The following is a 121,896-nucleotide window of genomic DNA, read 5'->3' as shown; positions in this document are numbered from 1 at the left end:
CTCAGGTCCAAGGACAGTAAAGTGTGCTGTGCTCCTTCCCTTAGAGAACCAGAGGCTGGCGGGTTGCAGCTCTGAGCTGGCTCCTGGAGGGACAGGTGGCAGATGTGTTGGTGTGTTCCATGTTGATACTCACAGACACGGGAAGGGTGTCTTGTAGAAATGACATGGAAACTGCACCCATGAAAATATGGGAGCCAAAATGAGACAGAAACAAGGGGAATACCACTGGACGTGCTTTTACGGGTAGGAGGGGAAACTCATGGGGACTCTTCCCGAGACGAGGAGCTGTAGGGAACTAAGCATTGCCGATGGAGGGAGAATTAGTTGTCCAGAGATGAATCCCCTACCTGGTTATCCAGTACCTAGTACTCAGACCTGTAACACACATGCACACATCACTGAACAGGCGCAGCCTACGGTAGGTTTACATCTTAGCATTTTTCTGTAAACATCGGTCAATAATGAAAACATGTCATCATCATTCTGAGAGGGGGAGAGAAGGAAAATGGCAACAATTCGAGCAAGAAGGATAGCGCAATGGTGTGATTTTATTTTCATTCTACAAATTATAAATGTAACTATTTAGTGGAAGACTGGCTGGGTGAGAACTCCTATTGTAATATGTGTGCAGTGAGACAGCGGTCCTGTGTTGTGTTGTATTTCAACACTCTCGTCTCCATACCTAGACCTCCCTTCTCCCAAGAAGACACCCGCACAGACATTACAGCATCGTGTTGACATGGGGGTTCTGTGGTGACAGAGTTACCTGGAGCCTTTAAATCAGCTGACACCCCGGGATATAATTAGTGCTCTGTCCTCTCCCATGCCACCCACACATTCCCCAAGCCCCATCTCACATTGAACCAGTTCCCACTGTGCCGCCCTCATCTGGGAGGAAGAAACACAGAAGCCAGGACTGTGAGTCGCTCACTTCTCACTGCAGCAGCAGAACCCTGGGCGGCCTTTTGTTTCCGGTTTATACCGGTACCTGAGTACCGAGTACCAGGGTCAGACTCCAGGAAGCCCGGAATTAGCCTATAAATGTGTTTTTCAATTTCCTAATTACTTTTAAATATAACGCAACTATTTCCCCACACCTCAAATGCACTTACAAGAATTTTGTATTATCTACATAAATATTAAACCATTTTCACTTTTATGCAAATAATATGGATTCCTGTCAAGAATAAATCTTTTGAGATGTATATAATTTACTGTGAAAAACCAATGAAAGGCTCTGGGAACATAAAGAACTTGTTTATAATATTTATAATAATGTTTATAATATTTATAATATTGCTTGTTAAGTTCCATCTAGTACACATTGAGTGCCCAAATCATACAAGAATTCTTAACATGTAGTTTTCAATATCCAAAACATCCAACTCTTTAGTTAACATCATTTTGTCCACTTCTAATACCTGGATTGATTTTTTTTGTCATTAATATGATTTTTAATAAATGCAATAATGCACCATTTTACAGCAAGCCTTTTTAAACCTAAAGAACTTAATAGATCCAAAAAGCAAGTTCTAGGCCAGCCAGAGAGACCCTGGCTCAAAAATAAAAAAACAAAAGAATAATACAAGTCAGGAACCAAAGCCCCAAATTTGAGGGCAGCCTGCGTCACAGAGTGAAATCCCATCTCAAAACACAAAAACCAACCATACAACAAGAGCCAATCAACACTTCTGGAAACATAGCCTGCCCCCCCCCCCAAAAAAAAGTCAGGGTCTCACAGCCTGGAGCTCACTATATAGACTGGTGAGCACTAAACTCACAGAGCCCCGCCTCCCTCCAGCTCTCCATTTTGTTGTGTGGGGTTTTTTTTGGGGGGGGTGTTGTTTGTTTAAGGAAATACTGATGTCTCCCCACTCTTCTTTTCTCTGACATGATAAACCAAGAATTACACTTTGCACACTGGGACTGAGTGTGCACACCTCATCCCCACTGGACTTGCTCTTCCCAGGGGTAAAGTTCCCTGGAGAAAAGGAGGCTTGGGTCTGAGCTTCTTCCCATGAAATGGTCATAAAAGATGCCTTCAGATACTTCCCATGAGTACTAACCCAAAATATACCCATGCGCCTGGACAGCCTTTGAGATTTCCCAAACAGTGAGGCCTGGCCTTGTGACCTCACATAGGGGTCACTGTCATGGTTAAAGGTGTGCCCCATATCTAAGGGCAGCAGAATCAGAGTAGGCAGGGATTTGAACCCAGGAGAATGTGGTCAGGGATCCATTTCAGGTAAGTGACTACAGGAAACTTCTTAGGTGAAGAAGTGATCTCACACCAGTGTATGTAGTTGGCAGGGGATTTCTGGAAAGGGGGTTTGGAAGGCACAATCAGTGTCTGAGGGGTTTTAATGGAAAAGACAGATGTGATCTTTACAAGAATTGCAATTCAAAAACCAGAGAGACATCGTCACAGAGCAGGTCCATACATGACATACAGGGACAAGACAGCATATCCAAATCAGGGAAAGAGGCCTTGTGAAGATCTGCACAGCCTCCAATGCCTTAGCAAGGCATCCTCTAGACACACAGAGGACTGCCCTCTATTGTAACTCCTGTGATATTCCTTCATGGGAGGGTACCACAGGAAGAAAATGCAGCATGGTGTCTTGATGGGACTCTCTTGTGGGCCTCACAACTTAGAAGCACCGGACATTCCATGTGAGTTCATGGGCAATCTCCACCACATGGCAGTGAGCTGTGCAACAAGAAGGTCTTTTCTAACTCTGAAAAACAAATCGGTCAAAAACAACCACACCTTCCTTTTCAGTGAGCCGGCTGCTGGAGAAGCAGAATATTTGCTTGATCCTAGGATTTAACAGAGGCATTAAACATTGTATGCTTAAATATCATCTGCTGTCAACTTCCTAGATCTCTGGTGCCAGTCCTGGACCAATTCCAGAATTTCTTATCTGTAGCCACCTGTGGTGGGGCACACCTATAATCCCAGCTCTCAGGAGGTGGAGGCAGGTGCATTTCCACACATTTGAGGCCAGTCTGGTTTGTGTAGTGAGTTCCAGGCCAGCTTGGGCTACAAGGTGAGACCCTGTTTCAAACAAAACAAAACAAAAACAAAAAACCAAACCCTAGAATTTCTCAGCCGATTTTTCTGAGGGTCTAGCAGCAGCTAATCTTTCTGCCTCAGTAAAGTGCAAGGGCCCTGCACAAGGCTTGGCCTCGTCCCCTCATGGCTTAAGAGCAGGGGTGCTTGTTGCTGAGTGGAACAGCATGGTACTGGAGCTGTCATGTGGAAGAGCAGAGGATGGTTGATTCCTCTGTGTGACATCCTAGAACTCAGCAACATCATCTAATCGAGGAGGACCATTCTCACCTGCTACCAGTGCATTCATTCACTCACCCATTCATTTATCACTCAGTCATTCGCCCTTTTATTCATTCACCCTTTCATTCATTCACCCATTCATTCATTCACCCATTCACTCATTCATTCATTCATTCATTCATTCATTCATCCATTCATTCACCTGTTCACTCATTCAGTCACTGCTGTTCTCCCATAGATTTCTCTGCAGCCTCAGAGAAAGGTGTACCTGAGGAAGGCAATTCCCAAGAGAGCCTTGGGCTGGGCTCAGGGCTGAGCTGCTGGCCACACTGACATCTCCCTCAGTCCTCAACTCTCCCCTGAGGCGGCCTCTGGGAGCCTGGGCCAGAGAGGGCAAAGCCTGCCCCAGTCTCCCTGTGCCCAGAGCTGCTCCTGAGGTGCTGTCTCAGGGTACCGGGTACTGTCTTGGCAGAAGCAGCCGCTGTGGGAATCTGATCAGGGCTTTGGGGGCAGCAGCCACAGCTGCTCAGAGGTGAAGGTGGTTGACAGGGAGACAGAGGCAGCTAGGGCTGACTGCTCCGCAGCTGTTCCAAATCCTGCTGGACCTCCCAAGATGTTTCCCAGGAAACATAATGTGAAACCCTGGCGCTGTTCCCTGGATTCCAGATTTTTCCCAAGACATGAACTCCTTTGAGAATCTATTATGAGCCATGGAGACACACACACACACACACACACACACACACACACACACACACACACGTTTAATTTCTATATCAGGCTTTTAAGTGTAGAAATTGGCCTTGGGAAGTGCCAATGTCCTCTTGTGACAGGATACCTTCCCTTTTGTCCCCTACCAGCACTTTCTGGGGCCACCTCCTACATAACCACTGCCTAGGTCCTTCTGGGGTGGGCCAGCTACACAGGATTATTGTGATTAGAAGAAAAGGAACTGAGCCAGGCATGGTGATACACAACTGTAATCCTAGCATTTGGGAAGCAGAGGCAAGAGGATCATAAGTTTGAAGCCAGCCTGGGCTACATATCAGGACACTGTCTCAAAAACACACAAACAAAAAGCCAGGCTTAGTGGTTCACCAAGAAGGAGGAACACTGTGAATTCAAGTACAGCCTGGGCTACATTGCAGTTTCTAGTCCAGCCAGAAGGAAGAGCTCTAAGAGGCCCAAGCACAGACAGGTTTTGCTCTTCCCCCTCCCCTCTCCCTTGCTAACCCTTAGATTATATTCCCAAAGCTAGCCCCCAAGGTCTATCCTCTTATTTGACCACTGTCTCATTTCTGAGACTGAACACCAAGGTCCAGCAACCAAAATTTATTATTTGGCTACGCTCAGAGGCAAATAATGCCCTACTCCCCCACCCACCTCGTCCCTCTGGGGTAATAAATCTTTGTGCTGAGAATTTGGTGTCTGGGTGTGTTCTGCACTGACCCCGAGGGGTCCCCCAACTCTTACACAGAACTTGTCTCAACAAAACAAAATTTAAAAGGGGAACTAGATGTTGGGTAGACAGAGACTTCAGAAAGAACTCTGGCAAAATAAAAAATATTCTACAGGGCTCGGGGCGGTTCAGATGGCTTGGTTTACTCATTTTACAAGGGCCCCAGAGCATGCCATGACAGACTCTTTCTGTCAGAGTTGCCTGCCTGGCATACACAGATATCAGTGCACATCTTCCCAGGAAGTTGCATGGTGAAAAGATAACGAACACAAACATGCTTGGAAAGCTCTGCTCCTCTCACAGACGCTAAGCGCGCAGTATCACATACTCATGGGGAACCTTTTGGGCCCTTCCTGAAGTCCCTTCCTGGGCCAGGAGTGATCAGCTCTGAGGCACACTAGGTGGGGTGGGTCGCAGACTGGGGACACTGCTGCTGGCCTGGGAGCTTGGGGAAGGCATCCAAAGGGCTAGGGAAGAATGTCACTACTTGGTCACAGCAAGTCACTACCCTGAGTGACAGCAGGGGCGTGTGTCGTCTCTTCTAAAGAGAAACCAAGAATCTGGAGCACTGACTTTAAACATGGACAATTGACTTAAATTTAGGGATGTGTTTGTGGCTCAGTTGAAAGAGTGCTTGCCTAGCATGCACAGAACTCTGGGTTCCATACTTAGCATTCCATAAACTGGCTGTGGTGGTTCATGCCTGCACTTCTGGAACTCAGGAGGTGGGGGTAAAACTCAGGAGTTCAAGGTCATGCTCAGCTATGTAAGAAGTATGAGGCTGGCCTAGGCTACATGAGATCCTGTCTTGACAAAACCAAACCAGACCAGACCAACACCACCAGTGAGAAATGATCCCCATTGGCTCATATATTTTAATACTTAGTTTCCAGTTGATGGAGCTGTTTGGGAAGGTTTAGGGGGTGTGGCCTTGGAGGATGTGTAACACTGGGATGATCTTTGAAGTTTCAAATAAAACAACCTCATGGAATTCTCGGTGTTTCTCTCTCTCTCTCCCTCTCCCTCCCCTCCCCCCCTCTCTCCCTCTCTCTCTCTGTTTCTGTCTGTCTGTCTCTTCCTCTCCCCTCTGCCTGCTGGTCTGATCGTTGCCAATCAAGATGCTATCTCTCAACTGTTTCTTCCCTCTTACATCATGGACTCTAGCCCTCTAAAACCATAACTCAAATTAAACATGTTCTTTATATGCTGCCTGGGCAATGTGTTTCATTGCAGCAATAGGTAACCAAGACAAAAGTAGGTACCAGGAAGTGAGCTATTTCTGTGATGGGTCTAACCATGCTGTTTTTGGAGGAGTGTGGAAGACTGGGACTTCAGACTAGGAAAATAGTTCATAAACAAGACTTAAGGGGCTATACTAGCTGGAGTTTGGAGGACAGCAATGCTAAAAGCAATGTGGACCATGACGGCCTAGCTTAAGAGGTTTCAGGAGAGAGTAATATTAGAAACTGGTCAGAGATCATATGTGCAATATGTTGACAAAAATGTGGCTGACTTTTGCTCTTGTCCTAAGAATTTGCCTGAGGCTGAATTGAAAAATAACAGTAATTGCTTTGGTGAAGGAGATTTATTTATTTATAAAGATTTATTTATTATGTATACAATGTTCTGCCTGCATGGCAGAAGAGGGCACCAGATCTCATTACAGATGGTTGGGAGCCACCATGTGGTTGCTGGGAATTGAACTCAGGACCTCTGGAAGAACAGCCAGTGCTCTTAACCGCTGAGCCATCTCTCCAGACCCCGATATTTATTTTTTTATCTCTAATTTCTTTCTTTCTTTCTTTCTTTCTTTCTTTCTTTCTTTCTTTCTTTCTTTCTTTCTTTCTTTCTTTCTTTCTTCTTCTTCTTCTTCTTCTTCTTCTTCTTCTTCTTCTTCTTCTTCTTCTTCTTCTTCCTTCCCTCCTCTCTCTCTCTCTCTCTCTCTCTCTCTCTCTCTCTCTCTCTCTTTCTTTTTTTTTTTTTTTTTGAGACTAGGTTTCTCTGTTTAGCCCTGGCTGTCCTGAAACTCATTATGTAGACCAGGCTGGCCTTGAACTAAAAGATTCACCTGCTTTTGTCTCCCAAGTACTGGGATTAAAAGTATGCACTGCCCAGCTTGTTGGGGATTTCAAGATGGTCTGATATTGACTCTGTTGTTTGGTTATTAGTAATGACTCGTATGCAGGTCTAGAATGAAAAAGAGCAAGTGGGGCAAAAAGAAATAAAATGTACAGTTTGAGGAGAAAAAGAAAACCAGGAAACACAATATTGGTGCCAAGGCTTGTTCCGAAAGAGAGGAGAGTCCTGATGGAGAAAGGGAATAAAGGAAGTGTGGAGGGGTGCCCTCGGGGCAGGACCCCACACAGCTACTCTTCCAACTTGTGAAAAGGAAAGGGCTAAGGAGTTTCCTGCTAAAAAGCAACCAAAGGAAAGTTTCTGCAGATGTGACTGAATGGGACCAGGTTCCACCCCAAGTAGGCAATCAGACTTGGCCGTGTCCTCCATGGGGTTCTGGCTTGAGTCACGAAGGATACACAAGTAAAGGGGTTTGGAAGCTTCCTCACTTTGGGAATGGTAATGCATATTCTGTGCCATTGTATCTTGGACCTATGTACTTTGCTTTTTGATCTTACAGGGGGCTACAGTGCCTTGAGTCTCAGAAGGGACTTTGGACTTTGAAACGGGGTTGAGACTGTGGAATGCTATGGGGCTTTTGTAGTTGGACTAAGTGCACTTTGCACTGTGATACGGCCACAAGCCTATGGGGGCCAGGGATTGGAAGGTGGTGGTCTGAATGAGAATGACCCCCATAGGCCCATTTGAAGCCTCAGATGGTGGAACTGCTTGGGGAGGATCAGGAGGTGGGGCCTTGGAGGAAGAGGTGTATCACTCGGGTAAGTTTTGAGGTGCTCTCAGATCTTCCTTTGCTCCCACCATCATGGATTTGAACACCCTGAAATTGTAAGTCAAATCAAATGCTTTCTTTGATAAGTTGCCTGGGTCATGTTTTATCACAGCAATAGAAAGTAACTAGACAACCACCTATGGAAAATGGTTAGGGCCAATCAAATTCGTCTTCAAAGTGCACCTTAGCCTGCAGCAACATTGACCGGCACTTGCCGGAACAGGGAACCACAACTTCACATGGTCTCTTGGTGGCCTTGTGCCTGGCCAGATTTGTGCAAGATTGGTTAACGGAAGGCACTGGAAGTGGCTGAGTCCCCCTGAGGAGCCCCTGCACAGGACTCAGACCGGGTGGCTCGATTTAGTATCCCAATTTATTCAAGTATTAGAAAACTCCTTTAGGGAGCAGGACAACAAAAATAGAAAGTCTGTAAACAGGGTGACTTCCTTCCCTCCCCATCCCTTCTCATGAGGAGCTTCCTGTGTCAGGATTCTAGTTGGCAATCCGGCAACGAGGCTGCATAAAAGGCGGTGAGCCGTGGCTGGGCCAGGAGGTTAGTCTTTCTACTCCATCCCTGCGCGGTGGCCCGGGAGTTGGCCACTCTTGTCACGATGGGGCTACAGAGTTTCATTTGCTGGTTGCCTCCTGGAGTCTTTGGCAGTGGCGAGACCCCTGTGGGAGACAGGCCTCTGGGCAGCAGACACGGGCAGGCAGGGAAGCAGGGGCAGGCTCTCCGGAGTTCCGTATTGCTGGGGTGGCATGAGCCACAGCACAGGGACAGGTGGGGCACGGCCAGGCAAGGAGTGGAGCGTGCAGCATCCATGCCAGTGCCCCCACATGCTTCCCCATAAAAGTGAGGCGCAGGGACAATGTATCTGGAGCACGTCATCGGGCAGCCCAGGTCTGTCAGTCCCTGAAGGGGTTGCACGTGTCTTCTGTTTGTTCCTTCTCTGCAGCCAGCAGTTCCCCGTTCATCTCCTGCAGTGGGTGGTACACATAGTCCCCACTGAGATGTCGGTTCCTCTCTGCCTTGGAGCCCAGGATCAAGGTCACATTGACCACAGTGCTGATCAGCAGCAGGAAAACTAGGATGAGGGTAAGTGCCAGCCACGTGGTCCTAGGACAGAAGGGACACATGAGTGGGGGGACTGAGGAGCAGCTTCGGGCAGGCAGAAACCACTTGGGGAATGCTGAGCCCAGGGGGCTGGGTGGGAACCGGGGCATACTGAAGACACGTGCGGGGAATAAGAGAGGCATTCTCTGATGTTTGAAGGATGTTAAAAATATTTCAGATAGCTCATGCTTATCTTGTAAACATGAAGAACCAAGTTTGATCACTAGAAAGTACTTTTTAAAAGCCAAGAACAGGGAGGGGGGAGAATAGGGGAACCCATGGCTGATATGTAGAACTGAATGGTATTGTAAAAAAAAAAAAAAAAAAAAAAAAGCCAAGAACAACGGTACACACTGTTATTGCACTGCCTGGAAGGTGGAGCTCATGGGCCAGCTGGTCTAACCTAACCTTCGAGTCTCAGGCCAATGAAAAACAAGGTGGACAGATACACAAGTGTGCGCATGCACGCGCACGTGCACGCGCGCACGCACACACACACACACACACACACACACACACACTTCTTTATTTTTATTTTATGTGCATTGGTGTTTTGCCTGCATGTATGTCTGTGTGAGGGTGTTGGATCCCCTGGAACTGGAGTCACAGACAGGTGTGAGCTGCCAAGTGGATGCTGGGAATTGAACCTTCGTCCTCTGGAAGAGCAGCCAGTGCTCTGAACCACTGAGCCACCTCTTTAGCCCCTAGGAGGTTTTTTAGTTGTTTTGAGGCAGAGTTTCTCTGTGGAGCCCTGGCTGTCCTGGAACTCACTTTGTTGACCAGGCTGGCCTCAAACTCAGATATCTGCTTGCCTTTACTTACACATGCATGTACACACACACACACACACACACACACACACACACACACACACACACACACACTTCTAATGTGAACATTACTGCTTTTCAGATGTCACTAATGTATTTTTGAAGTACTGGGAGTTGAACCTAGAGCCTTGTACATGCTAGGCAAATGCTCTACCACTGAGCTACAACCTCAGTTCCCTTTTTACTTTTTATGTTAAAACAGAGTCTCACTAAGTTGCCCAGGTTGGGTTTGAACTCAGTCTGTAGCTATAGCGGACCTTGAAGTTGCTGTCCTCCCCGACAGCTGGGGTGACAGGCTTACGCCAGAAGGGCCCAGCTCAAGAATCTATTTGGGGTCTTATGTATCCCAGGTTGGCCTCAGACTCCCAACCCCCCCGGCTTCGCCTCCCAAGTGCTGGAATTATAGGCACGTGCCACCACACCTGGCTTATGACGTGCTGGGGGTCGGGCCCAGAGCCTCCAAACAATCTGCCAATTGAGCCACATGCCACACTTCACAGTCATTCCCATGAGCCCTCTGGGGAGGGAACTGGAGACCCAGGAAGCAGCGGAAAGGAAGCAACAGCAACACAAAGCCTGAACACATGGAAGGGTCCAGAAGTGAGGCAAGTCCTTCCTGTCTCTAAGGCCCAGCTCCGGGATCAGAGTCGACTCTCTGCGGCCAGGGGGATCAAGCCCATCGTCTGCCACCTTTGACTCCCACCGGGCAGTGGCCCCGTCTTCCCCACTTGCACTCGTAGATGCCAGTTTCACCCGTGACTGTCCCTGAGCTTACAAAGTAGAGGATCATCCACACCCTTCTGGCCTGGCTGGTGCCTGGACGGATGCCAAACCTCATGGATGGGGTGTGGGGGCTCTGCCTCTGCTGAAACACTTACCTGGTGAAAAAGGCCAGCTCTCCTGCCCTTGGTGTGGCCTCAGTTGGCCGGAGACACTGCTTCACTGTAAGACACCACACAGAAGATGCAGGGTTGGGGAGGGTCTGCCTACCCCAGACCTGCCCCAAGGGTTCCAGGAGGCCCTGTACCTTGGGAGATGCTGCAGTTGCCAGTCTGGGGGTCGCAGGGACACTGGTGCTCACACTGGCAAGGCCTCTGGCAACCTGGCCCGTACCAGCCCAGAGGACACTCTGTGGAGAGGAAATCGTGGTGGGTAGGTTTCTCCTTGGGTGGCAGGGTCTACTGTTATAGGACAGCTCGGCTTCTGGATGTGTGCAGGGCCATGCTGAAATAGATGCCCCCTGATCCCTGCAGCCAGCCCTCAAAGACAACCCAGTTGTAAACAGGGTTGTGGCTCAGTTTCTAGAGAAAGCTTGCCTGATATGCACGGGGCCCTGGGTTTGATTCCCAGTACCCTACAAGCTGGGCATGGTGGCAAATGCCTATAATTCCAGCACTTGGGAGGTGGAAGCAGGAAGCAGGTGTTCAAGGCCATCCTAGGCTACACAGTGAGTTAGAGGATAGCCTGGGCTGCATTAAGACCCCGTCTCAAATAAAAAACAAGTATATCACCTGGATTTAAGGTGGGCTATAGAGTTGGTGACCATAAAAGAATGAAGAGACAGGGAAAGGGAAGTCCACTGAGGCTGACACTGGAGTGACAGTACCCATGCCTAGGAACACCAGGGCCTGCTTTCCAGGTGTTAAGGACTTCCGTGGATCTCCCTCAGGGGTGTGGCCTGGCCACACCTTGGATTTTGCTGTTGGTCTTTGGAATTGAGTGGACAGTGCTGAAATCCGCCTCCTACTTGGTGGGACTTTTTCAGCAAATCCAGGGAGGCTATAAGATTTGCATACGCAGTGAGAAGAGGCTCTGAAGGCAAGTTCCAAGCCAGAAGGAGGGACAAGGCATTGTAACAGCTGCCTATGGCCAGGCCACCCTCTCCAGGAGCTTGGCAGGCCACCAGCAGCTCTCACCTTCACTGCAGTTAGACCCTGTCCATCCAGCGTCACAGCGGCAGCCAGCTGCAAAGAGCAAGACCATGGAGGCCAGGTGAGGGCCGAGGCGGGCCTGGTGTAAGAGAACTGGGGTCCCGTCAGAGCACCACCCTCCCTCCCTGCGGGCTCCCCACTCACTCTCTGTGCACAGCCCATGCTGGCTGCAGTTGGAGGGGCCGCAGTCTAGCTCGCTGCAGGCGGCACCCCGCCAGAAGCGGCCGGTGCATTCGCAGTGGCCATCCACACAGGTCCCGTGGCCACTGCAGTTGGGTGGCTGGCAGCGGGGTTCATGCACACACACCACGGTGGACACGTGGCGGGGACAGCGCCACATGTTGTCCTGGCTGTGGGGGGTGGGGTTCATTGTGAGGAGAGGTCTTGGCCTTGGTGCTGGCCTCAGCTGGCCTCTTCAGTCCCGGCTGCTGCCTAGAGGGCCGCTCCAGCCTGCCTCCACCTCCATCCTGACACGTGCACCCCGGCATGTGCATGTGTGTTCACACACACACACACACACACACGTGCACATGGAGTCAGGACAACCTTAGGTACTCGCCATTTAAATGTTTGTTTGATTTATCTCTCTGGCCTGGAGCTTGCCCAGTAGGCTAGGCTGGCTGGCCCGAGTGTCAGGCTGACCTGTCTCTTCCTCCACAACACTGGGATTCCAAGCCTGTGCCACTCACATCTGGCTTCTCATGTGTGTTCTAGAGCTTGAACGCAGGTCCTCTGCTTGCAAGGCAAATCCTTTTCCTGCTGAGCCATTGCTCCTGCCTCTCACTGGGCCATTTGCAGGCTGCTCTCTCCCTTGCTACACTGTGCCTTCTGGTGGAAGGTTCCCTCAGTGCTGGCCAGCCATTTCCTCAGCTCTTACTTTACTAGCCTGACCACTGTCCCAGGTTCCCAGGTGTGGGCCACGCAGGCCGCCGAGGAAAGAGATCTTGGCTCTTCTGCTCACTTTTGGAGAACCAGAGACTGGAACACAGTAGGGTCCCAATACTGACTGAATTGAGACAGTCGGAGGTAGGCCGCTGAGGTGCTCATCTTACCAGTGATCCGAGGGGTAACTGGCCAGGGTCCCGTTGCGCACAAAGGTGGCGGAACCACCTCCATCCAGATTGATGGCATTGACCACATCTTGTCTCAGCAGGAACTCTGCCATCTCCCACAGGTTGATGCTGTGCAGAGGGGGGATGGAGCTGAGTCCCCTCGGGCTCTGGCTTAACTGTCTCCCTTTGGTCAGTAGGTAAATACTATCACTCCTACTGGGGCAGATGAAACTTCTAAAATAGCCCCAAAGCTGTCTTGTCCCACCCACTGCCCCAGAAGTAGGTGGGGGCAACTGAGTGCAAACATCCCCAGGGGTTCCTGGGACTCACCCACGCTGCTCTGTCTGTCCATCTGCATGGAAGAGTACGAGCTGCCCCTTACGGTCGTGACCCACGGCTGTCCTGGCTGATATCACATTCACAAATTTGCTGAAAGAACCTGAAGGAGAAGGGGCCTGGCTCGTTACCCAGCCCTGCAGGGGACCCTCTAAGCTCTTCAACTATTTTTCTTTTGCTGTTGCTGGGGAAGGAACCCAGAACCTTATGCAGACAAGGCAAGTACTAGATCACTGAGACACATCCCAGCTCCACCTCCAGCGAGCCTCCATGCCACAGCCAGAAAACGCTTCATGTGACCTCAGTCTCCAGTAGAAACCTCTGTGTTGGCAGGCGAAAACGCACAGGCCTTGCATGAAGCCCTCATCTCCGTGGTTCTCCTTCACCTAGCAGGTACTCTCTGCCTTAGGGCCTTGCACGCTGCACTCTGGCTGGGAACTGTAAAAGACAGTCACACGCCCCACCCCCCACCCCACTCTCTACCCTGAAATAGCCAGAGAATCTCAGGACCAAAGCATCCTTTCACACCCCAGCATTTTATACTCTGGAGGTGTGCACATGCCTGTGGGGGTCAGAGGACAACCTCAGGTGTTGCCCCTCAGATGTCTTCCGCTTTCCGTTTGAGATTGGGTCTCTTGTTAGCCTGGAATGTCCCCACATAGGTTAGGTTATCTGGCTATTCAGAGATCCACCTATCGCTGCCTCCCATCTCACTACGCCTGGGACTGCAAGTGTACACCTTGGCTTTTTATGTGTTTTCTGGGGCTCGAATTCAGATTCTCACATTGCCAGGGCAAACACTTTACTGATCAGGTCAACTCACTAGCCCACCCCCAAGTGGCTCTTAAACTTGAGCATCCATCAGCGTCACCAAGGGAGAGCCTGCATATTCGGGTTATTAGGACTTAACCAGTGGTTCCTGAATGGGAGGTTGAAGGTGTGTGGACTCATGGTTCTGTATTTATGACAAGCTCCAAGGCTATGTGGCGGTCACTGTGGCACAAATCTGCAGCACTTTTCTCATCCCTGTGCATCCGTTCCCCACTGGTCCCTTTCTCCTCTTTCTTTCTTGGCACTTGTCAATACTTTCCAAGTATTTTCCTTCTTATATATTCCAAGTAAGGCTGAATTCCATGACTCCCACCATAGTGCTAGGCACTGAATAGCTTCTCAGTAAATGTTTGGGAACGCTGAAGAGTAGCCTGCTCACACTGGTCCTGGGTCTCAAGAAAGCCGATGCTGGGGCCAGGGAGGTGGCTCAGTGGCTCCCATCAGGCTTGACAGCCCGAGTTCAATCCTCAGGACTCACAAAGTGGAAGGAGGGAACTAGCTGTCCTTTGACCTTCCCCCCCACACTGTGGCATGTCCCCCCACCCCCGTCCTCTGCACACTGTGGCATGTGCCCCCTCCCGTCCTCTGCACACACAAAGTAAATAAATACAAACATAACAACAATAAAAAAGAAAGCCAGGCGGTGGTGGCACACGCCTTTAATCCCAGCACTCGGGAGGCAGAGCCAGGCGGATCTCTGTGAGTTCGAGGCCAGCCTGGTCTACAGAGTGAGTTCTAGGAAAGGCGCAAAGCTACACAGAGAAACCCTGTCTCGAAAAACCAAAAAAAAAAAAAAAAAAAAAAGAAAGAAAGAAAGAAAGAAAGAAAGCACCACGCCGACTCCCTTCCTGACCTGTCTCCTGTGTCTCGTCGCACTCGGTGGCTTGGCTCTCGTTGATGTAGATGCTCCCATTGCGGATGAGCCACACAACCCCACTCAGAAGCTGCTCAAACGGGTTCACAGTGTCCAGAACCTCCTCCTCAGACAGGTACCTGGAAGCAGGGAGGCAAGAGGCTCGCTCAAGGGCAGGGACAGCGCCAAGGTTTTCTATGATTTTCCTAATTGATTCATTCGTTAGCAGCTGTTCCACAGACACTTCAAGGCGGTCACACGAAGACTGCACCTGATTGCCCAGCCAGGGCTGTTTGAAACAGTTTGTGCCAAACTTTTTGCTTGGTGACCCTGCAACTATTTCTATCTGGGTCAGAGCGAGAGCATATCCCTTGGTAGTCTAGCAGGACGGCTGTGATGGGTGCTAACGAGGCAAGGCTGTGATTGATTGGTGCCAGCACTGCGTCTCTGGATGTATAAGCAGATGTTCGGTTGAGCTGGGGAGTGAGCTGGAAGATGCTCTCCTGTGCTGCCTCCTCTGTGCGCCTGCACTAGACACAGTGAAAGAATCTTCTTCTCTTGCCATCTTTAGTAACTTGTGCTGACCTAATAACACAAAGAAGTAGCAGTGCGCTACAAACGGTCAGAATAGGCAGCTGCGTGGCAGCTAACCAGTGGGAGGATGGGCCGGAAAGTCTTTTTTCCCAAGGATGAGGACCTGAGTTTAGAGATCCCTGGCACCCATGTCAAAGCTGCTGTAACCCTAGTGTGGGGGATGGACCAGGGAAACAAGAGGCCAGCTGGGGCTTGCTAGCCAGCCAGTTTAATTGAATCAGTGAGCTCCAGATTCAGACCGTATCAGCAAATAAGCCAGAGAACAATGGAAGATGCTTGAAATCAAACTCTGGCCTCCACATGGGCCCACACAGATGCACACATGAAAGAAAAAAACAAAAAAGGACGGGAGCAGACCATCATAGAAAGAGCAGTAACTGAGTAACTGAGACAGTGGCCAGGGCAACGAGATAGCTGAACAGTCTGAAGGGAGCCCAAGAGAGGGGCAAGGGAGACAGTGGAAGTGTGGAGAAGATGAAGCAGCACTGACTGAGGTCCAAGGGCAGAGCCAGGGAAGAGAAACTGCTGGCGCTGGTCACTGGAAGAACCTTTAGGGCTTTTGACGACACAAGACCAACAGTTGTGGCGCTGGCTGCTGCTGAAGCATGAAGAACCAGACGCCTGCGCAGGCCCAGAAACCGCAACCAGGGGATGCTAAGAGCTCGGCAAAGTCCACTTTCCGGCCTTGGCAAAAACTGTACCTCTTGCAAGAGAGCTGGGACACTAGATGGCGCAATCTTTTACTCCTGCCTGCCTGCTGTCACCTCTGGCTGCTGCCAAATCTCAAGCGATACAGTCAGAAACTGTCAAAGATGCCACTCCTTGCCTACCCAAGATTTCTATCCGGGAGAGCAAAAGGCCTCCAGCTAGCTGTCTAGGACTTCTCCATAAACTCTATATTATTTCCAAATGGTTCCATGGCTTCGCTGACCACGAAACGTTTTTCTCTAATCCTAGGGAAAGTTCGCTAAGGCACAAACTATGCGTTCAAGCTCATGGTCGCCTCCGCAGGGCCCCACACACGGCCTGATCACAGAGCAAGCGTTCAGTAACACACGAGTAAACTTCGAGGAAGTTGTCAGCATCCCTACTCTGAAGTTGAATAATAGGAAGCTTGGTTAGGTGATCTAGGCACGGAGGGCACGGCTCTAAATGCACATCGGAGACCCTCTGCCCGGGACAGCCCCGGGCTCTCTACCTCCTCACCCGGTGACCAAGGTCCCGTCGCGGCGGATCCCGAACTGAGCGTTCTGCAGCCCCCCGGAACTGCTCACCAGCCGCCCGTCGCTCACCACGTTCCCCAAGCACTCGCCGGTGCCCATGCGGAAGAAGCCACCGTTCTGGGCGATGAGGCAACCGGCCGGGACGGCTGTGTCTTCCACGGTGGCACGGCGCTTCTGCGCGCAGCCTCCAGGTCCCCCGGGCTCCAGCACCGAGAAAGTGCGCAGAGGCTCGGGGACCCGTGTCAGGTGGCCGGCCACCGCGCGGCCCCCGAAGTGCGACACAAAGGTGCGCACGGCCGCGCGGTGGCTGGCGCCAGGGGTCGCGGGCGGCGGAGGCCAGCTCTCTTGCTCGCGGCTGCCGGCGCGCACCCGGGCGCAGTCCCGCGAGGGACGCGTGCGCGCGAGTGGGTAAGGCAGCAGCAGGTCATCGTCGCGGGAAACCCTGCGGGGACGGGGCGATCGTGAGCTCAGAGGGCTGTGCCCGAGAGCACGCAGAACAGGGGGACCCCAGCCAGCCGGCCCCGGCATCTGCACTCACCCCGAGCCCAGGCTGCACCACGCCACTCCTAGCAAGCAGAGAAGCGAGGGCAGGAAGAGCAGTCCGCATATCCTGGGCGACGCCATATTAGATTGGGACTCTGGTCACGTGGGCCCGCCCCATGTGACTCCAGGCCAGCTGCTGTGTACTTCAGGTACCAAGGGCCTGGACACCTTGTTTACAAGATTAAGCCTCCAAATTCCGTCAGGAAGGGTAAGGCTGGAAGGGCGCTGGAAGGGCGATAGGTAATTTTAAATATTTATTTACTTAAAAAAATTTTTTTTTTAATTTTATCTATTTATCTTTGGTTTTCGAGACAGGGTTTCTCCGTGTAGTTTTTGTGCCTGCGTGGACCTCGCTCTGTAGACCAGGCTGGCCTTGAACTCACAGAGATCCGCCTGCCTCTGCCTCCCGAGTGCTAGGATTAAAGGCGTGCGCCACTGCCGCCTGGCAACTTTTTATTTATGTATTTATTTTATTTATTTATTTATTTATTTATTTATTTATTTATTTATTTATTTATTTTTGGTTTTTCGAGACAGGGTTTCTCTGTGTAGCTTTGTGCCTTTCCTGAAACTCACTTGGTAGCCCAGGCTGGCCTCGAACTCACAGAGATCCGCCTGGCTCTGCCTCCCGAGTGCTGGGATTAAAGGCGGGTGCCACCACTGCCCGGCAACTTTTTATTTTTATATGATGTCAAATTCATAGCAAATTGCAAGAATGGGGCCTGGGAATGTGTCAGTTGGTACAGTGCATGCACGAAGCTCTAGGTTCCATCTTTTGCGCTGCACAAACCAGAAGTGGTGGCCCATGACATATATTCCCAGCATTCTGGGAAGAGGCAGGACAATCAGAAGTTCAAGGTCATCCTTGGCTATATAACCAGTTTGAGATCAGTCTGGACTACATGAGACTTGGACAAACAAACAAACAAAAACATTGTAAGAAAGAAGTGTAGCTAGAGTTTTCCTGGTCCTGCCTGGTCCATAGTCAGGACAAATCTCTCACCCGACAGTCCCGAAGTTGCTCAGACCCAACCAAGTAAACACACAGAGACTTATATTACTTATAAACTGTATGGCCATGGCAGGCTTCTTGCTAACTGTTCTTATATCTTAAATCAACCCATTTCTATTAATCTATAAATTGCCACATGGCTAGTGGCTTACCGGTACCTTACATCTCGCTTGTCATGGCAGCAGCTGGCAGTGTCTGCCTCAGCCTTCCACTTCCCAGAATTCTCTTCTCTGCTTGTCCCGCCTATACTTCCTGCCTGGCTACTGGCCAATCAGTGTTTCATTTATTAACCAATGACAGCAACACATGTGACATACAGAACATCCCACAGCAAAGAAGCTTGGTTGGGGGGCTAGAGAGATGGCCGAGCGGTTAAGGGAACTGACTGCGCTTCCAGAGGACCGGGATTGGATTCCCAACACACACATGGTAACTCACAACAATCTGTAACTCCAGTTCCAGAGGATCTGACACCGTCTTCAGGCTTCCACCGGTACCAGGCATGCTTGTGGTGCTCAGACATACATGTAGGCAAAACACCTATACATATGGAATTTTAAAAATAAAAAAAATGAGTTTTTTTTTTAGATGTACATTAACTCATCAAAGAGTTAAACATTGTGTCTCTTTAGTGTGGATTATGGTGTGCAGATGAGTCTCTGCCTCCTGGTGGGGTAGCTGTTGTAGGTGAGTGACCTGTCTGACTGGATTATCTCTTCTGTGATTTTGGATAGCTTGGTTTATTTTTGGTTTTGGTTTTGAGAGAGGATCTCTCTATTTTAAGCAGGCTGGCTTAAAATTCTATGTAGACTGGTCTAGATTCTCTTGAAATACTGTGCAGACTGGTCTAGATTCTCTTGCTTCTGTCTAATCCCCAAGTGACAGGATTAAAGGCACAGGTCACCAAGCCTGGCTCTGTTTCAGACCTATCTCAGAATGATAGGTCTCCATCCATCTGAGAAATTCTTCCTCTTGACGGAAGGAACCAGTTTTCCTTTACCTGGCCTTTAGGATGTAGGGATGTCTTGTGGGATGGCTCAGAAGGTAAAAGTACTTGGTGTGTGACCTGAGTTTGATGCCATGGGAGAGAGGCAGGAAAGAACCGAGTCCAGAAAGTTGTCCTCCAACCTCCACATGTGCACCATGGCTTATGGACCCACCCATATCACACACACACATAATAACTAATGCAGAATCCCCACGTGTGGGTGTAGTATGCTAAAGCAAGTCCTGCACCTGGGACCCTCCTGGCCAAGGCCATGGTGTCACCGGGAAGCACGGTTTATATTGTATCTCTGCCTTTACACTTCCTTTCAGAGGTTGCTTTTCTAGGGGCTTCTTCTCCCAGGGCAGTACCCAAGGCAAAGTCCAGTGCCTGATCTCCTCAGGAGGCATCGCAAGTCTAACATGTCCTGCAGGGATTTGAGTAGGTCTAGCTCCTTTCTGTCCATAGAAAACAATGTGTGTGCTTGAACCCTAGACTCCCTGAGCGGTACTTCTCGAGGCCTGTGTGTGATCAGAGTCGGCCATCTGTATTGGATCATGTCCCCCCCCAAAATTCGTGTTCTTTGCAAGACCCCAGAATGGGTTATTTGTACGTCTGATTCTTTTTTTAGACATAATTAGTCATATGAGGTCTTCCTAGAGCTGAGCTGAGTGGGTTGCAAACCTCGCCTGACTGTTGTATTGAGAAGAGGAAGCAAGGAGATGTAGCAGCCGCTGGAGTGGGGCAGCCACAAGCCAAGTGATGCCTAAGAGGCTCCACAGCCGTAGACACTCGGAGGCATGCAGCAGTCTCTGTTCTGTGGACTGAGCTCAGATTCTTCTCCTGAGACCTCAGAGAGAGCCTGGATGGCTGACACACTGATTCTTAGCTCATATAGTCCAGGCCAGCGAATGCCTCTTCACAAACGATGGAGGCCTGAAGTAGCCATAGCTCACTCCAGTGAACACTGTTCAGAGAGGCTGTTCTTCCGGGAAATGCAGTATTAAATGATCTGGTCACACACCACTACGTAGACGTGGAGGGACCATGTCTCTCTGTTCTTTGCTTTGGGCTGCTATAGGCAGTTGGCCAGCAAACCAGGCCTGCCTGCATCCTCCTCCCCTCCCTCCCTCCCTCCCTCCTTTCCTGCTTCCCTCCCTTCCTTCAAAAGTCCTTTCTTCTCTGTCAGGAGTGGGCCACTGACAAGGCAGGTTCTGGCTTTGGTATTCTCTGTTCCAATGCCTGCTTCTCCCTCGAAAGTGCTATCCTGTTGAAGCTGGGCAGACAACTGAGCCAAGGACTTCCTCCTCAGCTGGAGACAGCTTTGTCCATGTCCTTGTCTGAGTTTTCTCATTGTGTATTCAACAGTGTGTGTGACCTTTCCTGGGGAAATGAGAGTAACCATCTGTTCACCTCAGGGCACCAACAACAGACTGAAGGAACAGTTCTTCCACATCCAGAATGGTGAGGGTCCTTACAGAAGCATGGCTGACTAAAAGGTAGCTGCAGCAACTGAAGAGGCCTCCCCCACATGGGTGATGACTTGCAAAAGCTCACACAGAGAAACCCTGTCTCTCATCCTCTTTTGGGATGTCTTCCTGTGCTCATGACTTCAGCTTTGCAGGCCAGTGGGCTGTGGGTGAGCCCAGGAACTGCAGGGCTCCTCCCACCACAGCCTCATCCTCTTGTGTAACATCCTGACCTTGTGGTTTAGTCTGGGCCTTCGGATAAAGGTGGGGATGGTCGTGTGTGAGCTGGGGAGGAAGCACAGGGAGGGCGGGAGGGACACTAGCAGTCGCAGTGGGCAGTAGCCAGGTCCACCCGTGTGGTCGTTTGCAATAAAACGTTTCTTAAGTGATGAGCATCTGCAGTCCAGGGGACAGAGAGATGTGAAGACAGATGCCAGGACGTTTACCTCACATTAGTCATCCCTCATACCTGTGGACTCCGGGAAAGAGTCAGTGTTACTAGCAAAGGCAACATCACGTTTCCACAGTTACGTAGGCGACCGTGGTGCCCCCACTGAGGTCGTCATCAGGGCACACCACAGCTGTCATCGAGGCAGAAAAAACAGCCCATCACGTATGGCTCAGCTGAATGAACTCTAGAATTAATCTTTTTTTTTTTTGGGGGGGGGGTCTCATGTAGCCCAGGCTGGTCTTGAATTTGCTGTGTAGCCAAGGATGACCCTTGATCTTCCTGCCTCCACTTCCCAGGTGCTGAAATTGTAGGCTTGTACCATCATGCCCATGTCTGTTTTTATACAGTGCATGGGATAGAACCCAGGGCTTTGAGCTTGTCCTTCCTCTGCCCAATGCTTCCACTTTTATGTCCTGTGTGTGTATGTATACATGTACATACATGTGGTGGTAATCTAATTATACTGAAATGTGATTTTGATTGTATGTTAATAAATAAAGTTGCCCGGGGGTCAGAGCTATTAGAGCCATAGCAAGAGTGTGGCGGTGGTGGCACACGCCTTTAATCCTAGCATTCCAGAGATAGAAATCCCTCTGGATCTCTGTGAGTTCAAGGCCACATTGGAAATAGCCAAGCATGGTGGTGACACACTCCTTTAATCCCAGAAAACCAGCCTTTAATCCCAGGGAGTGGTGATAGAAAGCAAAAAGATATATAAGGCGTGAGGACCAGAAACTAGAAGCATTTGGCTGGTTAAGCTTTCAGGCTTTGGAGCAACACAGTTCAGCTGAGAGCTATTGGGATGAGGACACAGAAGCTTCCAGTCTGAGGAAACAGGACCAGCTGAGGAACTGGTGAGGTGAGATAGCTGTGGCTTGTTCTGTCTCTTTAAATAGACGAACAGACAGGAAATAGATCTCTCATTCGGGAGGCTGGGACACCGCAGGCGGAAGGGTGAGATTTTGGCTCTGAGCTCTGACCTCTCGGCTTTCTCTTTTGCATTGTTTCTGTGTTTCTTGTTTGATAAGACGGTTGGTTACATCTATACATACATATATGTGTGAATATATATGACATAATAATAAAAGTCTAGATTCCACACATGAAGGAAAACATGCAGTGTTTGTCTTTCTGAGTCTGACTTATTTCACTTAAGTGATGATCTCCTGTATTGGCCTTTTTTCTGCAAAGGATGTAATTCATCCTTCACGGCTGAAGAGAGCTCCACTGTGCGTACACCTCATTTCCTTCATCATCTACTGACAGGCATCTAGACCGATGCCTATCTCAGCTGCTGAGCAGGGCTGTGGTAAACATGGGTAGTCGGATAGCTCTGTGCTGTGCTGACTTACCGTCTTTTGGGGTAAATACCCAGGAATGGTGAGTCACATGGTAGATCTATTGTAAGTTTTTTATTTAATTTTGCTTTATTGTATTTAGTCTTTGGAGACAGGGTGAAGGACTCTAGCAGGCCCGGGCACGGCATACATGACTCTGGCGGGCCTTGTCCTCCCCCGATCCCTCTGCCTTGCTAAAAACCAGTAGATTACACTCCTAAAGCTAGCCACCAAGGTCTGTTCCCTTACTTTGCCACTTCCTCCTCTTGAGGCTGACCACCAAGGTCCAGATATCAAAAGCTCCCTTTTTGGCTGCCCTAATTAACATGCCCAATCAAAATTAACCAACTCATCTTAACATGAGGTTTCCCCCCTTTCCCTTAATAAACTTCAATTTGCCTACAGGCCGAGTCTGTGTCCTCTCTGTCCAGAGACAGTCCTGTGTCCCTCCAGGACAAATACCCCTTCCCCCTCCCCCTTGTTCCCGTCCCCCTCTCCCTCGTCCTCTGTCTCCTCCTGTCTTTGTCTCTTATTCGCTGCCCTCTGTCCCTCTGGGGTAAATAAATCTCCTTTGTGCTGAGAACTTGGTCTTGGGGTATCTTATGCCAATACTGGTCCTTTTACAGGGACTAGCTATGTAGCCCTGGCTAGCCTGTAAATTACTATGTAACCCAGGCTAGCCTTGACTCACAGAGATCCTCCTGCCTCTGACTTCTGAGGTTAGGATTAAAGACATGCCCATTTTAGTTTTTATATTGAATTACATAATAAATCATATGTAATTATATTTCTTTATGTGCATGTGTGCTCACATGTGTACCACAGTGTGTACATGGAAATCAGAGGACAGCTTTCAGGTGTCAGTTCTCGTCTTCTCCTATGTGGATCCTGGGGATAGAACTCTGGTCGTCAGGCTTGGCAGCAAGCACCTTTCCCCAGGGAGCCGTGGGTATTTAGCTTTGGAGGATTCTGTATGTGGATTTCCACAGTGGCTGTGCAAGCTCACATTCCTGCCAGCAGAGTGCATAAGTTCCTTTTTCTCACCTTCTCACCCACATTTGTCGGTGTTTCTGGATGACAGCCGTTCTGACTTAGGTAAGACAGACTCTCGGTGTTTTTTGTCTCTTGTCTGCCCTTGACTTCCTGATCCTCCTCCGAAGTGCTGGGATCAAAAGAATGTACCACCATGCCTGCTCTTAACATGATGCTGGAGACTGAACTCAGGGCCTCTCCCCATCCCTCAGTGCAGTTCCGGCTTGTGGCTCCCTGAGAGGGTGCCATGACCTGTCAACACAGGCTTTCCTACCCTCTTCAGCCCTGGTTTAGTAACTTAAGCTTTGGAACCACCTCACTGTCCAGCTCAGATTCAGGAAGGATGGGGTGGGTATAATTCTCCTGTAATCCATTTATGTGCAGCCGACTTCTCCCACACTTGAGAGCCTGTCTTGATAACTTTGTGTTGATGAAGTGCTGCAAAGGAAATCCTTCAAGGCCAATCGGTATTAAGTCCTGGCTCCTGATTCCCTAAGAAGACAGCAGCCGCAGGAGCATGTCAAACTCGCCGTTGATTCCAGGCACTGTTCCCCGGGCCTGACAACTTAAGAGGGATTGTGGTCAAGTGTCCCGGGGACAGTGGGGAGAGAGGAGGTGACAGGGATTTAAAAGATCAGTCCCACAGCCCCACCACTGGTTTTCAGCTGGGCACAGGAATGAGGGGTTGGTTATTTATTGAATTAAAAATGTTAAAGACATTTCTCCTTTAAATTTTTTCTTTGGCATGCGTCTGTGTGCGCACTCTCGGATGTGGTGTGGAGGCTAAAGGGCAGCTTCTAGGAGTTGGTCCTGGCTTCCTTCTTGCTGATGCAGGGTCTCTGTCACTCTGCTGCTGCACCGTCTAGTCTAGCCGGCCACGGGGCTTTAGGAGAGCCTCCGTCTCTGCCTCCCATCTCCAGGTAGGAGTGCGGGAGTTACAGATATGCGACTGTGCATAGGGGCATGTGGTGTGGAAGTCAGAGGACAGTCTGAGGGGTGGGTTCTCTCCTCCTACCATATGAGGGTCCTGGGGACCAAATTCAGATCATCAGGCAAGTGTCTTTACCTGGTAAGTCATCTTGTAGATCCCGCATCTGATATTTTTGAGACAAGATCTAGCTAACAGGCTGGCCCGGAACGCATAGAGATCAGCCTGCCTCTGCCTCCCAAGTACTAGGACTAAAGACATGCACCATCAGGCCCCATCCATATCTGGTTTGTTTGTTTAATGGAAGGACTGAAATTGGGCTATCAGGATTGCATGACTAGCTCCTTTTTGACTTTTTGAGACAGGGTCTCATGTAGTACAGGCTAGTCTTGAACTCAGTATGTAGTCAAGGATGACCTAAGACTCCTGATCCTCTTGCCTCCACTTCCCAAGTGCTGGGATTTCAGGTGTGTGCCACCATGCTTGACTGTGGTGGTATTGTGTTCCCCAAAATATTGTGCACATTAATAAACTTATCTGGGGTCAGAGAAGAGAACAGCCACAATATTAAACATAGAGTATCAGCAGTGATAGCACATGCCTTTAATCCTAGCATTCCAGAGGCAGAAATCCCTCTGGATCTCTGTGAGTTCAAGGCCACACTAACCCAGCCCAGCCTCCACACTGTAACTTAATCACCACTCTAGCAGTAGTAAGAAGTGGGACCTCAGGCCAGGCACGGTGGCACACACTTGTAATCCACAGTACTGGGGAGACTGAGGCAGGAGAAGTGCTGTGAGTTTGAGGCTAACATGGGCTACAGTGCCAGGCACTGTTTTAGGGAAGAAAAAAAAAACACGCAAATCAAAGCAAAATGAGAAAACCTGAGGTGGGACAGTGGAGGTTTGAAAGAAAATGGCCGGCAAAGGGGAGTGGCACTTTAGGAGATGTGGCCTTGTTGGAGGAAGTGTGTCACTGTGGGGGCGGGCTTTGAGGTTTCTTTTGCTCAAGCTTCCCTCAGTGTGACATTCAGGTGACTTCCTGTTGCCTGCAAGATGTAGCACTCTCAGCTCCAGCACCCTGTCTGCCTGCACACAGCTGTGCTCCCCTCTGAACTGTGAGCGAGCCACCCCAATGAAATGTTTCCTTTTTAAGAGTTGCCGTGGTCATGGTGTCCCTTCACAGCAACAGAAACCTGTAGTGATACAGGGGCTGTTAGGAGGAGATTTGGTTCTGGGCCCTTCTGGTAGGATCCATGCACTCTGTCAAGAGTGTGTTTGCTATCATGGCATGGGTCTGGCTTACTCCAGTCTCCCCCCATCTCTACCCCACACATGCTCTTTGCCCTTCTGCCATGTTGGGAAGCAGCATACAGACCCTCACTTGATGCTGGGACCATGCCCCTGCACATCCAGACTCCAGAACTATAGGCCAAATCAACCTCCATTGCTTATAAGTCACCCAGACTCAGCTATTCTGTTATAGTTTCAGAGAACAGAGTAGGACACTGAGTCCATTCAGGATTTATATAGACTGAAATTAGGGACTTGAAACAGAGACCCTGAAGTCATCTAAGATTGTCTTTATGGCTGAGAAACAAGACTCAACTCCCAACAGGGTGTGGTAGCACACACCTATGATCTTAGCACTCAGGAAGTGGAGGCAGGAGGATCTTAAGCCCAATCTGGACTACACATCAGGATCTGACACACAGCTGGACATGCACCTTTAATCCCAGCACTTGGGAGGCAGAGGCAGAGGCAGGCAGGTTCTGTGAGTTCCAGGGCTCACATTACATTGAGACCCTATTTCAACAAACAAACAAACAAACAATCTGATACGTATACACAAAAGACAAGAGACTCAGCCGTGATTGACTGCTCTATGTATTCTGCTGATATCTGGTCAACCCCACTCTCCAACCCTGCCTTCCCTGGCTCTGCTCTCATGAGACTTTTAAACACCTGGATATGGTGATGAGGTTATAGCCGCTCACTTTCCCCAGATGCCTTCTCAGCATGTGCCCCCTGACTCCAGGATCTAAGAAGAAATGCTAAGGGGCCTGCCAATCCTCTGGACCTCAGGCACAGACGCGCCGTCTTGATAGTCACTCTCTGGTGACGGTGTAGGTGGATGTGGCTCTCCATTGTCTGGGTGGTATTCTGCCAGGATGTAGAGAAAGCCACCCAGGGCTGCGACTGCAGTGGCTGTGTTGTGGCAAGAACAGCCATCTGTAGGGGGGAGAGAGGTCCTGGGAACAAACTTGGCCTTTTGTTCAGTACACTCCATTATAAATGCTTTATGGGTTTTCCCCAGCTGCTCTGCCAGGCACTGGGTAGGCATATTGCTGTCCTGCACAGAACTAAGGAGAGCATCATAGATGCTGACCCTTCCCTTGCCCCTACAAGTAAGGCTCAGGCTTTTTCCCACTGAGCTAACTGTCAGAAGGGAGGAAACAGAGGTGGGAAAGCTGAGTGGTAGAGCACTCACTGGCATGCCCAAGACCCTTGGTTTTATCCCCTTGTACTGGGGAAAACAACCACCACCAAAGAGGCGGAAGCCTCGAGTGCTTGGGTGATGGGTCAGCGAGCCCTGAGCGTCTGTCACCTGTGAAGAGTCTTTCCCGTCTTCGCACTCTTCTCAGACCGCCCTGCCGACGCCGAGTGCCTTCCGGAAGTTCCCCCTTTGCATCTGGAGAAGAGCCAAAGGCCAGGTTCTCAGGATAGACTTTAGCTCTCACTCAATAAACCTCTTCCCCTCCTGACCCCCTTAGGGATGTAGAGCAGGGTTATCAAGCTGTGGGCCACGACCCCTTTGGTAGTTTTGTATCAGACATCCTACACATGCCCTACACATGGGATGTTTACATTACGGTTTGTAACAGTGGCAAAATTACAGTTACGAAGTAGCAATGAAATGATTTCATGGCTGGGGGAGGGGCACCACAACATGAAGAACTGTATCAAAGTATTGCAGCATTAGGAAGGTTGAGAACCACTGTTCTAGAGGGTTCTGCCTGTGCAGAGCCCACCACAGGGCCATGTTTGTCCTCTAAGCTCCACCCCCTATATCAGAACCTCTAGGGGGACTCCGAAGAAATGCAGGGGTCTATCCTACCTGACCACTCACTCTTTAAGTGTCCTAGGACTCTGCATTCTATAAACCACAATATTGTTGTTTTGTTTTTTGAGACACGTGTCTTACTATGTAGCCCTGGCTGTCCTGGAACTCACTCTGTAGACCAGGCTGGCCTAGAACTCACAGAGATCCGCCTGCCTCTGCCTCCCAAGTGCTGGAATTAAAGGCATGTGCCACCATGCCAAGCTGTTGTTTTGAGATAGGTTCTTACTCCATAGTCCAACATGGCCTAGAACTTACATCAATCCTCCTGCCTTAGCCTCCCAAGCATTGGTACTGTAGATGTGAGCCACTGTAAGCTGTTTTTGAAACTTCTTTTATTTACTTATTTTGTTTATTTAATTTTGTGGTACTTTGGATTGAATATGGAGTCTTGCACATGCTGGGCCTGCCCTCTGCCACCTCACCCTTTTAAAAATTATCAGGGCTGGAGAAATAGATCAGTCATCAAGAGCACTGGCTGCTCTCCCAGAGGACCCAGGTTTGATTCCCAGCACTACGCAGCAGTTCACAACCCTCTGTAACTTCAGTCCTAGAGGACCTGAGCGCTCTTCCGGCCTCTGTGGGCACTGCATACATATGGTACACAGACATATATGCAGGAAAAATACTCATATACATACAGATAACTTAAAAATAAAATTACTATTACATTTAATTATCTGGGGGTGACATATGTAGAGGACAGAAAACAACTTTTGGGAGTCAATTCTCTTCTACCACAAAGGACTAGGTCACCATATTTGGTGGCAAAGGTCTTTACACCCTAAGCCTACTTGAAAGTACATCCCCAACTGTTATTTTGAGGGAAGAATTCACTCAATTGTTCAGGCCAGCCTGAAACACACTCTGAGGCCAGGCAGGCCTTGGACTTCTGATCCTCCAGCCTCAGTATCTTCAGTGGCTAGGTTGACAGGGCTGCATCTTCATTGCCTTAGCACATCACCATGTACACCTTAGATCCATTCATCAACCCATCCATCCATCCATCCCCCCCATGTATCCATCCATCCACCCACATATCCATCCATCCACCCACATATCCATCCACCCACCCACATATGCATCCATCCATCCATCCATCCATCCATCCATCCATCCATCCATCCACCCATCCACCCATCCACCATCCATCCTTAGGGCATCACCACACCTTAGCTTTCTTCTAATCTCAAAGGTGGTTGCTGCTTTAAGGACCCTAAGCATCTCATGGAGATATTGGCACTTCCTGGGAGCCTGCCCTGTGTTGGGCACAATCTGGGGGGTCATGGAAGGTGGTGATGCTTATGCTCACTTATTTTCAGATAGGAAAATTGAAGACAACCTGTTGTCACATGTCACATGATTGGAAGAGGCTTATCCCAGGCTTCTCAACTGTCATCCCCTCCTGGCGGTCTTCCCTGATACCTTCTGTCTAAAGAGCCTTCCCCAGTGTTCTGTGCTTTCTCAGCTCTTGGCAGAACTTGTCATGATCATATCTATACGTGGAAGGGGTTTCTGCCCCTTTCCTTCAGCTCTGACTTACCTAGCACCTAGATAATGTCTGGTGCATTCACGGATGCTCAGGAAGTGCTGGAGGAATGAATTATTTATATGTTCTAAATCATAGTTAGTGCTCAGTGCCAGTACATTTGTTTCTTGAGTGACCCAAAAACTTGGACCCCACCAACCATTGCTCCCAGCCAGGGCAGACAGGCAACTTACCAGGCTTCCCAAAGCATCCCAGCTGGGGCTTCTGCCAGCTGAGAATAGCCTCCAGCCAGCGCAGCTTGTAGAAGTCGGAGAAGCCGGCCATACCACAGAACATGACTGCAAATACACCAAGTCTCCTCTGTAGGTCTGTCTCCACCATCTGCCCCGTGTCCCTGGGGCCACCACAAGAGGGGGTGCTTAAGGGACCTGCATGCCTCTGTCTCCTTTGCTCTAGGACACAGGGACTGGAAAGATGTTCTGTCTTGGCCACCAGAGGCTCCCAGGCCCTAGAACTGCCTCCTCCATCACAGGGCTGCAGGAGTCAGGCTTGGTGGAGGTGCTTGGAAAGAAGCAGCCACCCAAGGGCTCCCTTTCTCTTTATCTCCAAGACCTTGGGGAGGCACCTATTTGCAAGTTGGTCAGTAGATCAGACTTGGTGGGCAAAGAGCAGTCACTGTGACCAATAGACATGCAATTACATGTAAGACTCTAATAAGCAATATGTGTGCAAGTTTCTGTGGAGGCCAGAGGTTAACTAGAAAGAGCTGCCTACCTTATTTTTCTTTTATTACATTATTTGTTTTCCTATTGTGTGTGGGCATGTGTGTGCTGTGGCAAGTGTAGAGGTCAGAGGATAGCTTGTGGGAGCTGATTCTCCCCTTCCACCACGTGCATCTCAGGGACTGAATTTGTGTCCTCAGGCTTAAAGGCGAACACCTTTTTTTTTGTTTTAATCACCTGAGCCATCTAGCCAGCCTCACCTTATTTTTCAAGACAGGATCTCTTAGGACCTTGGACTTGCCCATTCACCTAAGCTGGCTGGCCACCAAGTCCGGAGGAGGGGGGAGGGAGATCCATCTGTCTCTACCTCCCCAGTGCCCCTGAGGATCCGCATGTCCCTGCCTCCTCTGCTCTGGGATTACAAGCATGTGTCATGTGTCACCATTCCTGGCTTTTTCCCAGGAGTGCTGGGGATCAAACTCAGGGCCTCGTGCTTGTAACACAAGTCCTTCACTGACCAAGCTTCCACCCCAGGCCTGTACCTTCTGAGTTTACTTGCTTAATTTAGCAATCCGGAGTATGTGCATGCAGCCCCCTTGTAAACACCGCCTACTCTACCCCGAGGGCAGAAGGCTAGGCTCACTGTTTTCCATGAAGAGGTCTTGGGTGGGATAAGCGTATCCGATGGCCTCGGCTCTCCGGTTCAGTTCCATCATATTGGCACAGAAGACGTTCATGTAGTGCTGGCTCTGGCGGAACAGCCCTTCAGTGCACCCTTGCTGGGGGACAGACAGACAGCAGGGGATGAGGAAGTGGGCGTGTGGGAGACACATGCTCAGTCAGGGAGGGCCTGCAGCTCTGAGCTGGTCTGGCGGGGGCTGTACTTGGAGGCAGGTCTCTCCTCCCTTCCCAGCCACACTGCCCGCTTTGCAGGTCAGCAGAGTCAGCTTAAATTCTGGCTTGTCAGCTAGGAGCTGAGTGACCGTGGCTCACTAGCCTTTCTGAGCCTCAAAGTCTTTTTCCAGAACGGGAAGGCCATGCAGGTGTGTCCAACCTTTTGACATTCTGAGATGATATTATTTGCACAGTAGAGTTACAAAGGAATTTCAGGAACTTTATAATGTTTTAAGGGGGATTACAGTTTTGGGTTGTGCTGCATTCAAAGGTTAGACACTACCGGTAGGGGTAGAGGGGATCTTGCTTGGGTGGGCAATGTAGGTAGGTAGCGGTAGTGTCTGACGTGAGGACAAACACTAGGCGGCGCTCTAAGGCAGCTTCAAGTGCTGCTAGAAAGTGTGGACCAGGGAGCCTCACAGGGAGCCACGCTGTGGGAGGAGAAAAGGAGTTGAGAATAGGTTTTTCTTCTCTGCTCAGCACTTACCATTCTGGCCCAAAGGAAGAAGAGCAGCTGGTGGGACAGGCTGTAGCCTGAGCAGCCGGCCTTGGTCATAAGGGTTCTGCAGAAATTGGAGAGCCTGCAGGGCTGGCTACTGTCTGTCCTGCGAGAAGACAAACCAGGCTGATGAGGACAGTGCTCCCTCCCATCCTACTCGAGTCTGCACACCCTGTGTTTCCCTCTGTGGTTATTAGGGTGAGGGTTCTGGGATGGGCACAAAGATTGCCAAACAAAATACAGGTGTCCTGGGTCTTACTTTGTTTTGAGACAAGGTCTCATTCTGTAGCCCAGTCCTCCTGTCTCAACCTCTTTGAGTGCTGGGATTACAGGTATATGATACCATGACTGACTGTGTCCTGGTCTTGATCTAGCTCAGAGGAAGCACCGCTGAACTGTCCTGGGCTTGGAGGCCACCAGTGTCTGAGACTTCCTATCACTTCCAGGGAGTCCCCAAGTCTCTTTCCTATCAGTCTCCTAAATAAAGGACCATTCAAACCCAGCAAACTGGGGAGTGTGGTCTGGGCTCAACACACGTACTCACACCCTCTATGACACTATAGGTCACCAGCCAGAGAGCAGCCCCACTGTGGGTCAGCTGTGGCTTGGCACCTTCTCTGACAGAGGCTAAGAAGACAGTGCCCCCTCCATCCTGCCCTGGCCCCTGCACTAAAATGGCCTAGACCTTGCTGCAAGCCTGCCAGCTGCAGAAGGAAATGGGGAGTAAGACTGTTCAGTACTGCCCCCAGAGGCTGGGTACTGTGTTCAGTACTGCCCCCGGAGGCTGGGTGAGAGGTGCTTGGAGCCCTGCAGGGACTGGCAGGGACTGAGGCTTTCTTTGTCCTGTGTGCAGGACTCAGCCACTTTGAGGAGGAGTTCAAATGCTGTGGTCCAGGGAAAGTGAGATTTGGATTGCATGGAGCAGGGTGGGAGAGGGTGAGTAGCTGTGCACATGCACCTGCATTTGCTCAAAGCTCTGCTTGCGGCCCAGGGGACACCATGGGGTTGTGAGGTACTGGGGAGATAGGGGACCCACCCGGTTCCTAGCAGTTGCACCAGGCACGCATCGCTGCTTTCCTCTGAGAATGAGTCCAGGGCCTCCAGCTGGGGGTAGACCAGGGAGGCATTGGTGCGTGTCCATGCACGTGGCAACTTCCAAAACCCAGGCTGAATGCTTGGTTGGAACTCTGCAGAGAAGGAGAGGTTCCAGAAAGCATGCTGAATGGTCAGGAACCAAGAGCTATAATAGCATGGTTATTCCCAGCCCAGAAAATGGATGCCCCTCTCTCTTAGGTGGAGTTTCTACTGCTGTGATAAAACACCATGTCCAAAGGCAACTTGGGAAGGAAAAGGTTTATTTCAGTTTACAACTCTCAGGTCACGCTCCTCCACTGAAGGAAGTCAGGGAAGGAACTCAAACAGGGCAGGAAACTGTATGCAGGAGCTGATGCAGAGGCCATGGAGGAGTGCTTGCTCAATCTGCTTTCTTATAGTACCCAGGACCGCCTTCCCAGGAGTGATACCACCCACAGTGAGATTGCCCCCCTCCCCAAATCAATCATCGATCAGACTCTCCTACAGGCAATTTTTTTTTCACTTTTGGTTTTTTCAAGACAGGACTTCTCTGTATAACAGCCCTGGCTGTTCTATAACTCACTTTGTAGACCAGACTGGCCCCAAACTCACAGAAATCCACCTGCTTCTGCCACCCCCCTCCCCGAGTGCTGGGATTAAAGCCAACATCTTACAGAGGCATTTGTCAGCGTTGCGTCCCTCCTCCCAAATAAGTGACTCTAGCTTTTGTCAAATTGACATAAAACTAGCAAGACATCCTCCTGGGACCTAAGCCCACAGCAGGAGGAGTCCAGCCTTGCCTGGACTGAGCATAAAGTTTGAATCCCACCAGTTACTTACCATCAGGTCTCATGTAGCCCAGGCCAGCCTTAAACTAAACTATATAGCTAAGGAGGACCTTGAGCTCCCGATCTCCTTGCCTCCACCTCAGCAAGTTCTGGGATTATGGGCATGCACCATGCCAAGTGATTTACGCAGTGCTGGGAGGGAACTCAGGACTGTGTACAAGTTAGGCAAGCTCTACCATCTGAGCCACATCCCTAGCCCTTGGTCCCCTTTTCTAAAACAACAAAACCAGAACATTTTCCCTAATCAATAGGGAATAGGATTTGCCTAAATACACAGCCCTCAGACACCAGGCATGCATGTGGTACTCAGACGTATATGCAGGTGAAACACTCACATAAACAATTTTAAAAACATTTAAAAGGAAGCTGTTATGACCCTGAAATTTACCAGATGCCCTCACTGTCACTCTGTCAGGGAATGAACATTTCCCCTAATCTATAGCAAGGATTTACGGACAGGCTTTGCCTAAATCCTCAGCATCTCATGGAACTGTGTGATCTTGATAGAAAAATCCCAGACCTCTTGGGTTGGGTGTACAGTGGAGCTCTTATGAAATCATTGGCCAGCCAGGGGCTTCCGGGAAGGCTGGACGCACTGTTAATTAAGGTCCTGGTTCATCTGTGTAGTAAGACTGTGGGGAGGTTCAAACCATCCAAGCTGCCTGGCAGAGATGTGACCTGTCAAGCTGACTACTAGTCATGTGGAGAGCTCGTTGGTTCTGAAGGGACCAGGAATTAGATCTGACGGGAACAGGGAAAGGGGCCACAGACGGACATTCAAGGTGACAGCTTCTTCCTCATTCCCCTGACCTGGTGGCTTTTTCTCCTGCTGGTAAGGCCTCCCCTCTGGTGACTGGTCCAGGCCAGTCAGATATGCTCAAGGCTGGGCCAGGATATCTGGTTTATCTGAAGTATGTGTCTCTCAGTTTGGCCAATCCTAAATTAAGGGAAGGGGGCTCATTCCAGCTCACAAAGCACCCTGCAAAGCTCCAGGCCCCCAGGAGAGCCCTCCTCTGCTTTGCAAGGGGGCCAGCTCTCCGTGTGCCGTGCTGTGTGCACACCTGTTCCCTCTGCTGAGTGTGCTGTCCGAGATTTTCCTGCGGCTGCCTGCTGTGCTCCAGAGTCTCCCTGCCTTTTATTTCTTTAATTAGCAGGGAAAATGAACCTGATCTAGATCTCTAGACAGTAACATTCCAGCTTGTGTAATCGGCATCCATGCTGGGGTGGGCTGTAATGATACAGCTGTCTGTGAGTCCTCCGTACTCCTGGGAGTGACCCCTCACCCACACTCCTGCAAGTAAGCCCGATAAACTCACGGTTCACTATCGCTATTTTGGCCTGTCATTTTTCCCTATCTGGGGCGAACAGACAGTCATGTCTTCCCAGGAAAAGCGTCACACAGCAGACACTAGTGCTGCACATGGCCCTACCCCCATCAGGAACAGATGAATCAGGCTTATAGGATAGGAGCCCCTGTGGCAGGAGTTCTCAACCTGTGGGTCTCGACCCCATTTCACATTGGAAAACACAGAGTTACATTATGGTTCATAACAGTAGCAAAATTACAGTTATGAAGCAGCAATGAACATAGTTTTATATTTGGGGGTCACCACACCATGAGGAACTGTATTAAAGGGTCACAGCACTAGGAAGGCTGAGAACCACTGCTCTGCTTAAATGGGGAAAGGTGATGGACTCTTGTGGTTTTTTTTTTTTTTTTATACAAAATACAGAATGGTAGGCACTAAGGTTCTCTGTGCAAAGAGACAGGCCACCTCAGATCTGTCTCTCTGGCCTAGGATGGGAAATCTGGATTAAAGTCAGGAAGTGGCTGGGTCACCTGTGGCTTCCAGACGACTGATGTAGACTGTCCTGACCCTTCAGGAGGTGCCCATACCTGGTGTTTCAGTGAGCACCCAGGATGCTGCCTTTGATGCAGTAGGCCCGCGCCGCTCTTACCTCTTAGGTATGTGGGGTCACTCTGCTTGAGGTAGAAGATGGATTTCTGGAGTAGAGCAGACAGTGTGTTGGCCAGCTGGCCAGCACGCAAGCTGAGAGGCTGAAGCAGCGGGTCGGAAGCCCATTTTCCCTGGACTCCTCGGAGTTGCACTGGAGGAGGATGAGGTCAGAAGTCATTCATTCTAACATCTGACCAAACGCGTGAGCGGGGAAAGCACTCAAGGTGATAGTCATGGTCCTGAGTGGAAATGAGGCTCCTATAAAACTGATCTGGGCTGTGGGTGTGGCTAAGCTTGAATTCTAGAGTTGGGCTTGGGTTCAAATCTTGATTCTCTATGCTTTTTCATCAACTGGCCAGAAAAAAAATCACTTAATCTCTCTTCCTTCATCACTGTAAACTGTTACCTCTTGAGGGGATGTTTTAGGGATTAAGTGGGCTAATGTGTGGAGACAGCATTTTCTGTTGTACAAAGAAAGCATTTAGTGATGTTCAGCTTTTTGTATTGACTCAGGAGACTGCAGTCTGTGAGGGGTAAGCAGGAGAAGTCTAGACTGGAGGAGGCATCTGGAGGCATGAATTTGTTCTTACAGCCAATGTCTACTCATCTACCATTTAGGATATCTTCATAGGTCCCTAAAAATACCGGAGGGGGGCTTGGCACCGTACCTGCTGTGCTGAACAGGAAAGCCAGCCAGCCCCAGGCAAATTATGACTATTATTTCTCTCTCTGTCCCTCCTCCTTCCCTCCCTCTTGCCCTCTCCTCCTCTTCCTCTTCCTCCTTCTTCATCCTTTGCTTCTCCTCCTCCTCCTCCTCCTCCTCCTCCTCCTCCTTCTCCTCCTCCTCCTTCTTTTCCTGAGACAGGGTTTCTCTGTGTAGCTTTTGGAGCCTGTCCTGAAACTCATTTTGTAGAGACCAGGCTGGCCTTGAACTCACAGAGATTCACCTGCCTCTGCCTCCCGAGTGCTGGGATTAAAGGTGTGTGCCACCACCGGCCATCCTTTGTTTCTTTGTTGGATTTTTTTTTTTTTTTTTTTTTTTTTTTTTTAGACAGTGTCTCTCTATGTAGCCCTGGCTGTCCTAGAACTCACTATGTAGATCAGGCTGGCCTCAGTGTCACAGAGATCCCCCTGTTAATATTCTGATCCTGACCTTTGGTGCCACCCTATGCCCTGATGTAAAAGCCTATTCTTAAAGGAAAACTCTGCCCATTTCTCTCTCTTCTGCTTTCCCCCCATGAGGTGTGTACCTCTAGAACCCCTTGCCCTTCTCTCTCTCCCCCTCCCCCTCTCTCTCTTTTTCCCTCCTTCTCTCCCCTCTCTTTCTTCCCCCCATCAAATAAACCTCTTCACTGAGCACTGTATGCATGGCATCTCTGTCTCTCACCTGCCGTGGGGCACCTTGGCTCTACCCACCAGCACGTGTAAATCATAACACCACTGCCTCTGCCTCCTGAGCCCTAGGATTACAAGTGCACATCACCACATCTAGCTCATGCTTCTTATTTTCTAGAGGAATCTGGTGCTGCTGCATACGTCTCTGTCTCACTTCATCTCAGCCTGGAGGGAATGGGACTCTCCGTGGAGATGCCCACTGCCCAGGCCTAGGCAGACACCAGGCATGGGATCTTTGCAACATTGGGCAGGAGCTCACTGCAACCCATATGTGTACTTGTATGCATGCACACCATTGTGGTCTTGGTGTGCCGTGGCCAGTTTCCAGCCCACTCCTTACAGATCTTGTGCCTCCCAAAGCTAACAAACACTTGACTGTTTTCTTGGGACCTTTAGCTGCCTTTGGCGGAAGGGGAGGAAAGCAGGTGGGGCATGAGGTGGGGGGGAGGGTTCCTGTTTTGTCTCCAGGCACCCTTAGATGAGGGGAGTGGCATTCCCTTATTGTTCCCAGCCTGTCAGGACTGTCAAAGGAATCTTTTCCTTCTGAGAATATAATTGCCAAATCTTTTCTCATATTGCCTTTAAGTCCTTCCTTATTCTATGAAGCTTGATAAGAGCTGGCTGAGAACCACACATTCAGGAAGTGCCCCGGATCCTCACCCAGGGTCTCAGGTCCTGGGGAAACTGGCTTCCCTAGCATCCACCTGAGAGCAAGGCTCACATACCTTCCAGCACTTGGAATCCGACTGCACCATCCAGGTTGATTAGAGGCAGCCTGCCCTCCAGGAACAAGGTGGCTTTCTCGAGCGCAGTCAGGATCAGGCCTGCCATGGTGCCCTGGGCAGTGTCTGGCCATGGCAGCGAGGAGGACTGCGGTGGCCGGGCCAGCAGCAGGAGTAGAAACAGCCTGAACCTGGCCATGAATGGCTTTCTCTTGGTGGAAGGCCACACCCTGAAATGCCAGGAACCCTCCCAGGTCCTTTATTTACCTTGTTCCCGCCTCTTCCTCCACCTCTCTTCCTCAGGAAGACTTGGAGACAAGTGCCAGGGCAGGGCTGCAGGGATCAGCCACAGGGCCATGGCCTGGTCAGGCCAGTGCTGCATATGGGGTTTGCTGTTTGTCTTTATGTATGGGTATATATGGGTATGAGTTTGTGTGGGTGCATATATTTGTAGGTGTGTGTGTGTGTGTGTGTGTGTGTGTGTGTGTGTGTGTGTGTGTGTAAGCCAGAGGCCAACCTCTGGTATCATTGCTTAGGAGCCATCCACCCTTATTGAGATAGAGCCTCTCTCATTGACCTGGAACTTGCCAAGTAGTTTAGGCTGGTTGGCCAGTGAGCCCCAGGGACCCTCCTATCTCCACCATCCTAGTGCTGTGATTACAAGCATGTGTCATCATGCTTGACTTTTCATGTAGGCTCGAGGGATTGAACCCAGGTCCTCATGCTTGTTCAGTAAGCACTTCCCTGCCTGAGAACTGTCTCCCCAGCTCCCCTATCTTTCTTGACCTAGTTTCCCACTGCTGATCTAGCCACTGTAACTAAAGCTAAAAATTCCAAAGTTTTCTCTCCATCACCAGGATCTCACTATGTAGCCCTGGCTTTCCTGGAACTCACTATGTACATCAGGCTGGCCTCGAACTCGGATATCTGCCTGCCTCTGCTTCCTGAGTGCTGGGATTAAAGACATGTGCCATAGACTAGATAATAAGGAAGGCCTAAAGAGGGACGCATGGCTTTCCCTGGGAAGGGGAAATAGAAGGTTCTCCTGGGAAACTGGGGGTCGGGGGGTGGAGGAATGGAAACTTGAGGGAGCGGGTTGGGTGGGCTGGGTTCGGGAGGCAGGTTGGTGACAGGATGGAAGGGGAGAGTGAGGAAAGAGACTTCTTGATAGGGGGACCCATTTGGGGGTTAGGAAGAAACCTGGTGCCAGAGAAACCCCCAGGAATCTACAAGCATGACCCAGCTAAGACTCCTAGTAATAGTGGAGAGGGTGCCTGAACTGGCCATCTACTACAATCAGATTGGTGACTACCCTAATTGTCATCAGAGAGCCTTTATCCAGTAACTGATGGAAGCAGATGCAGAGATTCACAGCCAAGCAGTGGGTTGAGCCTGGGGGGCAGTGGGCTGGAGAGATGGCTCAGAGGCTAAAAGCAGTGGCTGCTCTTCCAGAGGTCCTGAGTTCAAATCCCAGCAACTACATGGTGGCTCACAACCATCTGTAGTTAGATCTGGTGCCCTCTTCTGGCCTGCATACATGCAGGCAGAACACTTGCATACATAATAAATAAATCTTTGAAAAAAAAAAAGAAGAAGAAAAAAGGGAGGACAGACTGTACAAGCCGGGGGGGGGGGGGGGGGGAGGGGCGGTCAAAGTCATGATGGGGAAACCCACAGAGACAGCTGACCTGAGCTTGTGGAAGCTCATGGACTCTGGACCAACAGATAGGGGGCCTGCATGAGACGGACCTAGGCCCTCTGCATATGTGTGACAGTTGTGTAGATTGATCTGTTTGTAAGGCTCCTAGCAGTGAGATCAGGACCTGTCCCTAGCACTTAGCTGGCTTTTGGAAACCTGTTCCCCATGCTGGGTTACCTTGCTCAGCCTTGATGCAGGGGGAGGGGCGTAGTCCTGCCCCAACTTGATGTGCCATGCTTTGCTCAAGCCCTGGGAGGCCCAGCCCCTTTCTGAATGGAGAGGAGGAGGAGGAGTGGTGGGGAGGGGGGGTAGATTGGGGTGGTAATAGAAGGAGAGGAGGGAGAAGAAATTGTGGTCAGTATGTAAAATAAATTAAAAAAAAGTTAATAAAATAAAATTAAATAATAAAAATAAAGGTGTGTGCCATTGTGCCAACAGGTTTGCTTGTTGTAAATAAGTTTGGAACTAAATCATTGGCAGGTACATTGTCTTCACAAGCTTTCTTGGTGTGGCACTTGACCAGTGGGAACAGACTTCAAGTTTTGAAGGTAAGTCACAAAGCTGGGCGTGGTGGAGCATACGTGTGATCATAGTACTTGGGAGGGCGAGGAAGGACATTCCACATCAAGTTTGAGGACAGGTTGGAACTTACAGTGAGTTCAAGGCTAACCAGAGCTGCCTAATGATCCTGACTCAAAATTTAAAAACATAAAAGGAGTGCCAAGATGTAGATCAGTGGAACAGAGTATAAGAAATAAAATCTAATGGTTCATTTTCAAAACAAAAGTAGCATGGGTCAGTTTAGGTCCAATTATTGATAAACAGAAGATACTGGGCCCCTGCTGGCAGTCTACAAGCTGCTAGTAGGTTTTTTGCCCTCCCCCACCCTGCCCCATAATAAGTTTCTCTGATGACCCCATAAACCAGATCAAGCTGAATTGAAAAGGTGTAAGAACAGGTTTATTCGAGCAAAGCTACTTCCAGGTGAGTTCTCCAGTCCCAGAGATTGAGGACAGAGAAGCCTCCCCACAATTAGAGCAGAAAGACTTTATAGGTTGTAGGCAAGGGGTGATGACGTGTCCACCTCAAGCTGAGTCTGTGCCCAAGTATGGTCAGAAGCTGAGCTCTTTAGGCAGGGACTTGGTGGCTGGCAACTTCAGCTGCAGTAGGCACCAAGAATGTGGAACTGGGCTTTTTGGCTTCTGGAGACTCTGAGTGGGTGGGGTTAGGAGACAGAGAGATAGATAGGAATGGGATTTTCTAGATTATGCATGGCAAGCTGGAGGTTCCAACTGAACAGCTACTACCATTGAACAGTTAGTCTAACAGCCACCCCCAAAACTAGATGTTCAGAATGAAAAACTACTAACAGCCAAGGTGCCTAATGATCTGCAGACACAATAAGGTCATGTACCTGATAAACTTTAACATAAACAGGATGCAGACCATAGCTGAACCTGTGCATGGTTTTTGTTGAAGAAAGTAATGATAAGAAGGCAAATTTAAGTGGCAAAAGGAAAAACAAGACCCAGATTGTTCCCTCCTGATCATGCAGCCAATGAGGAAAGGGATGTCTTAGTCACTGTTCTGTTGCTGTGAAGAGACACCGTGACATGGCCACTCTGATAAAAGAACACCTTTAATTGGGGGCTTGCTTACAGTTCAGAGGTTCAGTCCATGACTCTGGTATCTCCAACATTTTGGGGTCTCCAACACAATCCAGATTTCATCTTCACAGCTTCACACAATGACCTCTCTGGGCCTCTACACAGGGACACCCTTGATACATGCCTGGCCTCAGCGGCTTTCCTTGGCTATGGAGGGAGATTTCACAACTCCTTTCTTGTATCCTTGACTCTAAAGCCAGAACCACTTGGTCAAAACTGCCAAGTCTGCTGCTTGACGGGCCTGGAACCTGGCCTCCTCACTGATTTACATCTACACCAGCTCTCTGCTGCTGGTGGTTTTCTTCACTGAGTATGCTTTTCTTTAGTTCCTTTTCACAACTTGAAATTTGCTTAGCTGCATGGGCTCTTGCCCTGAGGCTACCACTCCTTTTTATTCAATCGAGTACCAGACTTTTCTTTAAACTTTTTATCTCCTTGAGCACTAGATTTGACTCCAACATTACACTTCCTGGTGTTCCTAATCTCAAGCTGGACATTTTGTATTTTTCCTTTCTTAGTGTGGTGATTTGAAAGAAAATGGCCCCCAAAGGGAGTGGCACTATTAGGAGGTGTGGCCTTGTTGGAGGAAGTGTGTCACGGTGGGGGCGGGCTTTGAGGATTCCTATGCTTGGAATACCACCCAGTGTGTCAGTTCACTTCCTGTTGCCTGAGTCAAGATGTAGGAAGGACTCTCAGCTCCAGCAACACATTTGCCTGCATGCCATAATGACAATAAACTGAACCTCTAGAACCCTAAGTGAGCCCCCTCAATTAAATGTTTTCATTGATGAGAATTTCACTGTTGTGGTCTTGGTGTCTCCTCACAGCAATGAAAACCCTAAGACACTCAGCTTGCTCCTTTTCATTGCGGATTTGCATAAAAGTGATCACCATTGATATGACATCGTCAATAGTAGGCTGTCTTGAAATCTTCTCTGACAACACTATTTATCCAAAACTCTTCAATTTAGCCTCAGGCAGATTTTTCTGGACAAGGGCAGAAAGCAGCCACACTCTTCACCAAAATATCCCAAGAATGGTCTCTAGGCCACCTACTAATATTCCTCTCCTTTGAAACCTCTTGAGCCAGGCTCCCACAGTTCAAATCATCCTCAGCACCATTGTCTTCCATGCTCTTCCTAGTTTGGTCCATTAAGCCCTACTTAAAGCATTCAACTGCTTTCCTAATCCAAAGTCTACATTCCACCAACAAGCAGTACGGTTAGGCCTGTCACAGCAATACCCCATTCCCAGTACCAACTTCTGTGAAAAGTAAGGTCATGGACCATGATAAAAAGCTAATGAAAGAGTGCCAAGTCCTGTTTCAAGCCTTGGGGACACTGGGACTGGTCCAAGAGTGGGCACTGAGGGCTCCAAGCATGCCTCAGATGAGCTGGTGCAGCTCCTACCAGGAGGATATGGGTGGCTTCACAATGTGCTCAAGGTGCTTCTCAGCAGGAGGATGGCTTCTACAGCATAAAGGCTGTTGTAGGACACACCATGGACTCCTCTGTGGCTACTTTGTGAACTGAATTCTTAGATGGGGACCTCCCTTCTTCAAATGAGACTTAAAAAATCACTGTGTGGGGACTGGAGTTATGGTTCATCAGTTAAGAGTATGCACTATTCTTACAAAGGACCTGAACTGGGTTCCCAGCATCCACATCTGGTGGTTCACAACTGTCTGTAGCTTCACTTCCAAGGAATCCAACACTCTCTTAAGGCCTCCATAGTTTGCACTTATATGCACATATCCACGTATACAGACATACAATTCAAAATGAAAGAACTTTTTAAAAATTTGCTATGTGAAAGAATGCATTAGCTGAACTTTGCCCTCAAGGAAGTACAGATCAGAACACTGAGATTATATCTCAGCAAAGACAGCAGGGCTTCACCTGGAAAACAACAGATGCTGGCAAAGATGTTGTAGTAGTTTGAATGCAATTAGACCCCATAAGCTCATAGGGAGTGGCACTATTAGGAGGTACAGCTTTGTTGGAGTAGGTGTGGCCTTGTTGGAGGAAGTGTGTCACAGTGGGGGTGGGCTTTGAGGTCTCATATATGCTCAAGCCACACCCAGTGTCTCAGATCACTTGCTGTTGCCTATGAGTCAAGTCTCAGCTACTTCTCCATCACCATGCCTGCCTGTACACCAACATGTTGCACCATGATGATAACGGACTAAACCTCTAAAAATATGAGCCACCCAAATTAAATATTTTTTCTTTAGAAGAGTTGCCCTGATAGTAGTGTTTCTTCACAGTAATAGAAACCCTAACTAAGGCAGACAGACATAATGGGAAATAATATGGATGTCAACATGCAGTGCCTGAAACAACTAAAAACGGAATTTCTATGTGATTCAGCTACACTGCTTCTAGAATCTATGTCAACAATCCATGGAGATATCTACACACCCTTGTTTATTGCATTATTTACAGTAGACATGGAGGACTGGAGAGGTGGCTCAGCAGTTAAGAACACTGGCTACTTTTCCAGAGGTCCTGAGTTCAATTCCCAGCAGCCACATGGTGGCTCAGCCATCTGTAATGAGATCTGGTGCCCTCTTCTGGCCTGCAGGCATGCATGCAGGAGGAATACTGTATACATAATAAATAAATAAATCTTAAAAAAAAGATATGGAACCAGCCAAGATGGCCACCAGTAGATGTGGATAAAGAAAACATGGGACATATGCACAATCGAGGATTCTTTTGAGGAGCAGGGCAGGTCTCACTCAGGTAAGCCATGCTGGCCCAGAACTTGATATATAACTGGACTTGACCTGATCCTCCTGCCTCTACCTCTTGAGTACTGGGATTACAGGTGTGGGTCACCATGCCCGGTTTGTACACTGGAGTTTCATTCAGTCATAAAGAATAGTGAAATTATGTCATTTGCAAGAAATTGGATGGAACAGGGATTATGTTAAGCAAAATAATCCAGACTCAGAAAGATAAGTAGCACTTTCTCTCCTACTTGGAATCTAGGGGCAAAAAGATAAGAAAGTAAAAAGGAAACTATTAAAAATGATGAGTGTCTTAGGATTTAATCACTGTGAAGAGACACCATGACCATATCAACTCTTATAAAGGAAAACATTTAACTGAAGCTGGCTTACAGTTCAGAGGTTTAGTCCATTATCATCATGGTGGGAAGCAAGGCAGCATGCAGGCAGACATGGTGCTGAAGAAGGAGCTGAGAGTTCTACATCTGGATCCATAGGCAGCAGGAAGTGACTGCCACTCTGGGCATGGCTTGTGTGTCTGAGACCTCAAAGCCCACCCCCAGTGACCACTTCCTCTAACAAGGCTGCACCTACTCAGACAAGGCCACACCTCCTAACAGTACTACTCCCTATGGGGCTGTAGGGACCATTTTCGTTCAAACCGCCTAAGATCTAAATGTGCTATATGTATGTTTAGAGCTGTCACAATGAGCTGGAGAGACGGCTCAGCTGTTAACACAGGTTTGGTTCTCGTCACATATACAGCAGTTCACAACCATCTGTAACTCCAGCACCCTCTTCTGACCTCTTTAGGAACACAATGCCCACATGTACATGCAGGCAAACACATTCATACACACAAAATAAAAAAGATATGTCATAATAAAATGTAGTCTACCTCTGACTGTGTATAACCAGTATGTGCCAATAAAACCTATGGTTTTTACTATTTTTTCTTAGTTTATTTCTTTCTGTTTTTCATTTTATTTATTTAGTTAATTTTAAAAAGATTTATTTATGTTTTTTTTGGTGTATGTATGTCTATGTGAGTGTGTGTGCATGCATGTGTGAGCTCATGGGTACCCATGCTGTGTATATACTAGGGGAAGAGGGTACTGACTGTCTTCCTCTGTAACTCTTTGCCTGCTCTTTCTCTCCCTAAACTTGAGGCTCCTGTTTTTCCTTATAAGCTGGAAGCCAATAAGCTTAGTGATCATCCTGCCTCTGCTCCCTCACAGCATGGGACATATGCACAATGGAGGATCTGAACTCCTGTCTTCATGACTACAAGCAAGAGTTTTTAACTGGCAAGCCATTTCTCCAGCCCCTTATTTATATATTTGAGATCTGGTCTTAAACTGACTAGACTGGTTTTGAACTCCCTATGAAGCTGAGGATGACCTAGAGTTCCCTATCTTTCTGCTCTCCTCCAAAGTGCTAGGGTTTCAGCTATCCGTGCCTGGTTCCACTCTTTTATATTGAAAGGTTGTAATCAATATGCATGCATCTTAACACATGAAGAGATAAGCATTTTGCTTAGCGAATTTTCCCACTGGAAGGCACCTCTGTTAAATGGAGCATGACCAGCCTGTGGACTCTTCCCTTCTACCCACAAAGATCAGTTCTCATGTATAGCCAAGATCTCATGTATACACTCTTTTTTTTTTTTTTTTTTTTTTTTTTTTTTGGTTTTTCGAAACAGGGTTTCTCTGCGTAGCTTTGCGCCTTTCCTGGAACTCACTTGGTAGCCCAGGCTGGCCTCGAACTCACAGAGATCCGCCTGCCTCTGCCTCCCGAGTGCTGGGATTAAAGGCTTGCGCCGCCGCTGCCGCCGCCACCACCACCCAGCTTCATGTATACACTCTTTAGGGAATGGTCTCTTTCCTCAACATGACTAGGATATTCATCCAAATTACTTTTATTTATTTAGTGTATGAGTGTGGAGATCTGAGGACATTAGAGGGAGTTGGTGCTCTCCTTCCACTGTGTGGGTTACTGAGATCGAACTCTTACCATGGCAGCAAGCACCTTTACCTGAAGAGACTTCTCATCACCTCTTGTTCAAATTTTTATCTCACTTGTTAGATTATTAAAGGCAGCTGTAGCGAGACAGAAGGCTGAAAGAGAGGCTTGGTCTGATCTTAGCGAGGGGATATTTTTGTTATCCACGTGCCAAGATGCCCAAAGAAGACGAGATATGATCTCTTACAGGGGTAGAGATGACTTCGTAGTCCGCAAGGGAAGATGGGAAGTGTAGTCTTTCACCAGGAAACATCATCATTGTAGTTTGAAATTTATCTTAGAGTTCTGAAAAAGAAATTCTTAGACCCTAATAAAGGAACAGCTTTACTTTCATAGGGGAAAAACACGGTTCAGGGAACTTGACATGGCTATGTCCTACTAATTCTTGGGCTCTTGAAGCAGTTTCTCAAAGGCTTCGGATCCTTTCCAGGCCCCGCCCCTCCGTTCAGGCCCCGCCCCTACCTTCCAGCTCCCTTTTCCTTTTCCATCAGACACCACCTTATCCAAGGCCCCGCCCCCTACTCTGCAGCTCATCTTCCCACGGCAGGGCCTGGGTCTGCGGCTGCGCACAGCGAGGCGTGCTGGTCTGGTCACGTGTCCGCCGCCGGCCGGCCGGCCAAGATGGCGGCGTCCTGCGTGGCGCTGCTGGCTTTGGCGCTGCTGCTGCCGGTGCTGTTGCTGGTCGCGTGGAAGCGTGGGCGGCGGGCGGGCGCGGTCCCGCACGTGGTTGTCGTGGTGCTGGGCGACGTGGGCCGCAGCCCCCGCATGCAGTACCACGCGCTGTCATTGGCCCAGAACGGCTTCTCGGTGACGCTGCTGGGGTTCTACAGTGAGTGGCGGGCGGGGACCTGGGAGGGATGCTCGGCCAGGAGTCTTGGCTCGCTCTGTTCTGAGGCCGAGGCAGGGGCGGCTGTACTCCTCTCCTGCCTGTTCTGGCCTGGATCGCTGCTTCTTGTGTCAGCCGCCGCTTACCATATGCGAGGACTACGAAGAGATCGGTTGCAAGGTCCCACTTAATTCTCCTAGGTAGTGCAGAGACTGAGGTTGAAATCCTGGTGTGTGAGACCTCAGTGCTGGTCACTACTTCCTCCTGCTGCCTTGTCATTGAGTTAAGGGGCCGCGTTTCTTTGAATTCCTCATCCAGCGCCGAGCTTTTCTACCTGGGGATGTTTCTCTTGTTCCATAAGGTGCAGGCAGAGGTGTCCACTTCCTCATGCCCCATGTTGATGGTTTTGCAGGGGTCCAGTCTCACTAAGCAGCCTCTAGCTGGCCTGAACCTCGCTATGTAGACCACAGTGCCCTTGAATTCACAGAGATTCACCTGCCTCTGCCTTTAGAGTTCTGAGATTAAAGGCGAGCACTACCAAGCCCAGCAGGTGTCCCACCTTTGGAAACAGCGATATGAACTCTACCAGCATGTCAGGCACATTCATAGCTATCCTTGCACACATTCTGGGCACTTAAAATTGGACGCATCTTCGAACTTAGGGCGTGGCTCAGCTCCATTTAATGGAAAGTGGGAGTAGCTCTTATTGGTCCCTATATGGAGGGCTATCCCAGGCCTTGGGTGGAGGGAACTGACCCAGACTCTTGACATCCAGGAGTCTACATCAATTTAATTGAGTCCCTATTGCTCACCAGTCATTAAGTTAAAGAGTGGATATGATGAATGCCCTTTGAGGGCATTCTAGTAGAAAAATGACTTCACTTTCCATACTGGGAACCAGAGAGGTATCGATAGGTACTAACCCTCCCCACCTCATCTGTTTGGCACACGGCCTTGCTTTGTAGCATATGCTGGCCTTGAACAGCCTCTCCTGCTTTATCCTTTCAAGTACTGGAATTACAGATGTGAAGGAGCACATCCAGCTGGCTGTAACTACTTTTGGTACCTTAAAGGCACAATTGCATTTGCAGACTCCAAACCTCGAGATGAGCTCTTGCAGAGTGACAGGATTCAGATTGTGAAGCTGACGGAGCTGCAGAGTCTGGGAGGTAGGACCAGGCAATTCCAGGTTCCTGACTGGGGTAGGTGGTTCGGAGGGCAGAGGAGGGGACCAGCACACTGCCAAGAGCTCCGTTGTAGAGATGGATGTTTTCTGACTTGCAGCTGGACCCCGAGTTCTCCAGTATGGAGTCAAAGTGGTATTTCAGGCAGTGTACTTGCTATGGAAGTTGATGTGCACAGACCCTGCAGCCTACATCTTCCTCCAGGTATGAACCAGCTGCTGCCTCCTTCTGTGGGAACCACTGTTAGCAGTTCACTTGCTGGCCTTTTAAACATGCATGGATTGGGTTGTGGGTGTGGCTCAGTGAGGTTCTGGATTTGATGTCTAGTCCATACACAAAATGCACCAGTTATTATATTGCATACTTCTGTGTGCATAAACTATACAGAACACAAGGAGGGCTGTTGCACTCATGAACTTGCAGCAGCTGTGGTTACCTGTACACCAGCACAAGATCAAGCCTGCCAACCTTCCAGCATGGATGGGGAGGAGTTCATAGGGGCACTGTCCCTAGCCGAGGAGCTGTTGGCAGTTAATGGTTGTTGGGGGAGGGGAGTCATTTTTCTCCTGAAGTGTAACCACTAGTAAATTGCCCAAGCTCCAGAAAGTAGCCCCCACTCTGTGTGCATACAAGCAACTCCAGTTAAACTCAGTCATTAAAGAAACAAAAGACATGAAAACAGGAGGGGGACGAGTTGGGAAGAAAAAAGGTACAGAGGGATTATTGAAAGGTTGGGAAGAGGCTAAGAAAGGGTAAGGGGAGAGTGATCAAAAATACATTATATATACAGTCATAAAATTGTCAAATAATAAATACAATAATATTGAAAAAGAAATAAGCATGAGTGTGTGGAGTGCTGGAGAGATGGCTCAGCACTCGAGATCACTTGCTGTTCTTGCAGAGGACCCAGGTTTAGTTCCCAGCATCTACAATAGAGGCTTACAACGGTCTGTAACTCGTTTCAGGGGATCCATACCCTCTTCTGGCCTCTGCAGTCACTAGGCACGCAGGTGGCACACATACATACATGTAGGCAACCACTTACATAAATAAAAATAAATATTAAAACCCCAAAGCCTGAGTAGGAGTTTATAGTGTGTCTGTTGTATGTGTAGTGCCCGTTGGTGTCTTGATGTATTGCCCTTTTAATGCCCTCAGGAGCCCTGTGCTGTAGGTTCTCATATTACAGCTTAGAGATGCGGAGACCTAGACAGAAAGGTCCTGTAAGTAAACTTACTAGTGTATGGCTGGGAAGTGACATCTAGCTAGGAAGTGATGAGTCAAGGTTTAAGCCTACATAGTTATGTTTTTAACTTCTTCCCCTCACTTTTTGTTTCTTTCATGATTATTGTTTGTGTGTGGGGGGGCATGGTTGGGGATACATGCTGCAGAATACTTGTAGAAGTCGGGGGACAACTTTATGGAGTGGGTTTTCTCCTTCCACCTTTACGTGGGTTCTGGGCATAGAACTTGGCCTTTACCTGCTGAGCTATCTCTTCTTCATCGCCCCCCCCCCCCCCCAGCATCAGTTTGAATGTCTAGAAGTAGCTTTTCTGTTTTGGTTTTTTGAGACAGGGTTTCTCTGTGTAGTTTTGGTGCCTGTCCCAGATCTTACTCTGTAGACCAGGCTGACCTCAGGCTCATAGAGCTCTGCCTGCCTCTGTCTCCTGAGTGCTGGGATTAAAGGTATGCCACTACACCTGGCCTTCCTATTCTTTTTTTTTTTTTTTTTTTTTTTTGTAACCTTTACATATGGCTTAGGTGAGAGGATAGGGTATACACATCTGTGACTCATGTCCAGTTTCTTTCTTTGGAGAAATTCTTGGCAGAAGACTTGCTTTGTCAAATTTCCTGCATGTTTAAAATGTTTAGTGTAACTTGGTGGCCGCAGAGTGAACCTGGGCCTTTGGGGTGTTTTCTAGGGCTTGCATTTTGATGACCAGCACTAAATGACAACACTTTGTGTTCCTATTTTTACTTTTCCCTAAGTTTGTATTTTATCTCGGTGTGTGCGCGCGCGCGCGTGTGCATATGTGTTCATGTGGGCTTGAATGTGTACATAGCATGTGTGTGGAGGTCAGAGGACAACCGCAGAGGTCCTTCCTTGTTTGAGATGGGGGTTCTCTGTTCTGCACTGTCTATTCTAGGCTCGCTTGCCCATGACCTTCCATGGTGTCTGCTGCCTTCCGTCTGTCTTGCTGGAGGAATCGTGGGGTTACTATCGTGAGACACCGTGCCCAGCTTTACATGGGGTCTGGGGTGAATGCAGGTCCTCATGCCCTTGTGGCAAACCCTTTCCCTCCTGAGCCTTCTCCTTAGCTCAGGTGCTCTTGATTGTGGATGATTGGGGGTTTCAGATTGGGCAGTTTTTCTTACTTTCTTTTGATGGTGGAGAGGTCTTTCTTCTGCCCGTTGGCTGATGAAACCTTACAGGCCACATCCTCTTTGCTGTGTGGTCTCCTCTCCAATCTGGCTACACGGCCATGGCCTGTGCTTCCTCCACTGCCTCCAAGTCTCTCTTTCCTAGAACCCCCCGGGCCTGCCTGCCATTGCCGTCTGCTGGTTGGTGGGCTGCATCTGTGGGAGCAGACTGGTCATCGACTGGCACAACTATGGCTATTCCATCATGGGCTTGGTGCATGGCCCCCAACACCCCATCGTGCTGCTGGCCAAATGGTGAGAGGGTGCGGGTGGTTCCCCAAGTCCTCGGTAGAGTGAGCGGAAGAGAAGGGCCTGGGGGAGCAGGCTGGATCTGGAGCGGGGCCCCTGGTTCTGCTCTGGCCCTGGTTGTCCCTCTCATGGTGTGCTTCCAGCTCTGGGGGTCAGCTAGCTGTGCCCTTTCCCTACGGGACTGATGTTCATTGTTGACCAGCAGCCCAGGCAGCTCCTGACTGTCACACAGCACAAGCTTCAGGCCAGGCGCCAGGCCAGGCCCGTGTGTCTCCCATCTGTCTCCATCACCCCTGGTTATGGTGCACTGTACGGTTAGGAGAGTGGGCTGAGAATGATGTTGTCTCTTGCCACCCAGGAAGTAAGTCAGGAACCGGCCCTGAGCCTTCTCCATGTCTGGAGGGAGGAAAAGGCTGCAGAGGTGCTATGGTGATAGCTAGTGATCTTTTTCAGTCTGTCGCCCAGACTGGCTTTGAGTTTGTGTTGGTCCTCTTGCCTCAGCTGCTTACACTCTGGGATTTTAGGCACACTCCACCACACCCAGTTTAGTAATCCTTTTTTTTTTTTTCTTCACTGAGACAGAGTTTCTCTGTGTAGACTTGGCTGTCCTGGAACTCCCTTTGTAGCTCAGGCTGGTCTCGAACTCAAAGCTCTGCCTGCCTCTGCCTCCTGAGTGCTGGGGTTCAAAGCTAGTGTCACCATGCTCAGCTGGTAATCCTACTTTTATGTATTTTTTTTGTAATTAATTTTTTTCTGATTTATTTTTATTTTAAAAATTTAATTTATCTTATATATGGATATTTTTCCTGAATGTTTGTCTGTGTACCATGTGTTTATCTGGTACCTGGGGAGACCAGAAGACAGCATCAGATCCCCTGGCACTGGAGTTATAGATAGTTGTGAGCTGCCGTGTGGATGCAGGGACTCGAACCCTGGTCCTCTGGAAGAGCAGCCAGTGCTATCTGGCCCCTAAATTTGTTTTTTGAGTCTCATTTATTGCAGGCTGGCCTTGATCTACCTCTCAAATGCTAGGATTATCGTTGTATACTACCACACTTATTTTACGATGTGCTGGGGATGGAATCCAGGACTCTGAAGCATTACAGGCAAGCACTCAACCAACTGAACTACATCGTTAGACATTCATACATATATGAAACAGCGTCTATCCCGGGCTGGCCTCAGACTCCCTGTGTATCACAGGATGACCTTGAACTTCTGATCCTCCTGCCTTTTTCTCTTGAGTGTTTGGATGGGCATGCACCACGATGCCCCATTTTTGTAGATCTTGAGATGGAACAGGGCCTTGAACTTGCCAGGCAAGCACTCTGCCAGCTGTGCCACACTCCCAGCCTGCAGCTTAGTTACCTTGACTTCCTCTTCTCATTCTTTGGGACAAAGCCTCAACTCCTTCGTACCACAGTGAGAGAGCCGCAGGCTGCTGGTCCAGGGTGGCTGAGATGTGGTTAAGTGGCCATTTCTCAATTTCCCCTCTATTGTATGAGGCTGGATTTGTGGTTACAGTGACTGTGTGTTAGCTGAACAGTGACAGGGAAGGAAGGTGTGGAAAGTAACTGTATGGGGAGCTCATGGCACACCCTGACAGGCTCAGGGCCTTAGTTCTACAGCCTTTTCACTACCCATGGCTATCAAGCCATATGGAGGTTGGAGTGGCATCTAGGCTCATCCCACGGCTAACCGCTGATCCCCAAGACATCTTTGTAGGTACGAGAAGTTCTTTGGGCGCCTGTCCCACCTGAACCTGTGTGTGACCAATGCGATGCGGGAGGACCTGGCAGAGAACTGGCGTATCAGGTATGCAGGGCTTGGGATGCCCATCAGCCCATGTGTTTTGAGAGCTGCAGCACCTGCTCTGTTGTGTTGAAGTGGTCAGGCCCAGGGAAATAGTTACTGTCTGAGAAGCCAAGGGAGGAGTCAGTAGGCTTTCTTTCCCTCCCAGCTGTGTGGCCTAGGACATTTTGGTCCTAAATATATGCACTGTTCTAAGTAATCCGGAAGTTTCTTGTCTCTGGGATTGCCCACGCTCCCTTGCGTTTGGGATCCTGCTGTGTCCTATTGCTTAGGTTTTCTCTGCCCACCTCCATGTCACTCCAGGGCTGTGACCGTCTACGACAAGCCAGCATCTTTCTTTAAGGAGACGCCCCTGGACCTGCAGCATGAGCTCTTCATGAAGCTGAGCCGCACATACTCTGCTTTCCAGAGCTGGTACGTCGTCCCTCTCCGCTGTCCTCTTCTGGAGACCCGTGCATCCTCTTTTTTTTTTTTTTTTTTTTTTTTTTGGTTTTTCAAGACAGGGTTTCTCTGCGTAGCTTTGCGCCTTTCCTGGAGCTCACTTGGTAGCCCAGGTTGGCCTCGAACTCACGGAGATCCGCCTGGCTCTGCCTCCCGAGTGCTGGGATTAAAGGCGTGCGCCACCACCGCCCGGCCCGTGCATCCTCTTATCCGGGGCAGCGGACTAATGCTGCGGCCTGCCTCCTGTTGCTGTAATGGGGTTCTGTGGGACAGTCCACCCATTCACCTGTGTTGACAGTAGCTGCTGGAAGCCTGGGGTGGTGGTGAATGTCTGTAATCCCAGCCCTTGGGAGGCTGAGGCAGGAGGATTGCAAGTTTGAGGTTTGCCCTTATCTTACCTTAAACCAGTGGTTGCTCTCAGACTGCAGCAGTGGAGCTAGGTTCACAAGAGCCCACAAAGCCTGAATTCAGCATTTACTCTCTGGCCCTTTAAGAAACCGCCTGCTGAGCATTGTGCCACCTCGGCCTGCTGCCAGTCGGCTCTTGTAGGGAAGGGGACCTGGTGTCTTCTGGGTATCTCACTGGGGGGTTGGAGGCCCCTGTTAGTTTTGCCCATGTCCTCTGTGTGCTCCTGGGAGCCAGGCACGGCTGCTGGGAGGTGGGTCAGCACCTGCTCACTGGGATGCTGAGCAGGTAGAGGGGGGCCCGTGGAGGTGGCGCTGGGTGGTGGAGTGGGTGCCGCTCCTGTAGCCTCAGTGCCAGCCACGAGGACCTGTGAGGTCAGAGGGTGCCGGATGGCTGGGAGCCTGCGGCCTGCCTGCGGCTCTGCTCCTGAGCCAGGGTCTGGTATCTCACCTCTCTCCTCTGCTCCTTCAGCTCAGAGCCCTCGGAGCCCGGCATGGAGAGGTCTGCCTTCACTGAGAGGGACTGTCGGAGCGGGGTGGTGAGGAGTCTGCACGGGCGGCCGGCACTGCTTGTGAGCAGCACCAGCTGGACAGGTCTGCCTCCCTCAGCTCCTGGGGGGTGCCCAGCTTGTCTCGGGATCTGGGGATGGGTGTGTGAGTGGGGTGGGAAGTTGGGGAGGCAGCCTGTGACCCCTCTTCTTTTCTCCCCATAGAGGACGAGGACTTCTCCATCCTGCTGAGAGCACTAGAAAGTAGGTGTGTGGCTGCATTTGCAGCTCGGAGCTTGTCGGGCTGCTGCGAGGCCCTTACTGGCCTTTTGTGGCAGCCTGTCATTTGTGCCCCTGGTGTCACGGGTGGGCAGCTTGGGACAGTGGGGAGGGCATGGGAAGCCTATGGCCCTTACATGGTCACTGACCCTCCGCCTGAATGTATCTGGAGTCTAGCAACCCCCGGGGAGCAGCTCCCCACTCTGCTTACATCTTATTTTCTCCTGCTTGGTGTGTGTTTTTTTCAGAGTTTGAACAACTAGCACTGAGTGGAGACAGCCTTCCTTCCCTAGTCTGTGTGATAACAGGTACTGATGGGAACACCTTGTCATATTGTTTAGAAGGGTGGAGGGTAGCAGAAGAATGGACATATGGCATTTACTGAACACCTCTGTAGGGTACGGTCTCACTAGTCATCACCTCAGTTCTCCAGGGTAATTTCTCCCTTTCTCCCCAAGACCTTGCCCAAGCTAGGCAAGTGCTCTACTACTGAGCTACATCTCTAGCTGTCTTTTATCTTTCTATGTGTAGAGAGAGGGTCTTATAAGTTGTCTAGGCTGGCCTTGAACCTACTCTGTAGTCCAGGCAAGCCTTGATATGCTAACCTGCCTCAGCTTCCCGAGTAGCTGGGACAGGCCTGTATGACCAGGTTCCTGGGTCGAGTTTCTACATCCACTGGATAATAAGGAACCCGAGGCTCAGAAAGGACTTAAAAGTTCAGATTTGAGTCTGGATGGTACTACTTAGATCAAACTCCCCCCTCCCCTTTCCAGTGCATTTCCAGCTTCTGTAGTTTAGAAGCAGTGTGCCCTCTGAGCAGTCACAGGGTTAGGCAGCCACCTCCTCCTCTCTCCCAGCCAGGTTCCCAGGGGTTCCCTGCATGCTGAGGAAAGTCCCTGCGTCACTTGGTGTAGGTGGAGATTCTGTCTATCTTGCTGGCACCCTAGCATTTATCTTAGACCCCCCCCCCCTCACCACCCACAGCCCTGTGCCTGCTAGCTGGGGTGTGCTTAGTGTCTTGGCCATGGGATGTCAGGGCCTGATGGGGCCGCTGGGGTTCTGGTCTCGGGAAAGGGTTGTCAAGTGTCGGGTGGAGCAGCAGGACCTGCCCAGTGGCCGTGATGGAGTGTGGCAATGTTAGTGACTTTTCTTCTCTGTGTAGGGAAGGGGCCTCTCAGGGAGCACTACCGCCACCTCATCGGGCAGAAGCACCTCCAGCATGTCCAGTTCTGCACCCCATGGCTGGAGGCTGAGGACTATCCGCTGCTTCTAGGTGAGAGGGCAGGCTTCAGGGGCACACGGCCACACTACACTGTCCTACAAGGGCGGACAGGGAAGAAGATGTTCCCAGCCTCTTCTTTTGCCCTGTAATATTTGAGACAGGATCTTTGTAGCTAGGGTAGCCTTGAGTTTGCATCAGAGCCTCATGCCTCAGCCCTGAGTGCTGGGATTACAGGCGTGCACCACTCTGCCTGCGCTTTGTTGTTGTTGTTGGTGGTGGGTTTTTTGTTTTTTGTTTTTTTGAGACAGGGTTTCCCTGTGTAACCTTGGTTGTCCTGGATCTTGCTCTGTAGACCAGGCTGCCCTTGAACTCAGAGATCCACCTGCCTCCATTTCCCAAGTGCTGGGATTAAAGGCGTGTGTCACCACTGCCTGTTATTTTTTTTTTTCTTTTTTTCTTTTTTTTTTAACTTAGAGGAGTTGGCTCTCTCCCTCCACTGTGGGGTGCAGGGATGGTCCAGTTTGTCAGGCTTGGGAGCAAACACCTTCACCTACTGAGCCAAGCTAGTTGAATCCGATCAGAGTGACTGCCTGGGAATTTTCTCTTTGAAAATGAATTATAGCTAAGTAGAAACAATAAATCAATACAAGTAAAAACAAACACAATTTTTAATCACTAGGCAGTGTGAGACAGGACCTGGTGGTCAACCATGTTTTTGCCTCTGGTCAGGCTGCCTGGCTCCTTGGTCAGCTTATACCATTTGTATTTGGGGACAGTCTCACAGGGACAGCTTCTGATTTCCACTTCTTGTCTAGGGGTTGCTACATAGACCTGGGAGAATGTGTCCTAGTGTTTGGACTGTCTCTGCAGGGTCAGCGGACCTGGGTGTCTGTCTGCACATGTCTTCCAGTGGTCTGGACCTGCCCATGAAGGTGGTGGACATGTTTGGGTGCTGCTTGCCTGTGTGTGCCGTGAGCTTCAAGTGGTAGGAGTGGATATTGAACCTTACCTGGGGCATATTCTAGATCAGCAGCTGGGGACCCTGTCCTGTGGTTGGGCTGAGCCCTAGGGAAGGACAGTCAGCTTGGCACATCCATACCATGCTAGTCACCCAGTTGTAAAATGTAGTTAGAATGTTGGAAATATTAGTACATTCCTGCAATCTGGAGGCAGAGGCAAGAGGATCTCTGAACTTGAAGCCAGCCTGTGCTACACAGTGAGTTTCTGTCTCGGGAAAACTGTAGCACGGAGTATGTTGATTGTGTCTGTATCAACATGTAGCTTTCTTATCCTTGTTCCATTGCTGGGATGTTAGAAGTCATCTAGAGGATGTGAAGCATAGAGTAGGGTTCATGTGACCATATGCAAAGCAGTTTACATAAGGGACTTGAGCATCTGTGGATATAAAAGGGGCTCCAGAAATGAGTCCTGCACAGATAGAGGATGGGGGTGGCTGGAGTTTGTTCATGGTTAGCATTCTACTCAGGCTCATGCTGTGAGAAGGGAAAGGTGGCCAGAGCTGCCTGCAGTTGACTGGTTTACATCTCTCTGTCCTGTGGCTGATCTCTCTTAGTTGGATGGGAATCGTCCATACCAATGCAGTTCTGGGACTCCACTTTCCCTGGCCAGGGCATGGAGGTTGCAGCTTGATAGCTAGGGACCACCAGCCTTTGGATGTGAAACCCTTGTGTGAGCCAAGCTCAGGATTTGTCAGGATCAAATCTCCCAACGACTCTGAAAGCTACTCTTAATGTGTAGAGCCAAATGCTGGGGCCCTAGCTCTCAGGCTGGAGTGGAGAAAAAACACAGAAACCATCTTGGCACAGAAAGGCCACCTTCCTGTCTCCAAATCATTCTTTTGTTTTGACATGTGCTCTTGTAGGCTTTTCTGTCCAAATGCTCGATCTCAGAACACTGAGGCCAACCTGCCATTCTTGGTGTTGGCTTCACCTGAGGGAGTAGTGGTGGCCCAGCTGGGCTCCCTTTCTTTTCCTTGTTCTCTCTGCAGTTTGCATGAGCTCGTAAGACACGGAGAGAATGGCCTGGTCTTCAAGGACGCGGAGGAGCTGGCAGCCCAGCTGCAGGTAGTGGGCTTCTCCTGTGGGGCCTGACCCAGCTCCCCGATCTCTGCTTCCCACACAAGGACGCCTGTGGTGGGACTCTGGGATGTAGAGGAGAGGTGGAGGAAGGAAGCCGAGGCCCCCAAGATAGCTTCTCAGCCTGGGCGCCAAGGGCTAGAAGAGCCAGGTACAAACATACACTCCTGCCTCCTTTTGTAAAGATGGGAGCTATACTGCCTTTTTAGGGGCCACAGGAGTTTCTGCAGAAGGTATATTTGTCCTTATAAAACTAATGTTGACCCCTCAAGTGTCTAGTGATGGGAGGGGCACAGCTGGACATGAGCAAGCCAGACCTGACATGGGGCAGGGTGGGCAGGGAGCTGAGTTCCAGTCTTCCTTTTCCTATAGATGCTTTTCTCAAAGTTTCCCGACCCTGCTGGAAAGCTAAACCAGTTCCGGAAAGAACTCCGGGAGTCGGAGCAACTGCGGTGGGACGAGAGCTGGCAGCGGACTGTGCTCCCTTTGGTCACTCACAGTGACCTCCAGGCCAGAGGCTAGGGCTCTGTCCTCAGGGCGTGGAATGAGGTCCCCGCTCCATCCCTCCCGGACCACCAGCCCTTCCCAGCCATCACCTGCTCCACTTTGTCCCTGGTGGGCTTTTGAGTGCCCCCTAGTGGTCAAAAGCCTAAGGACGGCAGAGGACGCAGAAGGGAAATGGATGATCTGGCAGCTGCTTCATTCGCTGGCTCTTGAGAAGCTCTTCTCTCTGGTGACCCTGTCAACCTCTTAGTCCCTGGTTTTTGTGTCCAGACTCTCACATTCCTGTGTTCTGGTTCTGCTGGGCTGCCATGAGCTCTGGGATATCGTGTGTTCAAGGCCTGAGCTGTCTGGCAGGACAATCATACTTGATAAATTCATGTTTTTATTGGTGCAAAGGGAATGCTTGCCCTGAGCCTGTGTCCATTCCAGATGAGCTGCTGAGGACAGGCACCAGCACTCAAAGCCTGTGCTTACTGTACATTTGTGGTTTGTTATTTAACATTCCTGCCCAACAAAAGCCTTTTCACCTTTCTCGTGGACTCTTCCCATGACAGCGATCTCATTTTTCCAATCACCTTCCAACACTGTGGCGACCATTCAGCACGAGCTTCAGGATTACGATGGCCGAGTGCTCTTCATAAGGGAACAGTTGGCCGGCATGAGGAGGCACCTCTTCCCAGTAGATCCCTGCGTGCTCTGGACAGAGTACAGAGATCTCAGGAGGGCAGTGTTGGGGACAGGAAGCTAATCTATTAGTGCAGGGCTGTTGACACAGGTGTGCATCCGAGCTGATCTGCTTGGGCCACACGTTTCCAGACCCATGCAGGTGCCCTGAGGGTCTGGGGGGGCATGCTCAGTCTAAAGGAGGATGGCAAGGGTTCTGCTCTACCATTTCCCACCTTTTCCCTCAAGCCCCAGCAAATCTGTCTCTGCCCCCAACAGTGCTAGAGTGACAGGCGTTGTGGCCACAACCCAACTTTTTTTTTTTCCAAGACAGGGTTTCTCTGTGTAGCCCTGGCTGTTCTGGAACTCACTCTATAGATCAGGATGGCCTCAAACTCACAGAGATCTGTCTGTCTCTGCCTCCCAAGTGCTGGGATTAAAGGTGTGCGCCACCACCTCCCGGCTGACAACCCACCTTTTCACATGGGTGCTGGGGATTCAGACTCAGGGCTTCAGGTTTGTGCCATGAGCGTGTTTGCCTACTGCTCTCTCTCTCCAGCCTGAAGGCAAGGTGTAAACAGTACCACAAGTGTGGCCCTCTCCTGTCATACCCGATGGGTGCCCTACCCTCTGCACCTGTCTGCCCTGTTGGTTGGCACAGGCAGAGGAGTGATAAGCCAACTGCAGCTGCCTGGTTTCATGGGGCCTGCAAGACTGTGGGCCAATATGGCCTCTTAACTACACTTCTGTTATGAGTAAAGCTAGTAATTTAAAGGACAGGGCAACACAGGCATAAAAATATGCGCAGTTCTATAACCCCACCACCTGAGCATAGCAAACAAAGCTGGCACACTACAAATTCCTCCCAGCTCTAATTTTTACAAATCTTATGGATGGAATCCAGCTGTGCACATAGTAGGAAGTACTCTACCACTGAGCTAAGTGCCCTGTTCCCCATAAAGATAGTTATTGAAATCAGGGTGTTTCTTAGGGTAGATAGATTGCAGGCATTGTGTGTGTGTATGTACATACGTATGTACGTACATACATGAATCCAAAGGACATCAGGGCCCTCAGTGCTTCCAGTGGGTTCTGGGAGCACTCACCTGATTGTTTTGATCTGCTGAATGAGGGAGTCTATGTCAGTCTGTCCGCAGATGCTGTGGCAAGTGAGTGTGGACAGCTTTGATCTGAGTGCCTTAGTGTCTACAGGTGAGGTCGGATGATGATACAGCCATCTCAGGTGCTGATGACTGGTGAGTGTCAGACTGGAGGACAGACAGGGCTCACAGCACTGCCATCTGGGGGCTCTGCAGATGGTGGGGCTCTTATCCCCTTCCTAAAGTACCCCCAGCTTCTCTTCTAGTTGCAGAATACCCAAACTGCTCATTGCCTCTGCTGGCCAGGCTATGCCTCTGGTGGATACCTCCACAGAACAGATAAGGATGGGTGCCGAGGAGCAAAGCCAATGTCAGCCCAGTTTTTAAATCCTCCTAGGGACAGAATGGTGGCCCACAGGTTGAGAACTGACCCAGCTCTGTGATGAACAGCTTGCCCGTGTCTTGGCTGCGGATGGTATAGGCCACGTAGACGACAGGAGCACTCTTCCTCTGGCAGGCGCTGAGCATCTTCAGGACCCTGACCAATGACAGTGTCACTTCCCCGCAGTATAGCACATCTACAACGGAAAGGCTGTTACTGAAAGGGCCTCCTGTTAGGATCTGCACCCAGAGCGAGGGTGTGGGGCTGGACCGACTCTGCATGGGGTGAGGACCCATGGTGTTGAGTGGTGGTGGTAAGACTTGTGCTGTTCCATAGGAAGATGCCCCAGGTGAAAGGGAGGGAGTCTGAAAACCTCTACAGTGGACCCCCACCCCCATGGCAACATCAGTTCTCTGTCCCTTGCTCATCCGCTAGTGACTGGCTTTGGGCCTTTTGGGGGGACCTGTGTCAGCTGCACTGTGGGATGTGCCATGTTTCTGGTGACCTCTAGGAAGGATCTTTGGTGGCCCAGGCAAGCACTGTTTTCTCTCAAAAGACTCCATGCTCTTTTGCCATCTCTGAAAGACACAGGATAGGGATCTGGGACCCAGATGTACTGGTGGGGAGAGCCAAGGCTAGCCACATGGCACACTGATGATAGTGAATCCTTGGCATATCTGCACGGAGCCATCATAGACACTGGCAGGGCCCCTCAGCTCCGGTACCCTGAATTGGTCTCTGTCACTCCATTTAAACATGACCCAGGATGGTGTTATTAACGGGTGGAGAAGCTGGATGTGGGCCTGGGAAGACCAGAGGCTGCGTGGCTGGTCTGTCCCACCTAACGCTGCAGGGTGGCTGTTTGTCACCAGCAGTGGAAGGCACAGTCTAGGTGCGGTGGGTGGGTCCAGGGAAGGAGATGGGTGGCATCGGGACTCTGGGGCAGGCCAGTGTGCTGCCCTGACAACTGTCCTGCTCATCTTAAGTCTTCTGGGACAGCTGGCTGTTCATACACAGCAATGAGAGCAGCTGTCCCCACAGAGGGACACACAGAGTGTGTGCTGTGACATCACCGGGAGACCTCTGGGGCCCTGCTTGTCCCTGCCTGCAGCACTCATTGCTTCTTCCTGCCTGAGTGAGTGCTGCTGCTGGGGCATTACCTGCTGCAATGACGACATCTGCCTGGAAGGCAGAGAGCTGAGCGGCTGTTGCCTCGTCCCAGTCCAGCTCGGCCACTGTCACCTTTGGGCTGCTTGGGTCAGTGGGGGTGTACAGCTCTAAGGAGAAGCCGTTGAGGAGCACATTTCCACGGAGCTGCTCAAGCACTTGGCCGTGACAGTCGCTGAAGATGAATGCTCTGGGGTGGCACGCCTTGCAAATGGCCAGGCCTGTGAGGCCAGCTCCACTGCCGAGCTCCAGGACAGTCCTGAGTGGGAGATGGAGACCATGGGTCACAGCTGCACCAGCCTGCCTTAGTGCCCTGCCCTGTGCCCCAAGGTCACCTGTCAGTGAAGGCTGCTGGGTTCTTGATGGCCCACTCTGCCAGGTAGAGAGCAGCATCCCACGTAACCAAGCCTGTGGTGCCATTGGACACGATGGCTGTGCTCTCAGAGAGTGTGACTGAGTCTCCCGAAGGCTGCAGAGACAGGAAGAAGAACGAACAAAGCTATCTGAGTATTACTGGTGGGTCCTAAACCACAGCAACTGAGTGGCTGAGCAGAATGTGCTATGTCTATGCTGGAATGTACTCAACAATGAAAAGGAATAAACTTGCTACACCCAGAAATACATATGGGTGATCTCAAGGATACTGTGCTGAGCGAAAGGAGCCGGTCTAAGTCCCAGGCTGTGTGTGATCCCCCTTCATCCAACACTTTAGAATGACCAATCACAGACAAGAGTGTGTGTGTGATGGGTGGGGGTGGGCACAACACAATAACATGCATGTCTCATACCAGCAAATAGCTCCGGTGGCACTGGGCGGACTCTTTGGCCATCAGGACCTCTGCCAGCGCCTCATACAGTGCATCCAAAGGCTCTGTGGGCACAGCTTCATGCTGGGAACAGACAGTAAGCTTTAACTGAGAGGGCTACACTGATCCTTGTAAATAACCACTCCCTCACTTCTATCTGCTCTGTGAACAGGACTGGATGGCTTTCACAGCATTCATGGTGCTGGGCATGGAACCCGGGACCTTGTGCATGCTGGGTTGGTATTCTGCTGCTGAGCCTTGGTTCTAGCCTGATTTTTACCAGATTTAGAGGGGAAATTTTGGAGTAGGAGGTAAGCTAGCATATGAACAACTTAGAATTAAAATTAGCAAAATTAAAAGTGCGCTGGTGGGGTGCCTCAAGGAGAGGTGTGGAGCAGGTTAGAGCAGGCAAGGCCTAGGTCAGCAGGCAGAGTCCAGGAGAGAGCCACATGGCCTAGCAGAGGTGCTACTGTCCTTATATGATGTGTTCAGGTGAGTCCCAGGCTCCCAATGCAGCTTTCAAGCTGCTTTTTGGTGGCATTGAGGCATGGCTTCAACTGGCCTCAGAGCCCTGTTTCTCCTGGTGCTGCCAGGGCCTACAGAGGCACTGGTGTGGTGAGGCTTGGGGCCAGGGTGGTGCAGAAGATGGATCACACCTTTGCTAAGCCTCTTGTGCAGCTGCCGGCTTCAGGGGCTGACTGGAGCTGGCTTGCTGCTGCTGCTCTCCACAGCAGTCTAGAGTGGCATGGAGCAGGTCTGGACCTGTCCTCCAAAAGCATCTTGCAGAGGATGGGAAGACACTGTGTAAACTCCAGCAGGCGTGTGTGGGCCAGCCAGAAAATGTCTGGTAGTGGGGGGGACGGGGAGCCATCCTTCATGCAGTGGCAGGGATGTCTGGTAGGAAGGAGAACCTGAGTCTAGGAGATGAAGCTGCTGCCGAGAGCCCTGGCCACTCTCCTACCCTGTCCCAACCCTGCCCTCCCATCAAACCCCACCAGCAGCCTCCTGCCCCAGGGGCTTATGGAGCAAGCAAAGGGCAGAGAGGTGGGGCTGCTGGAACCTGGCAGAGCTCTGGACCTCTGTGTTCCCCTATGTGGCCCGGCCCCAGCAGCCACTGCCCATCATTGACCTTTTTGATGAGCTTTGAGAGAAAGCAGCGGGCGTACTTCACAGACGGCAGGTGCTGTACACACACAGGGTGCTTCACAGTCTAGACAACAAAAGACAAGAAGGTGATTGCTACAGAGACCTGCCTTTGGTGTCCTAGAAGCTGCACATGATTGGAGGGAGCCTGATGTTCCAGCAAAGATGTGCAGGGACAATGGGGGTATCTGCAAGATGGCGGCTTTTCTTCCGGTGGTCTTACTATATAGGCCAGGCTGGCCTCAAATTTGTAATCCTCCTGCCTTAGGATTATGCCACTCCCAATTTGAGTTTTAAGATGTTTCCTTACAACATTTCCACATAGTGGTCCAGCTTTAGGCAGGAACCTGAGCTCACAGGCCCTTTCCTGTCCACCCAGGGTGGCAGGTGAGAACAATACTAGCCTGTTGTAAGGACAAAAGCAGGGTATCTGGCTTCATGGAGGAGGTGAAGGCCCAGTGGCAGGAACCAGACCACTAGGTACCTGTCTTCCTGGCTATGAGGCCTAGGTGGTGGGGAGGGTTAGAGATGGGAGCTGAACAGGCAAATATGGAAACACAAAGGCTCTGCCTAGACAGGAACTAATGCCTCAGTGAAAACCTCCGGGAGTCAGAAGCAGGGTCTCCACCACAGAGAGCAAAAGGGTGGCTCCCAGGTGGCTCTGGCCTGGAAGTTTTGAAAGGAGGTCCGAGGACCAGCGGGAAGTAGGAGATGGGAAGGGGCCTGGAGAGAGGTGTAGCTTGCTGCATTGGAAGGACCACAGGATCCCCGTAAGTCCCCCAGAACTTCCTACTGAGGGTTCATCGGTGGGTAACCCCTGGGATCTTTAAGCAGTATGCTCTAATATTTGTTGGGTTACTCGTGGAAGGCTGTAAGACAAAGCCTGGCTGTTTCCTCCTTCCTTTCCCCCTTTATCTTCCTTTCTGATAACAGGGTCTCTCAGTATAGTTCAGGCTGACTTTGAATTGGCCCTGATTCAGCACAGAATTCCTGGCTTAGACTCCTAGGGTGGGCTTGGTGGCTGGGGACAAATGTCTGTGTTTTCCTTGAATTTGTAAGCAAATATGCTCCTCTGGTGATTTCCTTCTGGGGAGGAAGACTACAGTTTTTTCCTGCCGAGGGTCAGGACCCTTAGGAAAGTCAAGGCCCAGGACAGGGTGGTGTGATCTGCCCTCGATTCAGGAGGCCTCTACCCACAGGCATATGCCACCTCTGCCTCTGATCCTGAACAGGCAAGATGAGCTTTCTTATTTTTTGCCTTAAATGTGAAGAACATTCCAAAGCAGCTAACACATTCTGGAAGCAGTCACTTGTCATTTATCCCTGTGTTTCAAGACTTCCCAAGGTGCATGGGATGGAGAGATGGCTCAGTGGCTGAGCACTGGCTGCTCTTCCAAGGGACACAGGTTTGAGTCCTGGCACCCACATGATGGCTCACAACTGTAACTCCAGTCCTAGGGATCTGACACCCTTTTCTGGCCTCCAAGGACATTGTATGCATGTGTTTCACAGACATACACAAAGGCAAACACCCACACACATATTAAAAAAACAAAACAAAACCCAAAAGTTAGCCATTTAGAAAAAAAATGGCATAATAGCACTCCAAAGAGATACAGTCTTAAAAAATAAAAAAAGACATCCCTTAGCTTCCCTCATCTTGTGCAGTTGTTTATTCGAATATCTTTATCCACTAAAACCAAACAGCCAGAGCTGACTGAGGAGCTGACGCCCATGTGCAGTGTCTACACAAACGCTATATCTTGTTCTTTGGACTATGTGTTTGGAAAGGATACAGGTGGGCTTTGGCTCTGCTCTCTGGGGATGCTGGGGCTCTTACCTTCTGCAGAATAGCCAGCAGCAGCTCAGAACCCAAGGGCTCCCTTAATTTCTCTTCTAGGCTCTGTTCCAAGGAGAAAGAGAGAGATAAATCCTAGGGGGCATTTTCTCAGCAATCTTACACTGCTGTGGGACATTCTGGTAAAGAGCTCAGTAATCTCTGCCCAGGGACTTGGAACCAATCTGAAGTGGAAGCTACTAGAGGTGAACTCTCAGTCTGATGTCACGGGCCATGTGTGTCTGATTTCCGTCAGCTCTGGCTGTCCTGCAGTCACCAGGGACACAGTAACTTTGCAGCTGAGCTGGTGAGCTAACCATCAGTTACAGCCTGGAACCTGTCACTTAAGCTGGAAGGAGGACTATGAGGTGTGGTGCCAAGCCTGGCCACGTCAGCTTTCTCACAGGGACTCCAGCTCCAGTCACAGCAGGTATGGGACACACAGCAAGGCCACTTCGTGTCTTCAGAGCATTTTACTATGTCCTAACAGGTCCTCTAAGACCTGCCTTGATCCTTTTCTGACCTCATCTACACCCAGTCTCATCCCTGCTCACAGGACTACAGCCATACCAGCTCCTCTACTGTTCTTAATCACGGTGGCCATGTTTCTATCATAAGACCTTTGCTTCCTGTTTGCCAAGACCGTCCTATGGCCGACTATTTCAGGGCTCAGGTAACAATTCAAATGCTGCCTCTTTTGGGGGGCCTTTGATGACTCTATTCACCATTTCCTTGCTTGTTTTATTCTTTTGAGACAGTGGCCTCTGACTCACAGAGGTCCTCCTGCTCTAGCTCCCCAAGCTGAGGTTGGCTCCCACACACGGTCTTGCCTGGTCTTTCCTGGTTATTTACAGTCTCTCGTCTGAGCAGGGCTGGTCTCTAATGTGCTCTGATGTACCCTGGTGTGCACCTCATAGACAGTGAATATTTAGTGACTCAGTAACTGCTAGGCCCCACTCAGTGCACTTCCACAGCCAGGAACGAGGAGCTGGGGTTTGTCTTCAAGTACTCCCACAGAGTGAGATGTAGGAGGGGCTGTCTATCTCGGAGCCACAGTGCTAAGGCTGTTAAATCCTCAATTACTGTTCATGGTAAGGTCTTCAGGCTCTTGGTGTTAGCATTCTTATGTTCATTTTCCTATAAATAAGGAAAGGCTTAGGGGATGGCGGAAGCGTGACCCCCTAATTTGGAGCTGTTGGACTCCCTTCCTGCCCTGGCTGCCGTAAGCAAAAAGGACTATCAGTCAGACAGCTAGCAGGACTGCCCTTATGTCAGCCTTGGCTGTCTGAACACTCCATAAACACCTTTAGACAACCCCAGCTGATTCGCATGGCTCCTGAAAGTGCAGCCTCATCCAGGGCTGTCTGAAACACTTTGCGCCAGACTTTTTCCTGTCATAAGCCTGGGTACACACTTACTTTGCACCCATTTTGGTGCAGGACATATGGGGAGCACGCCCCCTGGTGGCCTAGTGGAGGGATGGCCCTAAGTGGCAAGGCTGTGACTGGTTCAGACACCTACATAACCTGCTGCTGTGGCTCAAGGAGGGAGTGGACTACCAAGAGCCCTCCTGGGAACGATCTTTGCTTGCTCACTTTAGTAGTGCAGGCTGAGCTGGTGACATGGAGAAAGCAGACCCAGAGACAGCACAACAGTGGCTGGCAGAATTGTAAATGCAGCCAGGCAGCTGGCCTTGGCCAAGAGCTAAGAAATCCCCACTTCCAAGGGCTGCACAAGAGCTGTAAGAGCTGCTGCCAGGGGAAATCCAATACCCAATACCCAGGCCTGCCGGGAAGCTTGCATACAAAACGCCCCAAGAACTCCAGAGGTCCACAAGGACCAAGGGCGCCCCATAAGCAAGAAACCTGCGGCTGCTGCTCTTGCCTGCCTACAGCTGGCACAAGAAAACACAGCCACCAGAGACCAGCAAGCCCTGAGCTTCTTGCTACCTATGATTTCTAGCTGGGCAAAGGAAAAGAAGCCCAGCTGTTTGGTAGCAAGAGACATTGTATCCTCCACTGTGCTAATTAGAAATGATGACACAGAGATGTAGCCACTGCATAAAGTCCCACAACACATAGGGTCCCACAGTATATAAGTTCCACAGCACATGGGGGTTTGAGCTAGGATTCTTCTTTTTGTAGACCAGGCTGGCCTCAAACTCTGAGATCAGCCTGCCTCTGCAGCCTCCAGAGTGCTGGGATTATAGGTGAGAGACCCCCCACTCCAGTTCCCCCTAAGGCCTGGAGAGCTGAGGAAAAGGACATCTTAAAATAGCCAGAACCGAGTCAGTTCCTCATTCCCAGACATGGTGAAGTCAGAAGTTTTAAAAGTACAAAATCAGACTGTCTGGTGGTAACTAACCATGAGACGTCCCGGTCCCCTGAGGTAACAGGACCAGATTTTGGAGATGGGCTGTAAAACTCCTGACAGGGCAAAAAATAAGATAAAATCCAAGCTCAGGAAAACTGGACCAGTCAAGGGTGGACCCATACAAACCCCCTCCTCTCTGAAGAATTTTGTGGTTTCTGCCTTTAAAAGCTAACCTCCCCAAGAAAGAGGAACTCTCCTCCGTGCCTCGATTAGCCGGGTGCTGCGGATGAGGGCTCCCTGCTAGCTTGTATTGCACCAAGAAGTAAACCTTGCTATTGAAGTCTGGACATCTTTGGTCTACGGTGGTTTCTTTGGGGGTCCTAATCTGGGCACAACAATAGGTATGTGCCACCTCCTGGCTTTGAGCTAAGATTCTAAACAGGAAGCTGGTCTCCTAGGTCAGAATTATGGCTCTGATCCTTTCCTTTCCTTTTTTTTTTTTTTTTTTGAGACAAGGTGTGTAGCTTTGGAGCCTGTTCTAGAGCTTGCTTTGTAGACCAGGCTGGCCTTGAACTCAGAGATCCGCCCACCTCTGCCTTCCAAGTGCTGGGATTAAAGGTGTGTGCCACCACCGCCCGGCCCTAGAACTGATTTTTAAAAGATGTGCTTGGAAGTGCAAACTTGTAATGCTAACACTGGTGAGGTGGAGACAGGAGGATCCCTGGGTCTCACTGGCCAGCTTTCCTTCTTAAACGGAGTGACAACAGACCCCACTGTGCGCGACCCTGAGCAACTGAATGGGGACCTATAAGCTATTAGCGTTTCATTCTGTGTTAAGACCAGAATGTTTTATGTCGATGAAATAACACAACTGTGTAAACCACCCAAATAAACCGGGCAGACTCTGGAGAAATAAAAATTTAAAGAGACTCATGCTGGTGAACTCCTTGCACACGAATTATCAACAAGGCACGCTCCAAAGGAGCCTCGTGCCCGAGTTGCAAGTCCCCAGATCGCCTGAAGGTTCCCTTTCGGTCTGAACTCCCTCGGAGATGGTTCTGCCCGCAGCCTGCCCTTCGGATGGGACCTAGCCTCCCCTTGAGGAGAGCGCGGCTCCAGCCGTCTGAAGACATTTAGTTTTCAAAGCTGTTTTGCAGTCGCCAAGATGACCGATCAATGGCTTAAAAAGTCGCTAAAAGAATTCAGCCCGGCCCGAGACCCTCAAGTTCTGCTAGAGAAGGGCCCAGCCTGCCTCCCCCGGTCCGGCAGCGAGCAAAGGAGGCCCCAGACGCCCGGCCCCGCAGCTCCCGGTGCTCGACCCCGACACCCGCCGCGCGCCCGCCGCCCACCTGCCAGGGAAAGGAGGGAAGCGCGCGAGCCGCCAGGAAGCGGCGCTCGAAACTCTGCAGCAGAGACGTGGCCCCCTCGTGGTCCTCAGGCGCCATCGCGGGGCGGGGCCAGTGTTGCCTGGAAACGAGCGGAAGCGAGACCTGAGTCTGAGGAGGCGGGGCAAAGAGGCAGCGAGCTGTGGGCGGGGCTAGTCAATGCTCCGGCCCAGGAGGTGGGGCAAGGTGGTGCCCTGGGGGCGGAGAGTACGTTGCGGCAGGGGCGGAGGCGAGGTGTAAACTGCAGGGTCCGTGAGCTGCCGCGTCATGAGAGGCGGGACTTAGGGAGAGGTTGACGCCCGGCGCCCGCGTTCTAAAAAAGTTGGTGGTGCTGGAGCTGGCTCTCTGAAGGCGGGGCCTACACTGGCCTGGGGCGGGGCTCAGAAGGCGGTCCTTGACCAGAACTGGGGGCGGAGTCTAGAGGTTGGAAGGCGGGCCCGAGGTGGATATGGGGCGGGGGGCGGAGCTTAGGGGCGGTCCTTTGGCTGATATGAGGGCGGGCTCAGACCAGCCAGAGGCGGGGCTGAAGTGCTCGCCTAGTTGCGGAGGCGGATCTCGGAAGTGCTGCTCGCGGCCTGGGATCTTTCAGCTGAGCTCCTGGCCAGCCTGTGGGCAGGGTTGTGGCCTAGTGTGGGGCGGAGTCGGGTAGGCTAGGGCACGGCCTTGCTTGCTGCACAAGGAGCCGGTCTCACTCCCGGTTTTGGTCCGGGAAGCGGGGCGGAGTTCGCGCCCACCCAGGCCAGCTCCAGGTCATCTTAATCTCCCGAATCTTGCATACTGGTCTTGGTCTACCGGCGTGTTCAATCAGTGCGGGCGGCACCAACACCCTCCCCATCAGCACAGCCCTCTGGGACCCGTCAGAAAGGGGTCTACTCCCTCAGTCTACGACAGCCTTTGTGTCTGCAACCCAACATCATCTAATTCTTACTAAGCACCCCCAGTATGATTGGCAAGACCAGGGGCTGCAACAGTGGGATAAAGCCGATGTGGTCTCTGCTCTCCAGGGTCTGGGGTCCTCAAGAGGGAACATAAAATAGTAGCAATATCTGCGCTGAAGATAAATGCACAGAATCTCAGGGACATCCAGCAGGAGTTTCGTTTGATCTTGCAAGGAAAAGAATCCCAACGAAGAGTGGGAGTTAACTGCAGCGGGTGGCCAAGTTTTCAAAGTTAACACGTCTTGCTAGAGTTGAAAGGCAGGATGCTGGCAAGCCACCCCTCCTGCCCCCGGATTCTGCACTGTTGTTCAAGGCAGAACAGTTCACTTTACCAAATGTCTCAAAAAACTCCATTTGGAAGCTTCCTGAGCTAGCCTGTTAAATATGCTTGCAGAAGGTGGGTGAGAAACCCCTGAGGCCTGTTTAGGAGAACAACAGAGGGGAATTGATTGCAGTCAGGTCTGTGACCCTCCAAGGAGCCAGCCCAGCACAGCTGATAAAGAAGGGCTTGGTCTTTTATTCCTTGAGCTAGGTTGACTTAAATATAGTGAGCTGTGGTTGTTTCTGTGGGATTTTGTCTTTTCATTTTTTTTACATTTCTTATTTGTGTGTGTGTGTGTGTGTGTGTGTGTGTGTGTGTGTGTGTGACTCACCATACATCAGTGGAAGTCAGAGGACAGCTTGCAGGATTTGGTTCTTTCCTTCTACTATGTGGGCTGAACTCAAGTCATTAGGCAAGCTCCTCTACCGTACACTGAGTTATCTAACTAGCCTTATTTGTTTGTTTTACAGTCTTGCTATGTAGACCTGGCTAGGTATTCTCTTTGTAGCCCATCTTGGCCTCGAACTTACAGTGATACTCCTGCCTCAGACTCCAAAATGCCCAGGATTATAGGCATATGCCACCATGCTGGACTATTACTGTGCTTTTTAAATTGCACACTCGTGGCTGCAGTCACCTGAGATTCTGAGGCCTCACAAGTAGGATGGATCTGGGTGATTGAGGAAGGCTGACTTTAGAGGTGGCCTCAGGGACACTGGCTTACCTGTGCCATTTTGATCAGCTCTCTGCCTGCAGTTGGTGATGCAAAAAATGGGAACCAGAGATATACTTGTACATCACCCATATTAGCTATTAATCACTGTTGCTACAGAACAAAAGAGCAACAGTTGGCATTATAATAACACTGCATGATATATTCCTAAAATATTAGTAAACCTAGGCTGGTCCAGCCTCTCCTGATACCACAGACAGGAGTAGACCAAGAGAAGACCCTCCATGGGCTACAGAGCCATCTTATCTTGGAGTGTGACAAAAACCTTGCATCTTGATTAGATCTGAAGGTAGGAGGACAAGTCACTGAAGGACCTTGTGTGTGGGTACACGTGCGTCTCCACTGTTGTTCCTGCTCATCTTGGTTGTTTGAGGCAGGGCCTCTCACTGGCCTGGAGCCCACTGCTAGTCTGGCTGGCCAGTGAGCCCCAGAGAGGTACCTGCCCCGCAAAGCTCAACACTGGTGTTACGGGTGTGAATGAGTTTGGGGGATCAAATTCTAATCCTCATGCTTGTAAGGCAAGCCCTGTGCCAACCGAACTATTATCCAAGTCACTGAAGGATTTGTAAGGACCAGGGAACCTCACAGGGGCGATGTGTTCAGGTGTAAGGGAAGGCTAAGACCCCCTCTGTCATGCAGAATGCTGATTCCAGATGTTGATGTCTGGAGCAAGGCCTGGGTACACATCTGAGTGCCCCTGCCCCTCCACTGTAAGAGGCAGTAGGTGCACGAGCTATATTAAAGGCTCCCTATTATCTAATAATAGCCTAATGCATTTTAGCTGTACGAAGCCATTGCCTTTTAGAAATTATGCTTTGGGTTTGGAGTTCAATCAGCATGAGGAAGTTTTTCCTTTATCTCTCCTCTGGCTAATGGCTTCTGTAAGAAAAAGGACCAATTGATTTCTCTCTAGAATGTTGCTTCAGGGTGCAGCGACCTTTTATAGGTCATGTTTCAACTTACAGAAAAATTTTATAGTTCAAATATAAATTGTGCCAAATGCAGACTCTATAATGGGATTTAAGGTTAAATAAAGTTTCAACCTTCCTTAGGCTGTTTCCAGCATCCAAGAAGCCCCGCAGCTTTGGAGACAGGTGCTGCATTAAAGTCTCGACAGGGTCGGGTGTAATACATATAGCAAGCTTGGTGTATGGTCTCAGTCCTGGAACACACAAAGAGAAACGCCAGGATTATACCATGGTTTTGTTGTTTTTATTCTGTTCGCTTTTGAGACAGGGTCTCATGCAGCCCAGGCTGGCTTCTAACTTGCTAGGTAGCTGAGGATGGCCTTGAGCTCCTGATCTTTCTGTTTTCACCTCCCAAGTACCAGGATTACAAGCATATGATTTTAAACAGTGCAGGACATCGAACTCAAGGCTTCAGGCATGGTAGATAAACACTCTGCCAGCTGGGCTACAGTGCCAGCTCCAATTATATAATATTTGGGTTTGCGATGGGACCAGTATTAAGGGTTGAAGTGTATCCTTTGCAAAGGTAGGCTGGAATTCCTAATCCCTGGTTCCTAGGGGTGTGAATATTTTTTGGAAGTAGAGTGGTTGTAGAGATAATCAACTTAAGAGGAAAACATACAAGAGAATATCCTGGGCACCAGCGACTCTCCTTATAGGAGGGGGGGGGCACAAAATCAAAGGCACAGAAGAAAGTGGCCACGTTGCTTTAGAGCTCAGAGTGATGCGGCTGCAAGCCGAGCACCACTGAGGACTGCTTGTAGCATCAAAGGCTAGAAGCAAAGATGGAGGGAGCCTAGCATTTCGTGTTGGACTTCCAACCTCCAGGTTTGTGAGACACAAGGCATCTCTTTCTTTAAGGCCACCCGGTGTGGTACTTGGCGACCGAAGCCCTAGAAATGAAATAACTGGCCATATTACTTTGGGGACTCCTTTGAAAAAAAAGAGAGAACTAGGGGATTTGATTAAAAAAAATCAAGAATTTCCAAATGATGCTGGACATGGTGGTATACACCTGTCATTCCAGAACTCAGGAAGCTGAGGCAGAAGGATCTAAAGTTCAGGGCCAGCCTGGGCTGCATGCATAACAAGAGCCCAGCTCAAGAACAGTAGCAGTTAGTGATGTTGCTCACTCAGGAGAGCGGTGGCACACCTGTAGTCCCAGCACTTGGGGGGTGGAGGCAGGGGATCAGGAGTTCAAGGACACTATTGACTGCATTGGGAATTTGAAGCCAGCCTTGGCTGTGTGAGACCCTGTCTCAAAATAAGATAAAGTGAGCACTTCCTGTGAGACCAGGTAGCTGGACCTAGATCCTGGGGTCTTACATGACTGCACCCCCAGTGGAGTGTAGGATATCATTGCAATGGCTTATAACAATATGATGACCACCCCAAACCCAAAGAGCACTCATTTCTTTTTCCAATGAGAGGCTACATGTGTTATACTAACAACAAACAGGACCCTGATACCTTTTGTCACAACACTAAGCCTGATAGCTGTGTTTCAGGAAGCCCCCAAACACCCTGCATCTTTGATCCTGTTTTTTTTTAAATTTTTTTTATTTTTATGAGAGCATTTTTAATAGTCTGATTATTAGAAGTCTGTCCTGGTTGCTCCTGGGTCCCTGGGAAGTTTCCCATCCATGCTCCAGTGAATATTAATTATGGAAATCAAATGGACATTTAGCACAAGAAAATGCTCGCTGTAGCAAACTTTCAGAGGGCAAGTCATTGAAAGCCGATTCACTAAATGACCTCTTGGCTAAATGACGAATTTGCCTAATGACCATTCTGCATAAGGACTCATTTGCTAAAAGCCAATTTTCTGAAAAATCAGCTTGTGGGATGTTCTGCTTCTCAGAGATTGAGTCATATTCCTACACTCAAAGTCAGTGGGGTGGCCCACACCTGTAATACCAGCACTCTGGGCTAAGGAGGATTGGAAGTTCAAGGCTAGCCTAGGCTACAAACCCAAATCCCGGCTCAAAACAAGAAAAGCACCTTAGGTGATAAATAGCTGCATTTTACTGAGTGTATCTTTGCCAACACTGAACACTTTTCTCACCCTTGTTAAATTCTGGCATGGTGACAAGCCCAGAGGAAGTAGGTTGTCCAAGTAGTGACTGTATATGGCTCCTGTTCACAGCAAGGGTCCTTCACACCATGGTTGGGGGGAGGGATATACATCTGTTACATGGTACTTCTGACATCTTCTAGATTTTCTTGTTGCTGAGAATTACCAGTTAGTACCAGAAAAATGCAAACCACTTTGTTTTTTTTTTTTTTAATCTCACAGCATCAATTTTTAGCATTTTCCTTTGGGAGTTTGTTTATCACTTTATTTATAAAATTAAAACTATTGTGTTATTTATTTGTGTATGTGTGTACACAACACATGTATTGAATTGCTTTTCTCCTTCCATTATATGAGGAGCCTAAGATTTAACTCAAGTTGTCAGGCTTGGTGGCAAGCACCCTTACTATTGAGCTGTCTTTCTAGGCTTATACTTTATTTTTATAATCTCTCTCTCTCTCTCTCTCTCTCTCTCTCTCTCTCTCTCTCTCTCTCTCTCTCTCTCTCTCTCTCTCTCTGCGCATGGAGGTCAGAGAACAATCCCTATATATATGGGATTTATTGAAATGACTTACAGACTTCAGTCCAGCTAATCTAATCCAACAATGGCTGGCTGTGAAACAAAAGTCCAGGATTACAGTAGCTGCTCAGTCCACAAGGCTGGGTGTCTCAGCTGGTCTTCAGTGTGCGCTGGAATCCTGAAGAAGTCGGCTCCAATGCCAGTGAAGGAATGGACGTGCTGGCAAGGTGAGGGCAAGCAGGCAACAAGCAAAACCTTCCTTCTTCTATGTTCTTATACAGACTTCCAGTAGAAGGTGTGGCCCTGGTTAAAGTTGTGTCTTCCCACTCAAGATCCAAATCAAAGGCATGTGTCTTCCTACCTAAAGGGTCTGGACTAAAAGTGGATTCACTCACTTCAAACCAAGCAAAAAGTCTTTCACAGGTATGCCCTCCATTTCTGGATTGTAGTTCATTCCACGTGTAGCCAAGTTGACAAACAAGAATAGCCATCAGAGTATGTTTGGTGTGGGTATGTACATGTAGGTTCCCACAGAAGCCACGGGCATCTGGAGTTACAGGCTGTTGTGAGCTGATTGATGTGGGTACTGGGGAGTAGCCGCAGGCATGTCGCTATGGCAATATATGCTCTAAACTGATAAGCTATCTCTCCAGCCTCCTATTTTACTTCATTTTTTTTTTTTTGGAGACAGGGTTTCTCTGTGTAGCCTGGGCTGCTCTGGAATTCATTCTGTAGACCAGGCTGGCCTCAAACTCACAGAAATCTACCTGCCTCTGTCTCCTGAGTGCTGGAATTTTTTAAGGTTGTGTGCCACTACTGCCCAGTGCTTAAAATCCTTTTTTAAAAATTACTTTTCATAATGTGATTTTGCTTTTGTGTCTGAATGGGGCTATGAACACAGGAGTGCAGTTGCCTGCAGAGGCCAGAAGAGGGCATTAGCTCCCTTGAAGCTAGAGTTAACAGGCAGTTGTGAGCCACCCAGTGTGGGTGCTTGGAGCCCAACTAGGGTCCTCCCTCTATATTGATAAATCCATGGGAGTCTGCTTAAAGTTTTTCTTTATTAGGAAAGAAAAACTCACTAAAACAAAATAGGGGAATTGTCACAGGGTCCTGGAATGCTGAGGTACTGTCGCACGCCGTCCTGAGTCAGTCCGCCATCCACGCCCACAAGGGAGAGAAGAGACCAGCATACATGTATCTCAGGTCTTAAGGGTAGCCCTGAGGCCACACCCCAGGGGCAGTACTTCAAGGTCATAGGTAGGTAGGACAGTTACCTGCTACATCACTAGGGAGAGCTTCAAGGTCATAGAACAGCTATCCACTACAGTCCTCTGCAAGAGCAGTATATATTCTTAATTGCTGAACTATGTTTCCTGTGGGAGCCCACAGAGGCTACCTATTAAGGCCTTACTCAGGGTCAGAGAAGCTGAGCTTGCTTTACCCAGCAGGGCTGTGTAATGATTTGGCCACAGGTTTACCAGGTTTTTGGAAGGGTCTATACTTGGCTGAATGGTGTGCTTTGATCTTGCAAAGGGGAGGTCTTTTGCCTCTCCCCTTGGCATATTATAAAAAGCCCTTTTGAATAAAGCTCTGGGCTGTTGAGTATTGACCCAGACCCTCCTGAAGCTATCCTGTATCTATCTTTCTTCTTGTCATCTAGGTCTATCTTTCTATCTGATATTTCCTCATTCCTCTCTCCTCCACTTAAGAACCCTTTGGAGCGGACTCTCACAGACTGACTTCCACAGTTTCCAGACCCTTTCTTCAAATTATTTAAAAAACAATTTCATTAACGTGTGTGTGTGTGTGTGTGTGTGTGTGTGTGTGTGTGTGTGTGTATTACTGTTACAATTTGCAGAACTAAGTCCCCTCCTTCTACCATGTGGTCATGTGGGCATGTGTGGAGGCCAGAAGTGGAGCTCAGGTGTCTTCCTCGATCACTTCTCCTCTTAGTTTTAGAGACAGTATTTCTCATTGGACCTAGAGTTTGCTATTTGGCTTGGCTGGCCAGCTGGTCAGTGAGGCCTCAGGATCTGCTCATACCTCATCCCCTGAGGACTGGAGTTACAGGAGTGCACCGGAGACACCTCCCAAGTCTTTCCTATCCCTTTAAATTATGGCTGATGGTTTTATTTGGGCTCCCCAGCTTCTTCTTACCTCCAATGTCATGATCTTGAAGAACACCTTTGTGCTTGATAGGACACCCTGGTTAGGACACTGTGCTGGTCACTGTCACTTGAGGCTACAGTTACAACTCCCAGATAGTCTCAGTGGCCCAGGGGAGCCAGAATGATGTGGCCAGAGTCAGTTACTGATCCCTGGGGACTGAGAATAATCTAATCGTGTTCACTCAGCTGCAGGCTCAACTTGCTAACAAGCTAGATGGATGTCACTGTCAGGCAGTGACAAGAAGCCATAACCTTGAGCACAGACCGTGCCTGTCCTTGGTCACCCTGATGTCCATTTCAGATGTCCACAGGTGTCCTGAGGGGACTTTTGAAGAGGAAATACCCAACCAAGGAGGCCATTCTTTCCACGGTGACGTCAGTGCTTTGGGGCAATGCTACCTCAGCACCTGTCAACCTCACTCTGCAGAAGGGATGCCAGCTACTTGTTTGCTCATCACTGTCCATCAAGATGCAGAAAGGACTGGCTGTTACTTGATGGATTCAATCCCCAAAGCAAGGGGCACTCCACCAGTCTGCACTTGGAAGGGTGCCAGGAGCCCCAGGGATGGTGGTGACAGAGTGGGGTAATGCTGAGGAGAATGAATGCTTTGCCCTTCTAACTGAAACGGGCTGCTTGTAAGAGGAGCTAAAATCCACAGCCTGCTAGCAACTGGAAAGAACCAGGAGTCAGAGAGTTGTGACAGACTCTTACCAAGACAGGACCAAGGAAGGAGGGTGGGCTTTGTGGAGCTGCAGTTAGAGGCAGTGGGTTTCCTGACATGGGCGTTGGGAAGGCAACCCATGACCTCTGCAAGGGTAGCAAGTGCTCTTAACTGCTGAGCTAGCTCTCCAGCCCCACTTCTTTTTTTAAATAAAATTTTAAGGTCAGCACATGAAGTACTGGGTTTAGTCCTGGCCTTTTCCCACACAGGAACACTTGGTGGCCATTCATCTCCCTCGCCCAGAGCATCTGCTTTTTTCTCATTCATTCCACAAACGTTTGAGTGCACACGATAGATATAGCCATACATAGCTGGGTGTGCAAATAAAATGGGGTACAAACATTTTCTTCTTAGAGGTTAGGTCCATTGTGAGAGAGTGTTTAAGAGGCTACTTGAGATAGAGGGAGAGATAGACAGACAGACAGACAGACAGACAGACAGAGACACAGAGAGAGACAGAGACAGATACATGAAGTTGGGAGGGTAAGGTGGTGGAGAGTATCTAGGAGGAGTTGGAGGATGGAAAGCATGATCAAAATAGATTGTATAAATTTTTTTTAATTAGAACATTTAAAAAGGGCTGTTTCAAAACATAGGGTTTCGGGCCTGGAGAGAGGTCTCAGCGATTAAAAGCCCTCGCTGCTCTTGCAGAGGACCTGAGTTTGGCTCCCAGCACCCACATTCGTCAGCTCACACCTGTCTATATAAGCCACGCTTCAGGGATCTGAGACTGTTTTCAGGCCTCCATGGGCACCTACACACACACACACACACACACACACGCACGCACGCACGCACGCACGCACGCACGCACGCACGCACGCACGCACGCACGCACGAAGATAAATCTTCAAAGTATGGGGGTGACACTTTGGAAAGCCTGAATGCTTGTCCACTCCCACAGGCCCGCAGCTTTGGTTTCTTGTCTGTAAACGCATTTCTTAGCATTCCCGGACAAATTGGGTCCATCTGTGGACTCCACCTCAAGGCACTAAACTTGCGTGGCCAGCACTTACTCAGCAGATACCACCAGCCTCATTAACCTCTGTTCTTTCTCAGGAGAGTGTGCAGGGAGGGCCCGTGGTGGTTCTCAAGCTTAATAGTATCCTTTGATGATTTCTTGAGTCCATTAGATTAAGCAGAGTTATACGTTTTGCTGAGCAAACAGAGGACTTTCCAAGCCCTAGTTTCGGGTATGGCTGACAGGTGTGTGTATGTGTGGCAGCCAGGATGGGCAGGTATCTCTGTGGTGTGCTGAGGTAGAGTCCTTTGAATAAACACTCAGGAGGGGTACATCTGGATCACATGTTAGTTCTATTTTTAGTTTCTCCAGGAACAGTCATACTGATTTCCACAATGGCTGCACTAGTTTGCCTTGCCACCAGCTCCACATAAAGGCTACATCCACACCGGCATTTGTCTGTTTCTGTGAAACAGCCGTGATGACTGGGGCGAGCCGGAACTTCAGAGCAGTTTTGATTTCTGTGTCCCTCATATCTCAGCCTCTGCTTTGTGTGGTGCTGTCTGCGAGTTAAGTCGTGGTGAAGTGCGCCATGGGTTGGTTGGGGTTGGTAGGCTCCCGTCTCATCTTCTCCACTCCTCTGTTCCGCACTGGGAGGGCATCCATGGTGCCTTGGTGCATACTTATGACACAGGATAGAAGGGGGGGGGCAGCCTCAGGAGTGACTGGAGTATTGCTGAGCCAGAATGCACTCCCCAGGTGGGCAACTGGGACGGGGCCAGCCTTCCTAGACAGTCGCCTGAGCTCAGTGTGGCGGAGTACACTCCACCCCGACAGAACTCCTTAGATGGCTTCTGCCCCATGCCGCCACCCTGGCCTTAGGTCCCAGTGCAGTGTCTTTCCTGAGCTACTCTGGTAGGAGGCTGTCAGGGTGTCTGTGCACAGGGATTTCAAGCCCATGCCTTCAGTGTATAATTTGGACTTAATTTTTTGGAAATTTATTTTTCATTTTATGTATGGGTGTTTTGCCTGCATGAATGTCTATGTAGCATGTGTGTGAAGAGCTGGTAGAGGCCAGAAGAGGGCATCCCTTGGAACTGGAGTTACAGAGAGTCGTGATCCACCCTGTGAGTGCTGGGACTTGAATCTAGGTCCCCTGGAAGAGCAGTCAGTGCTCTTGACCACTGAACCATCTTTCTAGCACCCCAATTTATTTGTACTATTAATTTATTTAGACAAGGTCTCACTTTGTAGCTCTGACTCACCAGTAACTCACTATGTAATTCAGGTTAGCCTTGAGCTCACAGAGATCCACCACCCTCTGCCTCCTAAGGGCTGGGATTAAAAGCGTATGTTACTAATGCCCACCCAGCAATTTTTACTTTTAGATTTACATTTAATTGGTGTGTGTGTGTGTGTGTGTGTGTGTGTGTGTGTGTGTGTGTGCATGTGCACTTGCATGTGGCATGTGACACGGTACACAATTTGGAGGAGTTGGTTCCCTCCTCCTACTGTGTGGGTCCTGGGGATTTGGATTCAGGTAGGTCATCAGAGTCAGTGAGAAACGCCTTTCCCTGCTGAGCCATCAGCTTGCTGGTCCTAATGGTGAGATTTTGCATTTGTGCACACAGGTTAGCCTCACAAGAATAGAATTTCTGTTTTAGAAAAATGAATACTAAATGACCATGGAATGGTGCCAGCTCCCGAGGCTTCCCTCAGGCCCAGCTCTCTCATTTTTTTGAGAATGTGGGGAGTTCTCAGGTTCCACAGGGAAGAAGAACTGAAGACAAACACGCACTAACAATTTTAATTAATGAATTTGAGGCTGGGCCTCACCACGTAGCCTTGGTTGGCGCCATCACTCTGGGCCCCAACAGGAGCTGAGTGCGCAGCAGCCTGTGGACATGCAGAGGCAGACAGGGAGGAGCTCTTCAAAAAGAACGCAGATCCGGCACTGGGGAGGTGGAGGCGGGAGGATCAAGAGTTCAAGTTCAGCCTGGGCGACCTGTGAGTTCCAGGCTAGCCTATCTCAAAAACAAAACAGCATTCCCTCCACAAAACCAAACCGGAGCATCAAGAAGCCAGCTCTTCGTAGTGAGAACTTCAAGTAAATGTGAAGACAGAGGAATAAAGGCAGTGACTTCCCCTTCCCCAGCTGCAGCCATGAGCAGCGTGTCCAGCTTCCCTCATGTCCATCCCCTCCCTGTGTCTGCTTGCTCCCTCACCGTGAGGTCATTTAACACATAAATATCCCAGAACACTCTCCCCTCCTCCGCTCTTCTCTTTTCTTCTCCTCTTTCTTTCCTGCCCTTCCTCTTCTCTCTTCTCCAAAAACAACACTTCACCCCCATTTCTAGCTCATGTTCTGTTTTCTCTGATTGCCTTTTCTCATTTGTTTTAGTTCTTTAAGAGATTCATACAATGTATTCTTGGATTCACTCCCCACCAACTCCTCAAAGGTTCCCTTCTCCACACACCCAATGTTGTATCTTATTTAAATATCCATCAGTTCATATGCTCTTGAATGCATGACCTTCCACTGGAGCATGATCAAGCCACCAGCGGCCACACCCTTCCTTAAAGGAAACCGACTCTCTCTATTGATTCAGCAGCTATCAATTGCCAATAACTCCTTATTGAGGAACGCCCACCTCCTCCCCTCATGCTGAGATTTAGTCTGGCTTGAGCTTGTGCAGACTTTGTGCATGCAGTCTTAACTGCTGTCAGTCCATGTGTGTCTGGGAAACACTGTTTTCCTTATAGTCATTCACTGCCTCATGTAGGTGGAGTTTTCCTGTCCAGGGAGCCACTTTTAAAAAACCAACACAGAGGCTTAATATTACTTATAAATGCTTGGCCAATAGCTCAGGCTTGTTACTAGCTAACTTACATTTAAATGAACTCTTATTTCTTATCTATACTTTGCCATGTGGCTCATGGCTTGTTACCTATTTTCCATATGTTCTGCTTGCTCAGCAGCTGGTTGGCATCTCTCCTGACTCTGCCCTTCTTCACACCAGCGTTCTCTCTGTTTCAAGCTGTCTCACCCAATTTCTTCCTGCCCAGCTATCACCCAATCAGCTTTTTATTAACAACGAGAGCAATACATACTTACAGTGTACAAAAGGCTTATTACACAGCATCCTCAGGCTCTTACAGTCTTTCTAGTCTCTCTTTTGCAATGATCTCTGACCCTTGGGAGGAAGGTGTGTGATGTACATTTAGGGCCAAGCATTCCACAGACTTTTATTGACTTCGCCATGACCAATTGTGCATTTCTGTGTTAATCACTGATCTACTGCAAAAAGAAGCTTCTGAGATGAGGGTTGAGAGATACTAATCTTTGGGTATAGTGATAAATCATTAGGAGTTAGTATAATACTGTGCTCATTTAGCAGAGTAAGAGTGGTAGGTTCTCCCCTAGGGACTATGTATGACCTGTCTAGCTACAGAGTTTTTTTTTTGGCTCTGCTGTGGGTGCCAATAATGGGTTTCAAAGTGTGGAGTGGGCTTTGAATACAATCAGAAAGTGGTTGGTTACTCCCGTGACATTTGTACCAGTATTGTACCAGTGGGCATGCCTTGCTAGGTGGGTTGCTGTTGTATGTATCCTCAGAGCTGATCAATAGGTGCTATTATGATTACGTTTCTCCTCTGGGAGTGTGCACAGTACCTCCCAGCACTATAAAAGCTAGCCAGTGGGGATGAAGCTTCCAGGTGAGTGCCAGCTTGATTTCTCTGTTCTGTGATTCAGATATGTGGAGTCTTCAGCAGCAGAGTCTTACCTTCTGGAGGGCAACTAGATTATTATTATACATAATATAATACCATAAATATAACATAACATAATATAATATAATGTAATGCAATATAATATAATGTAATAAATGTAATATAATATAATAAATATAAAATAAAATATATAATATGATATGATATGATATGATATGATATGATATAATATAATATAATATAATATAATATAATATAATATAAATGTTTGGGGGGGTCTATGGGACATTACTTGCCAAGAACTTCAAAAGAGGTAACGCATTCCTAGTACTGGGTATTTTATTTGTTAGCCTGTGGTACCTTGTAGGGGCTTTGTTGGCCCATTATAGGGTGAGGTGTGTGTGTGTGTGTGTGTGTGTGTGTTCTATGTTTTAGGAAGTTTCCACAGTAGCAGGTTTCCATATGACGTTTTCAAAATGTCTTAGTGTTAGTTATCCCCCATCTTCCCTCTCCTGCCTCTCTTTCTGTCTCTCCACTCCACCCCATTTAACCCTTCCTGTATCATTATTTCCCTGTAACCCCTTATTCTATCTCTGCATTCTATCTCTGCCATGCCCTTTCTAATTTCCTGACCTCTTCTATCTCTCCAACTCCCACTCTGTAAGCTCTCTTCATGATGTTTGTCATTCCAGGTCTCACACATCTGCCAATGTCAGGAACAACAATCTCATTAGGAACTGGAGGAACATTCTGGAGAAACCACAGTCTACCTGAAGCTTTAGTTCCATCCTCACACCTGCATCCAATCAAGAAGCGCAGTGAGCATCCTTGTTTGTGATTATTTGCACACAGGTGGTTGGCGAGTGGGCAGGTTAGACTTCTGGATGTGTGGTTGTCTTGCTGTGCACTTTGTGTCCAGGGGGATTTTTCATGGGGCTTTCTCTAGTGGAGGAAGATCCCTCCTGCTCATCCTCAGGCCAATGGCCGCTTACGTTTTCAGGAGAAACAAGGCTGTACCAGTCACTTGTGGGCAGGTCCTCTCATCCTTGATCTTTTAGCAGCGTGATTCTCTGAGGCTTCAGAATACATTATTCAGGCATCTTTTTCTGTCAATTACCATGACATCAGCTGGAACAACAAACAAACCAATAAAAAGGAATGGATAATCAGTCTTTAAAAATTCTTTCTAGTCAGTCTGGGCTGGCTGAAGGCATCCACAGGCCCACCTGGTGCCACTCAACCAAGGCAGGTGAAAATATGGAGAAGGATAACTGTGAGGCCCGCCTGGGTCCCCACAGTCAGGCTGGCTGAAGGCATCCACAGGCCTGCTGGTGGTGTTGGGTGGGTAGGTGCCATTATGATGAGCAAATATGTGATGGAGAAATGGGGGAGAAAGAGAAGCAGACCAGTTCATGTGTTGTGGAAAGAGGCAGAACTGAAGAAGCTAAGGTGGTGAGGGATGTGCCAGAGTCTCAATGGGGGTTGGAACTTCCAGATCCAAGCTGGAATGGCTACCCACTACACCACTCAGGCTGCAGACAAGGGCCACATCTGGGTCCATGGCTGTACAGCAGCCGGGGTCTGAGTTGATGTCTATAGCACCTGTTGCCACTGAGGGCCATGTGGATGCCCAGGGTCTGGTCAGCCACCTGAGATCTTGGTGTCTGAGAACCATGCTTCTTTCGGGACCGTACTGATCTGGGTGGCCTGCACTGCCACCTCAGCCATGGTAATGTCCAGGCCTAAGCTGCTGCCAAGGGCCATGTCTGGTTCTGTGGTCCTGCTGCAGCTAGGATCTGTGTTGATGTCCATGGCCTGGGTTACCACAGAGGGCCATAGGAACCCTATATGTGGAAATCTGAGGACTATACTGAGCCAGCCCCACCCTTCACTGGCCCTGGGATAGCTGGCCCTGCCCCTTGCTGGACACTGCAGCAGGAGAGCTGGTCCTGCCTCTCATGGGAGAGCTGGCCCCACCCCTCACCCCTGGGGCAGGAGAACTGGCCCCATAGCATGGGCATAGGAGACCTGGAGCTGTCCCTTGACTGAGGGGGGCAGAGGCCCAGGCTGACCAGCTCAGCTACCACCCAGGCTCACATCCTGGGCCTTGGGTTGGCCCACCCTAACATCTACCCCATTCTATGACCTGCTCATGAAGTGACTGGTCCTGCAGAACTTGGGACAACAGCAGGATCTCCAAGAGGAGTTTGGGGGAGGATTCTGTGATGATGGTGTGCCAGAGTCCAGAGGCCTTGAAGCAGACCAGAGACTCATGGAATGAACATTTACAGGTAGGGCTGATTGGACAAAAGGGTGTACTGTGTGACACACTTCAGCTCCCAATGCCACCAGGATGGATGAAGAGGTGTGGGAAAGATGGAGGAGCAAGGTAGTGTTTCGTTTGTTTTCAATTAATTTTTCTTTCTTTGGGAGGAACTCTATAGGGATGAGGGGCAGATATGGAGGGACTGGGAGATGAGTGGGATTGGGGTGCATGATATGAAATTCCCAAAGAATCAATAAAGAATTATATTATAAAAAATTATTTCTAGTTTCCAAATTTGGTGGGTGGGTGCAAGAAGAGCAGAGCTGGCTGGCGGTGCTGATGGACAAGCAGCTCAACGCTGATGGTGACCAGCTGCTCGGCCGCTTCCTCCTCCAGGCTGTGGAAAGAACAGACCCTGGGAGCCCGGGCAGGCCTTCGAGGGAGACTGTCACATGGGAGGCCGCAGGGAGGGAGTATTGATGTCTGAGGTGTATTCTACCGCCTTAATAAGTGTGTGTGTGCGTGAGTGTGTGTGTGTGTGTGTGTGTGTGTGTGTGTGTGTGTGTGTGTGTGTGTATCATTTCTGGCTGCATCTTCCACAAGCTGACAGGCAGGTGGGACTTAGCCACTGACTGTCTTGTGTTTTTCTTCCCTTTGTTTTTACTTTGCTTTGTCTTTTTTTTTTTTTTAAAAAAAACAACTTTATTTTGTTTTATCAGAGATGAAACCAGGAATACTAGGCAAGTGATTTGCCATTGACTACATATCCAGCCCTGGTTCTTAAAAAATTGAAGTGAGAGATTTACATGGTAGAGCATATTCTTAAATATACAATTTGAGGGCTGGAGAGATGGCTCAGTGGTTAAGGGCACTGGCTGCTCTTCCAGAGATCCTGAGTTCAATTCTAAGCAATCATATGGTGGCTCACAACCACCCGTAATGGACCTAACATATTTACAGAACTTTTTACCCAAACACAAAAGAATATATCTTCTTCTCAGCACCTCATGGAGCTTTCTCCAAAATTGACCATATACTTGGACACAAAGCAAGTCTCAACAGATACAAGAAAACTGAGATAACACCTTGTATCCTATCTGAGCACCAAGGATTAAAGCTGGATATCAACAACAGAAATAAGAGAAAGCCTACAAACTCATAGAAACTGAACAACTCTCTACTGAATCACCACTGTGTCAAGGAAGAAATAAAGAAAGAAATTAAAGACTTTCTAGGTCTCAATGAAAATGAAGGTACAGCATACCCAAACTTACAGGACACAATGAAATGGTGCCAAGAGTGAAGTTCACAGCACTAAGTGGCTACGTGGAGAAATTAGAGAGATCTCACACTAGCGACTTAACAGCACACCTGAAAATTCTAGAACAAAAAGAAGTAAGCACACCCAAAAGGAGTGGAAGGCAGGAAATATTCAAATCAAGTGATGAAATCAATAAAAATAGAAACAAAGAGGACAATATAAAGAATCATGAAATAAAGAGTTAGTTCTCTGAGAAAATCAACAAAAATAGACAAACGCTTACCCAAACTAACTAAAAGATGAAGAGAGAACATCCAAATTAACAAAATCAGAAACAAAAAGGGAGACATAACAACAGACACTAAGGAAATCCAGAGAATCATGAAGACATACTTTAAAAACTTGTGGCTGGGTGGTGGTGGCTCACACCTTTAATCCCAGCACTCAGGAGGCAGAGCCAGGAGGATCTCTGTGAGTTCCAGGCCAGCTTGTCCTACAGAGCAAGATCTAGGACAGGCACCAAAACTACACAGAGAAACCCTGTCCCAAAACACAACAACAACAAACACAAACAAACAAACAAACCCAAAAAAACTTGTACTCCACCAAATTGGAAAATCTAAAAGAAATGGATAAATTTCTCAATAGATACCACTTACCAAAGTTAAATCAAGAACAGATAAACAATTTTGGTAGACATATATCCCCTAATGAAATAGAAGTGGTCATTAAAAGTCTCTCAAGACCCCCCCCCCCAAATAAAGCCTAGGGTAGACAGTTTTAGTGCAGAATTCTACCACTCTTTCAAAAAAGAATTAATGCCACTGGGTAGTGGTGGCACACACCTTTATTCCCAGCAGCAATCAGACATCTCTGTGAGTTCAAGGCCAGCCTGATCTATAGAGTGAGTTCCAGGACAGCCAACCAACCAACCAACCAAACAAAAAGTTAATGCCAAAACTCTTCAAATTATTCCACAAAATAGAAACAGAAGGAACATTGCCTAATTCATTTTATGAGGCTACAGTTACTCTGATATCCAAACCAGATAAAGACTCAACAAAGAAAGAGAATTACAAACCAATTTCCCTTATGAATACAGATGCAAAAATACTGAAAAATACTTGCAAATGGAATCCAAGAACACATCAAAAAGATCTTTCACTGTGACCAAGTAGGCTTCATCCCAGAGAAAATCAGTAAATGTAATCCACCATATAAACAAACTGAAAGAAAAAAAAATCATCTCATTAGATGCAGAAAAGGCCTTTGACAAAATCCAACACCCCTTCATGATGAAAGTCTTAGAGAGATTAGGGATACAAGGGACATGCATAAACATAATTAACACAATTTATAGCAAGCCTATAGCCACCATCAAATTAAATGGAGAGAAACTCAAAGCAATTCCACTAAAATCAGGAACAAGACAAAGCTGTCCACTCTCTCTATATCTATTCAATATAGTACTTGAAGTTCTAGCTAGAGTAAGAAGACAACTGAAGAAAGAGATACAAACTGCAAAGGAAGAAGTCAAAGTATTGGTATTTGCAGATGATATGATAGTATATATAAACGACCCCAAAAATTCCACCAGGGAAATCCTATAGCTTTCAGCAAAGTGGCTGGATACAAGATTAACTAAAAGGAATCAGCATCCCTCCTATTTACAAATGATAAATGGACTGAGAAGAAATCAGGGAAACAGTACCTTTCACAATACCCTCAAATAATATAAAACATTTTGGGGTAACTCTAACCAAGCAAGTGAAAGACTTGTATGACAAAAACTTCAAGCCTTTGAAGAAAGAAATTGAGGAAGATATCATAAAATGGAAAGATCTCCCATGCTCATGGATTGGTAGGATCAACATAGTAAAAATGGCCATCCTACCAAAAATAATCTACGGACTCGATGCATTCCCCATCAAAATTCCAATGTAATTCTTTACAGACCTTGAAAGGACATGTCTCAACTATATATGATAACCCCAAATAGCTAAAACAATCCTGAACAATCAAAGAACTCCTGGAAGTGTCACCATCTCTGATTTCAAGTTATACTACAGAGCTATAGTAATAAAAACTGAATGGCATTGGCATTAAAACAGATATTTTGGCCAATGGAATTGAGTTGAAGACCCAGACATAAACCCATAAATTATGGACATTTAATTTTTGATAAAGCCACAAATATCCACTGGAAAAAAGACAGCAGCATATCAGCAAATGGTGCTGCTCAGACTGGATGTCTGCATGTGGAAGAATGCAAATGGATCCATTCTTATAACCCTGCACAACACTCAAGTCCAAGTGGATCAAAGACCTCAACATAAAACCAGATACGCTGAACCTGACAGAAGAGAAAGTGGGGAACAGCCTTGAACAAACTGGCACAGGAGACTAGTTCCTGAACAGAACACCAGACAAATCAGACAAAATGGCAGCCTACACAGAAGAGGAAAATATTTTCACCAACTCTGCATACTACAGAGGACTAATGTCCAAAATATATAATGAACTCAAGAAACTAAATGTGAAAAAACAAATAATCCAATTAAAAATAGGTTATAGATGTAAACAGAGAATTCTCAAAAGAGGAATCTCAAGTGGCTGAGAAACACTTAAAGAAATGTTCAACATCCTTAGCCATCAGGGAAATGCAAATCAAAAATACTTTGAGATTCCATCTTACACCTGTCAGAATGGCTGAGATCAATAACACAAGTGACAGCTCATGCTGGAGAGGATGTGGAGCAAGGGGAACACTCCTCCATTGCTGGTGGAAGTGCAAACTGGTACAGACACTGTGGAAATCAATATGGCAGTTCTTCAGAGAATTGGGAATAGATATTAGGACCTACCTATACCACTCCTGGACATATACCCAAAGGACACTCCATCCTACCACAAGCACATGTTTGTGTTTCTCTCTCTGTGTCTGTCTCTGTCTCTCTCTCTGTGTGCATGCGTGCTCATGTCTACACATAGACAAACCACCAAAATCAGTTGTATTCCTCTATCTCTTTCCACTTTAGTTTGACAGTCTCTCAATGAACCTGGAGCTCAGCAATTAGGCCAGACTGGCTGCCAGCAAGCTCCAGAAACCCTCCTGTTTCTACTTCCCCAGCACTTAGGTTATAAAGACAAACCCCATGCCACCCATGTTTACACAGGTGCTGTGGGGGATCTGAATCACCCTAGCCCCACCTTGAAGTTGGACCTGTCGTCGGCTGTGCATCCCCTGATCATCTGGGATGGCCCAACACATTCTTCAGCTGAACAGGCTGGGAAGACTGGAGCAGTAAGAGCTAACCTTGCTGACTGATGGACAGTCCCAGGAAAGTGCTGTTCCAACTGTACCATCATAGATGCCATGCCTCAAAACCCATGAACAGAGAATGAATCCTGCATCAAGATGTCTCTCCTGGAGACAGCTGGTTTTCTTCAGGCTCTCCCCCTTTTTTTCTTTTATGACTCACAGCAAAGTGGTGTGAAAATTTGATAAGACAAGAAATGAAAGTTCTGGCAGGTTGCAGAGAGGGTGCTGGTTTACTGATAATGTGTAGATACGGCAGGTCTAAAAGTACTTTGTTTTATTGCTTTGGGGCTCCTGCTCCAAAGCAGCTGAGTCAGCCCGTTGCTAACCACCCAACCTTCAAGAACATCATTTGCGCAAATTTGCAGTGCAACATGTGATGTGTGTATCTGGGTAATTCTCTGGGGAGAGAGAAGATGTCTAGGGTGGCAAGGTTGGGTGAACTAGCAATGTCATAGCCGTGTGTGTGTGTATGTGTGTGTGTGTGTGTGTGTGTGTGTGTGTGTGTGTGTGTGTGTGACTCCAGCTGTCTGCCTCAGTCCCTCTCCATCATTTTTTTTTTCTCTTGAGGTAGGGTCTATCACTGAACCTGAAGCTTTCTGCTTTATTTAGACTCCCTAGCTGTGGAGCCCCAAGGATCCACCTGTCTCCATCTCCTCAGACCTGGAATTTCAGGTGCTATAATAAGCTTATATATATGTGTGTGTACATATATATAAGCTGGACACATATAAGCATATGTTCTAGAATGTATATCCCCTAGAAAACACACACACACACACACACACACACACACACACACACACACACACACTGTGTATATATATAGATATATAAACTCAGGCCACCACACTTGTAAGGCATGCCTTTATCGGCCGAGTTATCCGTCATCCTGGCTCCATAGTCACTCTTAATGGTGGCAGAGAGAAGACACTCAAACTCTTCAGGGAGGGGACACTGTCCTATTAACATTCATACACATGTGCACACACACATAAATACATGTATGTACACTACCTTAGTTAGGGTTTCTATTATCTTGCCCTGAGGTTACCACTCCCTTTATTCCATTTCTTAATCTGTTTATCTCCTTGAACACAGAATTTAGCTCCATTCCACATTCCGGTGCTCTTTTTCTCCTCAATTTTTACATTTTCTTTCATCATAAATCTGTATAAGAATGGCCAGTAATAGCCACACAACAGAGTCAATACTAGGCTGTTTTGAGATTTTCTCTCCAGTAGAATTAATTCACATCTCTTCATTTTTGCCTCAGGCAGACTCTTTGGACAAGGGCAAAAAGGCAGCTATTTTCTTCACTAAAATATTACAAGAAAGATCTCTAGGCAACATGATAAAATTCTTCTCCTCTGAAAACTCTTGAGCCAGCCCTCCACCGTTCAAATAACTTAGCACCTCTGTCTTCCATGCTCCTACTGATGCGACCCATTAAGCAGTGCTTAAAGCATTCCACTGCTTTCCTAACCCAAATTACCAAAGTCCAAATCTCCCCAAAAACATGGTCAGACCTATCCCGGTATCGACTTCTCTTAGGGTTTCTATTGCTGTGAAGAGACACCACGATCACAGCAACTCTTTTTTTTTGAGACAGGGTTTCTCTGTGTAGCTTTGCGCCTTTCCTGGAACTCACTTGGTAGCCCAGGCTGGCCTCGAACTCACAGAGATCTGCCTGGCTCTGCCTCCCGAGTGCTGGGATTAAAGACGTGCGCCACCACTGCCTGGCCATCGGCAACTCTTATAAAGGAAAACCATTTCGTTGGGGTGCTTACATTTTCAGAGGTTTAGTCCATTATCATCATGGCATGACTTGGTGGCATGCAGCAGACATGGTGCTTGACTGCAGAAAGTGGTCTGAGACAGTGGGTGTGGTTTGAGCATATATGGGACTTCCAAGTCAGCCTCCATAGTAACACACTTCCTCCAACAAAGCCACACCCCCTAATAGTACCATTCCCTTTGGGGTTGTTTTCTTTCAAACCAACACACACACACACGTATATACATACAAACACATGTACACCTATAGAAACACACATGCTCATATACATACCCACACATACACATACAAACACATAAATACACACATGCACATGTACACCCTATGCACACATATCCTTATAAAAACACATCCATCCATCCATAGACACTGAGCAGCAGGAATCTCACACTTGGATGTGTTCACATCACTCTGATGTATGTAGCCCACTTTGTTACATCTTGGTTATGCCTGTATTGGTGAGTTATTGAGGTGCCAGGAAATCTCTTGTAGATTTCTCTAAAGGTGCTGTTAAGCCATCAAAGAGCTCAGCCATTTTGCTGCCATTTTCTCCTTTTGTCACACGATGGTGGGGAAGTGTGGTCTGTGCAGCATGGAATACGGCAGATCTGGGGAAAACTCGAATGTTTCACTGGGTTCTTGTGTGGGTCAGTTCCTTTTTGCAAATGAACCTGCGTGCTTAGGGGGCACGTGGCGAATCTGAATGTTAGTTTTCCTATTTGTCACCAAGCTTAGCAATTGTTGAGACTTTTCCTGAGGGACATGAACAACATCTGCTCACCCAGGATAGGACACTGACAACAGATGGAGGACTGATTCTACCAAAGCCGAGCTTGGTGAACCGGTGAGGTTGCTGGGTTACTCACAGGGAGTGTGGACAACTCGAGGCAGCTGTGTCATCCAAGCCCACCACAGCGTGGTGGGAACTGGAAACTCGGCACACTGGTAGGTAGCTCGCTGTGTCAGAAAGTCTCATCTCCTCGGCAGTCCTTACTGCTTGTATAGCCTTGGGGAAGGTGTGTGTGTGTGTGTGTGTGTGTGTGTGTGTGTGTGTGTGTGTGTGTATCAGGGACTTCCTGAAACATGTGAAGAACCTCCCTCCAGGACAGAAAGCATGCACTCAGAGGAAACACACAGAGTGGCGTAACTGAAGTCTAACTTCTTTTCCTCTATACTGGGCCTTGTGGAACCTCGTGGTGCAACCCCAGGCAGCGCTGCTGTGACAAACAGACCCTCAGGTCTCAGTGGTTTAATGCCCACACCACAGTCTCTGCAGCAGACATTCCTATCTGTGGTTCTCCCTTCTCAGGTTTTCACCGTGAGGCTTCTGGGTGAGAAGGGAAGAGGCATGGAGAACACGCCAGAAGAAAAGTGGTTTCTTAACCTCCCTGTTAGTGGAAATGTAGCTATTGTCCCATCCTAGCTGCAAGGGAGTCTGAGAATTAAAGTTTTCCTGCATTTCCAGGCAGCTGAATGGGGAGGCATGGCCTCTGGTGCACTGAGGGCAGGGTCAACATTTCTTGTTCTTTTTAAATTGAAAAAAAGTTGTGTATGTGGTATATATACATGTTTACCCTAGTGTGCATGTTTCTGTGGAGGCCAAATATGTTAATATCTCCTTGGATTGTTCTCCATGGTATTTTTGGAGACAGAGTTCCTCACTGAACCCAGAGCTCATCAATTTAGGCTAGAATGTCTGACCAAGGGACTCCAGGGGTCCATGGTCTGCATCTTCAGCACTCAGACTACAGACGTGTGTTGCTGTGCCTGACTTTTACATGGATGTTTGGGATTCGGGCACTTACTGACCTAACCTATCTCCCATTTAAAACTGTTATTACTGTGACTTTTCTCAGGTTTTGCTTGTTTGGGTCCTTTTCTGAATTCAGCTTTGATGATTCTTTTTTTTTTCTTCTTCACACTCAAGATTTCTGTCAATAATGATGAAAAATGTTTTCCCAATGGGGTTAAGACTGTGAATACTTTCAAAGGGCTTGAGATACTTTTTACTCTTTTTATTTTTCTTTGAGACACTGTAGCCTAGGCTGGCCTTGAACTCATGGCAACCCTTCTGTCTCAGCCTCCTAAAGGGTGGGATTGCAGGTGTGCTGTATCATGCCCAGCACCTTCTCCTCCTTTTCTTTTGTATGTCTATGTGTGTACATGTGAATACATGTGCATATGTGTGCACATGTGAATGCATGTGCATATGTGTGCATGGATATATGCAAGCCAGTGGTAAATCTTAGGTGCAGTTCCTCGGTAGCCAGGTCTCTTGTCTGCCTTGTTCTTGTTTTGGTGACCTGCCAGCAAGCCTGAGGATCTGCCGGTCTCTGCTTTCCCAGCACTGGGATTATACACATGCACCACCATATCTATTAAAAAAAACTTTTAAATATTGGTTATTGGGATTGAACTCAGGTCTGAGCTTGTGAGGCAAGCACTTTACCAAGTGAATTTTCTTTTTAACGCTCCTCTTCCTTACAGGCAAGAACAACAGAGTCTCTGGTGTACACATTTAATCCCAGCACTGGGGAGGCAGAAATAGGTTTATGGATCTCTGTGAGTTCCAGGCCAGCCTGTTCTACATAGTAGCAAATTACAGGTCATCGAGGTTACATAGTGAAACTTTGTCTCAAAACAAAACAAAACCCCAACTCAACAGAAAACCCCAAACAAACAGAAAACCCCAAACAACGACAAAAACAAACCAATTGCCTTGTGGAAAGGGGCATTAATTAAATCTGTGTGGGCAGGACTGAACCCACTAACACAATAACTTTGCCTGTAAGCCTTCCATTGTGAAGTATTTAAGAGAATGATTAATCTCAAAAAAAGTCCTTTAGGTAGGCAATGGGAGCAAGAATTCTCAGAGGCTCAACCATCCAACAACAGCACGTTGGCCTCTGGCTTGCAAACCAGCCTCTTTCCCTTCACTTTTAGTCTCCCAGGATGCACAGCGGCAGGGAAGGCCCTTGACCTGAGACGAAGCTCTCTACACATTATCTATTACTCTAATGAGCCTGAGAGAGGGGGAGAGGGGAGGGGCACTCTCTCCAGCTATTATGGCCTCCACTGGAGGGTTGACACCCACAAGCTCATTATTGCGTTATGTTTTATTCAACAAAATAACTTTCATGTCGGAGCTTAAATTGAATTCGCTAAAACATCTTTATTTCCTGCATTATGTGCCTCAAGTGTCTTCCAGGGGCCTGCGTGCTCTCCAGAATGAAGCTGTGGAGAAGGCACAATGAGAGTCAGTCTAGAGAACTGTGCAGCTATTCCGTGGTAATTGGCCTGCCGCATAATTAAAGGAGCCAAGTTCCTCATCAGAGACCCAGAGGCAGGATCATAAAAATAATCCACTTACGAGAACCTTTATTGTTGGTGGCCTATGAAACTCTGGCTCTACAAACAGATTTGCTTATTCAGTTACATTAATAAAGAATCGGCAAGGCAACTGGCTTGGGATCGCCCTCCTCTTGACTGTTCTTTAAAAATGATTTATTTTTATTTTTAATGTGTGTGTGTTGTGTACCCGCGTGCATACACACATGCACAGAGGCCAGAGGAGAACAGCGGGTGACCTCGGCACTTTCTGACTCCTTCCTTTGGGACATAGTCCTCATTGAGCCTGAAACTCACCTTTTTTTGCTAGGCTGGCTGGCCAGTGAACTCCCAGAATATACATGACTCTACCCCCAGCCAGTACTGGGGTCACAGGCACTCTTGGCCATGCCTGGCTTTTTTAAAAAAATGTTTTTTATTTTTTATGTGAGCACTGGAGTTTCAAACGCAGATCCACTGTGATTTGCAGAGCTTTGTCCTGCAAACCTAACTGGGATGATGAAGGAATGAAGAAAGGACAGACACAGAGGACACACACATACACACACAAACAGACACACACACACACACACACACACACACACACCAACATACACATACCCACAAAAAACACACACATACAAGCACATACACACAAATACACATACACACAAACACACACACACACACACACACACACACACACACACACACACACGCTGGGATCAGGTGGGCCATGTTCAATCTGGAGCAGCAGCATCTACAAGAACATCCCAGACCTCAGATTGTTCGTTTTGTTCAGCACAGGGTGGGGGTGGGGTGGGGACAGGAGCAGGGAAGTTGGCTTGTCTCCACAGGTGAGCAGTCTCCACAGGTGAGCAGTCTCAGACATCCAGGAATGTCTCATCCAGGAAGCTGAGTAGCTAGTTTTTGTACACAGTGCTACTTGGACCAAGAAGGCGTTGCCATCCCCCTGGGGTAAGGCTTTGCCATTTCCATGGATCTGAGGCATCGGTCCTTGACATGGCTGTGCCCACGTCAACACTACACAGTCACCCAGGGCTTCCTCAGCTCCCCACACAGAGCCTCGTGTTGGTAGTAAGTGATCCTACCTGTCTAGCAGTCTCCCCAGCCCCAGGCTCTTACATTTTTCTTTTGAGACAGAGCCTCATGTATCCCAGGGTGGCCTCAAATTTGCTGTAGTCGAGGGTGGCCTCAAGCCCCTTCAAGCTTCATTTCTCTCCCAGAACTCTGCTCAGACATATGCCATCACTCACAGCTCACTCTGTGGCCTTCAGCCCACCCTTAATTCTCTACCTGGTTCTCTATATTAGACTTACCACATCTACCCGGTGCCATCTTTAGTTTCTCCCTCTTCGCCAGTCGGGCTTACCCATCCTTCCTCTGCAGTTTCATCCACAGCCTCGGCTGACCACCCAGCCTTACTGGGCTGAGCACTGTCCCCCCAACCTCCTTGCTTTCCAGCCATCCTTGGCCACATGGCCCTCTTATCATGTCCTCGCCTCTCTTTCCCTTTGGGTCTTGATCTGAGTCCCTAGCTTCTATCCATGCAGCTTGTTGCAGATAGGATGCCGTCAGCACCAACACTCCCCTTCCACTGAGACCATTAGCTGGGTCTGTCTTCCCCACATGGAGCCAGTGGCTGCTCCTTGAACCCCACTAGCAGAGTGGTTTTGGAAACAACTCAGGAGGAGGGACGCGTTCTATCCCAGCTCTAGCCCACACTTCACTGCTGTGCTTCTTTTCCTGGGAAAATGCAAAGAGGCATCTCTTCACCCAGATAGACAGGACCCTGACAGACTGAAGGAAGGGTTCCATTAGCATCCCACTCGGCGAACCAATGAGTGTACTCACCCGCCGCTGTACTGTGGCGAAGCCCACCCCTAGTCAATTGCTCACCTCTTACATAATGTAGGGGAGGGTCATGAATCCTCCTCCCCCTCCCTTTGTCCCACGAAGGTCTCCTATGGGTCAATGCGCTGTTCTGCTTCAAGATTGCAATGACCACATCCAGCTACACTCTGTTTGCTGTGGGAGCGTGGGTTAGTGGCTGGACCTCTGTGACATCAGCTTCTGTGAAGTGGGAAAGTCAACGCTGAGATGTCCTCCTCAAAGGGCTCTGAACAGGGCAGTTTTCTAACTCAGCAACCAGGTCAGATCACAGCCAATCACAGGTTTATCCCACGGCTGGAGAAAGAGCTCGACCCTGCCCACGGACACTGCAGCTCACTCAAAGCTAAATCTACTCCTGTGGTCTGCTTCTTCATGCCAGCTTAGTGTCACCTGGAGGCTTGTGGGGACAGGGCTGGTGACCTTTTAGAGCACAGAGATGCTTTGAATGTCAGTGGAGAAGGGGTAGTTGACAGGTGGCCTCTCAGAGTACAGATAAATTGGGAGAGAGAAACTCGCCTCTGGGAAGAGACAGGAATACAAAGTCATGCTTAGCTAGGTGCTTTCCAGGCTACTCTCTGTAGACGGAGGCATCCTTGCTGCATCCTGCCCCTGCAACAAGCTTTCCTTCCTGTTGCAGGGAATCCCCATGCTTCCATTCTGCTTTGATGGGTGTGACAGTGTAGATTACAGGTCTTCTGGAGCCAGCACAGCAGCACTCAGCTCCACAGCGGTACTTTAAAAAAAGAAAGAGTGAAGAGATGGTTCAGCAGTTAAGAGTATGCTTTTCTGGGGGAGATGCCCAGATTCGATACCAGCACCCACATGGTAGCTCACAACTGCCTGCAACTCCAGTTCCAAGGAATCTGACTCCCTCTTCTGGCCTCCGTGGCTACTAGGCACACATGCAGTACACTGGTATACATGCAGACAAAACACCCATACACATAAAAAATAAATAAAAAATGTGAGAGAGCATGCCTTGCTGTGATCAGGATCTGTGTTGGTGTCCGTGGCTCCTGTTACCACCGAGGGATGTGCTGTTGCCCAGGGTCTGGGCTTCCACCGGGGGTCATGTTGGTGTTGGGGGGCCATGCTGCCACTGGGGCCATGCTGATCTGAGTGGCCTGTGCTGCCACTGGACCCTTGGTGACATCCAGGCTCGGCTGCTACCGAGGAACATGTCTGGGTCCATGGTCCTATTGCAGCTTGGGCCGATGTTGAAGTCTGTGGCTCATGTTGCCATGAAAGGCCACACAGATGCCTTGCTGTCTGAGGGCCATGACTCTGCCAGACCCATGCTGCTCTGAGTGGCCTGTGCTGCCATCAGAGACCATGGTGTCATTAGGGCCCCGAGCTGCTGCTGAGGGACATGTCTGGATCTGTGTCCCTACAGCAGCCAGGGTCTGAGTTGACTTCCATGGCTCCTGTTACCACCAAGGGCCATGCAGATGCCCAGGGTCTGGTCAGCCCTGCCTGAGACCATGTTGGTGTCTGAGAGCCATGCTGCCACCAGGGCCATACTGATCTGTGGCCTGTGCTGCCACCTGAGGCCATGGTGATGTCAGGGCCCAAGCTGCAGTCTAGGGCCACCTCTGGGTTCATGGCCCTACAGCAGCCTGGGTCTGAGTTGATGTCTGTGGCACCTGTTGTCACTGAGGGCCATGTGGATGCCCAGGATCTGTTCGGCCACCTGAGACCATGTTGGAATCTGAGAGCCATGCTGCTGCCGAGGCCACACTGATCTGGGTGATCTGAGCTGCCACAGGGGGCTCAGCTGCTGTTGAGGGCCATGTCTGGGTCTGTGGTCCTGATGCAGCTGTGGTCTGTGTTGATGTCTGTAGCCTGTGTTACCACAGGGGGTCATAGGAACCATGTATGATGAAATCCAAGGGCCATGCTGAGCCAGCCCTGCCCTTCGCTGGCCCTGCCCCTCACTGGACACTGCAGCAAGACAGCTGGTCCTGACCCTCACAGGATAGCTGACTTCAATGACTCAGACATGGGAGAGCTGGCCCCCCTGCACTCAGGAGAGATGGCCCCACCCCTCAACACCAGTGTGGGGGAGTTGGCCCTGAAAGCATGGGCACAGGAGAGCTGGCTGAGGGGAGTGGCCCCAGTAGCCAAGACTGACCAGCTCAAACACCACCCAGCCCATATCCAGGGCCTTAGGTTGGCCCACCCTAACATCTACCCCATCTATGACCTGCTGGAGTGTGTAAAGGGACTGGTCCTGCCGAATGACACCCGAAGGAAGCTGCAGGATATCCCAGAGGAGTTTTGGTGACGGCCCAGTGATAATGGTGTACCAGAAACCAGAGGCCTTGAATCAGACCAGTGACTCATCGCAATAACCATTTGCAAGTAAAGCTGATAGGACGAAAGGGTGTACCGTGTGACACACCACAGTGTCCAGTGCCCCCAAGATGAGGAGGTGGAGAGGCAGGAAAGACGGAGTAGCCAAGTGAGTTTTTTTGTTTGTTTTGGTTTGCTTTTATCTTTTTTTTTTTTTTTTTTTTTTTTTTTTAAGATTTATTTATTTATTATGTATACAGTGGTCTGTCTGCATGTGTCCCTGCAGGCCAGAAGAGGGCACCAGATCTCATTACAGATGGTTGTGAGCCACCATATGGGTGCTGGGAATTGAACTCAGGACCTCTGGAAGAGCAGCCAGTGCTCTTAACCTCCGAGCCATCTCTCCAGCCCTGCTTTTATCTTTTTTTTCTTTCCAGTTTTCTTTTTTGGGTCAGGGGGTGTTGCAATGGGCAGATATGGAGGGACTGGGAAATGAGTGGAATTAGGGTGCATGATGTGAAATTCCCAAAGAATCAATAAAGAAATTATGAATAAAAAGTGTGTGTGTGTGTGTGTGTGTGTGTGTGTGTGTGTGTGTGTGTGAGAGAGAGAGAGAGAGAGAGAGAGAAAGAGAGAGAGAGAGAGAGAGAGAGAGAGAGAGAGAGAGAGAGAGAGAGCTCATGAGGGAGCTTGCCTAGCATACTTCAAGCCTTGGCTTTGATCCCCAGCACTGAATAAAACCAGGCATGTGGGATATGCCTATAATCCCAGTAGGACATGGTGGAGACAGGAAAAATCAGAAGTTCAAGATCATTCTTGGTAAGTTCCAGACCAGCCGGGCTAAGTGAGACCATGTCTAAAAGAGCTGTACCTGACTGATTGTGACCATGGTGACCTCAGCACATTGTAGTCTGATCAGGGTGAGTCACAGATCCCCACACTAGAACACTTGTGTGACTTGGAGGCAGCCTTATTCCCCTCTGCTCCCTCCCCACAACAGCTCCCCCCCCAGCCTGCTCTACCCAGTAGTGCTTCTAGCCTCAGTTACCTCTGCTCCCCCAGACTCCCCCTGCAGCCAGCTCACAGCAAGAGTGGGGAGCAATCCTTGAAAGTCCCTTACCGGGCTGTTTGGAGGCTCTGGCGGCCCCTCCAGCTATTTGCAATTTTTAAATTGGAAACCAGTTATCTCAAATGAGCTTCTAATTAGTAGAGCTCCAGGGCTGTAAGGAAATGAAGTGAAAATATGTAAATACTACAGGGGACTGTCTGGTGTGGGCCTGGCCTCTCCAAGTGCACCTTGACTTTTTCCTGTTGTCTCTCCTTGGACCCCAGTGACTTTCTGTCTAAACTCCCAAAGGGGCTCTTGGGGGTGGCTTGTGGGCACTGCATATTAGAAGTTGAGCTTGTAAATTGGAACAGCCTGGAGAAGTGATGTAAAATACCTCGGCTGTCACAGGCAGAAGTTTGTCAATCTCTAATGAGAGGCAGAATGTAAGCCCCTTCTCCCTGCACACAAGCGTAATGGGGATGGTTTCTCAGAACAGGGGTCAGGCTGGTGGCGCTATGTGACACTGGAGGTGGTTTATTGTTACTATTACTGTTATTTTAATGTTTATTTATTTTTGTGTCTGTGCAAGCGCATGTGCCATGGTATGAGTGTGGTGATCACAGAACAATTTGTCAAAGTTGGTTCTCTTTATGTAGGCGCTGGGAATCCAAATCAGGCTATCAGGCTTGGCAGCAAACACCTTTCCCTACTCAGCCATCTTGCCAGCCCCAAGGTTAACTTAGAAAAGTCTGAAGTCACAGCAGCTTCTCTTGGCTCTCTTTGGACTCAGCCATGCTCTCAGGAAGTCCAAGTATCCTGTGGCAAGCCCCATGTGGGCAGGGACGAAGCCTGTTGGCCCACAGCCCTCTCAGGCTGAACTCTTGCCTGGTACTGGTTGTCACTTTGTAGCTCCAGACTCACTGGCCAGCCAGCCTGTCAATTCCAGCCCAGTGAGAGACCCTGTCTCACAAACAAGGTGAGGGGCTGATGAGACAGCTCAGTGGCTGAGACCACCCTCCCTGCAAACACGAGGACCTGATTTTTAAATCCCCAGCACTCATAAAACAAACAAACAAAACCAAAACCAGATATGGCTGTGTGTGCCTTCAGCCCCAGCTCCGGGGATGCAGCGGCGTGTGGCTTATGTAAGGCCCTGGCCAACCAGCCTATCTGAAACAGCAAGCTTCAGGCTCAGTGAGAGACCCCATCTTGGGGCAATAAGATAGAAAGCAATATAGGAAGGCACTCGATTCTTGATTTGGCTTCCACATATGTGTGCATGGATGCATATACTCACACAATCACACATAACACCATAGATATAACACCACAGACACACAAATGAAAGAAAAAAAAAGCCAAAGTGGAAAATGTTGGAGGAACTACAGCCAAGGGTGTCCTCTGGCCTCTGCGTACAGGCACGCCCGCGCGCGCATACACACACACACACACACACACACACACACACACACACACACACTAACAGATCACACTACTAATAGGGTTGTCTTTCACAGATGGGGTGGTGTCCCTTCTCAGGCCCTTCATGGGGTGGTTTTTGAGAGGCTGTTTCCCTAGCTACCCTGGTCTCCTTGAGGGAAGTCCTGACTTGCAAATTAATTTCAGTCTTGCTCTCTATTTGGGAGGCCTGGAGAGGGCCAGAGACTTCTGGCTGACTAGCAGATGAGCGCCAGCCCCGCTTCATGGGAACGCTCTCACATGACATCACCACTTTGGACTCCATCCTAATTCACTTGTGGCTTTTATAGCCTGGTTTTCTGACATGAGCATGGTGCATTTGTCATTTTATGGGACACAGAGTGGCCTTGGAGCTGGCTTTCCTTATTTCTCCCCTGCTCTGTGCTTGCATTTTATTGGGGTTAAGCTAAAGTCAGTGTTCCCGTGTGCCCAGCAAGCAGATCGTGACTCTGAACTTGAGATGGTGATTGTGACCTTTGTTATAGCTTTGGCAATGAGGTACTCAGTTTTTCCTGGGTAGACCAATGGGGGAAAAGCTGTCGGGAAACCTAGTCAGCTTGGCCCCAGGATTCTGGGCCCAGAACTCTTCATTATGTGTTTAGGGGCGTAGAGGGTGCTGCAAAGTTTGGGCTGGTGGTACTTTCCAGTGAGGTCCAGGCATGGGAGTGGGACCCATAGCTACACTGCTGAAATGGTGGTGCTGATTTTGCGGGGCTAAGAGGGAACTCTTGTGCCTTAACTCTACCACCACATTATCCTCAGCCCAACAGTGCTGAGCTCTGATTCCATTTTGGCTGCCTGAGACAGTGGCTGAGGGAGAGGATATAGATGAGAGAGTCTAGTGTGTTACAGGAAGCTGAGGGACTCTGGGCTGGGAACTTTCCTGGCACCATGCCATTGACATCAGAATTTGTGACAGCCCCCCAGACCCTAGCACAACTGACGCCATGTTAGAGGCACCTAGGCACCATTCTGATCTAGGAACTCAGCAGAAGACCTCAATACCTGCCCAAGGGAGAGCAAAGACCTAGTCCATCAGAGTTCTTAGTTCTGGGAAAGTCCCTAAATTTGGGTTGCCCCTCTCCTGGGGTCCAACAATGTCCTGGCCTTCATGGACAAAGTTTCTTTAAATCTCGCAAAGGTCCCGAATGTTAGCTGGGAAACTACATTGTGCTTATAGACCACCAGACTCAGGACAAGTAGAAAGGATGAATAGAAAGGGGACTTTAAATATGTCTTGGCACTGCTGGAAATTGGGCCAACCTATCTTTTGGCCTCCTATGGGCCAAGTGAACCCCATATCAAGAAGTTCACAAGGCAGAAATTACTAACAATTCCCTTCTTATGTCCTTAAAGGCTCTGCAATAGACCCAGAGGACCATTCATCAGATGGTTCAGGAGGCTGTGCTCTTGCCCATGTCTGAACTTGTCCACAAGTTCCAGACTTAGGTGGGTCCTGACCTGGAGCCTGGAGCCAATGTGGAAAGGCCCATACTGAAGGAAACCCCTGAATAGTGGGGCTTCCTCCAGACCCCAGATTAGGCACAAACCACACCTAAACACCTGTTTTCACAGAGAGATCCTTCATTAAGTGGGGAAGAAAAGTTAAAGTGGCTGCTTTCTGACTCAGGCAGAAAAACAGCAGCATATGACCTTGCAGAGGAGAAAAAGGGGGAGGGCTGTGATAGAATGGGCTAGGATGCGGTGGTAAAGGAGACAGAGGACAGGGAGGAGGGGAAGGGAAGGAGGGAGGGGGGCAGAGGGACACAGGACTGCCTCTGGAGAGAGAGGACACAGGTGTGGCCCATAGGCAAATGGTCATTTATAAAGGTACAAGGGGAAACCCTGTGTTAGGATGAGATGTTTAATTTTAATTGGATATGTTAATTAGGTGATCCGAAAGGGGTTTCTGGTTGCTAGATTCAATACTTTGATAGTTGGACCTTGGTAGTCAGCCTCAGGAGGAGGAGGAAGTGGCCAAATAAGGGAATAGACCTTGGTGGTTAGCTTTAGGGATGCAATCTAACGTGTGGTTTTTTTTTTTTTTTTTTTTTTTTTTTTAGCAAGGCAGAGGGAATAGAGAGAAGGGCAAAGCCTGCCAGAGCCATGCTCACCACACTCGAGCTGGCTAGGGTCCCTTCACATACCCTGTGGTCCTCACCTCCTCTATAGCACTGAAGGTTTCCAGCGTTACCCTGTGGACTCCATACCCAGGGAAGGAGGCTGCAGCAGATAATGACAGATGGGTCATCACCAGGTCTTCTGACCCCCTAAATGGAACCTATGATTATGGTTCTCCTATTTTTTTGTCTCTCTGTGGGAAAGGCCCCAAACTCCCATAAGCCAGGATCTTGGGTATGGGAATTAAAAAAGGCCAGAACTGAGGAGATGATGGCCAGTCTATCTACAGAGACCCAACCGTCCTTCCAGGGAGATTTCTGAAATCCCACCTCTGCCCTTGACTTAGGGAGAGTGAGTGACTCTGTGTCTCTTCTGGAGTGTAGAAACAGCCCATTCTTCCTGGGGTCATTGACAGAATGCTCTAAGGCTTGCCACCTAGAAAGAGCTGCGGGCACTCCAGCTGTTGACCTTGTTTTTTGAGACTTGGCCTGGAGCTCACTGGTTAGGCTCAGCTGGCTGGCCAGTGAGCCCCAGGAGCCGCTTGTCTCTTCACCTCCCCACCCAGTGCTGGAGTTACGAGCACGTGACCCCATGTCTGGGAATCAAATTCAGGTCTTCCTGCTTGCAAGGCAAGTTTGTTGACTGAGGCGTCTCTCCAGCCCCTGCACTCGGTCTTTCACAGGACACAGGTTTCCTCAGAAAGCCCAACCCTTAGAGAACGGGGGTGTCTGACACATCTGGGTTTTGAGAAGCGGTTACAATCAACAGGCATGGATTTCAGCAAAGACTGGAGCGATCGGTAAGTTGTCTCCACTTGTACATGAGGGGGTCCCTCCTCGGTTCTGTGTCACTTTTGAGCCACTGGGATGGAACACTGCACAGGAGCAACTTAACGGACGGGGCATCACCCTCCCCCATCTCCATGTTGTCTGCTGTACATCACATGAACTCAGTGGGAGCCTCGTCACCAATTATCCTCCGGCTTTATCCCCAGGAAGGAAAGGACCCCCTTCTCCCAGCTGCAGTTTGAACCCTCCGGAAGAGTTGTGACTGGCCTCTGGGATTCCTGTTCCCCTTAGACCAAGACCAGAGGCCTGGCAGTCTCCGACTGCCTCTCCTTGGCTTCTTTCTATTTCCAAGTGTAGCCTGGGCGAGTTATGAGTTACCGTGAGTGAGGGCCGGGAGCAGAGGAGAAAGCTCCGAGGACCGACTCCACCACAGGCAATTCTGGCCCAAACACCACTCCCTTACTTCAGCTCTGCTCCATTCTTCAATACAACATACGGCTTTGTTAGGGCAGAAATGAGAATGAAGTCAAAACAGAGAGACCCACAAAGCCTTACTAGTCACCGGAAAATCACAAACAAATCAACCCCGCCTTACTTATTCTCGACCATTTGTAGATGTGAAGTCATGGCTGAACAGGGGTGCTGTGGGATGGTCTGTATGTCAAATTGCTCTGATTGGTCAATAAATAAAACACTGAGTGGCCAGTGGCCAGGCAGGAAGTAGGTGGGACAAGGAGAGAGGAGAATTCTGGGAAGCGGAAGCCTGAGGCAGGAGACACGGCCAGATGCCGCCATGACCAGCAGCATGTGAAGACACCGGTAAGCCACCAGCCACTTGGCAAGGTATAGATTTATGGAAATGGATTAATTTAGGCTATAAGAACAGTTAGCAAGAAGCCTGCCACGGCCATACAGTTTGTAAGCAATATAAGTCTCTGTGTTTACTTGGTTGGGTCTGAGCGGCTGTGGGACTGGCGGGTGACAAAGATTTGTCCTGACTGTGGGCAAGGCAGGAAAACTCTAGCTACACAGGGGTGAGTTTAGAAGTTGTTAGTGTGGAGAAATGGAGAAAAAAGTTTTTTTTTGTGTGTGTGTCTATGTACATATAATGTGTGTTTATGTACACTAAGGTACATATGCCTCATTGTGCACTTACGTATGAAGACCAGAGGACAATCCCAGCTGTCACTTCTCAACCCCAGCTGTTACTTCTCAGTGATGCCTGTCTTTGCAATTTTGAGACAGGATCTCTCACTGGAACCTGGTAGGTGGGCTGGCCAGTGAGACCCAGGGATCCTCCTGTCTCCACCTCCCCAGTGTTAGCATTACAAGTTTGCACTTCCAAGCACATCTTTTAAAAATTAGTTCTAGGGCCGGGCGGTGGTGGCCTTTAATCCCAGCACTCAGGAGGCAGAGGCAGGCAGATCTCTGTGAGTTCGAGACCAGCCTGGCCTACAAAGTGAGTGAGTTCCAGGACAGGCACCAAAACTATACAGAGAAACCCTGTTTCAAAAGACCAAAAAAAAAAAAAAAAAAAAAAAAAAGCAAAAATCAGTTCCAGGGAATCGAACTCAGGTCCTCAAGTTTGTGAAGCAGCCATTTTAGTGATGGAACTCATCATGGGGACAACCTGATAATGAAAGAACAAGTCAAGCCCCAGTGGGAACATCTTCACAGACCTTGAACAAACAGGGGACATAGAGATATTGTGGGACAGAGATGAGCCCAAGACCTGGGCAGAGCTACGGACCAAACAAGGAGGCATCCACTGGACATCCTAAGTTACAAACACAGGCAAAATATTACATCTGAGGTCTTCATGTAGCAGGACACAGGTGCATTTTATCTCTCTCGTTGCCCGACATGGTGGCCAGCAAGGCTTTCAGCATCACATGGGATGTTTGCTGAGGGAATAAGGTGACCAGCTCAGAGGCAGGGCCACATCTTAAATTGTCGATTTGTGGATTTTGTGCTTGGGGTTAATCAGGGACAAGAAGGACAGAGAGCTCTGTGTGGCTGCTTTTAAACTCAGGCATATGAGTCCTACATGGGGCGACTGCGTCGGAAGCAGAATTTTATTGTTTGTCTAGAAGTGATCCATGCAGGCTGGAAGCCGAGAATGACAAATGCAATCCAGTCTCCTTCGACAAGTGAGGACCCGTGTTTGATTTTCTTCTTGGGTTATGGAGCAAAGGGGACATATTTCTCTTTCTTGGAAAAACCTCTCCGTGTGTGGTGAGCAACAGCCTTTGCTGTGGAGGGGACCGACAGCGGTATTTTCTCAGCAAGGAGTCGTATTGCATTCCTGGAGACAGAGCTGAATTACCAGGATTTGTCAGTGAAGAAATACTGCTGAGCTCCCTACTAACTCAGGAGTGTCTCTGGGTTCCATGGGAAGGTCTGTGGCAAGGCGGAGAAAAATACACCCAGTGAGGGTTCAGGCTCACTGAAAGAGGCCAGAGGGACCTGGTCACGGCTGCACTTGCCACAGTGTGAAGTCGGCCCATGGTGGGGTAGGGTGATGTGGGTGTCTGGAAGCTGCCCAAGGGACCCCATAGCTCACATCATTTTTCTCCTCCCTCCCTCCCCCTCTCCTTTCCTCCCTCTCTCTCTTTCCCTCCCTCTCTCTCCCTCCTTCCCTCCCTCTCTTCTTTTCTTTCCTGTGTAGGTGTGTGGATACATGTGTTTACGGAAGCCAGAGGTTGATAGCAGATCTCTTCCTTCACTCCTCTCCATATTGTATTTTGAGACAGGGTCTCTCATTGGCCAGGAACTACCTGGATCTTCCTGTCTCTGCCTCTACCGTGCTGTGATTACAGGCACAGTCTTCCATGCCTGGATTTTTGTGTGGGTGCTGGGAATCTGAACTTGAGGCCTCATGCTTGACCAGCAAGTTCTTTGCCCACTAAGCCATCTCCCTAGGCTTCACATCTCTCTGACATGGTGGAGCTGTGGGGCACTCTTTGACCTGATCCATTGACCAAGACTGAATTTCAACCAACCAAGACTGTTCTGATTTGCCTGACTCTGATTTGCATGGTGCTTATTTGCATAAGCCTGATTTTATGACTCTGATTTGCATGGCAGAGACTGTTCATGCTGGCCTCACAGAATGGTACATCCACCAGATGTGCTGCGGGAAATTCACACGAGAAACCCACCTTAAGCCTGAAAAAAACTTTTCTCAAGTGGAGATTCCTTCTCACTTCCAGCCCTGTGTCCTGTACCACCTGTGCTGTGCTAACCACTAAATTTATTTGCTTTGCTTTCAGCCCGGCCCTTCTCTGCTACTGTGGTGGCTAGTAGCTAGCCATCCAGTTCACTACAGAAAATGACTGGTGTGTGTGTGTGTGTGTGTGTGTGTGTGTGTGTGTGTGCACATTATTGTGTGTACATGTACATGGTTGTGTACATATGTGCATGATTACACTTGAATATGTTTGTGTGTGTACATGTGTTTATTTATCTATGTATCTCAAAGCACAGTCACAACATTTTGAAAATCTTTTTTTTTTTTTCTAAATCCCATGTCTTAGAGACCCTCCTTTGTTGGCATGTAAAAGCTTGCTGCAGTTTTTGGTCACTTTCTGGCTCTCCCACAAAAATGTTGCTTTTCTCCTACACAGTGGACCTGTCACCTGTTTGTGACTTCTGGCTCTTCTCTACAGCTTTTCTGTGCATTTCAGAATCATTTTTACCCAATCTCTGTGGTGGAGGATACATGCACTTAACACATACAAAGATATTATTGACTTAGACAGTTGAATTTGCAAGTGAAGGTCATTAGCAGAAAAACCTGTTAGGTTAATTCTGCCCTGTAAATGTTATATTTAAGGAGTTCATTTTACAAAATTGACTTGTGTTCTGCTTTTATTTTTCCTTTATAAAAGGGCTCATAGAAGCTTATAGCAGGAGGCATATTACTTAAGGCTGAAAATGCTGAACACACAGCAGCATGATACATGTATTAGAAAGCCAGGGTGGTGAGAGTGTTGGTTCCCAATGCCACCCAGGGTTCCATTGAAATGACTTAATGAAGCCCCATGATGCCTGTGTAACACAGACAAAGTGGGAGTGTGTTGTTTCCTTGCTATAACAAAGTTTCCACCTTAGGATGGGACAGATTTCTCTTGGTTCACTGTCAGAGGGTCACTCGGCTCTGTGGCTTCTGGGCCTGTGGTGAGCCAGAAACACTGTGGTGGAGATGTTGGGGGTAAAGCTGCTCACTTTGTGATGGAGGAAGGAAGAGAGAGAACAGAAGAGGAAGAGGAAGGAAGAGGAGCACCAAGGACAAGATAAACGCTTCAACTACTACAAGATAAACGCTACACTACTTGAGACCTCTTCCTCACACAGGTACCGCGTCCTTGGACCCCATTCAGTTCTGAAGGCCAGGCTCTCAGCTCAGGAGTTAATGCTTTTTATCAAAGGCAGTTTCTAGGCATCTGCTTCACTCTGGGGCTCTGGCTTCTCTTGGACATCTGCTCAGCCAAGCTGGGAGAAAAGTGTTTCCAGTCTTAACAATGTTTGTCATCATTAAAAAGGTAACAAACAAACAAACAAACAAACAATGCCATTTGCAGGAGTCTCTTGGAAGGTGTGTGAATTATACAAAACAAACCGCCCCCCAAAGGCAAAATTCCTATCAACAGACACCATTTTGGTGGCCACACCTGCTGAACATGTGTCCTGGGACTCTCACGAGGACTCTCATGTCTGAGTTCTCTGCTAACTGGCTGCTGGTGATGATTATTAAACAGCTGCCATACAGATAACAGCAGATGTTTATCCACTGTTTATTCTTCTAGGCACAGTTCTAGAAACTTCTCAAGAGGTCAGTTCTGTTCAAATATACCTCCTAGGACCAAGAGCTCCCAGAGCCCTCATTTTATAGGTGGGGAAACTGAGGCCCATGGTGGTTAAATGTTTGCCAAACATCAATGGCTAGGCAGAGGAAGAGCAGATATTCTGGGGCCTCTGGACTCCAGACACGCAGGCCTAAACGAGACACCATTTTGCTTCTGAGACACCATTTTGCCTCTGCGCTGTTGAGTTATCCTCCATCGGGAATGAGAGAGGAAGTCAGGAAAGCAAAGTGCAGGGGAAGAGAACCGACGTTGACATCAGGTTTCCTAGGCAGTCTCCAGTCTCCCTGCTCTGGCCCGGGGTAGTGTAATGTTCATCTTCATTATCAGCTTGACCAGGCTTTAGAATCACTATGACAACCAGCAATCATGTACGTCTATCCACTTCCTGACTGCTGGTACAATGTGACCAGCTGCCTCACGCTCCTGTCCCATGGTTCCCCGTGATGATGGACTCTGTCCTCAAACCACGAGCCCAAGCAAACCCTCCCTTCTTTATACCGCTTATCACAAGGCATTTGGAGAAATGAGAAAAGTGACTCACGTAGCCTGGCGGTGTTATTTTGAGAGCCAGTGCATCTTGGGGTCCGTGTGTGGGGAGATCTCGGTATTTAACCCTACTCCATCTTTGTTCCTTCTCTGGAGGTCCAAACCAATGAGACATCAGAGCCAAGCTGCCGCCACAGGGGTGCTTGTGCCTGGAACCTCACAGCCAGTGTTTCCTCAGCCAGCCCGATATATCCCTATTTCTGTCACCAAAACCACCTTCCTTAGGCCGAAGTTTGACATCTCCACAGGCAGAGACTTGGGTAGGAGAAAGAATGGAAAAGAAAGGGAGGGAAGGAGCAGGAGACGGAAGGGGCAAATTGAGGTGGACCCCACCTTCCCCCAGGCTAGAGGAAGGGATATTTGCTCTGGCCATGGTGCTTGCAATGTCTAGCCCCAGAGGCTTGGAAGGCAGGATCCTGTCCCTGAAGGGAGTCCATGGCTGGAGTCCTAGGGCATCACCAGGAAGGAGATACTGTTAAAAATAGGAGTCTGTTAGGAGGACAGGAAGCAGTGATCCGAAGGGGAGCACAGAGGGGGTGGGAGAGAGAGGAAGAGGGAGAGAGAGGAAGGAAAGATGGATAAATATGAGGAAGAGAGGATGAGTGGGGGAGAGAGGGAGAGAAGAGTGAAGGAGAGAGAAAAACGGAGGGAGAGAAGGAGAGGGAGGAAGAGAGAGGTGAGGGAGGGCACACCTCCTATGTGGTGGTATTCTAATTGTACTGAAATGTGATTTTAATTGTATGTTAATAAATAAAGTTGCCCGGGGGTCAGAGCTATTAGAGCCATAGCAAGAGTGTGGCAGTGGTGGCACACACCTTTAATCCCATAGATCTCTGTGTGTTCAGGGATACAGCTAGCATTGGAGACATATGCCTTTAAGACCTGGGGGGCTGTACATACAGACAGTGACGAGGCAGTCATGTGTTTGGGTTTACAACCAATGAGAAGGCAGAACAAAAGACTATGAAAAGACAGACACACAGGAAGTAGGTCTCTTTCAGGAAGCTAGGAGCACACAGGAGGAAGGGTAAGATTTTAGCTCTGAGCTCTGACCTCTCGGCTTTCTCTTTACATTGGTTCTGTGTTTCTTATTTAATAAGACGGTTGGTTACATCTACACCTGCTACATAGAAAAGGATTCCCTGGGACAGAGCAGACATCCTTTCTGGTGGTCATTTTTGTTCAGAGCCCCAGGATTCTTCACTTGTGCCTGTTCGTGGACATGTACGTGTGGAAGCGTGTAGGAGTAGGGATTGCTGTGGCTGTACCAATTTACTCGGTGGTGGAGGCACTGCCCGTGGATCCTGGTATTGGTGGATTATGGTGGTGGGGCTTGGTGTGTTATGGTGCTTGTGGTTGTTGGGTCATAGACTGCTGGGGGGCAGTCCCTCATGGGAGGAAAGTGAATAGACTCCTATTTAGGAGGTTTTGCTTCTTGCTCAGCCTAAGGGTATAGGCGTCTGTACTTTGTGATGGTAATCTAGACATTTCTGGCCTCATGGACATCCACCTGGTTCTGGAATTTCTGGATGTGACTGGGTGTCACTATGAGTCCTCTGTTATGGGCGTGGACTGTGTTCTTCCAAGACCTTGCTCCTTCCACTCAGAGCAGGAGTGTCTATGTAGACAGACAGGAGCTGGACACAGCTGTGGTAGTAATCCCTGTCACTGGTGTGCTATTGGTGAGTTCTCCTCCTGTGCCGCTTGTGTGAGCAGGCTCCTGCCCGAGGCTGGAAGAGCTGGTGAAGGTAAGGCTGTCTGAGACCCTGGAATTCTTTCAAACACATTACTTCCTTGCTATCTTAAGCAGGCAAGTCGGACTGATTTTCCTGAGCTCACTAGACAGTTCTAGAAGGTGGCGCCCCTGCTAATTATAAACACACAGCTGAGGCAGACAACGACCACACAAGTCTCTGCTCCACCTCTCTCCAGCTGGTCCTGCACTGGGCTAACTTCTCAGGCTTTAGTTTCCTCGTCTGGGAAATGGGAGAAGGACAGCATCTACCCAGAGAGATATAAGGAGGCTTACCTCCCTAATGTACATAAAATGCAGAGCAGTGCCTAACCCATAATAAATTCCACTAGTCGCCAGCTATTGGTGTTTTTCAACTATTACTGGGCTCTTACCAATACTGGGAACTATCATTACCATGAAGAGCTTTCTCCTCAGTCCATCTGGAAACCTGGGCTGTAGGTAAATTTCCCTGTTAACACAAGAAAGAAAACAGACGGTTCACACAAAACGCTCTACATACAAAGCATGCACCAGGATAGCCTGCCTCCTTCACATTTGTCTTCTTGATCATTTCCAAAATTGAAGTATACTAAATATTGGTGTACATATACAAATTGCTTCTTTTCTTTTGGGGGTCACGGACACCCTTATTTTTTTATTTTCAAAGATTTTTTTTTTTCAAGACAGGGTTTCTCTGTGTAGTTTTGGTGCCTGTCCTAGATTTCTATCTGTAGACCAGGCTGGCCTCGAACTCACAGAGATCTGACTGCCTCTGCCTCCCGAGTGCTGGGATTAAAGGCATGTGCCACCACCGCCCGGCCTTCAAAGATTTTTTTTTTATTTATTTGATCAATTCTATCATATATAGAAAACATGTGATATCATTTATAAAATTTGAAATTCTTTTTTTATTAAACTTTTTAAAATTCATTTTACATACCAACCACAGATCCTCCTCTCATCCCTACTCCTGCTCTCCCCACCCCCACCTAACCCCTCCCAACCCACCCCTCACCCCCTCTTCCAAAAGGATAATTTCTCCCATGGTGGGGGACAGCAAAGCCTGGTACATTTAGTTGAGGCAGGACCCAGCACACCCTCCCCCCAAGCGTGAGCAAGGTGTCTGACCACAGGTAATGGGATCCAGAAAGCCAGCCCATGCACCAGGGATAGAACCTGATCACACTGCCAGGGGCCTCTCAATCAGACCCAGCTACGTAACTGTCTTCCATATGCAGAGGGTCTAGTCTGGTCTCATGCAGGTTCCACAGCTGTTGGTCTAAAGTTCGTTGAGTTCCTATGAGCTTGGTTCAGTTGTCATTGTAGGTTTCCCCATCATGATCTTGATATAATCCTTCTTCTCTCTCTTCACCTGAACTCCCAGAGCTTGGCCTGGTGCTTGGTTGTGAATCTCTGCATCTGTTTCTATCAGTTACTGGATGAAGGCTCTATGATGACAGTTAGGATATTCACCAATCTGATTATCAGGGTAGGCCAGTTCAGGCACCCTCACCACTGTTGCTAGTAGTCTAATCTGGGGTTGTCCTTGTAGATTCCAGGGATCTTTCCTAGTACCAGGTTTCTCCCTTACCCCATAATGTCTCTTTCTATCAAGGTATCTCTTTCATTGCTCTCCCATCCGTCTCTCCTCCAGCTCAATCATCCTGTTCCCTCATGTTCTCATCCCCCTTCGCCTCCCCTCTATTGTTCCCTTCACCCCCAGTTTACTCATGGGGATCTCCTGTTTCCCCTTCCCAAGGTGATCCGTACATCCCTCTTAGGGATGGACACCCTTATACATGTGACTACAGGGATCTGGGGGGATGGCTCATTCAGTAAAGTGCTTGTTCTGCAAACAAGAGGACCCGATTCAATCCCCAGCATCCACATAAAAATCGAATGTGGTGGTATGTGCCTGTGATCCCAACACCGAGGAGGAAGAGACAGGAGGATCCCGGAGCTTGTGGCTGATAGCCTAGTTGAACCAGTAGGCCATCAGGTTCAGTGAGAAACTCTCAAAAATTAAGATGGAGAAGAACTGAAGAAGATATCCAATGCTGATCTTTGGCCACCTTGTGTATCCACATCCACATGCACACAAATGCATACCCCCCACTGAAGGGTTCACAACACGCCTCCATGGTTGGGCATGTTTGCGCATGCCCGGTGGACCTGGACACTTCAGCCTAGCCAGTTCCAGGTCAAGATAGCCATTTCCGGGTCAAGGCGTCTCCTGTGACCAGGATCCATGACTTTGCATGTTTACGTAAGTGCGCAGCATAGCCACATGGTCTACGCACATGCGTGGAGTAGTTATGTCGACCTGTGCACGCCCAGCCTTTATAAGCTGGCACTATATTTCCGGCTTCTTCTTCTCTACACACGTGTCTCCCACAGGCCTGAGCACTCTCTGTCCCTTTTATCTTAATAAAACTCTTATTAGCGGATTCTGTCATGTTTCGTGACATTTCCTTGCAGGGTAAGAGCACAGCGTGCAAAATAACTAACACCCACACCCCCCCAACCCCGTCCTAAACTTGAGTATAGGATCTTATTTCCCTCTCAGAGATAATGGAATTTTGCACATATAACTTCAGAGAGTTCAAGAATTCAGGGAACTGCTGTGGATTTTTGTCTCACTGCCCATAAGAACTCATTTTTATCTCTCATACAATGATCTACAGAGAATATTCTAGAAGACAATTAGAATCCATACTCTTGTGATTGCGACTCTGAAACCTATACTGATTATTTTCTGTTGTTGTGATTAAATATTTCCCTGAAGCCACTTATGAGAGGAGAGGTTTATTTTCACTCATGGTTTGAGGCCCCATCCATCACGACAGAGAAGGCATGGCGCCAGGCGGGAGTGCTCAGCACTGTTGTGAAGCAGAGAGCTCGACCTGGAGTCCCCACAACCTGTTCCCAGAGATCTACTTTCTTAGCCAGACCCTACTTCTACAGGGTTTAACAACCGCCCCAAACAGCGCTACCTGATGGGAACAAAGTGTTCGTGCGTGCGTGCGTGCGTGCGTGTGCGTGTGCGTGTGCGTGTGCGTGTGCGTGTGCGTGTGTGTGTGTGTGTGGTGAGGGTGGGAGTGGAGGTGGAGGGTGGTAGGCATTTCACATCTAAACCTAACAGGCCAGGGAAGGACTTGGCTGGAGGTCTGTGGTAGCTTCAGAGCTCTGGGACTCCAGGCTCCCATTCTCAATCTGCCCCACAGCCATGCACGGAGCTGTCTCCCAAGTCTCTCACACACCAGGCTGCGTGGGTGTCCGCCTTTAACACTTTTCTCTTAAACTCTGCAATTTATGGTGCAGTCATTCCGGGAGAAGGCAAGGATTAGTCTTTGTTGTCGGAGCCGGAGCCGCTGTAGGTTTTAAAAAACTCTTGTGGCAATCAGCACCCCATGGGAGAAAACAATGGGGCACTCTGCAGGCCCACTTAGTCAGAACAAGAGGGGCGGAGATTTGGATAATCAAGACTAATGTTTCTGAGCCCAGGATGCCTCTAAGAAGGACTGTAGGAGCTGGGCAGAGGAGGGATTTCCTGTTTATTTTCTGGTCTTAGCAGATGCCTGCCCAGTCATATTAGCATCGAGGAGGAAGAGATCCTGGGGTAGAGCACCTGCCCCAAATTCCCCAGTGAGGGTGTGGGGGCGTGGCTCAGCAGAAACCTCACAGAGCAGTCACTTAAATTGAGCAGAAGGTAGGATTCCAGTCACACCCCAGAGAGAAAAAAGGATATACAAAGTTGTCTTTTCCAAACTGCAATCTTTGAACTTGATAGAATGTAATTTCTATCTTCTATTTGTTTAAGACAAGATCTTGCTGTGTAGCCCAAGCTGGCCCCAAACTTTTGATCCTCCTGCCTCAGTCACCTAGGTGCTGGCATTACAATCATGTGTTACTCAGCCAGCCTGTCATTTGCATCTTGAAAATTAACAATTTTTTTCCCCAAACTAAATCTCTGGCAGAATTGCATCCTCCAGGCTCGACTGACAAAAAACATCACTGGTAGCCCAGGTGGCTACTGTAGGTTCCTGTGTAGTTTACAGACTCTAGCCATGGAGACAGACAAGCATTCCAGAGGAGGTAGAAGCCAGGATGTCATAAACAAAGACACATGGGCATCAAAGTGTATGATCTGGGAGCAAAGACACCTGTCCCTGCCTTAGTTATTGTTCTGCTGCTGTGAAGGTACACCATGACCAAGGCAACTTACAAAAGAAAGCATTGAATTTGGGGCTCACAGTTCCAGAGGGTAAGGGAGTCAATGGCCATCATGGTGGGGAGCATGGCGCTGAGCTAGAGCAGTAGTCAAGAGCTCACATCTGCTCCACAAGCATGTGGGCAGAGAGAGTTACCTGGGAATGGTCTAGACTTTTGACACCTGTCAAAAGTTCCTATTGCTGTGAAGAGACACCATGACCACAGCAGCTCTTATAAAGGAACACATTTAATGGGGTGGCTTACAGTTCAGAGCTTTAGTCCATTATCATCATGGTGGGACATGGCAGTGTGCAGGCAGACATGGTGCTGGAGAGGTAACTGAGAGTTTTACATCTTGCACAGGCAATGGGAAATAAACTGAGACAGTGGGTGTGGCTTGAGTATATATGAGACCTCAAAGCCCACCTCCACAGTGACACACTTCCTCCAACAAGGCCACACCCACTCCAACAAGGCTACAGGTCCTTACAGTGCCACTCCCTTTGGGGGCCATTTTCTTTAAAACCACCACACATCTCTAAGCCCACTCCCAGCGACATACATCCTCCGATAAGGCCGTACCTCACCAAACAGTTCAGCCAACTGGGAATCAAACATTCAAATATATTGGTTTTACTGTGGAAGGTTGAGAACCCAGCATCTTTGAGACCTGCCAGTCCCATCATCACCCATATCCTTCTGATGCCCTCCTGCTGACCATTGTCTGGATGGAACCGTCTTGACTACAGCTGGATTGGGCTTTGTAGCAGATGTGTCCCAGGCCTTCACTGTGATGCATGTTGGCTCTTCTGCCTGGAGTTCTCCATGGCTGCTGATGCCCATTTTGGTGGAAGCACTTGGATATTTATTATTTATTGATGGATTGTGTGTATATGTACATATGTATATAGGTGTATATGTACTTGTGTTAGTGAGTGTGTGTAGGCCAGAAGGCAACCTTAGATATCATTTCTCAGATGCTGTCCACTGTTTTTTTTTTTTTTTTTTTTTTTTTATTCTTTTACTCTTTTGGCTCTTTGCTCTTTGGGGGCCTGCCACCCAGCTCCCAAATAAATACACAAAGTCTGATCCTTACTTATGAATGCCTGGCCTTAGCTTGGCTTGTTTCTAGCCATTTCCCCTTAACTTAAATTATCCTGTTTACCTTATGCCTCTGGGCTTTTATCTTTCTCTATTTCTGTATATCTTTCTCTCCTTCTTACTCCATGGCTTGCTGGGTAGCTGGGTGGCTGGCCCCTGGAGTCCTCCTCTCCTTCTCCTTTTGCTCCTCTATCATCTCTTCCCAGATTTCTCCTCCTATTTATTCTCTCTGCTCACCAGCCCTGCCTATCCTTTCTCCTGCCTGGCTATTGGCCATTCAGCTCTTTATTAGACCAATCAGGTGTTTTAGACAGGCAAAGTAACACAGCTTCACAGAGTTAAACAAATACAGCATAAAAGAATGCAACACATCTTTGCATCATTAAACAATGTTCCACAGCATAAACAAATGTAACACATCTTAAACTAATATTCCACAACAGTCTATCTTGTTTTCTTGAGACAGGGTCTCACTGGATCATTAGACTAGCTGGACAGCAAGCTCCACAGATCTGCCCATCCGCACTTCCCAGCGTTGGGATTTTTTTTTTTTAATGAGACAATCAAACTCAGGTCCTCATTGATTACATGGCAAGCATTTTCTCGACTGAGCCATCTCCCTAGCCCAGACTTGGATATCAGATCCTCTGGGAGGAGGCTCTGTGTGTGCATGACTAGTGAAAAAGTGTGGGTGGCCGCCTAAGGGTCTGCACCTCGAGGGCTGGGCGAAGTGGAGGCATGCCCTCTTCCTCCCAGGTGATGAAGCTTTGCACTGCCACAGTGGTAAGTTCGTGAGCAAGCCTTTTCTCAGCTGCCTTCCCTTCTCCAGCCCCGCCTCACCCCTAGCCCATCACCACACTCCCCAAACTGCCTAAGAACCAACCCTTTTACCATTGAATCCTATCAGATGGATCTGCTTTTGGGGGACACGAGCTCTCATCGGAGTGATATTGTGTCTTCCTTCAAATGCTCGTCATTGCTCACAGTCCCTGTCACTTTCCTTGCTGTTACTTGTTATTGGTGTATTTATTCTACACAGAGATGGTGAGGTGTCTGGGGTGAGGGACAGGAGCGGAACCTACATCCGTGTTCCTCAGACGCTTGCTCTTTCAGCCCTTAGCCAGGACACCCTTGTCCCAGCTGGCAGTTAAAGGAGTCCCCTGCTGCAGCCCTTTTCCTGCCCCAGCCCCTTTCCTGTCCCTGCTATCAATCTGGTCACACTGTGTAGAGGCCCAGGAGGACTCACTGGGGAGCCGACCCCATGGCTCAGGAAACACATCTTTTCTTACAGTGCCGGGTCACTGGTAACCTCCCACTCCCCTTTAATTGTCTTAGATGAAAGCATTTGACAATATGGGTGGGAAATGACAGTAATAACCCCTCGACACCACCGAGGGCTCGGCAGTACGGACAGTCGTGGAGAGTTCCAGGGTGAGGAGACTTCTTTAGGACACTGCCGTGGGGTTATGGGGTGGGACTGTCAACCTGTCTGGGTTACGCAATGCCTCTGGCAATCCTCTGGGTGTCGCTCAGGAGTTTTTCAGGGAGAATTTAGACAGTGGGAAGAAAACCACCCTGAATGTGGGTGACAGCGCCCCGCAGGCTGGGGCGGTGGAACTGAATAAAACGGGGAAGTGGAGAAGCCAGCTGAAGGCCAGCATTCCTCTGTTTCCAGTTTCTTCAAGATGTCAGGAGCAAGTCCAGCCTGCTGCCCCCACCTTCCCACCGTGAGTGACTACAGCTTCAAACCAAGAGCCCTGAAGTCGCTTTTTGTCAGGTGATTTGTCGTTATAGGAGAGAGGAGAGAGCCCGAGGTCAGCTATAGACTTTCCTTAAAATAATGTATCACTATTGTCTCACAGTTGTTACAACACACACTCCCCCAAGCCACAGTTAATGATGGAGGGTTAGGGACCTGAGGGAGAAAGGCGGATAAAGAGGATAAGGAACGTCACTGCTCATTTTCCTGTAAACTTGAAACCACTTTGAACATAGTCTGTTTCCTGGGCATGGTGGTGTCTGTCTGTAATCCCAACACTAGAAGCCAAGGTGAGGTCAAGGGTATCCTGGGAGATCCTGTTTCAAACATATATACACATATATACACACAATAAGCTGGGTGGGGTGGCACACACCTTTACTCCCCGAACTTAGGAGGCAGAGGCAGGCAGATCTCTGAGTTCGAGCCTAGCCTGGTCTACAGAGTGAATTCCAGGGCAGCCAGAGCTGTTACACAGAGAAACCCTGTCTTGAAAAATCAAATAAATAAATAAAGATAAATAAATAAAAATAAAAATAGGCAACAATAAGAATGAATGAGTGTATAGCCTTTGTCCTTACAGAGTTTCTGCAGAGAAGAGGGTAGAGAGCTCATGTCAGTTGTGGGGTGCATCCCCAGGGAAGTACGTGGTACTGAGCTTGAGCAAAAGCCACTTACAAATCACAGTAAAGAAACTAGGGTCAGTCGGTGCACGGCACTTAAGAAAATCTGTGTGTGGAGCTGAAGAGATGGCCCCGTGACTAAGGATGCTTACTCTTTTCCAGAGGACAGAAGTTTGATTCCCTGCACCCACATCACATGGCTCATCACTGCCTATAATTCCAGTTTCAGGGGATCTGATGTCTTTTTCTGGTCTCCAATATACCTGCATGCGTGCACACCACACACACACACACACACACACACACACACACACACACACACACAGATAAAATAAATCTCTCTCTCTCTGTATGTGTGTGAGTGCAGGCATGCATGGGGTGTGTGTGGCAATCAGGGGACAACCTTGGGTGTCAGCTCTTGCTTCCCACCACGTTTTAGATAGGACCTCTTGTTCCCCACAGCACATGCCAGACTAGCTGGCCCTCTGGAGAGCTTCCTGTTTCTGCCTCCCATCTCCCTGTAGGAGTGTTGGGGTTCCAGTGCACACCACTGTGTTTGGTTTCATGTGGGTTCAGGGGAATCACACTCAGGTCCTTGGTGCTGCAAGTGCATTCTCCACTGAGCAATCTCCCAGCATGCCCTTGTCCTGTGATTCTCTCTCATCTTACTGTCTGGTTCAGATGCTTCAAAAGAAGGGCTTTCAGGGACTGTGGACACTGTTAGATTGGGCTGGGCAGTTGGGGATGGATGCCCTGAGGATGTTTCTTCCCTAGGAATGTCAGTGCATTTACAGGGTAAACAAGCAGCTTAGTGGGATAACCTGGGTTGGAATCCCCATAACTGTCGCTGTTAGGAAAGGCACAGAACAATGTCAGTGACCCACTGTGAGCTGGACTTGGGTGATCACATGACCTCGATCAGTTCTGTTCTGACTGGTGGCTCCCTGGGCTTAGTGTCAGTTCAGAGCCTAGGCCCAGTGTCCTCATTAAGGTTCAATGGCTTCCTCTGCCCAGTGTGTAGCTACCCTGAATGAAGGCTGGGGTCCATTCTGGAGGAAGAGCAACATACAGCTAAGGCTTCTGACCTTCCCCTCAGTCTGAGGCAGGATGGAAAGACAGAGACAGTAAGGGGACACAGGGAGGGGAAGAAGTCTGGTTGAAGCCTCTCACCAGCTGAAAGAAAGAAGTCACCACAATTAGCACTTGCTGTAAAGGTTGCTCACATAGAGATAAGATTCCTTGTACATGAAGATATTTTCAATATCAGTGTTAAAATAGCAATGATCCGTGCCTGTCGGATCTCAAGTGTGGCCTTTCTCCTTTCCCGAGATTTTCCTGGGAATCCGACGAACAAGAGGCTAACTGTGTTTACAGTGACAGCATCCATCTTTTCTTTTCCCGAAGTCCTTAGCATTAGTAGAGGTCCCATTCAGTGCACCCCAGAAACCCCACCCAGTGCACCCCGGGAACTCCATCCAATGCACCCCAGGAGCCACCCTCTAATCTCATTTACCAAGAAAAGGTTCTTCAGCCAGCAGTTGAGGTGAAACTTCAGGAGTCACCAAAGCAGAATACATGGCCACTTGGGAGATGATTAGCCCTCACTCTCCATTGGGAAGCCCACACCCACACTCTCAGGTGCCTTACTGCTTCCCCAAGTAGCAGCCCCGTGGTTAAATCTGCTAAGTATGCCTTAATACATTCCCACTCTGCTTCCTAGTGGCTGCTCCTGAAATTCCCTTCTGCAGAGAAGTCGAGGATCAGCTTTGCCTGGGTGGAAAAGGGGGTTGGAAACTCCTCCGGCTGCTGCCCAGGCAGCATGGGGCTGTATCTCCCACTGACCTGCCATTGCTCTGCAGTCTGGCTCGAACCTGGGAAACAACGGAGGAGACACACGTCTGTGTTTCTGTGACTCAAGCCAGACCTCTCCTGACTTGTCCTGACCCTTAGACATGTCAGGAAAGCTGCCAATCTGCTTCATTTCTAAGTACATGGGACTCATGGCGGGCGTCACAGGACCAAGTGAGCCGAACCTGACCCAGAACCTGACTGTGGCTTTGATTCCACAGTCCACCGAGGCACTCATGTCCAGCCGCCTTTGGCCACTAAGTGCTGCACCACGCTCCAGCCACTGCAGTGTGCCCCGGCATGTCAGACTCCCTCTTGTATGATGGTACTCGCCACAGGGCTGCCTCAGGAGAGATGGTCACAGTCAGAAGAGGCTCTCAGGCCCCCGTGTGGGGACTGGAATAATCCCTGCTGGGGAGAGATGATGCGCTGGAGCAGGTCCACTTGTTCACCCAGTAAGTTTTTCTGAGCATCTCTTATGTGCCATTCTTAGGGTGGCTCAGTGGATAAGGTGCTTGCTGTGTAACCACGAGGACCAAAGCTCGTTCCCTAGCAACCACATAAAAGGGGGCATGGCAGTGAGCACCTGCAATACCCGCAATGGGGGGGGGTACAGACCAGGTCGTGGGGGCTCACTGACCAGCCAGTTAGCGAATCCAGGAGCTCTAGTTTCAGGAGAGACCCTGTCCCAAATACAAACCCAACCCATCCCAACCCAACCAGAGCCACCAAGAAGGCTCAGCTTGGGGCTAGAGAGATGGCTCAGTAGTTCTGGAGGACCTGGGTTCAATTCCCAGCACCCACATGGCAACTCACACCTGCCTGTAATTCCAGTTCCATGGCTTCTGACACTGTCACATAGACTACATGCAGCCAAAACACCAATAATCATAAAGTCTTAAAATAAAAAAAAAGAAGGCTCAGTTGGTTAAATTGCTTGCTGCACAAGTCTGATGAGCTAAATTCATCTCAGGATCCCCATAGTGGAAGGAAAGAACTGACTTCTAAAAGTTATCCTCTACCTGCCCCTTCCATGTGTAAGTAAGCAAAATTAGGGTAAATCTGAGGCCAGCCTGGTCTACATAGTGAGTCCCTGTCTCAGGAAAAACAAACAAACAAACAAACAAACAGACAGACAGACAGACAGACAGACAGCAACTAAATGGGAAAAAGAAAACAAAGGGAAGGTACCTGTTGACCTCTGGCCTGTCTCCTCCCACCCCCCAAGGGTCAGCTGACAGACCCAGCCTTTCCTCAGATCCTGGTCTCCAGAATTCTCCATGTCATTTTCCAGGCTGCCCTAAACCTTTCCAAATACAAATAGAGCCGAAGACCAGAGTGCCTGTGCTGCCCACCCCTCCCAACTTCTCCGGACGTTCCGCCTTTACTTTCCTTCCTAGGGCATCCGCTGTGAGTTGGCTGGAGACGGAGACAGGGTTTTGTCTCATCTGGGTACCTGCTCTAGCGGGCGCATAGACCTAGCCGGTCCACCCGCAGTGCCCATGATGGCCAGCAGAGGGCGGTGGCGAGCCAGCAGAGCTGCACAGAGCTGCCCGGCGCGGACCCCGAGCCCGAGCGCAGAAGCCCCACTGCCACCGCGAGGCCGTTTGCTGCGGGAGGCGCCTGCTTCCTTCCTCGTCCCCAAGAGCAGGCACCAAAAACCCCCACCTGGAGCCATGGCCAGCCCCCCAGGCAGCCCTGAAGATGCAGACAAGCTGCGAGGAAGCAGGGAGGGCCGGCAGGGAAGGGAGGACGATGCTCCGGAGCAGAAGAGGTTGAGGCTGGGGCTGCGAGCGGGAAGCGAGCCCCAGGACGGAGCCACCGCACCGCTTCCAACCCGGGACGAGCTCGCCACCCACACAGGTGGCGAAGGCAGAGGTGTAAGTAATCTTGGGGCAGCTGGGACGTGGGTCAGGGCTGTGGTGGTCCAGGGATGCTTGGCCATCGCCTGGTGAAGTTGGTAACTGAGCAGCAACTCCTGCAGGCGCATTGAGCTTGCTTGGAGGGACCGCCCCGGGATCTGGATGCTTGGTGGCAAGAGCTGTGTTTATGTACTGTTGACTTCCCAAGAAGCCCACGAGGTGTGGCTGGTGGGGAGCAGACCCAGCTGGACTCTGTGGCTTACCTAAAGCGGGGAAGGGGTGTCCTGGAGAAGGATGTGAGGTTGCTTTAAGCAATTCTGAGCAGGCACCCCCATTCTGACCAGGGCTGTCGGGGTACCTCTTTGGGATTTCGCTGTCTGTGCAAAACTGTCCCTTAGGGGAGGGTCTCGGGTGGGGACACAAGGAGCACCAGGCTCACCAAGTCCTGCGGCACTCAGCTGGGGGCTGCCGTCAGTGTGCTCTAGTCACCAGCCCCGCACCTTCGTGCTCTCTTGTCCCTTCCAAGTCTTATGGGAAACATGGACAGGAGGCACATGGCTTCCTCCCCAGTCCCACATTCTTCTCCCTAGCCCCACAGAAGGGGACGGCCAGGCGAAGTTCTTGGATTCCCCTTGGCACTTCTCGCCAGGCTCTGTCCCTATCAACCAAGGGCGCCTCTGTGGTATGTTGCTTCTGGGGGCACGGATGAGATGCGGACCATTTGGCCCCCCTCTCTGGACTCTCTCCCAGGTGAGATTCGGCAGACTTGGTGCTAGGGAGAGACACGCCTGGAGGCAGATGAGGGCTGCCGTCCTTGGAGAGGCTGCCACCTTGACTGGTCTTTAATGG

The 121,896-nt window shown here is 49.1% G+C and overlaps 5 protein-coding genes and 1 long non-coding RNA gene across 6 annotated transcripts in view; 3 read left to right on the top strand and 3 right to left on the bottom strand.

Moving 5' to 3' along the window:
- Positions 1 to 8,014: 8,014 nt before the first annotated feature.
- Positions 8,015 to 17,109, bottom strand: Nagpa (N-acetylglucosamine-1-phosphodiester alpha-N-acetylglucosaminidase). The gene is made up of 10 exons (XM_006984665.3): positions 16,962 to 17,109; positions 16,407 to 16,865; positions 14,607 to 14,746; positions 12,917 to 13,025; positions 12,587 to 12,715; positions 11,679 to 11,884; positions 11,520 to 11,567; positions 10,631 to 10,732; positions 10,482 to 10,545; positions 8,015 to 8,776 (listed from the first exon to the last, which is right to left on the bottom strand). Exons 1-10 carry the CDS (start codon positions 17,045 to 17,047, stop codon positions 8,566 to 8,568), a joined length of 1,554 nt encoding a protein of 517 aa, XP_006984727.2. The 5' UTR covers positions 17,048 to 17,109; the 3' UTR covers positions 8,015 to 8,565.
- Positions 17,110 to 26,049: 8,940 nt separating this feature from the next.
- Positions 26,050 to 37,147, bottom strand: C8H16orf89 (chromosome 8 C16orf89 homolog). The gene is made up of 8 exons (XM_006984664.4): positions 36,905 to 37,147; positions 34,786 to 34,935; positions 31,941 to 32,091; positions 30,893 to 31,010; positions 30,155 to 30,290; positions 29,023 to 29,127; positions 26,788 to 26,871; positions 26,050 to 26,411 (listed from the first exon to the last, which is right to left on the bottom strand). Exons 1-8 carry the CDS (start codon positions 37,098 to 37,100, stop codon positions 26,221 to 26,223), a joined length of 1,131 nt encoding a protein of 376 aa, XP_006984726.2. The 5' UTR covers positions 37,101 to 37,147; the 3' UTR covers positions 26,050 to 26,220.
- An 8,460-nt stretch (positions 37,148 to 45,607) lies between these two features.
- On the top strand, positions 45,608 to 57,346 carry Alg1 (ALG1 chitobiosyldiphosphodolichol beta-mannosyltransferase). The gene is made up of 13 exons (XM_006984662.4): positions 45,608 to 45,849; positions 46,938 to 47,015; positions 47,131 to 47,234; positions 49,558 to 49,706; positions 51,426 to 51,515; positions 51,816 to 51,926; positions 52,830 to 52,951; positions 53,071 to 53,109; positions 53,373 to 53,432; positions 54,287 to 54,397; positions 55,217 to 55,331; positions 56,355 to 56,430; positions 56,815 to 57,346. The coding sequence occupies exons 1-13, from the start codon at positions 45,642 to 45,644 to the stop codon at positions 56,962 to 56,964; spliced, it is 1,413 nt and encodes a 470-aa protein (XP_006984724.2). The 5' UTR covers positions 45,608 to 45,641; the 3' UTR covers positions 56,965 to 57,346.
- On the bottom strand, positions 57,309 to 67,854 carry Eef2kmt (eukaryotic elongation factor 2 lysine methyltransferase). Its single transcript, XM_006984663.4, has 8 exons — positions 67,707 to 67,854; positions 64,048 to 64,110; positions 62,194 to 62,274; positions 61,047 to 61,148; positions 60,594 to 60,727; positions 60,252 to 60,517; positions 59,141 to 59,287; positions 57,309 to 57,642 (listed from the first exon to the last, which is right to left on the bottom strand). Exons 1-8 carry the CDS (start codon positions 67,800 to 67,802, stop codon positions 57,518 to 57,520), a joined length of 1,014 nt encoding a protein of 337 aa, XP_006984725.1. The 5' UTR covers positions 67,803 to 67,854; the 3' UTR covers positions 57,309 to 57,517.
- LOC107402180 (uncharacterized) lies at positions 67,788 to 82,049 on the top strand. The gene is made up of 4 exons (XR_006075239.2): positions 67,788 to 67,918; positions 73,579 to 73,720; positions 81,573 to 81,698; positions 81,881 to 82,049. It is a non-coding gene; the product is annotated as an uncharacterized LOC107402180 (long non-coding RNA).
- Positions 82,050 to 120,690: 38,641 nt separating this feature from the next.
- LOC143274513 (uncharacterized) overlaps positions 120,691 to 121,896 on the top strand; it is a 1,199,417-nt gene continuing 1,198,211 nt past the window's right edge. Inside the window, exon 1 of the mRNA XM_076577796.1 lies at positions 120,691 to 121,065. Coding sequence (XP_076433911.1) covers positions 120,691 to 121,065 — 375 coding nt within the window. The remainder of the gene's footprint in view (positions 121,066 to 121,896) is intronic.

This window comes from Peromyscus maniculatus, chromosome 8 (genome assembly GCF_049852395.1).
Source record: "Peromyscus maniculatus bairdii isolate BWxNUB_F1_BW_parent chromosome 8, HU_Pman_BW_mat_3.1, whole genome shotgun sequence".
In the NCBI taxonomy this organism is placed as follows: domain Eukaryota; kingdom Metazoa; phylum Chordata; class Mammalia; order Rodentia; family Cricetidae; genus Peromyscus; species Peromyscus maniculatus.
Note: the sequence above shows the minus strand (reverse complement) of the source record. Positions and strands in the feature narration are given on the sequence as shown.

Excerpts from the sequence above, each read along its gene's own strand:
- Nagpa (XM_006984665.3), bottom strand. The coding sequence starts at position 17,047 with ATGGCGTCGCCCAGGATATGCGGACTGCTCTTCCTGCCCTCGCTTCTC. Across the intron at positions 13,026-14,606 it reads CGACGAGACACAGGAGACAG|GTTCTTTCAGCAAATTTGTG; the intron begins GTCAGGAAGGGA and ends CTTCTCCTTCAG. Across the intron at positions 11,568-11,678 it reads GCATGGGCTGTGCACAGAGA|CTGGCTGCCGCTGTGACGCT; the intron begins GTGAGTGGGGAG and ends TGCTCTTTGCAG.
- C8H16orf89 (XM_006984664.4), bottom strand. The coding sequence starts at position 37,100 with ATGGCCAGGTTCAGGCTGTTTCTACTCCTGCTGCTGGCCCGGCCACCG. Across the intron at positions 31,011-31,940 it reads GTGCAACTGCTAGGAACCGG|GACAGACAGTAGCCAGCCCT; the intron begins GTGGGTCCCCTA and ends GTCTTCTCGCAG. Across the intron at positions 26,412-26,787 it reads ACGGGAAAGACTCTTCACAG|ATGGCTGTTCTTGCCACAAC; the intron begins GTGACAGACGCT and ends TCCCCCCTACAG.
- Alg1 (XM_006984662.4), top strand. The coding sequence starts at position 45,642 with ATGGCGGCGTCCTGCGTGGCGCTGCTGGCTTTGGCGCTGCTGCTGCCG. Across the intron at positions 54,398-55,216 it reads GGACTATCCGCTGCTTCTAG|GGTCAGCGGACCTGGGTGTC; the intron begins GTGAGAGGGCAG and ends CTGTCTCTGCAG. Across the intron at positions 56,431-56,814 it reads AGCTGGCAGCCCAGCTGCAG|ATGCTTTTCTCAAAGTTTCC; the intron begins GTAGTGGGCTTC and ends CTTTTCCTATAG.
- Eef2kmt (XM_006984663.4), bottom strand. The coding sequence starts at position 67,802 with ATGGCGCCTGAGGACCACGAGGGGGCCACGTCTCTGCTGCAGAGTTTC. Across the intron at positions 60,728-61,046 it reads GCCACCGGAGCTATTTGCTG|CCTTCGGGAGACTCAGTCAC; the intron begins GTATGAGACATG and ends CTGTCTCTGCAG. Across the intron at positions 57,643-59,140 it reads GCTGTTCATCACAGAGCTGG|AGCACGCAGGGATCTACTGG; the intron begins GTCAGTTCTCAA and ends TACTCTGTCCAG.